General features: G+C 42.6%; 1 protein-coding gene across 3 annotated transcripts; it reads left to right on the forward strand.

The window, feature by feature from the left end:
- Positions 1 to 357: 357 nt before the first annotated feature.
- NGLY1 (N-glycanase 1) lies at positions 358 to 58769 on the forward strand. Of its 3 annotated transcripts, XM_027529701.1 has the most exons (12): positions 358 to 522; positions 8344 to 8458; positions 14166 to 14411; positions 29506 to 29671; positions 37602 to 37824; positions 40930 to 41051; positions 42197 to 42342; positions 43998 to 44108; positions 46242 to 46406; positions 51910 to 52095; positions 57293 to 57470; positions 57850 to 58769. In XM_027529701.1, the coding sequence occupies exons 1-12, from the start codon at positions 383 to 385 to the stop codon at positions 58023 to 58025; spliced, it is 1974 nt and encodes a 657-aa protein (XP_027385502.1). In that variant the 5' UTR covers positions 358 to 382; the 3' UTR covers positions 58026 to 58769. The 3 variants fall into 3 exon arrangements, with proteins under 3 accessions (XP_027385502.1, XP_027385503.1, XP_027385504.1); XM_027529702.1 differs by lacking the exon at positions 14166 to 14411 and having other exon boundaries at positions 360 to 522; XM_027529703.1 differs by lacking the exon at positions 57293 to 57470 and having other exon boundaries at positions 360 to 522; positions 57850 to 57915.
- The last annotated feature ends 45958 nt before the right edge of the window (positions 58770 to 104727 follow it).

The following is a 104727-nucleotide window of genomic DNA, read 5'->3' on the forward strand; positions in this document are numbered from 1 at the left end:
GGTTTCTCTCTCCGTCCAAAACCTCAAAGCTCCCAAACAGCCCCCAGCAGGCGGGGACAAGGCCCCCGCCCCGGCTAGACGACCCAGTCCCTGGAGACCAGTCCCCGCTCTGGAGACCAGATCCCCTCTCCCCGCCCCGCCCCGCCCCGCCCCATCTCCCCGCCCCGCCCCGCCCCGCCCCGCCCCGCCCCGCCCCATCTCCCCGCCTCTCCCCGCTCCTCCCCCCGCCCTCCCCCAGCCCTCCTCTCCCCGCCCCGCCCCCCGCCCCGCCCCCCGCCCGTCGGGCAGGCCGCGGGCGCGGCGCGCCGGGGCGCCTGCTCAGAGCGCGCGCGGCGCGGGGCGGGAGCGGGTGGCGCGGGGCGGGGCTCGGCCGCGTTCGAGCATGGCGGCGGCAGCGGCGGCGGCCCTGGGCGGCTCTGCCGGGTCCGCGTCCCCGGCCGTGGCCGAGCTCTGTCAGAACACCCCGGAGACGTTCCTGGAGGCGTCCAGGTTGCTGCTCACCTACGCGGACAACATCCTTAGGTGCGGGCCATGGGGGGACGCGGACGGCAGGGGGGGCGCGGCGCCCGCTCGGCCCGGGCTCGGGGGCGGCCGGCCGGTGGTGCCGGGGACGGGGGCAGGGTCGCCGGTGTCGGGCCCCCCAGGACGGAGACCCGGCCTGCCCAGCCCCGCCCGAGGGGAGGCGGCGTCCCGACCTGACCTGGCGTCGCGTGGGGCGGGGACGGGAGACGCGCCCGGAGCTCCGGCCGTTGAACCGTCTTCTGAGTCCGGACAGAAGCGGCCACAGGCGTCTCACGCCCCCCGGGCGCCTTCAGCTGCCACGGGCGGCTGAGAAGTAAGTCCGGGGCGCGCCGTTCTCCGGCCGGCGTCGGGTCCGCCAGGGCAGTCCTGGCCGGGGGCGCTTTGTTCACCCCCAGACCCTCGAGGGACCTCGCGGCTTGGGGGCGTCGGGAAGTGGAGTTTGGACGACTTCCCTCGGCTCCTAGCTCCCACGACGTGGTGCCCAGAGGGACCTGAGGTGGGGGTGGGAGACGGACCTGAGGTGAGGGGGGCAGAGGGCACCTGAGGAGGGGGACAGAGGGGGACCTGAGGTGAGGGGCAGAGGGCACCTGAGGAGAGGGACAGAGGGGGACCTGAGGTGAGGGGCAGAGGGCACCTGAGGAGGGGGGCAGAAGGGACCTGAGGAGGGGGGCAGAGGGCACCTGAGGTGAGGGGCAGAGGGTTACCTGTGAAGGCTCTGCCTGCCGTCCCCCCCTCCCCCTCTTTTCCCTCTCCCCCTTCTCCCCCTTGGATCTTCCCGACCCAGGGGTCGAATCGGGGTCTCCCGCATTGCGGGCGGAGTTTTTACCAGCTGAGCCACCATGGAAGCTCTTCATACAGGTAACCTTAATAACTTTACAAGTGAATCGAAGGAACAACACATGGAGCCCTTGTCCTGAGCCAGGTGCTCCGAGGGGTGCAGTGTGCACAGCGGCACGATTGTGACCTATGTGGGGGCTGTCTCCCTCCTCTGTGACACCTTCTCGGCTCGCCTTCCCTACCCCAGGAGGTCGAACAGTTCTTCAGAGCTCAAGGCTGGTGCCGGAGGACTCTGCCCTGAGTGAGCCCGAGGCAGTGTTCTCCAGAGCCCATGCCCCGCAGGGACCTCCCGCCTGGGGAGCCACCCAGCTGTTCAAACCCCGTTATTGGGAACAGGGAGTTGGCCTTACAATAAGGATTCACTTCTGCTTTCAACCCAGTGAAACCACAGATGCTGAGATCAAGGTGTTGTGAGGAATGAAATCCTTTTGCATCACAGTCATCACTACGAATGTTTACCAAAGTCATAGAAGAAATTTGTCATGCTGTTCGTGCATGTTAGATCTTTACCGTGGCTTATGTTTTCTATCTTAAAAAATGTTTGTCTAAAAAAAGAAGTTAGAAGTTGAACTCATGTAAGTGGAGATGGTGTGAAAAACGACCTGTTCTAGTTTGTCTTAAGTAGTAATATTAGTTCCCTCATATTCTTATAGTTCAAACTCCTTTCGTCTTGGTGGGGCTGACCCACATTTTCTTCCCCTTCCAAGTCCATTTACTAGCTTACTTGTTAACAGAAAAGCCCCAGACTTCTTCTTGAGCCCTTAGCCTTTCTACACTGCAGATATGCTAGAGAACAGAGGAGACCACAGTTTTCTGTTTTGATGCTTTAGGAAATCCTTTAACCTTAGAGATAAGGGGGTGTGGGGGGGGGTTGTCTTGATATCCCTTACACCTACCTCACGGTAGTTATAGTATTTTATAGGGTGAATGCTGAATTGAGAATTTCATTTGAAGTTTGTTTTTAAATAGCAATATTTGTCACTGCACACAGGTGAAAATAATACTTTGGGTTAAATTTTAAATTTCTGCTTCAGATGATGCTTATCCTGTTCCCCAACTAAGAGTCTTAAAGTTCGTGAAATTATAGAATGAAGTATATGCTAATTTGCATGCACAATATACCATGGGTTAGAACCTTTTTTTTTTCCAGTTCATTAACTTCTTGATAAAAATCCACTGTCTTCAGTATCTACCTTTCAAAAATCTGTAATAGTTTTACTGACATTCCACGTGGGCTCCCTGGAAAATTGGCTTCATTTATTCTTTAAAAAAAACATTTTATTTCCCACTAATTTCCTTTGCGAACTGCACACAGTTACTGGCTATGAACTGCACTGGGTATGATTGGGAAGGGCTAAGAATGGAAAGTGGTTTCTTCCTTCAAAGAAAACATGTCTAGGAGAAAGACACAGATACAGAAAATAGCCATAGCATAATACCTGGAGGACAATTCGAGGATGATGTTTAAAAGCTTACATATTTATATGAGAGGAGATAGCAGGGACCTGATGTGGAACGGTTTTGAGAAGAAAGGTTTGATAAGATGACATATATTTGACGTGATAGGCAACAGAAAGCACTTGTAGTTTCTAGACTCAGAGCATAATGAGAGATTCATGTAGAATGATGATGTAAGAAGACGTGGGCATGGGTTTCACGTTTGAAGTTATTGCAGTCAGCATGTGCGTAACTGGATGAATGGAGAGGGAACTGTAGGCAGGGGTTGGCAATCCTTGATGACTGAGTGCCAGGGGTACAGCTGGTAATGGGAGGAGACAGAACGCCTGAAATAACTTCAGATTTCTCATCTGGGTTACCACTGACACCTGGAGAAACTGAGCCAGGCAGTTAACAGAGAATGGATGAGTTTGTTGGCAGCTGTATGGTGGAGAGTGTTTGTAATCAAACCAGTGAGTGGGTTTACGTCCCAGTCAGCCGTTTCCTAGAAATGTGATTATAGGCAGTTTATGTAAACTCTGGGTATCAATTTCCTCATGTTTAACAACTTATTGACCAGAAATGTATTAATACATCTTGTTACCATTAATACATCTTGTACCAAATACAATTTGTTACCCAGATGTTATTGACCAGAGTGTTTCAGTACTCAACTACATAAATCATTGGCCACCGGTCTTAGTTTCTACAAAAATCCCCTGGTCAATAATGTGTTAACAGAAAAGAACAACACTTAAATTATAAAACTGTCACAGAAGTTAGAAATAAATAAAGGACATGGCACACATGTTTGTTTCTCTTATTCAGGTTTTCATGTTAAGCTGGGTTACGTGCACATGTTTCCCATGTTGTCAGCTACAGAGATTGGTAAAGTTAGAGCCAGAGATGGTTCCCAGATGATTCTGAAGGCAGAGAGATGTTTTTGAAATTCTTCATGTACATCAGAATAACAGTTTTTCAGAAGGACTAAGAAATAGTGTTTCAAATGACCTACAAAATCACTTCTGTGATCAGTGATAAAAATACAAGATTATAGAATTCACTCATGTACTAAGTTTCCATTTGTGAGAAGTCTTTCTGGGATTGTGCATTCCAAAGAAAAAGACAAGTAAATTGCTCAGATCAGATCAGTCACTCAGTTGTGTCCGACTCTTTGTGACCCCATGAATTGCAGCACGCCAGGCCTCCCTGTCCATCACCAACTCCCGGAGTTCACTCAGACTCACGTCCATCAAGTCAGTGATGCCATCCAGCCATCTCATCCTCTGTCGTCCCCTTCTCCTCTTGCCCCCAATCCCTCCCACCTATACTTAATTCCTAGCATTTCAGAAATTCTGAAGTAGAAACATTTATGTTTTCCTTTTCTGAGAAAAGGAAAGTTGTGACTCAGCGGGAGGCTTTTTGCTAGTACATCTTAAAATCTTAGAAATATGGTTGATTATGACTTTTAGGGTGAAAAGCAGGGCTTTTTCTAACTATACAGTTGTAAGTTGTTGTTCAGTTGCTGAGTCAGCAGGCTCCTCTGTCCTCCATTATCTCCCAGAGTTTGCTCAAATTCATGACCACTGAGTTGGTGATGCTATCTAACCATCTCATCCTCTGCTGCCCTCTTCTGCTCCTGCCTTCAGTCTTTCCCAGCATCAGGGTCTTTTCCAATGAGTAGGCTCTTGCATCAGGTGGCCAAAGTATTGGAGCTTCAGCATCAGTCTTTCCAATGAGTATTCCTGGTCGGTTTCTTTTAGGATTGACTGGTTTGATCTTGGACTCCAAGGGACTCTCAAGGGTCTTCTCCAGCATTGATTCTTTGGCACTCAGCCTTCTTTATGGTCCAGCATCCATAAGTGACTACTGGAAAAACCATAGCTTTGACTGTATGGACCTTTATTGTCAAAGAGATGTCACTGCTTTTTAATACACTGGCTAGGTTTGTCATAGCATTCCTTCTGAGGAGCAAACATCTTTGAATTTCATGGCTGCAGTCACTGTCCACAGTGATTTTGGAGCCCAAGAAAATAAAATCTGTCTGTTTCCACTTTTTCTTCTTCTGTCTTCCATGAAGTGATGGGACCAGATGCCATGATCTTAGTTTTTTTTTTAATGTTGAATTTCAGGACAGCTTTTTCACTCTCCTCTTTCATCCTCATCAAGAGGCTCTTTAGTTTCTCTTTGTTTTCTGCCGTTAGTGGTGTCATCTGCAGGTCTGAGGTTATTGATACTTCTCCCAGCAATCTTGATTCCAGCTTGTGAGTCATCCAGCCCGACATCTCGCATGAAGTTATCTGCATATAAGTTAAATAAGCAGGGTGACAATATACGGCCTTGACAATATACGTACTCCTTTCCTAATTTTGAACTAGTCCATTGTTCCATGTCCAGTACTGTTGCTTTTTGAACTGTGTGCAGCGGACCACGTTTTGTGAGAACTTTTCACTATGACCTCTCTGTCTTGGGTGGCTCTGCACGGCATGACTCAACTTCATTGAGTTATGTAAGATCCTTTGCCATGACAAGGCTGTGTGATACATGAAGGGGTCAGTTGTAAATACAAAGACTAATTTTTATATAGATGAAACAATTTGGTAATACCTGTGGGTAAGACAACTCACAAGATACCAAAATGTGTTCAGAGTGATGGTTGAGTGAGATTCAGGAAATTTTGCTGCCCTTTGAAGCCCCATCTCTTCAACAGCATCATCTAGCAACCAGAAGAAACCTCAAGCTAAGGTGCAAAGTAATTGCTAAACAAGCAAGATATATACTGGAAGTCATAGAAAAAATTAATGCTCAGCAGAGATAGGAAGAAAAACATCAAAGAGTTACAGCACAGAAAACTTGAGAAAAATCTGCAGAGAATTAATGGAAGATCAGACAAAGCTGAAGGTGATCCTTAGAGCTGCTTTAGACACCACAGGGTAAGGAGAGTAGTAATGAGCTCAAGGAGAGTGGCTGCACAAGGCTTAAACTGTGAAGCTAGAGTCTAGGCATGTGTGTGTCTGTGTGTGTGTGGTGCTTTTCCAAAGGCAGGAAATGGGAGCTGATGGATTTGAGGGCTTAAGAGGTTGACTTTCACATCAGTCTATACTCACGACTATAGCTGGTCTGCTCGACACGTTTTAAAAGAGGAAGACAGGATTTGGGTAACTGGACGTTATTGCCATTTTTTTGTTTGCAATATGCATTGAATGAGAAAAACAGATGAATAGTATGTGAGGTTCAAAGATAGTGTACAAAGACAGGAAATTGCCTATTAGATGCTAGAGAGGAAAATCTAAAATATACAAAGCCCATATCAAAGATGCTGCATCGACAGTTACTTTGAAACACATCAAAATAATAAGCTGTATCAGAACAGCTCGTGTAAGTTTTATAAGAATTTTTAAACACTAGTGGAAAGGGGAAGAAAAATTAGAAAAGTAAGCGCAGTAAAAGACTTTGATTATGTAGAAATCTGGGAACTGTTGGGAAAAAGTAGATAAGAGCTCTGGCACTTGCACCAGTAGACTGTACCATCCTGGTGGTACTGCTTTGTTTATCACCCTGTGGGACGTGTTGAGAATCATGAAAAGATGCCTCATTTATCTGTAACCAGCTTTGATAAAGGTAGGGTTATGCTGTCATTTAATGTTTACAATGTAAGAAAGAGTGGCACACTTGTGACATAGTGTAGCAGAGAAGCCAGGGGTGCTCAGCGTTTTGCTGTGTCCAGGCAGCCCCCACAACAAAGGCCAAAGGTCAGTATTGCCAAGATTTAGAAACTCTGATCTAATACACAGAATAAAATAGTAAGGCACCTGTCTCTCCTTGTGTTTCTGTCATTTTATGGCAGTGACCATTTTATGACCTTCAGTGAAGAACAGTGCTTTTGTTTTTAATTTCCAATCCTTTGTGGACCTATAACTTCTGTAAAATACAATGAAAATTTCATGGCAGTGTCAAGTTACTATAATAATAGTAATTGAATGCTCTCAATTTCTGTATTCCTCATGGATGAATAACAAAGAATAGATTAGCACCAATCTGGACACTTTAAAGAACACTATTTTAGAGCTTTTGTCTCTGAATATTCTGTAATAAACTTGTGCAGTTTTTGAAATTAAGGAAAAGAGGTTTAAAAAAAGTTTCATGTGTTTATGACAGTTTTTTAGCAACAGGAGCTGCTCGATGGAAAAAAATGTGAAATAGGTTGAAACTTCCACAATTAAAAATCCCTATCTTGGCTTTGTTTTTATATCACAGTATCTAGAGAACATGTATAAGTTTAGGACTAAGGTGGCTGGTTATCTGCTAGCATTTGTCCACCCTGCCATTCCAGACCCCAGACTGATGGCCTCAGGACTTCCTCTGTGGACACCTGACACAGCCACAGAAACCGTAGTGTCGTGCTGATGGAAGCCACTGCCATTGGACTTCCCTGGTGGCTCAAGACGGTTAAGAGTCTGCGAGCAGTGCAGGGGACCTGGATTTGATCCCTGGGTCAGGAAGATCCCCTGGAGAAGGGAATGGCAACCCATCCCAGTATTCTTGTCTGAAGAATTCCATGAATGGAAAATACAACCCATGCGATCACATAGAGTCGGCAACCCATGTGATCACACAGAGTCGGACATGACTGAGTGAATAACACTTTAAGTTTCACCATTTTTAAGGATGTCACTGTCAGATATGAAACCTACTTATCCTAAATTATGTTCAGAAGGCCTTTTTGAGTATAATACCATGGTTGTCTGTAACTTTTTTTTTTTTAATAATCTCTGGTTTATCAAGATTATTAAAAATCTCAAAAATATTTCATGTGCTTATCTCACCCCATGTGTAATATTCAAAATCTTAATTATTGTGAAAGAAATTGATATCTTCATTTTATATCATTACCATACGTATTGTGACAAAAAATATATCTTGAGCTGAAACAAGACTTGTAGTAAAAACAACCATTGGCCTAAGGAAGGAAGAAAAGTCAAATGACTGTTAAGTTATAACTAGGTTCTTGTTTGTCAGAAGTAAAGTCTTTAAGGAACTTTGGTTCATTTTTATGTAACTTCTTAGTTTCTTGTATTCATTCATTTCATAAGCATTTGTTAATTTTTAATAAACTATAAATTATTAATACCATCTACGTGTCAGGTTAAGTTATCCTTGATGATTGAGATCTATCAGAACAAAACAGGCAAAACTTGCTGCCCGTGTCTGGAGCTTACTTGAGTTTTTTTCTTAGCAGTCCCAAAACTCATAAAGGTCTCTAATTTTAACAGCACAGAAATAGAAAGTTGTATGTATGTTCCCTCCTGGCAGCATTAATATGATCAGCTGTGAAGGTAAACAGTGATACTGTGCTAAATGTGCCCTGAGGGAAGAATCACCAGATCAGGGTGTCCTTCCACACCGGCTGTCTGTAACGTCTCTGTAAAGTCAGGCTCTCTCCTGCCTTGAGGGAATATAGCCAGTATAAAACGTAGAAAGAATATAAAAACATGGTGAAAATTATAAATTGTTATATATAATCAGACTTTTTTTTTTTTAAATCAGAAACCCTAATGATGAAAAATATAGATCTATCCGGATTGGAAACACAACTTTTTCTACTCGACTCTTGCCTGTCAGAGGAGCTGTTGAATGTTTATTCGAAATGGGATTTGAAGAGGTAAGTGTGTTCATGGCTTTCTCTGCAGTTTATGTACAGAGCATTCATTGTAGTGTTGACCAGTGATTTCTAAACAAGATAATGTTTTTTAATTGATTCGTTCAGGAAAGCTGTGGAACTAGTTATTTCTTCACTTATTGGACATTGAAAAATCGCAGTAAATATACTTTAAAATCACAGTAAAATATAACTGCTCTCCCATGGGGAGAATTCTTACCATCTCCGTCCTTTAGGGAGGTCAGACGTGCAACCCAAGGACTAAATTCTGGCTCATCTTAGACTTTTAGCCAAAATCTGCTATGTGAGCACAGAAGAATGGCCTCCGACCCCCTGTCTCCAGGAAGAAATGAAAAGGGTAAAAACAGAAAGGTCGAGTTTAGCTGCCACACATAAGGGTTCTCTTCTGTGACAGAAGAGAAGACTCTCAAGAGTTTTGTGTTTGTTTTTATTTTTAGGTCAGACAAAAAGTTTGGTGTTTCCATCTTGTGGAGTCTGTGGCATAGTTTAATTTTATGACACAGGAAAGGAGCTGTCCAGATGATGAGCTTTCTGTGTGTACGCCTGTGCTTAGCCATTTCTAGTTTATGGAGTACTGAAAGACATCAGACCTGGATCTAAAGACTGAGTGGTCAGTAGCAGTCAGGGCTGGCAAGGCTGTGGCCGCTGTTCAGGAGGTACACTCACTGAGTGGCCCTGGGTGCACTTGCCTCCCCACCTCTCTGCTTCCCTTCCCCCGTCAGCTTCAGGCCTTAGGAATCCAGTGGTGAAGAGGTAACAGATCCCATCTCACTTGGAGCTTGAATTCCAATAAGGCAGACAGACAGATGTGAAAACATATGAAGTACGTCTTGAAAAGACATCATAAGCCACCGTAGGTGGGGGCAGCCATGTAAGGAAGAGTGGTCGGCAAAGCCCCGGAGATCACGTTTGAGCTGCTGAGTGAGGAGAAGCAGTTCAGGTCTCTGACGCTCTCGGGTGAGGGCTTTCTGGTCGCAGAGAGTGGCCTGTGCAGAGGACTTCTGGCAGGTGTAGCTTTGCCACAGAGGCAGGCAGAGGTGTGGGCATGGAGTTTGGGGAACTGTGGTAAAAACGACTTGGTGACAAGTGGGATGGGAAGCCAGTGAAAGGTTTTAAGCAGGGAAGAATATTTTTAAAGACTGCTCTAGCCATTGTACAGAGAATATTCTGAATGTTCTGCATGAGGGTGAGGGCTGAGCTCCGGGGCCAGGTAGAAAGCTTATTGTTTTTGTCTGCCTGAGAAATGGCAGTGGTTTGTGTGAGTTCTGCGAGGGCGGGCTTTCTGTCTGTGGTGTGCTCTGGCTCCTGGGGAAGGACCAGTACACATAGGTACTCAGTAAACATTTGTTGGATTAAAGACCGACAGCAATGGGAGTGAGGGAGTGGAAGGATCCAGGATTTGTTTTTTGAAGCAGAGTCTGTGGGACTTGCTGATAAATTAGATGTGGAGTATGAGGGAAAGGAAGAAGTCAGGGTGACATCTAGGTTTTGGTTTGAGCAACTGAGTGGATGGGAGTTCCATTCACTGAGACAGAAAAGTCTGGAGGGTAGCAGGTATCAGAGGAAGAAAAACTACTAGCTGTCTTTTAGATAGTTGTAACTGGTACACTGTTAAATATTCAAGTAGAGGTGTCAGAGAGTGAAGAAGGCTATGGTGATTGCAAAGGAGAGGGCCAGGGTAGTGTCAATTATTGTGTCATCTGCTTGTAGCTGCTCACAGGCATCTGAACATAAAGAAGTTAAAAGTATAGACAGGGAAAATTGAGAAAATAGCTGATTTTGTTCAAGGAAATGCAAATTTTTGAGTCAAATGACAGGAAAATTAAGTAAATGATTCTTGGGTGGGGAAGATCCCCTGGAGAAGGGATAGGCTACCCACTCCAGTATGCTTGGGCTTTCCTGGTGGCTCAGTTGATAAAGAATCTGTCTGTGGACAAAGGATTAATTTCCAAAATATACAAGCAACTCATACAACTCAGTACCAGAAAAACAACCCAATCAAAAAATGGGAAAAAGACTCAGACACACATTTCTCCAAAGAATACATAAAGATGGCTAACAAACACATGAAAAGATGCTCAGCATCACTCATTATTAGAGAAATGCAAATCAAAACTACAATGAGATATCACCTCACACCAGTCAGAATGGCCATTATCAAAAAGTCTACAAACAGTAAATGCTGGAGAGGGTGTGGAGAAAGGGAGTCCTCTTGCACTGTTGGTGGGAATGTGAATTGATACAGCCTATATGGAAGACGGTGTGGAGATTCCTTAAAAAGCAGTAATAAAACCACCATATGACCGAGCAATCCCACTCCTAGGCATATACCCTGAGGAAACCAAAATTGAAAGAGACACTGTATTCCATTGTTCAATGTATTCCATTGTTCATTGCAGCACTATTTACAATAGCTAGAACATGGAAGCAACCTCAATGTCCATTGACAGATGAATGGATAAAGAAGTTGTGGTACATATACACAATGGAATATTACTCAGCCATAAAAAGGAACACATTTGAGTCAGTTCTAATGAGGTGGATGAATCTAGAACCTATTATACAAAGTGAAGTAAGTCAGAGAAAGATAAATGTCATATAATCACAAATTATATGATATATATAAATCATAAATATTATAATGCATATATATGGAATCTAGAAAAATGGTAAGAATTTATTTACGGGGCAGCAGTGGAGAAATAGACATAGAGAATAGACTTAGGGACATGGGGAGAGGGGAGGAGAGAGTGGGATGATGGAAAGAGTAACATGGAAACTTACATTACCATATGTAAAAGAGATAGCCAATGGGAATTTGCTGTTTGGCTCAGGACACCCGAACAGGGGCTCTGTATTAACCTAGAGGGGTGGAATGGGGAGGAAGATGGGAAGGAGGTTCAAAGGGAAGGAGATACACGTATACCTATGGCTGATTCCTGTTGAGGTTTGACATAAAACAGCAAAATTCTGTAAAGCATTTATCCTTCAATAAAAGTAAATTAATTAAAAAAAAAAAAGAATCTGCCTGGGATGTGGGAGACCTGGGTTCGATCCTTGGGTTGGGAAGATCCCCTGGAGAAGGGAAAGCCTACCCACTCCAGTATTCCTGCCTGGAGAATTCCATGGACTGTATAGTCCATGGGGTCGCAAAGAGTAGGACATGACTGAGCGACTTTCACTTTCAAGTAAATGACAACTGGAGACTACTAGTTAAAGTTTATTGTTAAAGAGTCAGTGGAATCAGATTTATCTTTCAGCAGATATTTGAGTTCCAGGAGAGGTGGCCAGCTGTTGCAATTGCCTGGGAATGTACTGGTTTCAGCAGTGAAATCCCACACTGCAGACAACCCCTCCACCCCAGGCAGACTTGTTGTAGTTTGGTTATACCGGTGCCAGGTGACAGCCAGGTTGAGAGTTGGAGTAGTATTCGACACAAATGGAATCACAATCTCAGAAAAGGTTATCGTGTTTTCAGACTAATTTATATTTAGAGTTACTGGCTGGCTTTGGACTTCACACTTCAGGACCTGTAGAAGTAAATGTTTTATCAGTGTTAGCCAGTAGAACTGAAACTGAACTTTGCTTCCAGAAAGAGACTTGGTGGGCTTCGAGGTGCAGTGGGAATCCAAGACCTATCCTGAAATTTTCAGACTATTCTGTTTTATGAAAATTCTGAGGAGGAGGTGGAGAAAGACTGGGATTCACAGGATGGGTGACCCATTAGGCCAGCTTAGTGGAGTGGTTCTCACCAGGAGCCGTACCCACCCCCAGGGAGGAGTGGGCATCGTAGTTTTAGTTGTCTGGGTGACTGGAAGATGTCACCAGCATTTATTGGGCAGGGACTGGGTTGACTTACACCCAGCAGTGAGAATCATCTCAGCAAGAATGCATTGAGAAACATAGATTTTGTCAAATATTGGAATCCTGGTTGGTTTCTTAAAATGTTGTTTGATCTCATGCATTAAGCCTATAGTTTTGTCCTTTTGTGAAAATGCAGTGCTGTTGATTAAACTTTTTGGTACGGACACTTCGTTCATAATCACACATTCTTTCAGGACTGGTCCTTAGAAGATGGAAGGGACAGCCTCCCCCCACTGTATTAGGGGGGCCTCTCTGAGCTGTTGACCAGGCAGACTGCTGCCTGTGGGGCTCCCTGTTACCTGTCCATGGTGTCGTCTGCTTTCCTCTGTGTTGCCTGCTTACCATGTGAGATCAGAGGCCTCCTTGTTTGGTTTTAAACCAGGCGTCTGGTTTCTCTTTCTAGACCTTGTCATAGGTAGTAGGTGGTTCCTTTCTCATGTTGGAAAATCCAGCATGTTCCATTTTGTGCCAGTCATCGTGTGTGTGATCATGGCAACAGTCATTAATACTTTGCTCTACCCTTCCAACTGTTTGTACAAGCTTGTGGGATTTGATCTCTGTTCAGTCTCGGATGGAGGTAGTTACAGCGTAGCAATTACGGTTATGTGAATCCTTTCATTGAGGTTATTCAGAACATCAAGCAGGTTATTTAACTTCTGAGCCTTCATATTTTCATATGAAAAGCGGGGCTAAACCTAGTACCTACCTTTCAAGGTGGCTATAAGAATTCTTTAGGTAATGTGTGCACAGTACCTAGAAAGACATAAATGCAATAAATGATAGTAATCTTTTTTAATGGCTGTTTTGGGTAATATATGGAGATCGCTGACCTCTCTTGGCTTTTTAAAAAGGATTCACTTGGGATTGATCTTCATGTCGTTATCGACTAAGGTCTTGGTCAGTTGATTCCTGTAGATCCGCCATCAGTAGGGAAATATAGTCATTCTCAATTGTGGAGTTTAATTTAAATGCTCAGGATCTGCAGGTTGGTCTGCTGCACTTTATAACTGTTTTCTCCCATTTGCAGTTGGGGGAATTACTGTTTTAATACTGTTGGTTCTCAACACCTTAAACCTCGATTGAATAAATTCTCATTTTACTTTTTGTTTTTGTTTTGTAATTTGCCGACTGTTGTACATTGTGAGCTTTGTTGTAATGTTTATTGTACTTTAGAGCACTCTGTATTATGTGAATTCATTAACTGAATCACTTCTTAAAGAATTGGATTTTTTTGTTTGTTTGGTTGGTTGGTTTGTATCACCTTTGTATTACTAAATAGCAATCTGTAGTTTTGAAATGACCATCAGGGTGTAATTTTTGTTACCTTGGAAGAATTAGTGGACCCCATAGACTTCTAATCATGCAGCTATTCTTAAAGACTTGAGAAGATTCAAAGGTTGGTATAGAACTTGGTATTGGTTTTATGTGACCAGTGGTCATTTTGAATGGCCGTATCTATAGTATCATTATCTTGTAGGAAATTTCATGGAGAATAGTTTTATCAAATCCTGTTACAGAGAAGATAGAAATGTGCTTTTTTTTTTGCAGTTTTTAGGAGGCTTTCTGACTTACTACAGTATTCCTAAAAGATGGAATGTTTTTAAAGATCTTTTGAACCAATAAGATAGGCTAAACATTTGATGCTAAAAAGAGACAGATTTTCTTAATTTTCTGGTATACCTTTTCCTGTAATTTTTTTAAAAAGTGCCATAATGGTACAAAGAGAATGATTGTTAAAGTATGATAGTATTGGCTATAGAGACTATAAAGTATCTATAGTATTGGCTCCATTTCATATATATTTTCCTAATTTTTTGAACTACAGGGAGAAACACATCTTATCTTTCCTAAAAAAGCTTCAGTGGAGCAGCTGCAAAAAATCCGTGACCTGATTGCCATAGAGAGAAGTAGCAGATTGGATGGATCAGAGAAGAGCCATAAAACAGAATTATCTCAGCACCTTGCAGCCAGCTCCCAGCTTCCTACAGCACCATCTTCACACCCTGATGGGGTGACCCAGCCTCCAGGGAACAGTGAAGGGCAGGCACCCAGACCCCCCGTGGCTCCAATGGTAATGTTAGAGTTAACCCTTCCTTGACTTGTTCTTTTCAAAGTGTTGAAACAGCAGAAGCTTTACTTAGATGACTTCATTTAATAGGAAATTATCCTACTTACAAAAATCCTTTTTAATAAAGGTCCTTAAGCATTCTACTCGTAAATTTTCACTGTCAGAAAAATTGTCATGGTTTTTCTGTAGTACTTTTGTCAGTAGCCAGCTTAAACTCATGTCCTGTTTTAATTTTGTAAAACACCTTGTCACTTTCCTCAGTACAATAGAACCTTACATATGCAGTCAGTTGTTAAATCTCTTTTGCTCCGGCTGAATAATTCCAGAGCCTTTAACCTCATTTCCCTGGTATTCAGGTAATGGCAGTCACCCCTCAGTGTGGGCTAGGAGTGTCCTAAGCTTGTCTCTGAAAAATAAAGAATAAAGGTGGTAGGGGCCGACAGAGAAAGAGACAGGGTAGAGACTCTTTTTATATAATTCCTGATGAGTGGTTTCCCAACTTTTTTTTCCAAGAAGATAACTCTTCTAAAGCATATTCTTTTATGCCTCAGTTGACTTAGGTTAACCTTTAAGTCTTTATAATATTTTCCCCTCTCATTAGCATCACAGCTAATATTTATTTATAATAATAAACATAACTTTGTTGATGAATGCTTCCAAGAAATGGTTACTGTGTAGTATTGAATTAACTAGTAATGATATTAAGTGGTTGTGGGAGTCAGGTGATATGGCATGTGTGAAAGCTTAATAAACTGTGAAGGGCTTAAAAATTTGCCCTTGGTAACAATGCTGCTGCTGCTAAGTCATTTCAGTCGTGTCCAACTCTGTGCGACCCCATAGATGGCAGCCCACCAGGTTCCCCCGTCCCTGGGATTCTCCAGGCAAGAACACTGGAGTGGGTTGCCGTTTCCTTCTCCAATGCATGAAGGTGAAAAGCGAAAGGGAAGTCGCTCAGTCGTATCCAACTCTCAGCGACCCCATGGACTGCAGCCTACCAGCCTCCGCAGTCCCTGGGATTCTCCATGCAAGAACACTGGAGTGGGGTGCCATTTCCTTCTCCAATGCATGAGAGTGAAAAGTGAAAGTGAAGTCTCTCAGTCGTGTCTGACTCTCAGCGACCCCATGGACTGCAGCCCACCAGGGGCCGCTCTCCAGTCATGGTGCAGGGGCTGCTCATCGCGGTGGTTTCTCACGAGGAGCAGTAGCTCTCGGGTGCACGGGCTTCAGTAGTTGTGGCACACGGATCTTCCCAGACCAGGGATCAAACCCATGTCTTTGGCATTAGCAGGCAGATTCTTTACCACTGAGCTGCCAGAAAAGCCCTAGAATGAGTCTTGTTTTTTATAGATCCTAGTTCTGTGGATCGCTGAAACACAGTATTTTTAAAAGTATTTTGTTACTTAAGCTCTATCACTGTTAATGGCTCTACTACAGAATTTGATAGTTATGTTCTCCTGCCTTTCTCATTTTGAGTGTGGATATTAACTGAATTAAAACAGACCAAGTCAAATAGCAGGAGAGAGATTAACAAAGGATTTAACTGCATATAAACTAGATATGTGCTGGGCACTGGTGAGCTTCTTAACTAATAGAATATTTCTCTGGTTGAAACTGTTATCAAGTAAAAATTTTGAAATATAAGGCGACGTGATAGTCACTAATGTTGTAAGATGTAAAATACTGGAGTATATTGGTGCTCAATGTCAGTAGTTTACTTAGAAACTTATTTCGCTGCTTTTTCTGGATATTTTATGTAAATGGAAGTATGCACTGTGTATTCTTCTGCCTCAGGCTTCTTTTAGTTTGTTTTTGAAGTTGATCCATATTGCAGGCTGTGTCAGTATTTTCTTCCTGTTTATTGCTGAATAGTATTCTCTGGAGAGCATTTGGGTTTGCCCTGTTTCCCTTGTTAGTGGGCAGTACTGCTGCAAATGGCCACAGACCAGGCTTCATGTAGACATACGTTTTCACTTCTCTTGTATAGATTCCTAGAAGTGAAGCCATTGAGTTATATCCCAACTTTTATGTTTAATGTTTTAAGAAAGTGCAAGCTGTTTTCCAGATCTATTACAGCGTTTTACATTCTTACCAGCAGAGTGTGAAGGTTCTAATTTGTCAGTGTTCTCACTGATACTTGTTAATGTCTTTTTTAGTCTCCCCTGGTGGCTCAGTGGTAAAGAATCCACCTGCCAGCGGAGGAGACTTGGGTTTGATCCCTGGGTCAGGAAGATCTCTTGGAGTAGGAAATTGGAACCGGCTCCATTGTTCTTGCCTGAGAAATCTCATGGACAGACACGTGGCATGTTCTTTATCCATTCCTCCATTGATGGGCATTTAGGTTCTACATCTTGGCTGTTGTAAATAGTGCTGCAGTGAACACTGGGGTGTTTGTGTCTTTTTGAATTATGGTTTTCTTCAGACGTATACTCAAGAGCAAGATTGCTGGGTCTTATAGTAGTTCTATTTTTAATATTTTAAAGACTGTGTATGCCATTCTCCTGGAGAAGGAAATGGCAACCCACTCCAGTATCTTGGCTGGAGAATTCCATGGACAGAGGAGCCTGGCGGGCTACAGTCCATGGGGTTGCAGAGTCAGGCACGACTGAGAGACCATCACTAACTCACTCATGCTGTTCTCCACAGTGTGTGCACCAATTTACATGCCCACAGACAGGCTAGGAGGGTTCCTTTTTCTCCACATTTGTTCTTTGCCGACTTTGACGATGGCCATTCTGACCAGCGTGAGGTGATACCTCATTTTTAGTTTTGATTTGCAGTTCTCTAATAATTAGCATTCTTGAGCATGTTTTCATGTGCTTTCTGGATATCTGTATGTTTTCTTTGGAGAAATGTCTATTTAGGTCTTCTGCCTGTTTTTTAATTGGGTTGTGTGTGTGGTGTTTTTTTTTTTTATCTACACGAGTTGTTTATATATTTTAGAGATTAATCTTTTACTGGGCTTTTCCTTTACAAATACATTCTTCCATTCAGTAAGTGTTGTCTTTTCATCTTGTTTATGGTTTTCTTTTCTGTGCAAGAGCTTTTAAGTTTAATTAGGTCTCATTTGTTTGTTTTTTTAAAATTTTCATTAGTATGTGGATCCAAGAAGACATTTGCTACAGTTTCTGTCAAAGGATGTTCTGTGTTTTCCTCTAAGAGTTTTATAGTGTCACTCTAAATTGAGGTCTTCAATCCATTTTGAGTTTATTTTTGTGAATGGTGTTACAAAACGTTCTTGTTTCATTCTTTTATGTGCAGCTCTCCATTTCCCAGCACTGCTTATTGAGGAACGTGTCTTTTCTTCTTTGTATTTTATCCTGTGGCTTTGTTTCTGAGCGTTCTCTCCTGTTCCATTGGTCTGTATTTCTGTTTTTGTGCCAGGACCATACTGTCTTGATTAGTGTCACTTTGTAGTATAGTCAGAACCTGTGGCGGATTCATTTCGATATTTGGCAAAACTAATACAATATTGTAAAGTTTAAAAATAAAATAAAATTAAAAAAAAAAAGAAAGAAATCAGGGACCTGATTCCTCCAGCTCCATTTTTCTTCCTCAAGATTGCTTTGGCTATTTGGGGTCATTGTGTTTCCTTATAAATTAAAATTTTCTTTGTTCTCGTACTATGAAAACTTCCATTGGTAATTTGATAGGGATTAGGTTGAATCTGTAGATTGCTTTGAGTAGTTATTTTAATAGTATTGATTCTTCCAATCCAAGAACATAGTATATCTTTCTATGTCATCTTCAATTTTTTTTTAAGCATCTTATAGTTTGCTGAATATAGGACTTTTGCCTCCTTAGGTAGGTTTATTTCTTGGTATTTTATTCTTTTAGATACAATGGTAAATGGGATTGTTTCCTTAATTTCTCCTTCTGATCTTCTGTTGTTAGTGTATAGAAATGTGTAGATTTCTATGTATCCATTTTGTATCCTGCAACTTTACCAAATTCATTGATGAAATCTGGTCGTTTTCTGGTAGCATCTTTAGGATTTTCTATGTGTAGTAGTATTTCATCTGCCAACAGTGACTTTTCCTGTCGAAGTTTTCCTCCTACTTTCCCAACTTTGGTTTCCTTTATTTCTTTTTCTTCTCTGATTGCTGTGGCTAGGACTTCCAAAGCTTTGTTGAGTAACAGTGGCAAGAGTAGACACCCTTGTCTTGTTCCTGATGTTAGAGGAAATGCTTTCAGACTTTCACCGTCGAGTATAACGTTAGCTGTAGGTTTGTCATATATGGCCTTTTTTATGTTGAGACATGTTCCCTGTACACTCACTTTCTGGAGATTTTATCTTAATGTTGAATCTTTGCAAAAGCTTTTTCTGCATCTCTTGAGATGATCATATGGTTTTTATTCAGTTTCTTATTGTGATGTATCCTACTGATTAATTTCCAGATATTGAAAAATCTTTGCATCCCTGGAATAAATCCCACTTGATCATGTTGTATAATCCTTTTAATGTGTTGTTGGGTTCAGATTGCTAGTATTTTGATGATTTTTGCATCTGTGTTTGTTCATAGTGATGTCGGCCTTTAATGTGTGTGTGTGTGTATGTGATCTTTGGTTTTGGTAATCAGGGTGATGGTGGCCTTATAGAATGCATTTGGAAGTATTCCTTCCTCTGCAATTTTTTGGAATAGTTTTAGAAGAATAGGTATTAACTCTTTTCTAAATGTTTGATAGAATTCTCCTGTGACGCCATCTGGTCCTGAATTTTTGTTGGGAGTTTTTTAATCACAGTTTCAGTTTCGGTACTTGTGATTGGTCTGTTAATATTTTCTGTCTCTTCCTAGTTCAGTCTTGGGAGATTGTACCTTTTAAAGGATCTGTTCATTTATTCCAGGTTGTCCATTTTATTTGCATATAGTAGTCTCTTATGATCCTTTGTATTTCAGTGGTATCTGTTGTAACTTTTTTCATTTCTGATTTTTTTATTTGAGTCCTCTCCCTTTTTTTCTTGATGAGTCTGGATAAAGGTTTATAAATTTTGTTTGTCTTTTCAAAGAACCATTGGTCTTTTCTATTGTTTGTTTCTATTTCATTTATTTCTGCTCTGATCTTTATGCTTTGTTTCCTCCTAGTAACTTTGGGTTTTGTTTGTTCTTCTAGTTGATTTAGGTGTAAGCTTAAGAGATTTGAGATTTTTCTTGTTCCCTGAATAAGATTATATTGCTATAAAGTTCCCTCTTAGAACTGCTTTTGCTGCGTCCCAAAGGTTTTGGATCATTATGCTTTTGTTTTCATTTGTCTTTAAATATTTTTAATTTCCTCTTTGATTTCTTCAGTGACCCTTTGGCTATAACCCATTGGGTTATTTAGTAGCATATTACTTACTCTCCACAAATGGTACCCCACTCCAGCACTCTTGCCTGGAAAACCCCATGGACGGAGGAGCCTGGTGGGCTGCAGTCCATGGGGTCGCTAAGAATCGGACACGACTGAGCAACTTCACTTTCGCTTTTCACTTTCATGCATTGGAGAAGGAAATGGCAACCCACTCCAGTGTTCTTGCCTGGAGAATCCCAGGGACGGGGGAGCCTGGTGGGCTGCTGTCTATGGGGTCTCACAGAGTCGGACACAACTGAAGCGACTTAGCAGCACATGTTTGTATTATTTACAGTGTTTTTCTTGTAGTTTATTTCTAATCTCATAGCATTGTGATCAGAAAAGATGCTTGATATGATTTCAATTTTCTTAAATTTACTAAGATTCTCTTTGTGGCCCAGCCTGTGATTTGTCCTGGAGAATGTTTTATGTGCACTTGAATGTGTATTCTGCTTTTTCGTGGAATGCTCTATAAACATCCATTAAGTGTGGTTGAATGTGTCATTTAAGACCTGTGTTTCCTTGTTGATTTTCTGTCTGGATGATCTGTTGATTGATGAGACTGGGGCGTTAAGAGTCTCCCACTGTTACTGTGTTGCTGTCAGTTTCTCCTTTCATGGCTATAAGCATTTGCCTTATATAATGAGGTGCTCCTGTGTTGGGTGCATATATATATTTATAATTGTTCTGTCTTCTTCTTTGATCTGTTGATTTTTGTATGCTGTCCTTCTTTATCTCTTCTAACAATCTTTATTTTAAAGTCTATTTTGTCCAATATGAATATTGCTGCTTCAGTTTTCTTTTGATTTCCATTTGCATGGAATATCTTTTTCCATCCTCTCACTTTCAGTCTATATGTGTCCCTACATCTGAGGTGGGTTTCTTGTAAACAGCGTATATGCCAGATCTTATTTTTGTATCCATTCAACCAGTCTGTGTCTTTTCATTAGAGCATATAGTCTATTTGCATTTAAGGTAATTTAGTATATTCTTACTGCCATTTTGCTAATTGTTCTGCATTTGTTTTTGTAGGCTTTTTAACTTCTTTTCCTTTTATGTTCTCTTGTGGTTTGATGACTAACCTTTAGTGTTGTGTTGGGTTATTTATTCTTTGTTGTGTGTGTCTATCATGTATTTTCGGTTTTCAGTTACCGTGGGGTTTTGATATAGCATTCTATATATATGAACAAGATTGTTGTAAGTTGCTCATCTTTGAATTTCAGATGTGTTTTGTGTTCTCCTCCTCTCAAAATTATTAGTTTCAGTATCATGTATGTGGGTGTTGTGTGTGTGTGGTGGGGCAAGGGGGGTGATTTCCGATCTTGACTGTATGTTTGCCTTTACTGGTGAGGTTTTTCACTGATCATTTTCTTGTTTCTAGTTGTGGCCTTCTCTTTTCTGCTTAGAGAAGTTCCTTTAGCATTTTAGCAAAGGTAGTCTGGTGATGCTGAATTCTCTTAGCTTTTGCTTGTTTGTAAAACTTTTGATTTCTCCATCAAATCTGAACAAGAGCCTTGCTGAGTAGAGTCTTCTTGGCTGTAGGTTCTTCCCTTTTAGCACTTTAAATATAGGGTGCCACTCCCTTCTGGCCTGTGGAGTTTCTCCTGAGAAATCAGCTGATAACCTTATGGGAGTTCTTTTGTATGCTATTTGTTGCTTTTCCCTGGTTGCTTTTTAATTTTTGTAAATTGCCTGACTGCGTCTCAGCATGCTCCTCCTCAGCTTTCTCCTGCTTGGGACTCTCTGAGCTCCTTGACTAGGTGACTGTTTCCTTTCCCACGTGAGGGATGTTTTCAACTATTCTCTCTTCACACATTTTCTCAGGTCCTTTCTCTCTCCTCCTCCTTGGGTCCCTATAATGAGAATGTTGGTGCGTTTAATGTCCCAGGGGTCTCTTAGACTGTCCTTACTTTCTTTCATTCCTTTTTCTTCATTTTCCTCTGTGGCAGTGATTTCCCCCATTCCGTCTTCCAGCTCACTTACTCATTCTTCTGCCTCAGTTATTCTGCTATTGATTCCTTCCAGTGTATTTTTTCATTTCAGTCAGCATGTTGTCCATGACTGTCGTTTGTTCTTTAGTTCTTCTAGGTCATTGTTAAACATGTTTTATATCTTCTTGATCTGTGCCTTTATTCTTTGTCTGAGGTCTTGGGTCATCTTAAGTATCATTACCCTGAATTATTTTTGAGGCAGATTGTCTGTCTCTGCCTCACTTAGTTGTTGTTCTGGGGTTTTATCTTGTTTCTTCTTCTGGAATATATTTCTGTGCCATCTCATTTTGTCTAACTTTGTTTATTTGTGGTCTCTGTTACTCAAGCTGCAGGATTGTAATTCTTCTTGTTTCTGGTGCGTGAGTTTGGTCCAGGGGCTTGTGCAGCCTTCTTGGTGGGATGGACTGGAGACTGCCCAGTGGTGAGTGGAGCTAGGTCTTTGCCTTCTGGTGGACAGAGCTTGTGTCTAGGGCTGTGTGTATTTAGCGGCAGCTGTGGGCTCAGGCAGTCTGTCTGCTGAGGGATGGGGCTGCTTGTTTGGCTTGTGGTGCCCCAGCACTGGAGCCTGCAGCCTGCTCGGTGAGGCCAGGTCTTGGTGTTGTAATGGCTGCCTTCCGGAGAGCTCACGTCAGATGAATATTCGCCAGTACTTCCGCCACCAGTGTCCTTGCCTCCACAGTAAGCCAGAGTTGACCCCCACCTCCCTAGGAGACCTTCCTAAACCAGCAGGTAGGTCTGGCCAAAGCTCCTGTAGAGTCACTGCTTTGCCCCAGATCCCAGGGCACATGAGACCTTGTGTGCCCTCCAGGAGTGGAGTCTGTGCCCCCCAGTCCTGTGAAGCTTCTGCACTCAAGCCCTGCTGACGTTCAAAGCCAGATGCTCTGGGGGGCTCCTCCTTCCAAGGCCAAACTCCTAGGCTGAGGAGCGTGACATGGGGCTCAGGACTCTCATTCCTGTGGGGGAACCTCTGCAATGTAATTATTTTCCAGTGTGTGGGTGCCCCCCACCCCGGGGAGTATGGGATTTGATTATATTGTGAAAGCGTCCCTCCTGCCATCGCGTTTTGGCATTTTCTTTGTTTTTGGAAGTAGAATATCTTTTTTCGTAGGTTCCAGTTTGCTTTATCGATGGTTGTTCAGCAGTTGTGATTTGGTGTTTTCGTGAGAGGGAATAAGCCCACGTCTTTCTTTGCCACCTTTTGTTCTCTCTCTTCTGTTTATATTTTTAAATTGACACCAATTCTGTTTATTATATTCAAAACCCTTCCCTAATATCCACATCAGAGTTGGATTTGTTGCACCTTGAGGATGTTGAAGAGTTAAGTCAGACTTGGAAAAGCTTGAAGTTCATGCCTAAGACAGTGGGAGCCCACAGAGAAGCGCAGCCTCCTGGCTGACCCACTGGCTTCTTCCCCTGGCTGTGCACCTATGAGTTAATTGATTTATTTTTTTTTTAAGACTAATGTTTATACCTTTTTAAAATTTTATTTATTTTTGGCTGCACTGGGTCTTTGTTGCCGCACGCAGTCTTTCTCTGCTGATGGGAAAAGGGCCACTCTTCATTGCGGTGTGCAAGCTTTGCGTTGCGGTGTGCTAGCTTTGCGTTGCGGTGGCTTCTCTTGTTGCGGTGCTCAAGCTTAGTAGCCCTGCAGCACGTGGAATCTTGCTGAACCAAGGCCTGAACTGGCTTCCCCCGCATTGCCAGGTGAACTCGTAACCTCCGGACCACCAAGGGAGTCCCATTTAGTTGATTTTTAAACTAATTGAATCTCGTAAGACAACTTCTTAGTTGTCTTATATGCAGTCTTTTTAAGAGAAGAAATCTCTGCTCCTGTTTCCTATTTGGACAGAGGATTTAAATGTTCAGTTTATTATTAACCATTCTTAAGAGTAAACTACATCTACATACCTTTCAATAGGCAGTTGTTGAAATTATGACACATCTTTAAATTGACATTCTTCATGTCCATTAAAAATGGTGATGTGGTATATTTTGACATGAAGATTATTACTGTGTAGGAAAAAAGGTAAAGAACTCCAAAATTAAACAATATATGTGAATATTTCTGTTTTTCTTGTTAAAAATGCTCATACATAAATATTTTTAAAAGTTCCGGAAAGCTGTACACAGTCTGATATTTTGAGTAGTGAAATTTTAATGATTTCTTGTTATTTATACCATTCAGTATTTCCTGAAATTTTTTTTGCAATATTTATTAATGTTAAATATAGAATAAAGTGGTTTTTGTAAGAAATTTCTCTTTAAGTCACAAATTGATTTTAGATATCATTAAAAATGTATTAAACAGAACTTCTATATTTAAAAAACAGGTTCTAAATGTAAAAGCTGTGGAAGCAGAGGGTTGTAAAAAGGCAGAAAGAGGACTAATGGGCTTGGGAAGCCTGTCCTTTACTGAAAAAGTAAACTTGCTGATCCAGCTTCCTCAGCCTTTATCGTGTGGTTTGACAGAAATACACATCGTACTTGTTTTCTTAGAGAGTCTTAAAGGTCTCTCATCAGAAACCAAATAATTGAAATCCAAGTGTGATTAGTGAAGGAAAAAATCTTTTTAATCTAAAACAGAGATTTCACATTTTAAACTCTCATTTGTACTCCAAATAACTTTAACCGTTAAGCAATTAACTATTGCCTTATGTACATGGTTACCCAGCTGCTATAATTGCCATACAATGAGCAAACTTCTATTTTTATGACTTAGTTTTTTTTGGCATTGTGCCAAAGAAATAAGGCAAGAAAATAACCTTTATTGTTCAAGATCGTTTGCATGCCATTAAATACCACAGTGAAGGGGGTAATTTCCACAGCGAAAAATACTAAATTGAAAATAAAAATTCTTTGGCTGAGTTCTTACCTTCCCAGCAAATGAAACTCTATGCTTGTGGGCAAAAAAAAAAATACAACTATAAAGGCCTCATCTTTATAGGAATTCTTTCAAATGGAAATGGAAAGCAATTATTCTCCAATGAAAAATAAATAAAATAAGAATGGACACATTCCGTTTGCCTCTGGATCAGTTCTGGTAAGATGCACTCTTGCCTGCTGTGAGTGCCCTGGGTTTCCCGCCCTTAGGTCTGCCCCAGCTCTGCCTCGTCTGCTGATGGAGTAAGTGTGCCTGCTGCTGCTGGAGGCCAGTCCTCCTCTGTGCCTGTGTTCCTCTCCTCTGCTCTCTGTGGGGTCACAGGTGGGCTGTGCAGTTGTGACTTGCCCCTTTTCTTGGCGATTCTTCTCAGTGGCTTTGAAACCTTGCTTTAGGCCGGTTTTCATCCAAGTTTGGACCATTGTTAGAATAGCCTGGGTATGCAGTATAGGCAAACCCCAGACTAGCTGAACCAGGAGAGAGGGAACTTGGAAACCTGCATTCTTCACAAACAGGTCAGTGGTTACAAGCATTTCCTGTAAGCTCTTAGACACAAGTCAACACACAAGTATCGCTAGATCCTGCCTTCGTGTATTTCTCATTTCCTCTTCACTGCAAGTTTCAGGGAGAGTCCCCAGTATCCACCCTTGTCTTTACTCCTCATGTTTGTCTAGCAGGTTTCCACACTTTATGTGCCCCTTCAGCAAAATATTTCTGAGCTTGTCTTCTCAATATATATTTATTTGTTTCTAAATTGTATACTTACATTAGTGTGCCATTGTACTGGATACATTGTAAAGCAGTGTACAGAGGCAGCAGAGGATGAGATGGTTAGATAGCACCACGGACTCAATGGACACAAACCTGAGCAAACTCTGGGAGATAGCAGAGGACAGAGGAGCCTGGCGGGCTACAGTCCATGGCACCTCAGAGCTGGACACGACTTAGCGATTGAGCGACACAAAAGAGGAGATAGGAAATAAGTAGTATTTTTAATTTAAAAAAATGATTTAACACTATCATTCAACTAATGTAGACCTAAGTCTGTATTTTAAATGCTCTTTTGACAATTTTGAATTTGGGAGGCTCACTTTATCAGATCTGAGTAGATTGTGATCTTTTTTCACATTAAAGTTTGGCTCTTGAAGGGGCTCATACTGAAAAAAAGACGCATTAGCCCTACCGTTTCTTCTTGTACACACTCCACACGTTCTTACATAAGTACTAGCCTTATTGCTTTGAAATCCTTTTTAAGTCTTTAGGTCTTTGAAATCCTTTTTAAGTCAGGTTGAGGGTTAATTTAGTAAAAACTACGTAATATAATCTGCAAAGCCACTGAACCGGGCGCATTTGAACCGCAGAAGCTTGTAGTGCGATGAGAGCAAAAGTGGGAGTGGACGTGCCCCTGGTACCTCCACCTTGTGGGGCTTTCTTCCCTCGGGACGGCTTCTGTGGCTGGAGAGGGGCCACCACTGATCCACATGCTCAGTGTTATAATAACTTAGTTTAATTTGGGGGCACAAATGGTATAAATAGCAGTTGTAATATTTTCTGTCTGTATTCCAGCAGACCACTTTGTACAGCTCCTGGCCCATGTTGGGACACCACTTAAACCACTGAGTCTCCTACACTTTATCTTCCTTATTAACACTGTTGAAGAACTTATTACTGAGATCATCTCTGATCTCCATGCCCCTAAATGTAGTGGACTTTTTGGGTTCATTTTTACTTGACCATTCATAGTTTTAAGCTCAATTGACCATTTCTTGGTTTTTTTCTCCTCTTGTAAGTGGTTCGACCATTGACCCAGTGACTGCACGGTTCAGTCATTGAGACCTGTTGATTCTACTTCCTCCATGATTCTGAATACATCCTTTTCTACCACCTCAGTCCCCTACTGGTTCAAGCCTCTGCTCCCTCTGAGCTCAGCAGTGGTTCCACAGTGGGTCTCCTAAGACCTGCTTTCTCCCCACCTCAGCTGGAAGCTTGGAGAACATGAAGCTGGCCGTTTTACTCCCTTGCTCCTTAGGTCTCAGATAACTTTCTGTACAGTGGGAAGAGACAGGGAAGACCTGGCTGCTACCCAGCCCAGCTGCCTGCTTGGTGCGCTGCGCTCTAGACACCCTGACTGATCCCCCACTTTGCATGCTTCCTAGCTACCTACCTGCACGTTATCCCCTCTTCACAGGAATGGTCTTCTCCCTTCCCTGGTCACCAGCTGCTTCTCATCCTTCATATTTTATTACAGTATCACTTCTCCAGGGAAGTCTCATTAGAGCCCCTGTCAGGCAGTTACACTGTCCCCTATGTTTGCTTTATAGCTCTTCCCATACATATGAATAAACTAGCCGTTACATCCCCCGTATCTAACAGATCATAAAGACTCTTTAAATATTTGAGTAAATTGGCATTGTTGTAGCAATATTTGTTTCTGTGTCCATAGACTCGTTAGCCTGTGAGGATAATGCCCTTGTCTGGCTTGGCCTCCATTATTTTTCTATCATCTAATACATTTACACACAAACACAAAATTTGTTGACTTACTGTGAAGATTCTGTCGTTATTTGTTCAGTGCCTTTCCCCCTTAGACCATAGAGTGATTGTCTGTTTTGTGCACACATGCCCAGTGCTTCCGGAGAAGGCAATGGCACCCCACTTCAGCACTCTTGCCTGGAAAATCCCATGGACGGAGGAGCCTGGTGGGCTGCAGTCCATGGGGTCGTGAAGAGTCGGACATGACTGAGCGACTTCACTTTCACTTTTCACTTTCATGCATTGGAGAAGGACATGGCAACCCACTCCAGTGTTCTTGCCTGGAGAATCCCAGGGACAGAGGAGCCTGGTAGGAGGCCGTCTATGGGGTCACGCAGAGTCGGACACGACTGAAGCGACTTAGCAGCGGCAGCCCAGTGCTTCGTATACTGACATTATAGTCAGTATTTGGTATTTTTAAAATTAGTCTATTTCTGCCTTTTTCTATACACGTTTAATCCATTCCTATTTATGGTAATTCTAATATATTTGAACTTAATTCTGACATTTTGTGTTTTGTATGTCCTTGTTTTTTCTTTTTTCTTCTATTTTTGTTTAAATGGATCAAGTTTTATTCCATTATGTTCCCTCCAAAAGTTAGAAAGTTAAATATCCTCTTTTAGTCTTCTGATTATTGTCTTAAAATTTTTAATGCAAATACTATTTTATATTTTTCTAGCATCTGTTCCCATCCCTGCCACCTTTCTTATGTGATTTTGCTTTTTAATTATTTATTTATAACAAACAGAACTTAAGTTTTACTAGTTTGTTTAGTTTTTATTTAACTCACTTCTGCTTCTTTTATCCTGGGTTCTACTCTGTGGTGTTCTATTTATTTACTTTGGTTCTATTATGTTTTGGGGACACAGTAACTTTTGTAATAATTTTTTAAAATAGGATTTGGGAGTGATGTATTTTCTGCATTGTTACAGATCAGAAAATACGTTGTTTTGCTCTTATTTGTAATTAGTTTACCTGGGTATGCGTTGTATGTTCTCATTTTCCCTCAGTATTTCAGAGATTTTGCTTCACTGTTGCCAGTGAGATGTCTGATATCATTGAAGGCTTTTAGTATTTGGTTTTTATCTTTACTATTGTTATAAAATGTCACTCACTATTAGTTTAGTCTTTGTTCACCCCCCTCCCCATTCATACTGGCTCTTTCTTTAACCCTCAGAAATTTCCCATTATTTCTTTGAGAAGTGTTTCTCTTCCATTTTTTTCTACTCTAGTTTCTAGATATTTCCTGTTAGCTGGATTTGGGAAGTCTGAGTTTATCCTTGGTGTCTTTGTCCTTTTGTACCGTATTGTCAGAAAACCCTCTTCTCAGCCTTCTAATTGATTGATCACATAACTGTGTTTGTTTTGCTGTTTGACACACCGTCTGTGCTTTCTTCATTTCAGTGTTTAAATTTTTAGTTTCCAAGATCTGTAGGTGTCTTTCTGTGACTCGAGTGTGCTCGTAACTTCTGAAGGTAGACGTCTTTTCGGCTCTTCTGCATTTGCTGCCCTTGCTGCAGCGTTCCTTCTTCCCAGTGCACCGTCTCAGCAGTGCTGGTTGTTGTGGGCTCACGGGAGCTAAGAGCTCTTGCTAGCCTGTTGGTGAGCACTGCGTCTGGTACTGACGACTAAGGGGGAGAGCAGGACGTGCCACCAGGTGGGCTGTGCCAGACCAGCACGGGTTCTGAGCTGGGACGCCTCTTTCCTTTTATAAATCTGTCCACCCTCACAGCTCAGAGATTCGCCTTTTCTGTGGAGAAGGAATGACCACAATGTTGAGCTGTCCCTGCTGCAGAGCCTGGCAGACTGCCTAACACTTACTCCAAGACCTCTTCCTGCTCTGTGAAGCCTCCCGCCCATCCCTCCTCAGGATTATTTTGAGAACTTTGTTTAGTTTTATAACCACTTTCTCTAGACGGCATATTGTCAATGTTTGTTCCTTTTGTCCATTTGTACCTGTCTTCTTTCAGGAATTTCTCAAAATTCCTGATCCCTTGAGATTAGTCCTTCTTAGCTAATGCTGTATAAAGGAAAAAAAAAGATATTTGTCGGGACTTGAAGTAGAAAGAGCGGTCAGAAGCACTGCTCAGAGTGCTGTCTTGATCCAAGCTGTGGTCAAGAGTTCAACATATCCCTGTTTAAATACATCCTCGGTAACATCTATTCAGATGAAAATATAGACATATCTTAGACTGTGATACAGATGTGGCTGTCTTCTAGTACTAATTTTATAAAGGTTTTTGGTATAATTATTATATTTCAGTGAATCCATACATTCCTTTATCTATGAACTCATAGAAGCAATATTTTTTATTATATTATTTTTATAGCATATGAAGAAAAGCTAATTTCATTGTTTTCTTTCTGTTAGGTTGCTGACAATTCAGTCATTCTAAAAGTTCTTCGGTCCAACATTCAGCATGTACTGGTATATGAGAACCTTGCTCTCCAGGAGAAAGCACTGGCTTGTATTCCAGTCCAAGAACTGAAAAGGAGATCACAAGAAAAGTTGTCTAGAGCCAGAAAATTGGATAAAGGTAATGGCTTTACATAACCATTCATTGCTAAATATGCATCATTACTAAATCAACAAAAATGCTGAAATGGTGCCCTTTACTGTATATATTGTAAATAAGTAACCCAGTTCTATTTGGATTTTTAAGAAGTACAACAGTGATATAATTTTTTATTGCATATACCTCATGTACACTGCAGATGGTGATTGCAGCCATGAAATTAAAAGACGCTTACTCCTTGGAAGGAAAGTTATGACCAACCTAGATAGCATATTCAAAAGCAGAGACATTACGTTGCCAACAAAGGTCTGTCTAGTCAAGGCTATGGTTTTTCCAGTGGTAATGTATGGATGTGAGAGTTGGACTGTGAAGAAGGCTGAGCGCTGAAGAATTGATGCTTTTGAACTGTGGTGTTGGAGAAGACTCTTGAGAGTCCCTTGGACGGCAAGGAGATCCAACCAGTCCATTCTGAAGGAGATCAGCCCTGGGATTTCTTTGGAGGGAATGATGCTAAAGCTGAGACTCCAGTACTTTGGCCCCCTCATGCGAAGAGTTGACTCATTGGAAAAGACTGATGCTGGGATGGATTGGGGGCAGGAGGAGAAGGGGATGACAGAGGATGAGATGGCTGGATGGCATCACTGACTCGATGGGCATGAGTCTGAGTGAACTCCGGGAGTAGGTGATGGACAGGGAGGCCTGGCATGCTGCGATTCATGGGGTCGCAAAGAGTCGGACACTACTGAGCAACTGAACTGAACTGAACATCCACACATCTGTTACAATTTTTTAATTCAAATAATGTATTTTTAGTTTAATCATTGGCATGTGATTTTTTTAAAGATATAATGTCACTGGAACTTTAGTCCATGCGATATGTGATGGCATTATTAGTGAATTTTAATGTGAATCTGAGAAAAAGCTTATTCAGAATGAATTTATGTGATTCGACCACTGACTCCCCTTTAACTGGCAGTTACTGCTATAGCGTATGCATGTAGAAGCCGGTTGCCTGGGTATAGATTGAGCTCCACCTCTCACCTTGCATCACTGAGCAAGGAATTTCATCTCCCTGCTGGTTTCTTCATTCGATAATAGGAATGATAATTCTCAAAATAGCTAGACTAGTGCATGTGCGTGGCTCAGAGCAGTGCCCGCCACATTCATCAGCCAGTAGTTGTTTTCATGAATAGTCTTAGGATTTTAAATTTTGTTGTTAAGTTTTTCCAATTTCAGCATTTTTACTTTGAATTTTTATATAATTGTTTTTTTCTGTGAACTCATTTCCTAATACTATATTTTCTAGGGGTGTTCTGTAATATTCTTTTGGTGGTTGATCTGCTATGCAATAAACATTTTTTTTTCTCAGTTTAAAAAACTGTTATTTTACATTGAAGTAGAGTTGATTTATAATGTTGTATTACTTTCAGGTATCCAGCAAGGTGGCTCAGTTATATATGCATGTATGTCTACTCTTTTAGATTATTTTCCTATTTATATTATTGCACAGTATAGAGTTCCATGTGCTGTACAGTAGGTCTTTATTTATCTATTTTATATACAGTGGTGTGTACATGTATAAATTCTGAGTTTCTAATTCATCTCTCCCTTACCTCCACAAGCAGTATACAGCTTTCTGTGTAGTGCAGGTAAGTTTAACAGAGTGTCTCAATTCTTCTTCCCATCCCTTGAGACCCTACTGTCCTTCATTTCATTGAACTAGACACTGTAGTCACCCAGCAGACTAAGAGTGAGGAAAATGACAGATTTTATGTTGCCTTCCTTCATTCATTCTTTGGACACTCTCCCAGTATGCAGGCCTGAGTTTTCTTCTTTCTGAAGACCAACCTCTTCTACTGTTTCTTTCAGGGCAGGTATTCTGGAGGTGAAGCCCCTCAGTTTTTCTCTGCCTGGGAAGGTCTCTATTTCTCCTTCACTGTTGAAGGATGATATCACTGGGGTGTAGAATTCTGGTTGGTGGGGTTTCTTCCTTTCTGTCAACGACACTTGATTCTCTCTGCTGTTGCCTGCTTGTGTGTGATGAGAAGTCGCCTGGAATTTCTGTCTCTATACTCGGAACCCTCACCAACCCCATCCCCAGCTTCATGCAGGGTTCTCTGTCCATTGTTCACTTTCTTCAGTTTGAGTATGATATACCTGGATGTTATGTTTTGGTATTTATCCTACTTGGTGTTTCCTGAGTATCCCAGATCTGTGTTTTGATGTCTCATTAATCTTGGAAGATTCTCGGCCATTATTACTTCAAATGTCTCTTCTGCTCCTTTCTGTCTCTCTTTTCCTTCTGATACTCCAAAATAGGGTATCCTGTTATACTCTTACTTATCAACTATTTCCACTTTTGCTTGATGTGCTAGGCCATTATGAAAATTCTCCCACCGTAATTGCATGTTCTGGGTGTTTTGTTCCTTTGTTTTCATTCTCTTTCTCTTTGACTCTCAGATTCTGGCAACTTGTCTTCAGGGTCAGTAATCTATCCTTGGCTGTGTCCAGTCTGCTGATGAGCCCATGAACGGCATTATCTCTTAACAGTTTTTGCTTTCTTCCCATCCTTCTGCTTACACTGTGCATCTGTTCTTACATGTGGTCTCCCTTCTCATTAGAGCCCCAAGCATGTTAATCATAATTATTTTCAATTCTCTTATTCCAAAATCTGTGCTGTATGTAAGTGGTCCTGATGCCTGTTTTGTCTCTTCAGACTTTTTTCTTGCGTTTTAGCCTGCTTTGTAATTTTTTGTTAAAAGTTGAGTATAATGTGTTGGGTAATGGGAACTGAAGTGAAGAGGCCTTTTGTGGAAGGCTTACGTGTCCACTCAACTCGTTTAACTACACTGTTTAATGCTTGGTGTGAGTGTCGGGGCCTTCAGGTTCCTCTGGTGTGCTTGGGGCCCTCTGTGGTCTCCAGGCTCCCTGAGGACTCCTCCTGAGCTCATCTCCCTCCTGCAGATGGCTTCTTGTAATCGTGCCCTGTTGCTGTACTGGGATTCTGTTGGTGGCGAGACATGGGAGAGGAGCATCCTACAGCCTTAGGGCTAAGTCTCGGTGTTGTAGGGACCTGTGTTCAGGGGCCTGGGTCACCCCCACAGTGAGACAGGAAGGCCAGAGGGGCCTAGAGTCAGGGAAGTCTGGGGCTTTGACATGAGTAGGGCAGAAGGAACACAACAGGTAGTGTGCATTGGTATTGTGAAAATCAGAAGAGACTGGGCTTTTGTCTTTTAAAGTTTATGAAAGATACATTGGATTTACAACCTGAGATCCCAAAAGCCATGTGAAGGTAGGGAAGAGGGGCTTTGCTGGAGGTGCAGGGAGCAGTGTGCACGGGGCAGCGGCGTGAGGCATCATGGGGAAGGGTGCATGGCATGGTCTGCTTGTGTCGGGTTTGGGGAGACATATGAGGTGGGCCAAGACCATGTTTTGTTTGACATTGAATTTCAGACAGAGCAGAGCATACTGAGTTTACATTTTTAATCTTTCAAAAAAGAATTAGAGGTAAAATGAAACAAAGGACTTGTAATGAGGTTTTGAAGTAGAGAATAAGAACCAAGGAAATTTGAAGGATGAATGCATCTTAGAAGGCTAATGCTATGGTGTTAGTATGATTGAACTTAGAGCAGAAGTACTAAATAACCTGTTCACTAGGCAGGAAGAAGTAAGATGACTTCTCAGGGAAGTCAGATGTTCTTAATGACTTAAGTCAGAGGGTTAGGCACTGAAGCATTAAGCAAGGGAAAGACACAGGGTGCCCTTCAGGAAAATCAGCCTAGCAATCACTTGTAAGATAAAGAGAATCAAGAGGGTACAGGAGAGAAGAATTCAAGCACACTAGAAACAGAATTTCCCTAAGAGGAGTAAGAAGGCACGCAGGGGGTGCGACTGCAAGGGAAGCGGTGGGTGTGTGAGTTGCTGGGGTGCTTGCGGGTGATCGGATGTGGAGTCGGGGGCATGGAAGGAAAATGTGCAAGAGGACCACCTCTCTCTGAATTGCAGTCAGTGTGGGCAGGCTTTGAAAGGAGGTGAGGGGTCTGCGTTCAGGCCCCTGCTGGACATCAGCTGGGCCCCCACATGAAAATGGAGGCCTGGAGCTGTTTTGGAAGTCACACCTTGACCTACACTTCACAGTGACAGGTGAAGCCATGCAAGTGAGTGAGATCGCCCAGGTTGAAAAGACAAGGCAGCAGGGAGAAGGGGGGCATTGCAGAGGTTCTAGAAAGAAAGGTAGCATTGGAGGGTATTTACATTTAAATTAATTTATATTAAATGACCATTAAACATTGAGTTCTTCAGTTGCATTCAATACATTTCAAGTACTCAGAAGCCATCATTAGTAGCAACCCTACTGGATGGTGTAGGTATGAATTATTTCCATTATTACCAAAAGTTCTGTCAGATGGTTGCTGTTCTGACCTGTCTGAGCTCTTAACCTGCACAGACAGGACTCCACTTGGAATTCTGTGAGTCATAGTTAAGGATCTTGCAAAACCAGGGAGCACTGACCCTCTTTGTGTGATGTGCATGCTCCTAGCTGGGAAGCTGCACTGTATCCCAGGAGGACAGACTCGGAAGCAAAAGTGTACTATGTTCCTTACCTCCTCCCATCCTGTGTGCTGAACAGTGATGCTCAGTTAGACTATGAGACTTGTTAGCTCAGTTTCTGTGGTTTATTCCAGTATTTACTGAGCACCTACTGTGTAGCAAGCTCAGCTGCTGAAGAGACGGTAAACAAAGTCCCTGCAGTAGTGGATGAGAAAGCCAGAGACAACTCCTCAGATCTGGCAGGTGGTGAGTCGTGCTGGGGAGACAGGCCAGGAAGACGGAAGAGAGCGCACGCAGGGTGCTCTTGGGGGAGGGTCGTCAGGAAAGCTTCCCTTGAAGCAACAATTTGTTTTCTGGTGGAGGCCCTGCCAGCTGCACGGGCTCCCTGAGAGGGGGTGAGCGTGCTGTGCTCAGGGGCTGCAGAAGGGAGATGTGGCTGCAGCAGAAGGAGCACGACCAAACAGGGAGACAAAGAGGATCTGTTAGCTTCCTCCTGTGGCTGCTGGCGCAAGTTATCACACACTTGGTTCCTTAAAACAGCAGAAGTGTACTGTCTCACAGTTGTGAAAGCCAGAAACCCATCAGCTGCATCCCTCGGCCAAAATCAGGATATTGGCAGGGCCACGCTCCCTGGAGGCCCTCAGGAGATTCTTCCCTGCCTCTGCCAGCCTCTGGTGGCCGCCTGCAGTCTTTGGTTTGTGGCTGCATCACTCCCGTCTCAAAGACCAACATCTTCAAATCCTCCTCCTCTGTAAAGTCTCCCACTGCTTCCCTCTTGAAAGGATACATGTGATGCATTGAAGGTCCATATTTAGTAACCTGGGGAATCTCCTTGCCTCAGAGTCCTTAACTTCATCATATCTACAGAGGCTTTCTTTCTTTTTTTTCCTTCATGGTGACATTCACAGGCTCAGGGGTTAGAATGTATATGTCTTTAGGGGGCCATTTTCAGCCTCCACGTGGGCCAGCTGCAAAAATAAGAGACTTTGGGTTGTATTCTGAATGAGATGGAAAATCATTAGAGGGTTTCAAATGACATGAGCTGTCTTGTGTTTTTAAAAAGATCACTTTGCTGTAGGGACTCAATGGAGAAGCAGGATGGCAGTGCTGTTTTTCCAAAAGTTCATTTTTGGAAATGAACATTCACCAGTATCTCTTCGTTGAGAAGTCTTCATATTGTACAGGAAAAGCTAAGCTCTTCTTGCCAGTCAGTCTACCCTCCTACTCCACACTTAACAGCTGTTATCATGTGATGTGTTTCTTTTCATATCTTTTTCTGTTTATATACATCCATAGGTAGTTATATATAAAAGTAAACAGTTTATATTGGCGAGTTTACGTGAAGTGTGTCATCGCTCATGTTCAGCTCCCTGGGGTTTTTCTCACATGTCTTGGAGGCCACCTGCCCTTCCCTTAGTGCTCTGCAGTGTGCGCGCGTTGCCACTCATACTGTGTCCCAGTGTCCCACGGACGGACGTTGAGAGGGGGACCAGTTTCCTCTATTCTTGAGGCTTCCAGGGAAAATCCTTGGAAAGCATGCCTGCCTACCTGAAGGAATGTTTCCCCGGGATGGGTGTAAAAGTATCCAGGGCATGTGCTGCTTCTGTACTACAGTGGGTCCCTGGCAAACAGGCTGTCTTCCAACCTGTAACAGAAGGGTCTGGGGGTGTTCGTTTCCACTTAATGAAATAATTGAACTTTCGTATGGACTTTGCTAAGTTTTCTAATGATTTTGTGAATATTCTTCCTGATTTGTAGACATTCTTTATACATTCTGGATACTTTTCTTTGTTAGATGCCATTACATTTTGTTCTCAGTATTGTTTAATTTCATTACTGTACCTTTTGAAATTGAAAAGTTATCAATTTTAATGTGAGAAAATTATTTTTACAGTTGTATTTTGTTTTTAACCCCAAAGTTGTAAACATAAACTTCTTCTTTTATAATATTCTTTCTGTGTATGGTGCTTATATATATGTGTTAGAAGGAATGGAGGAAGAATCTGATATCTGGACAGCTGCTTGTCCCAATACAATTTGTCTAACAGTCCTTCCTCTTATAATTGCTTTAAAGGCTAGCTTTATTAAATACTGTGCATCACTTAGAAATCTGTCTTTCAGGACTCTTTCTTTTATTTCATTCATCTGTCTGTTCTTTACCAATATCACAGTATTTTATTTAGAATTTTTTAATGTGTCTTGAAGTACTATAGACAAATTTATCTTAAGAGTTGTGTTGACTATTTTGTGCATTTCCTCTTTCTTATGAGTTTCTTGCAGTTAGCCTGTCAAATTTTATGAAAAATTATTTTTTCATAAAAATAATTTTATGAAATTTGTGAATTTCATAATTTTATAAATTTTGTGTGTTGGGATTTCATTAAAGTACGGGTTGATTTGTAGAGAATTAACAACTTGAGGATATTTTTTTCCCACTCAAGAACATAATATGTTTTGGCTTTTTAATTAATTAATCTCTGTAGTTTTTTCTTTAAAATTTTTTTATAATTTTGAAATATATAAAATATAAATACAAGAATAGAGTATAATAGATTCAATACCTGTGCCCAGCATCAGATTTTATTAGATCTTAGTATTATGCCATATATTTCCTTCATATATGTGTTTTTTGACTATTTAATAATAAAACATTAAAGACAGGAATGAGAGACCCATCTGTGTCTCCCAGATTCTTTTCCTCTCTCCTTTCCTTCTTCCCAGAGATAACACTGCCTTGAATGTGGTTAGAGACCCTTTTATTTGATACAGTGGATATAATATGGTATATCATGTTTACTTGCAGCATTGTTGTAAATATTGTAAACATGGTTGTGCTTTTATGTGTTTTGTGGTAACTATTCTCAGATGAATTAAATTGTACAATTGAAGCACTAATAGTAGAAAAGCTAATAGGATGATTTTTAGTATGTCCAGAATTCTGTGATTTCTGCCTGTAATTTTGTGATTGTTTCATATTTACTTGTGTTTATGTCTGATAACAGACAGGTTTAATGCAGTCATTTAAAAATGTTTTTCAAAATCAGACTTCTGTTTTAGAGCGGGTGGTAAAGTAGGAAAGGATAGCTTTATTACTTTACTAGGCAACAGGGGGACACAGTGGGCTTCTGGGAAAAATTGTATCCCCAAAGTCAGACTTACTTTCTTACTTTCCGTGGCTGTGCTGAGTGCGGTGTCGGTCAGAGGATGCGGTGCTCAAGCCCAACGGCTTGAGTGTGCCTCACGGTGCTCTCACGACTCTGTCTGCATCCTCCCGTGAAGACCTTTTAGATCGTCTTCTGTTTTCATTTATTTCAGCTTCATATTTGAGAATAAAATGTATGTGGGTGCTTTTATTTTTTTTCTGCTTTAGGTCTTACTCAGTTCTGTTCTAACTTTTCAGGTACTAATGTAAGTGAAGAGGATTTTCTTTTGCTGGAGCTTTTACACTGGTTTAAGGAAGAATTTTTTCACTGGGTAAACGACATTGTGTGCAGTAAGTGTGGTGGCCAGACTAAGTCCAGAGGTGAGTCATTACTCCCCAGTGAAGAGGAGCTGAAGTGGGGTGCGAACAGAGTAGAAGACCACTACTGTGACGCATGCCAGCTCAGCAACCGATTCCCACGGTGAGTGTCCGCTAACAGTGAAGTCAGAGCAGTCCCTCATGGAATGGTTAGAAGAGAATTTTATTAAACCAACTTCTAATCTTCACTTTTGTTATTAGAAGTATATTCCTCCAGAACAGGGGTCGGCTAGCTGTGGCTGACAAGCTCAGTCCAGCCCACGTCCTGCTTTTGTAAATGAGGTTTTATTGGAGCACATCCGTGCTGCTTTGCTAACTCATGGTCTGTAACTGTTCTCATGTTACAGTGGTAGAGTGGAATACTGGCCACAGAGGCCGTATGGCCTCCACAGTCTAGAATATTTGCTGTCTTGCTTTTTATGGGAAAAGCTTGTTGACTCTTGAATTCAGTATTTTCCTAGCAGTTTAATGCTGTAAATTGCGAGTTTTTCTTCTTTTAATACATAAATTTTAACTTTCTGATAACAATAATAATAATACTGATAGCACATAAAAATAATGCTAAAAGATTAGACTAATACTAATCCTTGTGATGGTAAATACAGTGCTGCACTTAAATCATCAGATGGTAATATGGAAGGTGAAAGTATAAAGACTGTCCTGTTTTATATTATTTTTTAAAATAGTTTCATTTTTTGAAACTAATTTTATTTTTCCTTTTTAATGTTTACTGTCATGATGTTGTTAATTGAAGCATGCTCAGCGTATGTTACATTATTTTCAGGTATACAGCATAATGATTTGACATCTGTAGACATTGTGCAATGATCAAAGTAAATCTAGTTACTTTTGGTTGTTACACAGTTAAAATTTTTTCTTTGTCATGAGATCTTTTAAGATTTATTTTTTAGCAATTGATGGGTGAATGGATAAAGAAGATGTGGTGTTATATATACACCGTGCAGTTCTAGTCAGTGGTAAGAAAAGAATAAAATCTTGCCATTTGCAACAGTGTGATGGACCTTGAGGGTGTTATACCAAGGAAATAAGTCACACAGAGAAAAACATGTACCACATGATTTCACCTGTGTGTGGAATCTAAGACCAGAGCAAATAAACACACAAAGCAAAGCTAATCGACACAGAGAAAAAAGATGGGTGGTTGCCAGAGGGGAGGAGGGTTGACGGGTGGGAAGGACATGAAGGGGATCAAGCATAACATCCAGAAATAAACCAGAGCGGTCCTGGGGCGTGATGCACAGCGCGGTGACTGTAGACTGCTATGGTATCTCGTCGGACTTTATTTTTAATAAAGACGTTTGGTGCCTCCCCTGCCAACCTAACCTACCCTCATATCTCTTGGTTTTAAACTAAAGGAAATGGAGCTTTTCTGTTAACTTTTTCCATCCTTTAATATACAAGTCTCTTATTAGATATTCTTAATTGATAATACTTATAAAATTTGGTTGTGTCATTAGGTAAGAAAAGATAGCAAGTTTTTCTTTTTTTTAAGCAAGTTTTTTAAATACCTGATTTTAGGGGCCTCAGTACTCAGTTCTGTCGTAAGGGAGAATAAGTGCTGTGATATACAGAGTCCAAGATAAAGAGAATCCAGTATCCAATAATTATCTGTAATTAACACCAGTTGTTTCTTCATTCAGCATATATGTGCACAGGTACTTGCAAAGATCTGAAGATAAAAATATATATCATCATACGTAGATTGTCCTCATAAACTCTAGGCTGTGGGTGTGGACTGATAGTGCATGGGGTGGGGCAGAGGCTACGGAGTACAAAGGTACTGTGTTTACACCTTGTCCTTTTCCCTGCGAATCGTGCACTGGGCGGGCTGTTCTCTGTGTAGGGTTGGGAGGATGGACACTACTCATTAGAGACTGTGACCTTTCACCTTGACACAGTGGTGTTGAGGCGTGGAGGCACAGGACACCCTAATTCTGCTGCTGTTACTTCCTCATGTAAATAGACCACTTGTTTCAGTAACTACATTACCTAAATTATAAATTCATTTAACGTAGCGCAAGCCAGAGCATCTGCTTGATTGAAGACAAGCTTGTCACTGCCGAGCCAGTGCATTTGTGAAGCTGTGTCCTTTCTGCCTGAGCTCATGGCCAACATTTCTGCTCAGCTGGGCACTTTCCCTGTGTAGCTTTATTAGCCCCAAATATAATATGCAAAATTTGATGTTCTTCAGCTTTATGGTAATTTTAGAACTGGAGTAACTGTTTTTGTCTTTGTCCGCACTGTGCGGTTTGCAGGGTCATAGTTCCCTGACCAAAGATTAAACTTGAGCCCCAGCAGTGAAAGCACCCAGCCCTGACCGCTGGACCATCAGGGAAGTCCCTGGAGTAACTTTTTAAAGAATGTGGAAAATACATTTCAAAAAACCACTTCCAAATTAGCAAGCACCTTCAAGTGAATTGGAAAAATAAAAGTGTAATCCAAATGATCATTAGAAAGAAAAATAGTGTTTTAAGTATTAGTAAAATTGAGGTCAGCTAAGCTTTCAAATCTTTATTAAGCAGTTTATGTTGTTTAAGTACAATGAACTAATTATACCACTTGTTAGGCTAACACTTATGCTTAAAGCAGATTTCACAGAGAGTCTCTGCCTGTCCAAAGCCTGCCTGTCCTGCAAGGCCCAGTTCAGATGCAGTCTCTCCTCCCTGAACCCTGTCCCATAACACCGATTCTGACCTGTTGTATGGCTTGTATCATGTCCTGTCATGTACTAAAATTATCTGTGTTCTGTCCTTTGCTCTCTTAGAACCGTAAGCTCCTGAAGGCTGTGCCAGTGTTTAGTCATTTTTCACCCGGGATTCTAGCACAGTGCCTCACACATTCTAGACTCTGTAATCGTTCTTTAAGAATATGAAGTTAAGAAAGATTACTGTTTAGCACAAAGGTGACATCCCTCGTGATTCAGACAGGAAAGGATCTGCCAGCAATTCAGGAGACTCCTGTTCAGTCCCTGGGTGGGGAAGATCCCCTGGAGGAGGAAATGGCTACCCACTCCAGTGTTCTTGCCTAGAGAATCCCATGGACAGGGGAGCCTGGCGGGCTACAGTCCACGGGGTCACAGAGAGTCAGACATGACTGAGGGACTAGCACTTTCTTTCAATGTAAATTCTTTAGAATTCTTGGTTTTGATAATGAATGAGCACTTTTTGTTGTTGTTACTTTAAACCAGGTATAATAATCCTGAGAAGCTTCTGGAGACGAGACGTGGACGGTGCGGGGAGTGGGCCAACTGCTTCACGCTGTGCTGCCGAGCCCTGGGCTTTGAAGCCCGCTACGTCTGGGATTACACAGGTGCGTAGTGTGGTGGGGGGCCCCGAGGCTGGGGTGCACACTCCTGCCTTGTAGTCTGAGGCTCCGCTTGCTTTCTGTAAGATAACAGGTTTTTTTATGGGGAGCACGGATCTTTTTTTTTTTAATGGCTAGTACTTTGCATCATAAATATTCTGTAACAATTTGTAGATATCATGCCATTTTTAGTCATGCTGTTTCTCTTTGGATAAGAACATGTGCAATAATGTTCTGTAGAAATTCTTTATTTTTGTAGGGATTATAAGATTTAGTAATTTTAACTCAGTATACAATAAAAATATAATAAAAGCCATGTGAGATTTATATTGTCTTTATTTACTTATAACTTGTATCACTTACATGTTCTTAGATTTTTTTCACTTGTGTTTTTCTATTGTTTTCTTAGGGTAAAATGAAAGCTTCACTTAATAGTTACTTGGTTTGTTTTTTTTTTTACAATCAAATAGAGATCATGAATAACCAGACATCCACTGTTAGATCTCTGCTGGTCTACAGTTCCAAAGTGGAATTAACTCCTTCACATTAGCAAACTGTGTGTATTAGCCCCATGGTTTTTGTTTTTTGCTTTTTTAAATTTTAATACTCATGGGCATAATTTCCAAAAAGTACCATGGGCTGCTCAATTGCTATGTGTACTTTTTTTTTAAAGAATGATGTATTGTTGCTTAGTGGAAATTTTATTGATCATTTGTTAATATTTATTTATCGTCTGTACCGCCAGAATGCAGGATCCTAGTCCCCTGACCAGGGGCACCATGTGCCCCCTGCAGTGGGAGCATGGAGTCCTAACCACTGAGCCACCAGGGAAGTCTCAGCTCCATGGTTTTGATGCTATTGTTCAGCCTGTTTGCCCCTTTTAGAGGTTTAGCTCACATGATTTCTAACCAAACCTAACACTGACTTTACTGAAGTAGAGTTTCCAAGACATTTTCCAAAATTTCAGAGAGAAATTAGAACAACCATTCTAGAGTCTTGCATACCACAGAATGGTCAGGCTTAGTCATTAAAGTTCAGTGTTGCTTGTTGCTGTGTGGTTCTCTTCTTGGGCACCAAAGGTCCTTCTGGTTTTATACACTGAACTTTTGTTTCCTCCCTCGCTGCCTCTCGCCCGCCCGTCACATGTGTAGACCATGTCTGGACGGAGGTGTACTCACCATCACAGCAGCGCTGGCTGCACTGCGACTCGTGCGAGGACGTCTGTGACAAGCCCCTGCTCTACGAGGTCGGCTGGGGCAAGAAGCTCTCCTACATCATAGCATTCTCTAAGGACGAGGTAGGACATGGGGGGAAGAAATGCGTCCTAAGAATAAAATTAGTTTGCTCTTCTGACAGCTTTTGAAGGTATAATGGACATAGACTAAGCAGCATATATTTGAAGTGTACAATTCAGTAAGCGTTGCCCTACGTCCACACCCCTGAGATAACCTTTGCAGTGGAGTCGTGAGGACACCCGTCATCCCTGCAGTGTCCCTGTTGCTTCGTCTTCCCTCATCCTTGCCCCTCTCCCTGCAGTCCCCTACAGCTACTTTCTGAGACCATAGATGAATCTGCATTTCTGGAGTTGTGTATAAGTGGAATCATATTTACTCTCTTTGATGGGGGGTGCTTTTATCTTACTCATCATAACTATCTTGATATTCCTCTATGTGTTTTCATGTATCAATAGTTTATCCTTTTGCTGAGCAGTATTCCACTGTATGAATGTACCATGCTTTGTTTATCCATTTGCCTATTGATGGACATTTGGGTTTTTTCCAGTTTTTTACTATTTCTAGTGCAGCCGCTATTGTCTTTATATGACAATATAAAGACACAAGTCTTTGAATGAGCATAGCTTTCTTTTCTCTTTGGTAAATGCCTACAAGTGGAATGACTGAATCACATGGTAGGTGACTTTAACTTTTTAAGAAGTTAGCTCAACTATTTTCCAAAGCCATTTTATATTCTCACCAGCACTATGTGAGGATTCCCAGTGTCTCCATACTCTTGCTAGCAGTATGGTCTGACTTTCTTGTTGGCTCTTTTAATAGATGTGCAGTGATTTCATTTGCATTTCCTCAAGGACGAATACTGAGCAGCTTTTTATGGACTTATTTGTCATCCATTTCTCCTCTTTGCCCGTTTTTTTTTTTTAATTGAGTGGTTCATTTTCTTATTCTTGGGTTTTGAGAGTTCTTCATATATTCTGAATACAAGTCCTTTTTCAAATATGTGCTTTGCAAAGATTTTCTCCCTGTCTGGCTTGTCTTTTTACTTCTATTAATGATTTTTAAAGAGAAAAAATTGATAAAGTTCAGTTCATCGATTTGTTCTTCTGTGGATCTTGCTTTTTGATGTTACATGTAAGAGATGTTTGCCTATCCCAAGCCACAAGGATTTTCTCCTAAGTTTTCTCCTAAGTTCTAGAAGTTTTATGCTTTTAGTTTTACATTTGTGTCTGTGATCCATTTTGGGTTAACTTTTATGTATAGTCCAGGGTGTGAATTGAAATTCATTATTTTGCAAATGGATAATGAATTGTTGTAGCACCATTTGCACCATTTGTTGAAAAAGATTATTTTGTCTACTGAATTATCTTTGCACCTTTGCCAAGAAACAGTTCTATAATGTATATATATTTGCCATTTAGATATTCAGTACAATAAAATGGAGTTTTTATTTTTTGAATTTTATCAGATCAGCTTTGTAGATAAATTCTGATAGCTAATTGTTGGGAAAATTTTATCTCCTAATCACAGTCTTCCTTGTTTGTGTACCAGTTAGAATATGAATAAAAAGCATATTTGATTTTTTTCTACAGATTAAAAATTTTAATGAAAAGATTAGCATTTAAAAATTTCTATTTAAGAATTGCATGCATTCTAGGTGTTTAGCAAATTAATGTTGATGGTTGTAATCTTATTAAATATTTGTGTCTTGTAATTCGAGGTGGTTGATGTCACTTGGCGATATTCTTGTAAACATGAAGAGGTAATCTCTAGAAGAACTGAAATTAAAGAGGAAGTACTTCGAGAAACTATTAATGGACTTAATAAGCAGGTATGTGATGGGTGTTGTCAGTTTTGAGAAGACATTTGAAATTTTTTATATAATCAAGAATAGCCAATTTTTAACCCATTGCAGTTCTTTAAGTAGTATGCAAACAAAAATATTTAAATATGTTAAATGTCTTTTTTTCATTAAAAATTTTGAGGACTCATTTTAAATATTGTGGGTGTGTGTTTTTTGGGGGGTTTTGGGTTTTTTTTTTTTTTTTTTGCCTTAAATTGCCAAATTTCAAAGTGAAAAAAAAATTCAATATATGTAATACTTGACATAAATATTCTGCCTTGGACGTCCCTGGAGGTCCAGTGGTTGAAGACTCTGTTAATGCAGAGGGCAGCGCCTCGATGCCCATGTTCCCTGGTCAGGGAGCTGAGATCCCACGTGCTGCCAGGGGTGACCAAATAAGTGAAAGTCTTTACCAATTCTCCTCTTTAAAAAAAAATACATATATACATATATATATAGCCTTATTTTTCTAAGTGTCTCTTGAATATTATTACATGCAATTGCCCTTACATGTATCTACATGGAGAAGTTTCTGAAAGAAGGCACAGGAAATTGTTGACTGTGCTTATTTCTGAGGAGAACTAGGGGTCCAAAAGGGGAGTCTCAGCTTGGGTTTTATACTCCTTTTGTGCACTGAAATTTTTTTTACTATTCCCTGGTGGCTCAGAGGTTACAGAGACCTGGGTTTGATCCCTGGGTGGGGAAGATCCCCTGGAGAAGGAAATGGTAACCCACTCCAGTATTCTTGCCTGGAGAATCCCATGGACGGAGGAGCCTGGTGGGCTACAGTCCACAGGGTCACAAAGAGTCAGACACGACTGAGTGAATTCAGCTATTAAGTCAGCCAGCCATATATATGTGTATTATTAATTTTTTTCATGATTTAAAAAACAACTAAATTTGCATCTGGCAGGCAGTTAGAACAGGGCAGATCACCTTACAGTGCTTGAGATCCAAGGTGAGTCTCCTCCTACTTGGACTTCTGCCATACCCTAGTGTGCAGCCTTTCCGAGTGCCTCAGCTGAAACCCCGGGGTGTTTGCTGGAGCGTGGGAAGGGCCTGGACTCAGAGACCGCCCTCCAGCACTGGCGGGCCTGCTGCATCTGTGCCCGGCGTCCCAGTGCACCTGCCTGCTGGAAGCGTGGCTCCCCGTGCCGCTTGGTTGGTAGGTGGCAGGTGCCTGGCAGGGAGTTCAGTTCGCCTCAGTTTGCTTCTTCCCTTGGGCCACCATGGTAGCTTTCTGTTGCATTCAAACAGGTGCCATGTGTGTGTGTGGTCCCCTGCTTTCTTCATCTTCTCACCAGACAGCTGGTCTTACTCAGAACCTTCTGCCTCTGTTTAAAATCTGGGCCAATAGCAGACATGGAAGGGCTTCCCAGGTGGCGCAGTGGTAAAGAGTCCATTTGCCAGTGCAGGAGATGGCAAGAAACCATGGGTTCGATCCCTGGATCAGAAAGATCCCCTGGAGCAGGAAATGGCAACCCGCTCTAGTGTTCTTGCCTAGGAAATCCCTTGGACAGAGGATCCTGGTGGGCTATGGTCTGCTGCTGCTGCTGCTAAGTCGCTTCAGTTGTGTCCGACTCTATGCGACCCCATAGACGGCAGCCCACCAGGCTCTGCCGTCCCTGGGATTCTCCAGGCAAGAACACTGGAGTGGGTTGCCATTTCCTTCTCCAATGCATGAAAGTGAAAAGTGAAAATGAAGTTGCTCGGTCGTGTCCGACTCTTTGCAACCCCATGGACTGCAGCCCACCAGGCTCCTCCATCCATGGGATTTTCCAGGCAAGAGTACTGGAGTGGGGTGCCATCTCCTTCTCCAGGGCTACAGTCTATGAGGTCACAAAGAGTAGGACACGACTGAGCACCCACACATGCACACATACGCAAAGGGTGTGGAAAATTGGATATGGGTGCTAAATGATTTCTCAACATGAAAGTTAGAAAATCATCTTAACTTTCCACAGTGTCGTTTTTATTTTCCAAATAATTGTATGTATGAAAATAAAGTTGGTTAGTCAGACATTGTTAAAATTCAAATGTGTTAATTATAGTCCTGCTTACAGATGGACCCCTGCATTCTCTTAATCTTTAATGATTTTTTTTTTTAAACCTGAATTACAGAGGCAAGTATCTTTGTCAGAAAACAGAAAGAAAGAACTTCTCCAGAGGATTGTTGTGGAACTTGTTGAATTCATCTCTCCCAGAAGCCCTCAGCCTGGAGAGCTTGGAGGGAGGACGTCTGGGTCCTTGGCCTGGAGACTCGCCCGAGGCGAAGCGGGCCCAGAGGTATCTGCTTCACTGCAGCCCGACGACCGCCTCACTGTCCCACTTCCTGTCCCGCGCCCTTTTCATGCACAAAACCCGCTGACCACTGCCTTTCAATGAACTTTGCAGAGTAATCATTACAAAGTGTAAACATTTGAAGAGAGCTAATAATGGATTGATGTAGTATAATTACACACAGGAGTTAGCAAAACAGTTAAATTGGGACTTTTCTATTGTTACTTTATGTAAATTTCTAGTGCAGTTATAACTTTTACTGAAGTACATGAAAATGCATGAATTATAAGTGCACAGCTTAACAGATTTTCACAAACTGTTAAACACATAACCACTAACCAGAATGAGAAGTAACGACTAGTCACCACCTTTCACCCCTAGGAGTGACCTTTATCCCGGTTTCTAACATCAGGGACTAGTTTTGCCTGTTATTCTGCCTTATGTAAATGGAATCATACAGGATGTACTCTTCTGTGGGCGGTTTCTTCCTCTTACGCTATTTAGTGAGATCATAGTTGCTGCTGTATGTTTATAGTACATTTACTCTCACTGCTGTACAGCATCCCACTGTGTGGATATTCTGTAACTTATCCACGTCACTATAGGGTATTTAGTTTGTTTCTCAATTTTGGTGTAAAATTGTGGTACTGTGCTGTTTACAGTAATATCCAAGATATGGAAGCGGCCTAAGTGTCCATCAGCAGATGAATGGATAAAGAAGATGTGTTGTATTTATACAATGGAATAGTATTCAGCCATTAAAAAATAATGAAATAGTGCCATTTGCAGCAACAATTAATGGATGTACAGATTATCATATTAACTCAGAGACAGATATTATATGATATCACTTATATGAGGTATCTGAAAAGTAATACAAATGAATCTGTTTACAAAATAGAAGCATACTTTGCACACATAGAAAACAACCTTCTGATTGCTCAAAGGGGAAAGGGGTGGGAGTATAAGTTAGGAGTGTGAGACTGAGAGAGGCACACTGCCGTATATAAAATAAATAAACGATAGAGCTCTCCTGTATAGCACAGAGAACTCTACTCAGTGTTTTGTAATAATCTATAATGGAAAATAATCTGAAAATAGACATCTGTGACCCTAGGGACTGTAGTCCACCAGGCTCTTCTATCCATGGGATTCTCCGGGCAAGAATACTGGAGTGGGTGGCCAAGCCCTCCTCTAGGGGATCTTCCTGACCCAGGGATCAACCCACATCTGCGTCTCCTGCATTGGAGACAGATTGTTTACTCACTGAGCCACCTGGGAAGCCCTGTATATGTATAATTGCACCACTTTGCCATACAGCTGAAAGTAACACAGTGTTGTCATCAACTACCCTTCGGTTTTTTAAGCGTTGCTGCTGTGAACACATGCAGACATGTCCTCGGTGAGCGTTGTGTGTCTCACCGTGGGTACACAACCGGGGGCAGAAGAGCTGGGTCGGAGTGTGAGGACCGGCGGCTTCCCAACCGCTTCACACTCTGCCCAGCAATAAGTGAGATTTTTTCACGTCTTTATCTGTGGTTCCCTGTCTTTTTCATGTTAGCATTTCTAGTGGTATATAGTATTATACTGTGATTTTTTTCCATAAGAAACTAATTTTCTCTGGAAATTGCGATGGTTTTCTGTTCTTTAATTTTATCTGTTTGTTACTGTGCTCTTCGTTGCTGTGCCTGGGCTTGCTCTGGTTGTGCCAAGCGGGAGCTGCTCTGTAGTTGTGGTGTTCGGGCTTCTCACTGCGGCGCCTTCTCTTGTGGAGCACAGGCTCTGGGGCTCACAGGCTTCGGTGGTGGTGGTGTACGGGCTAATTGTCCTGCAGCATATGGGATCTTCTCGGGTCAAGGATGGAGCCACTGTCCCTGCATTGCAAGGTGGATTCTTAACCACTGGACCACAAGGGAAACCCTGTAGTCTGATTATTATAATTTATTTTTTATCAAAGTTTAGTTGATTTACAATGTTGTGTTAGTTTCGGGTTTACAACAGAGTGATTCAGTTTTACATATATATCTTTTTTTCCCCCTGTTTTAAACTTTGCATTTTGATGCTGAATAATGACACTGAATGTCTGTCTTTAAACTTTCAGATATCATCTTTGTCAAGTCCTGTTCAGTGCTGTGAAAACTTTAAGTACAAGTGGGGAACACAATAGAAATCTGGGTCGTTCCGCTAGTGACAGTGTTCGTTTCTTACTACATTCTTGACCACATCTAGTTTTGGCTAGAAGTTGTTGGTGTGAGTACTATTACATAGTCAGACTTTCTGTAAATATTGTCAGTTAATCTCTCAAAATTAAGTGATGAACAATGGGAATATAACTCCTAGAGTTAGAGGCTAGCTGAAAGCATTATGCTCTGTAATGGACATTAAGAAAGTTCTTTGCCCTTAGGGAGCTTAAAGTTGACTCACTAGAAAGCATTTATTATAAACACCTAAGAAGATAAGTAATGAAAAATGCTTGAAAGGAAAATTACCAAACAGAGTTTTATATCTACTTTTTCCAAATTTGCCATTATTACACCTCATTTCTCTAATAAAGGAAGAGTGGTGAATTATCCCTAGTCAACATTGTTTACTTTTAAATTTATCTCATCATATTTAGCAGGCAGTTAGAAGTGGTGGTTCAGCCATAGAATAACGATCTGAATTCAACAGGTAACTCCAATCACTGCTGATGCAGTGCACATTACAAGTAGAAATCTAGATGAAGCCAATTTGAAAAGACCAATGTCATTCACAGCTGTGTTCAGTTTAAAATATGGGTATTTAGGTCTTCATTTCTTTTTCTTTTCACGGATGAGTGTGCTTCCTCTTGCATGGCATATAAGTTAATTAAACTTTAAAAATAGGAATTGGGCTATATGCCCAGATTGTTTTCCCTTTTGAAAAATTTAAAAATTTCTCAATTATGGAGTTCATTTTAGAGCTGAGAATTTTAAAAGTCATTTTTCTCTTTAGAAATAGATGTTTATTTTAAAAGTCAGTCCTAAAAAATTAGGGAACTATATATCTTGACATCAGCTGGACAAAGAAGGAAACATTAGTGATGTTTTCAGAAGGAGTTTTGTCTTAACCTTAAATTTTAAAGCATTTATGAAATATTAATGTTATAAATGATATATTCAGTAATATACATATTTTTCTTTTCCCTTTGTAATTAATTATTCTTTGGTAAAGTAGTAGATAATGCTACTTAAAATTTTTAATTCCATCTGGTTTATGGCAGTACTCTGAAATATCTTTGATAATGAAATATCTTTGATAAAGAAGAGAAGAATGGCGAAGTATTGTTACCTGCTAGTATACTAATTCATATTTAGAAAGTCACCTTCTAAAAATAATAAACTGATTTTATTTTTTACCTTATCCTTGTGGCAATAATAATCACAGGTTCTAGGGAATTATCTTCTTATTTATACATTTGTAAATACTTTCTAAGATATTTTATATTCTACTTACTAATCCTTGTACATTTGTTTTTTTTCTTTTTAGTTTTCCAGTTATTTTACTTACAATACCTACTTCCTTTTTTTTTTTTTTTTACTTTACAATATTGTATTGGTTTTGCCATACATCAACATGAATCCACCACAGGTGTACACATGTTCCCTGTCCTGAACCCCCCTCACGCCTCCCTCCCCATACCATCCCTCTGGGTCATCCCAGTGCACCAGCCCTGCGCATCCTGTCTCATGCATTGAACCTGGACTGGCGATTCGTTTCATATATGATATTATACATGTTTCAATGCCATTCTCCCAAATCATCCCACCCTCTCCCTCTCCCACAGAGTCCATAAGACTGTTCTATACATCTGTCTCTTTTGTTGTCTCGCATACAGGGTTATCATTACCATCTTTCTAAATTCCATATATATGTGTTAGTATACTGTATTGGTGTTTTTCTTTCTGACTGACTTCATTCTGTATAATAGGCTCCAGTTTCATCCACCTCATTAGAACTGATTGAAATGTATTCTTTTTAATGGCTGAGTAATACTCCATTGTGTATATGTACCACAGCTTTCTTATCCACTCATCTGCTGATGGACATCTAGGTTGCTTCCGTGTCCTGGCTATTATAAACAGTGCTGCGATGAACATTGGGGTACACGTGTCTCTTTCCCTTCTGGTTTCCTCAGTGTGTATGCCCAGCAGTGGGATTGCTGGATCATAAGGCAGTTCTATTTCCAGTTTTTTAAGAAATCTCCACACTGTTCTCCATAGTGGCTGTACTAGTTTGCCTTGTACATTTGAAGTTTTCACATTGGTTAATACCTGATACCCAGTGTTTAACCAAAAAAAAAAAAAAATGCGTTACCTACTATCTTGATTGATTAGTCAATGATTAGTTAAAAAGCAAGACATTGATTCAGACTAGAGCAGTGGTTCTCAGCAGTGGGTGATGTTACCTTCCAGGAGACTTTTGGCGGTGTTTGGGACATTTCTGGTGTTAGAACTGGGAGGGGTGGTCCCACTGGCCTCTCATGGGTGAGACCAGGGAGGCTGCTACACGGGCACCTCCCCATCCCGCCTCAAGGAGGACTGACCTGACCTGCAGGCACCTGTGCTCGTGTGTAAGGGAGAGGGGGCTTGGTGTCTGTGCCATGCAGACGCAGGGTAAATGTAGCATCTTTCTCAAACTAGATTCGCTCAGTGACTTCAGGAATTTAGGGGACTATTTTGCATTAAAAGAAACGATTTATTTTGTAAGAGAATGCAAAATTGCCTGCAATTTTAAGGTAAAAGCTTTTGTAGCAATTCACCCATGCAGAAGATCATTTCCAGCTATCCTGTCCTCGCTTCTAGCATCAGGAAAGGACACTGATGAAATTACCTTTGGCTGCGGCCTGGAGTGGGAAAAAGAGTCCCATAGCTGGAGAGTAGCAAGCACAGCCTTCCAGATGCACGTGTCAGGGCCCCGAGGCAGGAAGGAGCTGGCTTTGTAAGGAGCTAAAGGAGGAGGGGCACAGTGGGGGCGTGGAGGCAGCAGGGAAGAGGAGCGTGGGGTCTGGTGGGGGAGGTCGTGGAGGACGAGCCGTGTGCGGCCCTGGCCACCTTCGTAGGGGCTTAGAGTCTCTGTGCAGCAGGAGGTCAGTGCAGCGAGTTAGACAAGTAAGTGATGTGTCCCCGTTCACGTCCTTAGCAGTCGTTTTGATCCGTGTGGAGAGGTTGAGTTGAAAGCTAGGACTCAGCTGTAGGAGACGACTGCTGTGTCCAATTAAGTGGTGGTGGTGGGAGTGAATTCATGTTGATGCAGAGTCCCCGAAATGTAAGTCACAGCTGCAGTTTGTTTCTGGTTTGCTGCTTACTAATGTCTGTTGCTATGTCAGCACCACACTGATGATGTTTAGCCTGTAGGAGAATTTCCGAGTTTCCCGGCGGCACCACTGCGCTTCCCTGTTGCGGGGTCACGTGACCCTCTCCACAGCAGTACCTCTTTGTGCACCTGCTTTCCATTATGTTGAAAAACTAATTCTTCTTTTTTTTCCAAGAGTAAAGAAACCCTGTTCATCCCCTCTGAAAATGAGAAGATTTCTAAACAGCTCCACCTTTGCTATAACATTGTAAAAAATTATTATGTCCGAATTTCAAGTAATAACCAAACCATTTCTGGATGGGAGAATGGTGTGTGGAGAATGGAATCCATATTCAGAAAAGTTGAAACAGACTGGAACATGGTAACGTAATGCATGAAACTGTTTAAAATCTTAGTCATTCTTTAAACAAATAGAGATTGGCTTCATTTGTCACTTGGTCTTAATGTAAAAACTAATATGAGAATTATGTTTAGTTATCCTTAAACTTGTAAAAGAAGATCCTGCTCCCAATGTTTAATGAAAAGTCCATTAGAAATTTGTGTGTGCGTATCAAGAAAGTACCTGTTTTCATCAGAGGCCAAATTTAATTCTTTCGTGGCGGGGGCGGTGGCGGGGGGAAATGTGTACTAGCAACTCATGTAACTACTTTTTGGGTGAATATGTGGAGTATATTGTTACCCATTTCCTTTGTGGGTATGTATTGATTGCCTGCTACAAAGCAAGCTACTAGGTACCATAACATTTCGTTCAGAGTCCCAAGAGCTAACCATTCGACGTGCTTCCATTTCAAGGGATTGTGGCTGGTTGAGCAGCAAGATTGGTTTATTTCTTCTATTTCCTCTAAAATAATGGAAGAAATGGATGCTGGGACTGTGGTGATTCATTGTACCAATGTGTACATTGTTGTCACATGGTATCTGTAATAAGAAAGAGGCTTTGCTTTTAAACTACCCCCTCCCTTAGAAAAACTCACCAAAAATAAGTGCAGAGCTACTCACATGCCCTCCCTAGATCTGACACTATTACTGATAGATTTCATGGGAGTGAACGAGCTTATGGGCCTGTTTAACTTGCCAGGTGAGAGGTGTGAAGTTGTTCACTTGTGAGACACTCAAGTGGATGTAGCAGGAGAGTCACGGATGAGCAGCTGCTGGTGTTTTTGAGCATCAGCACCGTGCTTATCCTTGTGCTAGGCGTTCCCCAGCGTGCAGGCTCTTGGTCCTGACCCGCAAGCACCTGCTGTGCCCACTCGCAGTGCCCACAAGGACGCAAGCGCACTGGCATGGAAACTCCTGGAGGGAGACACACCCTGGTTGCAGGAGCCGGGCAGAGAGAGCTCCGTGGAGCGGGTGGCACTGGAGCCCAGCGCTGGGAGGAGAGGGGTGTGGCTAGACAGGAGCGGCCACGCGTCCAGACCTCTGAGTAGGTCTCATGGCCGGGGCGGGCTAGACGGGAGCGGCCGCGTGTCCAGACCTCTGAGTAGGTCTCACGGCCAGGCGGGTGTATTGTGTGGGAGAGCTTCTGAGTAAGGTAAATGAGATGTGAGGGCCATTACATGCAGACACGCCTACTCAAGTGTATGCCTTCATGTACTTTTACAAGGGGCCCTGTTTTGTTTTTTTTTTTTAAAGCTGAATGAATACATTTCCAGTTCTAAATGAAAAATGCTAGAATTGTAACTGTACGTGTAGAAACTGGTAATTCAGAAGCAATACGTTGCCTTTAAAAACGTGGGTTTTCCACCTGAACCCGTATTTTCGCTCTGTCCTATTTCCCCGCTAGGGACTCTGACTGCACCAGAAGCAGGACCCGTCTCCCCTACTCTTCCTCGCAGAGTCTCCTCGCGGGGGCCATGGCGGGGCATGTGCAGCGGTCGGTGGGTGTCAAGAAAAGGCCTTTCCCTCTCCCGGGAGCACAGAGACTCGCTGAATATACCATTCAGCCATGTCTGCATTTGAAAGGAACGTAAAAAGCTAGAGAGTTTACTAAGAGTTCACTTTTTAAGGGGCACTTTCTAGATGTTCTTAGATGCTCTGTATTTCTGAACAGTTTTATTCTCTTTGCCACTAGAGTCACGTTAGTACTTTTTGATGCATGACATGATGTCAGGAATTGATGCAGTCATTCAGAATCAGACGCTGTGCTCAGCGTTTAGGATCTAGTGGTGAATTTCGAGGCAGACCTGAAGCGAGGGTCCACTTGTGCCAGAGGAAGACACGCAGACTGGCTACGGAGACGAGCGAGGGAAGCGCCGTGTGAGACGGAGGAGCCGCCGGGTCCGGGGGCCTGGCAGGGGGAGGGAGGTCTGTGCCGGCCTTGGAGGCGGCAGCAGAGGAGCCTCTCAGAGCGCGACGTGAGCAACACTGTATGCAGACGCACCGACCTGAGAAACAGCCGCAGGCTCAGAGAAGGGGGTCGTGGGGAATATGGGGAAGGAAGGTCAGAGGGGTGAACGGTCAGGCCCCAGCGGCTTGGGTGCCCTTGCAGTTATGCAGTAGGAAACAACGCAGGCGTTCAGGCGAGGGAAGCCCATCATCACACTGGCCATCCAGAGGCTGCGAATGGAAGCATGGGAAGTGTGGACGAGACAGTGGGAACTGACGGTGTTCATGACAGACCTCAGCGAGAAAATGGAATAACCAGAAATAAGATTCCTGAGCAAGGGCAATGAACTCGCATTGGAGGAAGACTTGAAATACAGCTGCTCTGCTGGAGACGCAGGCATGACTGACTGCACGGTGAACTTAATTAGAGCTCGTTCAGCAGCCTCAGCAGAATGCTGATTTTTAAGAGCATGCTAGAGAACCACTTCAGACAAGAGCAGTACACACCAGACCTCCAGGAAACCAGAGCAGCGGGCTGACCAGCCTGGCATGTAGTCATCAGAAAATTGTTCCGTGAAGGTCTTCACAAGAATGGGAGATAGGGGAGGAAGCTGACTTGCATGTTGTTCTCAGTCTTGAGGGCAGTGGTCACAGCCACACCCTGCAGGACCGGTTCTGTCAGGGGTACCTCGTGAACAGCACGGCTTGTCCCCAGCCCAGCGATCTCGCCCCTCTTCACAGGTGGTCTTGTGCCTTCTGTCCTCACAGATGCTGGAGCGGGGCCAGGGCACCTCACCTATGAGTTTAAAAGGTAACACAGACCAGGCAGCAGTTACAAAAGTGCTTTTTTTCACCTTTAGAGCAAATAGTTGACTAAGAGGTTATAAAGTATTTTTTTCTTCTAAATAAATTATAATTATTAGTTCTGTTGGTTTTACACATAGACAGGACTACAATTGGAGGTTTATGTAAATCCTGTTGTTTTGATTAAGTTACTTAACTGAGTATACTCTATATAGTAATATCCTACTGCCTCTAAAAATGCTGAGTTAAATAAGTTGGCTAAAATGCTACAGATAGAATATATTGTGCAAAAAAGATGACATGAATTTTCAATAGAAATAGGACCTGTTTTATCTCCATGTGCTCTTCTTTAACCTAAGGGAACTTTTATTTGCTCACAGTGTGTTTAAAGGTTTATTTAAGAATTTAAGAATTCAATGATGAATTCTGTCTTCTAACTTTTTAGAGTCATTAAAAACTGATGCCTTTAGAACTGAAAAATGTGAGTCTTAGAAAAAGCAATTCTTAGACAGGTTCAATAGCTATGGGAAACCTTTGGTGACAGTTAAAACAGTTCTGGCCCAGACCCACCTGATACAATGAAGGCAGGTCTTAGGGGCAGCTCGAAATTTGAGATTAACCTGACTTGACTATCCTGTTTTATATGCCGACACTTTTATGTGGGGGCATTTGAAGCTACTGAGCTCTGAAAACACACAGGACGTAGAAGACACACAGAAGTAAGATCACTTTCCCCCAGTCTTTTCATTTCTTTCCACCACCTTTCTTCTAGTAACCCCTCTGTTTGGCTCATTATTTTCAGATGACCCCCTTTACTAACCTCTGCTTTGGAGGAGTAGTGAAGTCATGGATAACCCATACAGGCCCTGTCGTTCAGCAGAGGTGAACCCTCTGGCCCCCAGGAGCACAGGTGCAGCCCTGAGCTTAGGTCCCCTGCAGGGAGGCTGCGGTGGCCGCCCGCGGGCCGAGGTCCTGGAGTTGGACAGGCGGCAGCGCCCACACCCAGGTCTGCTCTGCAGAACAACAGTGGGGGGGGGGTGTGTTTCTGGTCTCAGGAGGTTAAGTCGTTTTCCTTGGAGACATTGTTTAATGATTTTATTATCACCACCTCGCTGATTCTGAGAACTCAGATTAGCTGACACATTTAACCTGAAAGAAAACTAACTATAGGTCACCGAGTAGAATGAAATATCAATAGCGTGCTGGCAGTGATTGACTTCTTACTTGACTGAAAACTAGAATAGTATGGAATTGGATGGCAGGTGTGTTTCTTGTGGTACTTCCAGCTGTTTGCCCCTGAGAAGTAGATTAGATGTTTCTGAAAGAGTGTATGTGTGTGTGCAGATTTCTGGTGCAAATAAATAGTGTTTATTAAACCCTGTAAATCCAGAACCTATGCCCTAGAGAGTAGTTTATGATTTGGTAAAGTTACATAATATAAGTACGTCTGAAATAGTTATACTTGGGTTACAGAGTATTGGCAGTTCAAGGTGGGATGAAATTCTGGAGGACCATGAAAGCCAAGAGTTTGGATGTAATGTAAGAGGCAGGCAGTTGGTGTGAGTTCTAGACCAGGCAACTGATATGAAGGAAGTGGGATTTAAAAAGCGTTAATTAGGCAGTTGCAGAAAAATGAGAGTAAAGTCATGACCATGTTGACAAGTGCCATATAATTGAGGAAAGAGGTTTTCGGTTTTTTCTTTCCCCCATGACTTATAATGCCCAGATTGTTGTGTGGGGAGTTTGGACACTGGGCATAAATGATTAAAGAGTCAGATTCTCAGGGGGTTGAGCCGGGGTGAGTGGACATCCGTTTTCGTATCAGCATTTGCAGAGTGTAGATGAACCTGTGAGAGCAGATGGACTGGAAGCTTCGATGAACCTGGACGCCTCCTCTAGCATGTTGACAGGGGAGCGTCCTGTTCAGAGAGGCATGAGAGGAGCGTGGACATGACCTTTTTAACCAGCACCATTACTTTAGCAGTGACTGAGGTATTTCTTGGTTTATAGGGTGTGGCCCATCTCATTCTAGGAAAGCTTATCTGAAAATCCAGGCTTAGAAAAGAAGATAAATTAAGGAATAATTGCATTTAAGAGGACTCTTCATTTTCATCCAGATTCATCATAAAGTTCATTTTAAATAGCTGGACTTAGTCACTTAAAAGAGAATATAATTCACCAAAATTTGGTTAGCGCACAGCCTTAGGGCTATACTAATTCATGCACCTATCATTCAAATATTATCTTCCATCCCTAGCAAGAGATGCTAGTAACATGAAAAATTGTTAGCAGTAAAAATCTTTGCAGTGGGGAAAAATGAGGTTTTTAATAACCAGTTGTTCATAGTACATGTGATGGACTCTGACGATCTGTGCTCTTACACTGTTTGATTATTTCTGACAGTCCCTTTTTCCCTTCCCTCTTTACAGGTGTATTTAGCCCGCAAGGAAGGATCATCTTACGCTTACATTTCCTGGAAGTTTGAATGTGGGTCAGTTGGCCTAAAAGTAGATAGTATTTCCATTCGGACAAGTAGTCAGACCTTTGAGACCGGGACAGTACAGTGGAAACTGAGATCTGATACCGCACAAGCGGAACTGACAGGCGGTAAGCATCTGACTGGAGAACTGATCATAAAGGGTGTGTTTAATGCTCTGAAGAGCAATTGTACTTATTTGAAATGTAGTTAAGGGTTTTTCTTACCCTGGAGTTATTCATACTACTACAGTTAAAAAAAAAATGTTTCATTTAAAACCTGTAGTTTAACCTCATTATAATAAAAGGCCTCATGTTTCTTATTGTAAAGCACAAATGGAAAGAGAAAAATCATTTATTTTTCAGAGGACACATTTCCTCCATAAAGAATAATTTGTATTTATTTTTTAAGGGTTGATTTTTACCTATAAGGTAGTTATATAAAATGCATTCAAAGCTATCTCTGTGTTCTTATCGAAAGCAAAGTGTTAATTTTTTTTTCCTCCAATAGATAAAACACTTCGCTCCTATCACGACTTTTCTGGGGCCACTGAAGTTACTCTGGAAGCAAAATTAAGCAGAGGAGATGGTGTTGTTGCTTGGCAACACACCCAGCTGTTTAGACAAAGCTTAAACGACCATGAAGAAAATTGTTTGGAGATAATTATAAAATTCAGTGACCTTTGAGAACCTGAACATTACAGAGAAGCTGGCAGTAATCGAGGACAGAGCTTGTTCTAAAGTAGTCTGTGGGTGCCGTGCATGCTTAGTTGGCAGTCTGCTCCCCTCTGGTAGCACATTTCCCTGTTGGCTATCCATCATGTAACCCTCATGAAAATATGTCTTTATACCATGGACCATAATGAAACCTCAAATTAAAAGCTCCCTTCCATATGTGACTCTGATTTGGAGTGAAATCTTAGTGCCCCACTATGAGAATTTAACTTAAAAATTGTAATTGTTGGCTTTAAAAGTAAAGTGAAGGTATTCATGACTAAATGCTATTCAGGATTATGATGAAATCTTCAGCTAATAATAGTAATTTGACAGTTTCTGATCAGCCTTTAATTTTTCCATAAGTAGCTGAAATAGATTTCCTAAGGTTTTAAATTTTTAATAAATGTGAACATGAATCCCATGTTATAATGCATGAAAATTTTTATGATTGTAAATATGTAGGCATTTAAGAAATAAATTATTTTGCGTTACATCTTTTTTAGTGGTTACTTTGGCTAAATAAAAATCTTAAGTATGCTAAACATTGAAAACCACTTGAATAGCCAAGAATTATGAAAACAACATTGCATAAATTCAAAGATATATTATAAATCCATGGTATGTGGGCACTTCTGAAAATGCTTTACTGTTGAGTTTATTTTTGAGTATTTTTATCTACCTCATTGAATAAAGTGTTTTTTCTTGACTTTGAAACTATGTAACTGTATTATTCAGTATCCATACGATATATCAAGAGTTTTCATGCTGTGCTGGGTGTAACTTCTCCAGTTAAACTGAGTAAACATGTGTGAAGTGTTTGTGTGCAAGAGTGCTGGGGGCGGTGAGAAAGATGACCCCTGCAGCCCCAACCCGCAGAGGCCTGTGTTGGCAGTCTGCAGAGGGGGTGCCCAGTTCTCCTGGCCAGAAAAGTACCTTCTCAGACTTTCTCCCCCTGTGTCGCCCATAACGCGTTTACAAGCATAAAATACCTACTGAAATTCTGAAACAATGGTATTATATTTTGTTTTTAATTGTAGTCAAACTCTGTTGAGGATCACTTTCTTGCTGAAAACTTACATTTAAAAGAAAAGTAGCTTGTACCTCTAAATTTATTAATATGTCTTGAATATTAGAAATTTTTCTGGAACTCTCAAACTGTGAAGTTAATCACAGATCATGGAGTGGCCAAATAGGTAAACTTGGGGAGACCTGACTCCCACCTATCTTGTGAAGTGTCTGGTTTCAGCACAGTAAGCATTTGGGTGGTAAATGGACCAAGACTCCTTGTGAGAAAAACTTGAGCAGGACAAGCAGTCTCATAAAGACGCTTGCTCCTTGAAAGAAAAGCTATGACAAACCTAGACAATACATTAAAAAGCAGAGACGTCACTTTGCCAACAAAGGTCCGTCTAGTCAAAGCTATGGTTTTTCCAGTAGGCATGTGTGGATGTGAGAGTTGGACCATAAAGAAAGCTGAGTGCTGAAGAATTGATGCTTTTGAACTGTGGTGTTGGGGAAGACTCTTGAGAGTCCCTTGGACTGCAAGGAGATCCAACCAGTCCATTCTAAAGGAAATCAGTCCTGAATATTCACTGGAAGGACTGGTGCTGAAGCTGAAACTCCAATCTTTGGCCACCTGATGCGAAGAACTGACTCCTTGGAAAAGACCCTGATGCTGGGAGGGATTGGGGGCAGGAGGAGAACGGGAAATTGGTCATCGGTGGTCTGACCAGCATCTTCTTGATTGTTTTAGGTACAGTTAGTTTTCACTTCCTGGGTTGATTTGTTCCCATTTCATTGAAACCAGTTCTCAAAACTGTGACAGCTTATGTCATGGACTAAAGCCTGGTGTGCTGCAGTCTGTGGGATCACAGACACGACTGAGCGACTGAACAACAACAATGTCATGGCTACAGTTGGTCATCATGCATTTAACTGCTTGCACCTGATGGGAGTTGCAGCATAAGACAGCTCACAGGAAATGGCCCAGAAAATTATCTGTTGCCCTTGGCGTTGGTGTGTTAGTCGCTCAGTCGTGTCTGACTCTTTGGGAACCTAGGGACTGTAGCCTGCCAGGCTCTTGTGTCCATGGGATTCTCCAGGCAAGTATACTGAAGTGGGTTGCCATCTCCTCCTCCAGGGGATCTCCCCTACCCAGGGATTGAACCTCGATCTCCCAAATTACATGCAGATTCTTTACTGTCTGAGCCACCAGGGAAGCTCCTTGGACTGCTTGTTGTGGAGGAAGGTCATTGCTGTGCTAGGAGGCCTCTTGAGCAGGTGTGGAGAGGAACCAGGGACTCCCTCCAGCCCCGTCCAGACTTCAGGGACGCCTCAGGAGAAGGAGTCACATAGTTGGACCTGCCAAGCTGAACCACTACTGAATTCCTAATGCACAGAGTGGTTTTTTTAAAATGTGTGTTTATAGAGCATGAGGTTGCTGTCATGGCCTGAATGTTTGTGTACCCTCCCCCAAATTCATGCATTGAAATCCTAACCCCCAAATGTGATGGTGTTAGGAGGTGGGGCCTTTGGGAGAGAATTAGGACATGAAGGTGGGACCTTCTTGAATGGGTTTCTTGCCCTTAGGAGAAGAGAGGGGAGAACCTCAAGAGAGGCCATCGGAAACCAGGAAGAGGGGAGGGCGTCCAGCAGGGACTCGGCTGGATCTCAGAGCTTCTAGCGCTGTGAGAGATGTGTGTTTGCTGCTGAAGCCTCCAGTCTATGCGATTTGTTACTGCGGCCCAAAGTAGACCAGTTAATTAAAACAGCGTTGCTCTTTTTGCCAATCTGATGGGTGAAAAATACCTAGTTTTAACTTCCATTTCCTTGATTACTGTGAGATTTCAGTTTATCTTGTTCATTAGCCAGGTTGGTTCCCTCTTTAAATGTTACCTACGTATACAGTCATCCCTCAGTATCCACAGGGGTTTGGTCTAGGACTGTCTACAGGTACCAAACCCAAGGATACTCCTCAGTTCCCTTATATAATATGCCATGGTATTTGTACACAACTTACACACATCCTCTTGTATACTTTAAATCATCTCTAGATTGCCTATAACGCCTAATACAATATAAACATGCTATGCAAATAGTTTCTGGTATGAGGCAGATTCAAGCTTTGTTTTTTTGGCACTTGCTGGAATTTTTTCAGAATTTTAAGAGTTTTTTTTTTTTTTTTTTTTTACTGAATGAAAGATTCTTTACATTTATGGTACTTTAAAATTTTCCAAAGTTTCACACAATGATTTCATATGATCCCGTAATAACCCTTCTTTTATTCCCTACCTCTCTATTGCCCCTACCTGCTTCTCTCTCCACTGGTAGCCACTAGTTTGTCCTCTGTATCTGTGAGTCTGTTTTTTGTTTGTTTGTTTGTTTTATTCACTAGTTTGTTGTATTTTTTATATTCTACTTAGAGGTGATATATGATAAATCTGTCTTCCTCTTTCTGATTTGCTTCACTTGGTATGATCACCTCTGGTCACGTCTATGTTGCTGCAAAAGACATTGTTTCATTCTTTTTTGTGACCAACACACCAGTGTGTATACGTACTGCGTCTTCTTCGTCCAGCCCTCTGCTGATGGACATTTAGGTTGCTTCCCTACCCTGGCTGTTGTGCACAGTGTTGCTGTGGACACTGGGGTGTCCTGGGGTGCTGTATCTTTTCGGATTATCCTTTTGTCTGAATATATGCCCATGGATGAGACTGCCAGATGATCTGGTAGTTCTATTTTAAGCTTTTTAAGAGACCTCCATATTGTTCTCCATGATGACTGCACCAACTTCCATTCCCACCAACTAAACCATGATTTCTGCCGTTACGGTCTGTGTGAGACAGTACTCTGCCGCTTCACTCTGTGTTTTTCTGCTGACTGGCGGCTGAGCACCTTTTTACATTTGTTGATCGTTTGAGCTCCCTGCTCTGCAGTTGCCTGTTGGGATAGTTTGCCCCCTTTTCAGTTGGATTCTTTGTCCTTTTCTTACTGATGCTTAGTTCTTTATATATTGGTACAGGAGTCGTCTGCCTGCTTTATATCTGTCTCCATCCATGATCCATCTTTTAAATAAATATGTTGATGATCCTTGTCCAGACAGAAACAACAGAGGGCCCTCTTCTCTACAGGATCTATTTAGGAAAATAACAACCTTTGACTGTACACCCTTTTATAAGCCCTCAAGCCAGTCTTAACTAGAAAAAGGGCTTTGTGGAAAGAACAGGAACAAAGCTATATCTGGTGGCAATAAAGAATAGTGTGTTGAATTCCTGATGTTCTTGAAATATAATACTGAATGAAATTCCATGTGTGATGGTGGTATGCTTACAATCGGAGAACATTTAGAGAGCTTAGAGAAGAACAAATGCTTGAAGGCATTCTCATGCTAAATTCTTTGGTGGAAAGAAAACCTGTCATCTGAAACGTAATGATATCCCTTACAGATGTGTAAAAACTAAAAAAAAAAAGGCAAAGAAGACCTTTGATCTTCACTTAATAAATATGGAACCATCAAAGCTCTTGTACTCCTCGTAAACTTAAATTTGTAACAGATTAAATGCCAAGGGAGAAGGATGGCAGGGAAACTGTAAAATGAATCACAAAGTAGCTGAATTAAAAAAGAGGCCAGCTGAGGAAATGTACACTGTAATTTCAACTGGATTCAAATCATTTCTCAGGATAAGGAGTGTCTGTACCAAATGGTCACACAATCAAGTCACACATCTTTGCCACTAAAGGGAAATTAAGGTATTTCTTCATTAATAAAATACTATTATCCTAAGAATGCCAGGTAGCAGAGAAGCTGCCCAAAGCGGGTGGTGCAGACCTGAGTACCATTTTTCCTTGTCCACGCCCGGTGGGAAGGGGCGGCTCCACTGAGGTGTCACGAGATGGCTGTGCTCCCCAGCCCACCAGCCAGCTGCGGCAGGTGCTGCCCCTCCCGCCCTCCTCCCCCTGGTCCGAGGGCACTCCCACCCAGCCCTACACCCCCAGGAGCCGCGGGAATGGCTTGCTAACCAACAGGCAATCAACTTGCTAACCAACTTGCTTGCTAACCAACAGGAAACCATCACTACTTTTAATACACATGCTCAGTAAGAGAATGGAAGTAGCCTACATTAGATTTCTCAGATTCTCCACATCATAATTCATAAATCAACATTTGAGGGAAAATTTTCATTTTGTTTTGTGAAAACAAGTTAATTATTTTTCTGAGAATGCAGTGTTGCCTTTCAGCCTCGTCTTCTGAAAATATAATTTTGATTTCACTGAAGAAGGAATTACATACGGATTATACTGTTTATGAAATAATTCCTATTTTAAACTGTTTGTGATGTATTACAATGGGAACATACAAATGGAAACAGGAAGAAAAGAAATGGCAAGTTGCATATTTGATATTCTGCTATTTCCCTTTTGTCTGGTGACACCTCACAGCACACAGGATCCTTCAGGCAGTGCTTCCCAGAGTGAGGGGTTAAATCTGCATTTAACCATCTGAGGTTAAATGCAGATTCCTGGGCCTTGTGCAGGAGATATTAAGTCAAAACACTGGGGTTAGGCCTAGAGAATTTGGTTTATTAACAAGTCCCTGATTCTTTTTTTTTAATTAAACTTACTTGAACTGGAGGATAATTACAATATTGTGATGGTTTTTTGCCACACATCAACTTGAATCAGCCACCAGTATACATGTGTCCCCCGCATCCTGAACCCTCCTCCCACTTCGCTCCCCACCCCATCCCTCTGGGTTGTCCCAGAGCACTGACTCTGGGTGCCCTGCTTCCTGCATTGAACTTGCACTGGTCGTGTATTTCACAGATGGTAATGCACATGTTTCAGTGCTGTTCTCTAAGTCATCCCACCCTCGTCTTCTCCCACTGAGTCCTAAAGTCTGCTCTTTACATCTGTGTCTCCTTCATGTAGGATCGTCAGTACCATCTTTCTAAATTCCATATATATGCATTAATATACAGTATTTGTCTTTCTCTTTCTGACTTATTTCACTCTGTATAATAGCCTCCAGTTTCATCTACCTCGTTTGAACTGACTCAAATGTGTTCCTTGTAATAGTTGAGTAATACTCCATTGTGTATATGTACCACAGCTTCCTTATCCATTCGTCTGCTGATGGACAGCCAGGTTGCTTCTGTGTCCTAGCTATTGTAAACAGTGCTGCAATGAACATTGGGGTACATGTGTCTCTTTCAATTCTGGTTTCCTTGGGGTGTATGACCAGCAGTGGGATTGCTGGGTCATTTGGGAGTTCTGTTCCCAGTTTTTTAAGGAATCTCCACACTGTTCTCCAAAAGGGCTGTAGTGGTTTGCATTCCCACCAACAGTGTAAGAGTGTTCCCTTTGCTCCACACCCTTTCCAGCATTTATTGTTTGTAGACTTTTTGATGATGGCCATTCTGACTGGTGTGAGATGATAGATACCTCATAGTGGTTGTGATTTGCATTTCTCTAATAATGAGTGATGTTGAGCATCTTTTCATGTGTTTATTAGCCATCTGTATGTCTCGGAAGAAATGTCTGTTTAGGTCCTTTGTCCACTTTTTGATTGGGTTGTTCATTATTCTGGTATTGAGTTACATGCACTGCTTGTCCATACCATTTCTATCCTTTATCAAGCCCATCTTTGCATGAAATGTTCCCTTGGTATCTCTAATTTTCTTGAAGAGATCTCTAGTCTTTCCCATTCTGTTGTTTTCCTCTATTTCTTTCAACTGATCGCTGAGGATGGGTTTCTTCTCTCTTCTTGCTATTCTTTGGAACTCTGCATTCAGATGCCACCTTATGCGAAGAGTTGACTCATTGGAAAAGACTCTGATGCCGGGAGGGATTGGGGGCAGGAGGAGAAGGGGATGACAGAGGATGAGATGGCCGGATGGCATCACTGACTCGATGGACGTGAGTCTGAGTGAACTCCAGGAGTTGGTGATGGATAGGGAGGCCTGACGTGCTGCAATTCATGGGGTCGCAAAGAGTCGGACATGACTGAGCGACTGAACTGAACTGAGCTGCTTGTATATTTTTGGAGAATAATTCTTTGTCAGTTGCTTCATTTGCTATTATTTTCTCCCATTCTGAAGGCTGTCTTTTCACCTTGCTTATAGTTTCCTTCATTGTGCAAAAGATTTTAAGTTTAATTATGTCCCATTCATTTATTTTTGCTTTTATTTCCATTAAAAATAAGACAAGAGTGCCCACTCTCAACTAATATTCAATATAGTTTTGGAAGTCCTAGCCACAGCAATCAGAGAAGAAAAAGAAATAAAAGGAATCCAGATTGGAAAGGAAGAAGTAAAACTCTCACTGTTTGCAGATTACATGATCCTCTACATAGAAAACCCTAAAAATGTCACCAGAAAATTACTAGAGCTAATCAATGAATATAGTAAAGTTGCAGGATATAAAATCCCTTGCATTCCTAGACACTAACAATAAAAAATCAGAAAGAGAAATTAAGGGGAAAATCCCATACACCATTGCAATGAAAAGAATAAAATAACTTAGGAATAAATTTACATAAAGAAACAAAAGACCTATGTATAGGAAACTATAAAACGCTGATGAAAGAAATAAAAGATGACACAAATAAATGGAGAAATATACCATGTTCTTGGATTGGAAGGATCAATATAGTGAAAATGAGTGTACTACCCAAAGCGATCTATAGATTCAACTCAATCCCTAGCAAACTACCAATGGTATTTTTCACAGAACTAGAACAAATAATTTCACAATTTGTATGGAAACACAAAAGACCTTGAATAGCCAAAGCAATCTTGAGAAAAATTGGAGGATTCCTGACTTCAGACTATACTACTAAGCTACAGTCATCAAAATAGTATGGTACTGGCACAAAGACAGAAATATAGGTCAATGGAACAAAACAGAAAATCCAGAGATAAATCCATGCATCTATGGACGCCTTATCTTTGACAAAGGAGGCAAAAAAAGTCCATGATTCTTAAATGGACAAACATTTGGTATCTTCTGTGCTAGCCTAATTCTCTCATTTTTATGAGGAAATTGAAGATCAGGGAGGTTTAAACATTAGTCCAGGACCACACAGCGAGTTAGCAGCTCCTCACCCAGTGCCTGGTGTTTGGAAGCCTCAGCTATTGCTAACCTGTCTCATTCTCATTTTTACCAGGATTTTACTGTTGTGATATTCTTTTGTTCTTTCCCTCACATTATTATGTACTAGCATCATTATCATTTGCATCATTATGTTCATTTTTTTTTAATTTAATAGAAAAGGAATTTGTTTTCTGGTTCTCTCAATTCTTAGAGCAGACCAAGGTTACCTCCAATGGGAGAGAGGAAAAAAGAGAGAGAAAGAAAAAAAACTGGTGTTCTAGATTAACTGAGGCTGCTTCTTTGCATCCTGTTTCACTTTGGACTCCCTGAAATTTGTCTTCTATCTCTCCGCTGTTCGGCAAGCCCCTTAATTCCAGGAACTACGTGCTATTCTTTTTTGTTACCCCAGCACCCAGAAGGGTTGGAGTCAGGCTGCAAGGATAAGCAGATAAACTCCAGAGTGAAAGGAACCCCAAGTGGGTTGTTCCAGCCTCTCCAGGGAACTGCTACTCTGCGGATATATTTAGCAGTTTTGCCCCAGGACACATACACATTTTGCACCCACTGTGCTGTGCATTCACTGAAGGTCTGCTTCTCCGCTCTTCTGTATCTTTACTAGTCTCCACATGGGTATCTTCCCATCCTCCCTTGGTCACCAGGGACTCGCTCTCAACCCGCATTCTAGTTCTTTTTCTGTTTGGATATATCAGCATACTCCACATTGGTTTTGTTACCCTAATCATTTCAACCAGTGCTGGTATTATTATTATTTAAATTAAAATCTGTGGTTGAAATAATCACTGGTGGTTTGGCAGCTAGCAGCACGTACCACATCCTAAAACTTTTTTTGTGTGTGTGGTGGTCAATCTTTATCCATCTTTCAGTCCTCTTTTACCAAAAAGATCCTTTACCCAAGCTCCATTTTGAGTCCTCTTTCTAATTTCACTATTCCCCTTTTATTTATTTATTTTTGGCTGTGCTGGGTCTTTGCTGCTAAGTGGGCTTTTCTTTAGTTGCAGCTACTAGTGTGAAGGCTACTCTATTTGTGGTGCGTGGGCTTCTCATTGCGGTGTCCTCTCTTGTGGAGCCACGGGCTCTAGGGCTTGAGGACTTCAATAGTTGCAGCACACGGGCTCAGTAGTTGCAGTTCCCAGGCTCTAGAGCACAGGCTCAGTAGTCGTGGGGACCAGGCTTAGTTGCCCTGCAGCCTGTGGGATCTTCCCGGATCAGGGATCAAACTGATGTCCCCTGCATTGCAAGGTGGACTCTCTGCTGCTGGACCACCAGGGAAGCCCTGTTATAGAACGGTGCATATCTCGTGGTCTCACTGATCAGCCTGGACCTATCTGACTCCCGTGGTTAGACTTCATGCTGACACCGCGGGAATGTCTGAGCTCCCCACCTCCAGCCACAGAGTTTCCTTTCCGTGCAGCCAGGCCATTTGCCCCCCTCAGACCCAGCCGAATCTGTACCAGGAATTATTTCAGGTACGGGAAATACAGCAACAAGAGAGCACTCTTGGACCTTGTGGCATTTGTATTTTGGAGAAGGAAGTAGCTTTTAAGCAAGATACGCACATACCTTTAGATAGGGATATGCAGACAAACAGATTTTTAAGTAGTGATAAATTCCAGTGAAAAAATATTATGTTACCAATACATAAAGTGAGTCTGATGCACCAAGAGTGACTTGCCTGTAATGAACCAAGCTGCCTCCCCAGCCGCCAAACTGAATGACCAACAGTTGGGTCTGTCTGTCCTGCCTGCCCTCACCTGCATCTGACAGGTGATGGTTACAGAGAACACACTACCGTCCATGACCATCTCTCACTGTAAGCAGTGAGTAACTGATTTTGTACAATTCCTTGAGCTGGCCACAAACATCCCCTGCATCTGTGTGTCCTTGGGATAAGCCCGACACACTTTTTCTTCATACAAAAAATTTCACTCCCCCGTGTATCATGTGAGTGATATTAACCGCGGCCCCCACGTGTGGAGGGACTGGCAGTTGGCTGAGTGGTACGGGAGTAAATGTTGATGAGGAAACGGCAGCAAAACAGCGCTTGTCAGCATCTTTACTTGGACCAAATCTGCACCTTTGCTTTGGTCTCACTATTTTCCAGTAGTCATGTATGGATGTAAGAGTTGGACCATAAAGAAAGCTGAGCACTGAAAAATCGATACTTTCAAACTGAGGTGTTGGAGAGACTCTTGAGAGTCCCTTGGACTGCAAGGAGATCCTACCAGTCCATCCTAAAGGAAATCAATCCTGAATATTTATTGGAAGGACTGATGCTGAAGCTCTAATACTTTGGCCACCTGGCGAAGAACTGACTCACTGGAAAAGACCCTGATGCTGGGAAAGATTGAAGGCAGGAGGAGAAGGGGATGACAGAGGATGAGATGCTTGGATGGCATCGCTGATGCAATGGACATGAGTTTGAGTAAACTCTGGGAGTTGGTGATGGACAGGGAGGCCTGGTGTGCTGCAGTCCACGGGCTCGCAAAGAGTCGGACATGACTGAGTGACTGAACTGAACTGAACACTTAATACTTTGTCAGCCCCAGTGCAGCCACTCGATCACATAGTCATATAGGTTTAAGTAAGTTCCCCCTGAGTCTGTTTTATTGTGTGGCACACAGAGACATTCCAGCATCTCAAGAATGTGGTGAGAACTGGAGATATTTCCTGGAAAGTATTGGCATAGCACTTGGGTATACTAGGACCCAGGGCATGCCAGTGGTCAGGGTCATTGGTCTGCCCTCTCCCTAGAGAGCCAGGCCTGGCCAGGCTGTATATTCTTCGTGCATTTTGGCCTTGGCCACTCCCGCTCACATACCTTTCTCCTCTCCTTCATAATCTGGCTTCATGTTTGTCATCTTTTGTAAATTTGCAGTTCCTGTTTTCAAAAATGTAGCTAGAAAATGAGCAATATTGAAGATATGTAGTAGAATGCAGTATTATTTAATTGAAAGCAATTAAAATTGGGGATTTTTTCTTAAAAGTTTTTCTTATATGTTCACTATAGGAAAAAAAACTAAAATACAGATAAGCACAAATCACCTGTAACCCCATTGCTCAGAGATTATCACTTTTTAGATTTTGATATTTGTCTTTTCATACATAGGGATACACATTTTAAAGTTCATGTTATCTTTTTTTTTTTTCAAAAATAGAATTTCACTATACATCCTGTTTTGTAATGTAAATGTTTGTGAATCATAATGTGCTTTTCAATTTGTAATCATTTTATCACAGGCTTTTCTCTGGTTGTGGCAAGAGGGGGCTACTCTCTAGCTGCAGTGAACAGGCGTCTCATTGTGATGGCTCCTTTTGCTGCAGATGTTCCCAAGCACAGGGGCTTAGCTCCTCCACAGCATGTGGGATCTTCCCCGACCAAAGACTGAACCCATGTCTCCTGCATCAGCAGGCAGAGTCTTTACTGCTGAGCCACCAAAGAAGCCCTTTTCACTATTTTTTATGATTGCATAGTAATCAACTATACAAAGTCATTGTCATTTGAAGCACACCAATCTCTTGTTAGATTTTTAATGGTTTGATTAGTTTGTTGTTCCATTTTGATTCTTGTCAGGGTTTTTTTTTTTTTTTAAGAGAAAGAGGTACATAAAAAAGAAAAGACAGCTCTTAGCAAATATTTCCCCCCAAAGATCAAGATACCTGGAACGTGTTCTGAAATGATGCAGATTCAGTCTAGTTTCCCATACTTTTAGTTGCATCTTAGTGATGGAACCAATTCATCGTGACCAACACAAAGCACTGAGTTCCCTCCTCGCTCCTATACATGGAGCGTGATAGTGGGAACTGAGGTGGCAGGACAGCGTTCAAGAACCTGCTCGGCTCCTCAGCACAGAACTAATACTTTAGGAGGAGAAAATACGTAAGCCTGGGTTTTATAAAGACCCTTTTGATTTACTCTAATATAAATTAAATCAGCCAGATTTTGTGGTTTGTGTCATTGCTACAGAGATGCTCTTTAAATTCAAATCTCAAATTTATTAACTATTTAAACACATGGGACATCAAGCATACCATTTCCCGATCTTCTGGTTTCCTACTTCCTTATCCTGTGCTTAAAAAAAAAAATGCAATTTCCTTGCTTACTCTCATGTAATGTAAAGATGAACTGAGCGTGCTCACAACTGGAAAGGACTTCCATGATCTGTGGCTGATACAGTTGGCATTACAGGACACCAGTCATTCTGAAGAGGATGTGAGATGAAAACAGGATGAGGGATTCCCTGGCGGTCCAGTGGTTAGGAACCAACTCTTCCACTGCCGAGGGCATGACTTCAGTCCCTCGTCAGGAAACTAAGATCCCACGAGACATGTGACACAGCCAAAAAATTTAATAATAATTAACTTAAAATGGAAAACATCTCTTAAAAGACCATAAAAACTTAAATAAAAAAAAACCATAAAATAAAATGGAGGCTGATGGTGGAGTACAGGCCAGGTAGTCCTGGAGCTGCAGACAACAAAGCACAGACATGGATGTTCCCATTCTTAGAATTCCAAGGTCCACAGGGAGCTAAACACTCTGGCTTCTGGGATCTACTTTAAAGAGAACAGCAGACTAACTCAGCAGTAGGCAAGAGAGGCGTAGCCCCAGTCTCCTGAGAAGCTGCCCACAGGGGCAAAGTTTGACTCTATTGACCGTCAACTGGCAAGATGTAGACAGTATTTGCCAACAAAGGTCCATCTAGTCAAGGCTATGGTTTTTTCCAGTAGTCATGTATGGATGTGAGAGCTGGACTATAAAAAAAGCTGAGCGCTAAAGAATTGATGCTTTTGAACTGTGGTGTCGGAGAGACTCTTGAGAGTCCCTTGGACAGCTAGGAGATCCAACTAGCCCACCCTAAAGGCAATCAGTCCTGAATATTCATTGGAAGGACTGATGCTGAAGCTGAAACTTCAATACTTGGCCACCTGATGTGAAGAACTGACTCATTGGAAAAGACCCTGATGCTGGGAAAGATTGAAGGCCAGAGGAGAAGGGGATGACAGAGGATGAGATGGTTGAATGGCATCACTGACTCAATGGACGTGAGTTTGAGTAAGCTCCGGGAGTTGGTGATGGACAGGGAGGCCTGGCATGATGCAGTCCATGGAGTCGCAAAGAGTCAGACACGACTGAGCAACTGAACTGAGCCAGTATTCATTGTAGAAGAAAGTAAGGTTTCCAAAGATACCTCTCAGCTTTCTGTAATTGGTGTTCTCCCTGACCTGCATTCATTCAGTTCAGTTCAGTCGCTCAGTCGTGTCCGACTCTTTGCGACCCCAGTCCTCCCAGTCCATCACCAGCTCCCGGAGTCCACCTAAACCCATGTCCATCGAGTCGGTGATGCCATCCAACCAACTCATCCTCTGTCGTCCCTTTCTCCTCCCACCTTCAATCTTTCCCAGCATAGGGGTCTTTTCAAATGAGTCAGCTCTTCGCATCAGGTGGCCAAAGTATTGGAGTTTCAGCTTCAACATCAGTCCTTCCTGCATTCATTAATGGAAGGTAAATGTGGGAAAGTGTGCCTCATCGATTGCTTCTTTCAAAACTAACGAATGCATAAATTATGGAAGGCATAAATTGGGAAGCAAGTCCACGTACTCCAGATTCTCAGTTAATCAAGTCAGTCCAGCAATCATTTAGGGCAGCAGTCCCCAGCTTTTTAGGCACCATGGACCAGTTTCACGGAAGAAAAGTTTTCTGCAGACTGGGGAAGGGGGATGGTTTCAGGATGATTTAAACACGTTACTTTTATTGTGCACTCTATTGTTACTACATGGTGGTATATAATAACAGAATTATATAACTCGTCATAATGTGCAGTTCACAGTGGGTTCCTACTCCTATGAGAATCTAATGCCGCCCCTGTTCTGACAGGGGGCAGGGCTCAGGCAGGAAGAACCGCGATGAGGAGCAGCTGTAAGTGCAGATGAAGCTTTGCTGGTTGGCCTACTGCAAACCTCCTCCTGTGCAGCCCACAGACCAGTACCAGTCCATGACCCAAGGGCTGGGGACCCCTGAATTAGAGCCACTATCATCTTAAACTGAAGGTATTCTGTCCAAACCCAAAATCCAACTCCTCATCTCTGGGTGGTTCCCTTTCCATATTTTTCCAATTTCTACCAATAATGCCACTTTATTATGAAACTTTATCAGGTCCTCCTTGTCGATTATTCCTGTAAAATGTCTCTCTCCCACTCATTTCTTTGTCTTCCCACAACAGGACCCAGGCACTCATCCCTTCCTCATTGGTTTTTGTGCCTCTGGTCTCCCTTTTCTAAGATATTCTGTATATCACTGCCTGCTAACACGATATGTGATCTTTCTAAATTATTCATTTCATCGGGTCAGCCCTTGATTTCCCACAGATTTAATTCCTGGCACACAGTAAGTTGTTTTAAGAACTGTTGAAGGAACTCGATGACTGGTGAATGTGAGGTTTCAGTTCTATTTTAGCTTAAACATGTGATTCACTAAACTTGAACTAGTAACTGTAGAACTGCACTTCTTTTAGGTTTATTTTGCTTACAACTATTAAGTGAGGCATTGTAAAACAACCGCTGATGGTGAAATAAACTAAGGAGATGAAAGCGTTAAGGAAACATCTATCTTATGGAGTAATTTGAAGTCACAATCTAACTTTCACATCAAGAAAACTTGGGTCATTCACAATGTGTGTCTTAAGTTGAAGACACTGATCTTCATAATCCTCACTTGCAAATCAGCTTCATTAGTTTCTCCATCTCTATGTGTGCACAACCCTTCTTCCCATTCTTTTATTTTTAGATCCAGCCAACCTGCCCATCTTCTGTGAGCTGCTCATGAACAAGGCCATCCCTAAACAGAATTACAGCATCAGGGGTTTCGGCTTCTGCATAAGTGTTTGTAAATTACCTAAATTCATTGAACAAGTGGAGTTGAATGATTTTACTTCAAAAAGAAGTTTTACATGAAGTGTTCAGTGTTTAGGTTTGGGTTGCAAGTGCTTTCTCTTCTTCTGCATTCCCCCATCTTGGATTTGCAAAAGTTGTGACAATGTAACTTTCAACAAGGTTTCTAAGAACTTCAGATAAATCACAGAGCCCAGAATGATACATGTAATCCAAATTCACAGATTGAACAAAACCAATGAGTTGGTTAAAACAGTTCCTGCGGTGATTCTGGTATATCATCTCTTCTCATTTATCCCAGTTCTTTAGCAGAGTTATGTCTTAGAGCCCAAAGTATCAGCTGATAGGAGAGTTTGCTTTTCTCTCTCAGCTTAATTTTTATAAGTACTCCTGAAACTCCACAACTTGCTGATAAGTGACTGAAAATGAGGCAAACGAGGTAGATTCCCTAGGTCTCCTCTGGCGGCTTTGGATGAATGTGGATAATTAGCTCCTGAATGACTGGCTGCAATCTGCATATTTCTTTGGGTCATAGCTGGAAGGTCTTCAGCTCCCCTGACTGCACTCCACACTTTCTAATTGTGCGCTGGGGGTCAAGTTGCCCGTGTTCCAAGCAGACTGAGAAGAAATGTGGGGAGTTCTCTTATGTCTCACAGTTATTTAAAACCTGTACAGCTCTTCAGCTGTGGTAGGCTATTCTTGCCAGTAAGCTAAATTTAACATTCCTCTCAATGTGCTGCAATGAGGTTGCTACTATAAATTGCTGTTGTGTAGACTGCAACTTCAGAGAGCGGGTCTATGTGCAGAGGGCTCCAAGCCAACTTCTTGACAATCTTGCCTGCAGCCAGTGTGATAATACTAGGAATTACTTACTCTTCAGCACAAGACACACCTGTAGCAGAGTCTGAAAAGAGCCAACAACGACCTACGAGCCAGTCCCAGCTGACGTGGAAATCAGCAGGAATATATGACATAAAAGGTGAAAAATGCGGGCACTTCTTTGTATGCCTGATGGTCGGCATTATTTTAAAAATTGAAGGATTATTTTTATGTCGGAGCACTGTTTCCTTCTGAGGGCTTTTTGAACATTCAGTTTAGTATTATGAAGGTTTTGTTATTTGAATTAGGAAATGTCAAATGAGTATATATTGTAGATTTGATTCAGTCTGTACCATATAATGACAAGTCTTAAGTGTGGAAAATTGAAGCATATTTTACAGAGATTTTGGGGGAACATGCAAGGTTTTTTTTTCCCTCTTTTAAAATGAATGAATGCTTCTGATATTCATAAGCACAAACTTTAGTTTACTGTTGGCCTGTGTTCCATAAGTCTGATTTGAGCAATCAGTTATAGTGGAAATGCCAAGGACTTGTAAAAAAAAAAGCCAAACCTGGTTAAAATTTGGTCTATTATTTCTTAGCTGGATAAAGTCCCTTAATCTTTGAGAGACTCGTTTTATATGTATGGGGGACGAACAATATCTCCCTGAGTTGTTATAAAGCTTAAAGGGAATATATGTAAAATGCAAAGCCTAGCACGTGAGACATAGTAAGTATTCAATTAAGTTCAGTAATAGATTAGCAGTAGTAGTTGTCAGAACTTAGAATTAATAGCAGGAAGGTAGGTTACTTCTGCTATGCATTAAAATGAGATTTTGTGGATCAGCCTAGAAATCCCATCTAATTTTAAAACCAAAGTGAACAAGATTTTCTTCTTAAATTAAGGTTCAATTCCAAGATACAAAGCTGTTTCAGACCAATTTTTAAAAAACTCTCATGAGGGAATTAGCCTTTGGGGGAAGAAGCTTGTAGTTTTACAAGCTAAAGAAGCTTGTTGATTAAAAGAAAGCCACTGAAAATACTGGCAGTATTCTTGACCTGAAAGCCAGACACCTGCCAGTATTTGAGAAGAAGCAAAACAGAGACAACTTGCACTCCTCTTTTCATGTCTCCAGAGCTTCTGAGTTCGTCAGTGTGTCCTTGGGGGCTCCCTCAGGGGTCAGCCCCACTTCACAGATGCAGAAACTGAAGGTCAAGCAGAATCACTTGCCTGAAGTCACACAATGAGTTAACAGCAAAGTGGAAACTAGAATTAGTCCATTCTAGTTACAGAAACACGTGCGGAGTGTGTGCCAATAGTGGGCATATGGCCACAAGGGCTCCTCCCCAGCCCCTCCTCCCATACCACACACCCTCTAAGCCTCCTTCTCCAAGATTACAACTGTCCCTTCTGTTTGGACCAAGTAGGGCTCCATCCCTGTCTTTGTCCGTTTGCCTCTATAACAAAACATCAGTTCCATAAAGCGGGTGGCTTGTAAACAAGTTATTGCTCACAGCCCTGGAGGCTGGAAGTCGGTGCAGCTGGGCCCAGAGAGGGCCCCCTTTCTGGGCTGCAGGCGTCTGGTGGTGTCCTCATGGGGAGGAGCTCTCTGGAGCCTCTTTCAGGAGTCCCTAATCCCTGCTATGAGTGCTCCACCCTGGAGACTGAAGCATCTCCCAACGGCCCCGCCCACTGAAACCATCACATCAGATTTCAACAAAATAACCTGGGGGTGGGGCACAAACATTCGGAGCATTGCACTCCCTTTAACCAGCGCTCATGTATCCTGAAGGTCTCAGAAAACAGGAGCGATTTCTTGTTACAAGGCAGAGAGGTGCTGGGAATTCGAGTCCCCATCATGCAGATTGGCATATTTGTGTTGTTGACCACACACTAGCTGACAGCTAACAAACTGTCAGTTGGGAACCTCTTGAAGAATCAGAAGTTAAAGTGTCTGATTTTCTACAATTCAGTAACATTCTATTGTTCTCTTCAAAAAGGCTTGCTAACTGTTTGGTTTTGTGGGTTTTAACATCTTTTTAAATTGAAGTTTAGTTGATGTTTACAAGTGTTTCAAACTTAAAAACACACACGCAAGAAAAACTCTCATCCCAGTTTTGGAGAGCTGTAGGGCAAGGCCAAAACAGACACAGACATATATCCGAACGGATGTGCAGGTTTCAAGAGCAGGGGCTTCACTTTTTTTCTCCCTCCTGCAGTGTTCACAACATTTTAAGAAGAGAATCTCTGATGAAATAAATTGAGGTATTGAGGTTTTCAAGATTCAGATCATGAGTGGATTTTATTACTTTCCTCCAAAGCGTAATATATTGCTGGGTTTCTCTTTCCAATATCTAAACAACTATTAGCTTTGTGGAACTGTGTTCTCTTGCCCAAAGAGGAAATTCTAATTAACTCAAAGCACTGTGATTCCACCTCTAAGCCATTTACAGACTGGGGGTTGTGCTACAGTTAGCTTTTTTTTTTTCTCAAGTCCTTTGTTAGCTTCATAAAACTTCTATGGATATGAATCTTAATAGATTTCAGCCTTGTTCTATTTTCACATTCCTGCTTGTCCTAGGGGAGTAGTATAGTGTGTTTAGTGCTGGTCTGGCATGCAGCTGGAAAAAGAATGTCAAGTTTATGGGAGAGGGGGGTGGGGTCCCTGCTTGTTTCTGCTGCCAGAAATGTGTGTCTTGCAACTCCTAGAGTTTGTGCAAGACATGATATGAAAGGAACTGAAACAGCAGAGGCTAGAGCCTCAGCACATGAAATGGGCAAGTTTGGGGAAGGATGTTAAGGGAGAGGATCTAGGCTCCGCAACCGGTAAGCCCTCTGACATCTTCCTTTCGTCCAGGCCCCTCCGCCTGCTCCAGGCGTTGCTTCCCTTCCCGCCCGGCCAAGCCTCTGGGCTGCGGCACTTCGGCTCCTGCCTCACTCACTCCACCACCCTCATCACTCAGTGGTCCGGTGCCCCCTGTGCCCCTGCGTGTTGTGAGTCAGGCGGGTGCCCTGTTATGCAGCCTCGTCCTGCCTGGCACGCTCTGCCTGGGCCCCTGCTGCGAGGCTGCACCCAGCGAACCTGTGCTGGCATGCTGCGGAGCTGGGCCTGCAAGCCAGATCTCTGTCCTGACTTCCAGTCCCATCTCCTCCCATTTAGTGCAAATACTCACTTAAATGTCCCAGGCGGAGTTCACCTATGTCTGTCTTAAATCTCCAGCTCTTTTGATGACTGCCAAGACCCTAAGGTCCTTGAGGGGGGCGGGAAGCAAAGAAATTGAAAGCCAAGAACCTAGAGTCTTTTGCCTCCCTTTCTCATCCAAAGCTAATCAGAGCTAGTGCATCAGAAGGCTGGCACTGTCTGCTCCGCTCTTCAGTAACCTGGTGATCTCAGTCACTCTGTGCAGAAGGTCAAGGCTTCAGGATGGGACACTTCATTTGTTCATGGTGTCAGCAATGATGCCAGATATGGGCCTGGAATATGAAGGGCTCCTTAGGTAAATAAGGACAGCTTGTGCTATTGTCTTCACATGCACCGCAAGATTGTAAACGTTTCTTGAATAACCAGTTTCCCTGGGGAATCCGCGTTCCTTCTAAACGTCTGTGCACTGCCCACCCCTCCTTCCGTGGGAGGAATTTGCATTTAGAGCATTATCTCAATGTATAACTTTTTAAAGGGGCTATAAAGAAGGCCATAGATTTCCTTTGGGATCAATATAAAGCCAACGTCACATTGCATAGGAAAAAAGCTTATGCCTCAGCTTCCCTGGTGGCTCAGATGGTAAAGAATCTGCGTGCAATGCAAATGTGGGTTTGGTCCCTGGGTTGGGAAGATCCCCTGGAGGAGGAAATGGCAAACCACTCCAGTATTCTTACCTGGAGAATTCCATGGACACAGGACCCTGGTGGGCTAGAGTCCATGGCATCGCAAAGAGTCGGACACGACTGAGCGATTAACATTTTCAACACTTTTTGGCCAGGAAAGAACTACGGGATTAGGAGTGATTAAATCTTACCCGAAGGGCTGAGTGTTGGGAAGGACTGAGTTGTGGAGCAGGTTCCAGGGGCCGTTGACGGCCTGGCCCTCAGCTCTCTCAAAAAGGACATGATGATTTGGGTTTTACTTCTTCAACCAACAAAAATGGTCAAAAACTTAAGGTGCCCATGTTGAAGTTTGGCGTCTCTGCAGGGATTTGTTCAAGTAGAAAGAGCAAGGAGCCAGGAGAGAGCTTGAGTTCCTCTGAGCCGTGTGATCTGAACCAGGTGACTCTGTTTTCCTGGCTTCAGTTTCCTGTGCTGTTAAATAATGATTCCTGTATTCCATGTAAAGTCATCTTGGATCTCTAATGAAACACTCAGGAAAGTCATGCTTGGGATAAATGTTTCTACAGCACAGACCGACCATATCTTTAAGACCTTGTGATTCTGATTCTAAGAATTACTGTATTTGGGGTTTTTTTAAATTTAATTTTTAATTGAAGGTTAATTGTTTACAGAATTTTGTTGTTTTCTGTCAAAGGGGGTATATGCACACCTATGGCTGACTCATGCTATATTTTTAAGAGCGATGCTTGGATTTGAAGTACTTTTATTGCTGGATGTGAAAAATTGATTTTAAATTAATAACTTCAGGTTTATTGGCTGCGAGCTCCTAGCCTCCAGGCCCCCTTACACAGAATAATGGTATATGTGAAACTGGAGTGTTGTATCCTGGGGGGCTATGTACCCTAAGGAGAGGAGGGGTGTGTCAGAGTCAGGAGGAGGGAAGGGCCTTCCACGGAGACGGGAACGGGCGGCGGGGCAGCTGGGGAGGGTGGCCGGGCTGGAGGCCCGTCAAGTCAGAGCAAGCCACTGGCGCTCGAGACTCCGGCGGCTCCACCGCCCGGGGTGGACCTGCGGCGCCCCCGCAGCGTGCAGGACCCGCGCTCGGCTGCGCCGCTTCTCCAGACCCGCCGCCGCCCTCCCGCCGCCCCGGCCTGCTTCGGGGCCGGGAACCTCCGCCTCCCCGCAGGCTACAGTTGTCCTCGCAGAGCTCACGGCCTCGCTTTCTTCAGGCTTCTACTCAAATGCCGGCTTATCGGTGGGACCTTTCCTAACCACCGCAACGTCAAGAGCACGCCTGCTCCCACTTCCTCGGCTCCTGGTCCCTTCTTTTCCCTTACCTGCCTTTCTGGTTCTCAAGCCCCTGCATGTATGCGAGCGAACTCGCTTCAGTCGTGTCCAACTCTGTGGGATCCTACGGACTGCGGCCCACCAGGTTTCTCTGTCCATGGGATTCTCCAGGCAAGAAGACTTCAGTGGGTTGCCCTGCTCTTCTCCAGGGGATCTTCCCGGCCCAGGGATTGAACCTGCGTCTCTTACGTCTCCTGCGTTGGCAGCAGGGTCTTTACCACTAGCACCTCCTGGGAAGCCCTCTCATGCCCCTGCCACCACCTAAGGTCTGACTGTTTATCAATCTGTCTGTCCTCCTCAGGTGAACATCAGATGCAGGGGAGAGGGGATACTTAACTATTATGGTATCATCAGCATTTAGAATTGGCCCATGGTAGATGCTCAATAATGGAGAAGGCAATGGCATCCCCACTCCAGTACTCCTGCCTGGAAAATCCCATGGACAGAGGAGCCTGGAAGGCTGCAGTCCATGGGGTCGCTAAGAGTTGGACACGACTGAGCGACTTCACTTTCACTTTTCACTTTCATGCATTGGAGAAGGAAATGGCAACCCACTCCAGTGTTCTTGCCTGGAGAGTCCCAGGGACGGGGGAGCCTGGTAGGCTGCCGTCTATGGGGTCACACAGAGTCGGACATGACTGAAGTGACTTAGCAGCAGCAGCAACAGATGCTCAATAAACCATTTTTTCCTTTTATTTTCTTAATTTTTATTGGAGTATAGTTGATTGATAACATTATGTTGGTTTCAGGTGTATAGAAAAGTGAATCAGTTATACATATACATATCTGCTCGATTCTTTTTCCACATAGGTCATTCCTGCCCCTAAAAAGGGCTCTAAAAAAGCTGTGACCAAGGCCCAGAAGAAGGACGGCAAGAAGCGCAAGCGCAGCTGCAAGGAGAGCTACTCCGTGTATGTGTACAAGGTGCTGAAGCAAGTCCATCTGGACACCGGCATCTCGTCCAAGGCCATGGGAATCATGAACTCCTTCGTCAACGACATTTTTGAGCGCATCGCTGGCGAGGCATCGCGCCTGGCGCATTACAACAAGCACTTGACTATCACATCCAGGGAGATTCAGACCACCGAGCGCTTGCTGCTACCTGGGGAGCTGGCCAAGCACACCGTGTCCGAGGGCACTAAGGCTGTCACCAAGTATACCAGCTCCAAGTAAATATGATATGCCTAGCCCCTGTTAACGGAGAAGGCAATGGCACCCCACTCCAGAACTCTTGCCTGTAAAATCCCATGGATGGAGGGCCTGGTGGGCTGTAGTCCTCGGGGTCGCTAAGAGTCGGACACGACTGAGTGACTTCACTTTCACTTTCATTACTGTGTAGGCTCCCCTGATGGCTTGTTATAAGAATCCACCTGACATTGCAGGAGACGTGGGTTTGATCCCTGGGTTGGGAAGATCCCCTGGAGAAGGAAATGGCAACCCACTCCAGTCTTCTTGCCTGGAGAATCCCATGGACAGAGGAACCTGGCGGGCTACAGTCCATGGGGTTGCAGAAGAGTCAAACACAACTTAGTGACTAAGCAACAGCAATACAGAGTATTGAGTAGAGCTCCCTGTGCTATGCAGTAAGTCCTTATCAGTTATCTCTTTTATATACAGTAGTGTGTATATGCGGAGAAGGCAATGGCACCCCACTCCAGTACTCTTGCCTGGAAAATCCCATGGACGGAGGAACATGGTAGGCTGCAGTCCATGGAGTTGCTAAGAGTCAGATAGGACTGAGTGACTTCACTTTCACTTTTCACTTTCATGCATTGGAGAAGGAAATGGCAACCCACTCCAGTGTTCTTGCCTGGAGAATCCCAGGGACGGGGGAGCCTGGTGGGCTGCCGTCTATGGGCTCGCACAGAGTCGGACACGACTGAAGCGATTTGGCGGCAGCAGCAGCAGCAGTGTGTATGTGTCAATCCCAACCCCCCAATTTTTCCCTCCCCCGCCTCTGGCCCAATAAGCCATTATTGAATGAAGAAAAGCAATGAGTCTGGGACTCCCAGAAACAGAGGTGTCTCAGTTCCATCAAAGAGGAGCCAAACACAAAGAGCTGCACACTGCAGGTTCCACAGGGAGGCCTGGGGGACAGACGGAGGTCTTTGGCATTTGGGGGGACTGGGGGGAGCGGGATTGGGGTACCGTCAGGGAGTGAGGAGTGAGAGGAGGCCAGAGCCAGGCCTGCGTCTCAGGGACACCAGTCCTGAGGCGCCTGTGATGGGGACAGACCCGTGAAGGGGACTTAGGAGGGGTAGTGACTGAGGCCAAAACAACCCGGCTGGGTGAGGGGAGCCTGGTGGCAGCCGGCAGGGGAGCCCTGGGAGCAGGACAGGCCGGCGCTGGTGGGTGAGGCTGGGTCCCTGGAGCAGGCTCCCTCGTGCCCTGAAGGGAGAAGCCGGGTGGCCGTGGGCTGAGGGGAACCCGAGACCAGAGAAGAAGCCGGTGGTAGAGGACTGCGCTGAGGCAGGAACAGAAGCCTTCTTCAGTGAGATGGGAGATGAAAGGTGTCTGCTGATGGAGGGAGACCTGGAGGTGGGTGCAGACCCGGGGGCACAGACCGTGTGGGCAAGCCGCGTGGTATGCGGTTGGCACAGGTGGCGAGCAGGGGCAGAGGTGAGTCAGGCCCGAAGGGACCTAGGCTGGGGCGGTGGCGGAGGTCCGGCGCCTTCGGTCCCCCAACCCGGCATCACCAGCAAATCAAGGCAGAAGGGATGTTCTCCGGCTGGCGAGAGGGGAGAAGTCAGGGATGGATTTCCAAACAGAAGGTCAACTTTGGGGAAGGGGACGACATGGGTGCCCAGCGGTGGCCAAGACCACCTGGGACTGGAGACCACGTTTCTTTCTTTTTTTTTTTTCTTTCTTTTTTAACTTACTTATTTTATACAGAACACTTCAGCAATCTGTGTGTCATCCTTGCCCAGGGCGGCGGGGGACCGGCTAGTCTTTGGATCGGTCCCGTTGAGTGCATTCGCTGCTGCCGAAGCGAGCCGAGACCGCGAGTCTCGAGCAGCCCGGGTGTTTCGTGTTTGGCCGGCCAATTTTCCGGGGCAGGGGGATCACCTAGGGATCTTGCTAAAAAGTGTGAACTCTGACTCATCAGGCCTGAGGTCTGCAGGCCCAGAAGCTCCGCGTGAGGCCGAGGCGGCGGGCTTCCCGTGGAAGGCGTTGGGGGATGTTCGCCCGCATCCAGCGGCCCAGGGCGCAGGGCGCAGGGCGCGGGGGCCTGGGGGTCGCCAGGTGGGCTCCGACAGAAGGGAGGGGAAGGCAGGCCGAGGCGAGGCGCTTCGGCCTGAGACGTTGGAGATGGACGCGAACACCACGGAAGGAGGCGCCTGAAGGGTGAGCGCGGCGGACCCAGAATCGGAGGTGAGTGCGCACCGGGCCTGCTTCTCGCTGGACCGGACCGGGTCCTGGGCGCCGGGGTGTAAGGGCATCCCCCCGGGGCCGGTACACGCGAAACGGGGAAGGAAAAATGCCAGCAGTTTACAGTGCCTTCTAAGCACACACGAGTTAAGCCAAGGGCATTAAAGTTCTTACCCTCTTTCTTCGTAATTAAACGTCTCTTCTTTTTCCTGTTTTTCTTGTTCCGGATTTTAAATGTCGAGAGATTTTACTTTCGGGTTAACACGTATACCCTGATGCTGGGAAAGATTGAGGGCAGGGGAAGGGGACGACAGAGGATGAGATGGTTGGATGGCATTACCAACTCAATGGACATGGGTTTGGGTGGACTCCGGAAGTTGGTGATGGACAGGGAGGCCTGGCGTGCTGCGGTCCATGGGGTCGCAAAGAGTCGGACACGACTGAGCGACTGAACTGAACTAACAGGTATACAGCCCTACATGGCACAGGGAGCTGGCTGGTCAACATGCTGAGGGAATTCCCTGGCCGTCCGGTGGATGGGACTCAGGGCTATCTCTGCGGTGGCTGATTTCAATCTCTGGTTTGGGAGCTAAGATGCCACAAGCCCTGGGGAGGCCAACAATAAAAACCAACAACAAACAAAAAACCCAAGTAGTGAAATACTTTTCTTCTGGGCAAGCACATGGACTTAAATGGCCCGTGACTTTATCATTCTTTACCAGGAAAACCTGTTACCATCATCGTCACATTATTTCACAGTTATTTTTCTTTAGGGCATCACTCACATGCCTAGAAACACAACTCTGGTAAAACACTGAAATGTGGCAAGCCCGTAAGTCTTAAGAATTACATTGTCCAATTATACTGTGTTTTAAATTATTTTTTGTTGACATATAGTTGATTTACAATGTTTTAAATTTCTGCTGTACAGCAAAGTGACTTCGTTATACACATATATATGTTCTTTTCTATATTTTCCATTATGATTTATCCCAGGACATTGAACGTTGTTCCCAGTGTTACACAATAGGACCTTGCTGTTGATCATCCTCTAGAATAGTTTGCATCTTCTAATCCTAACCTCCCAGCGCTCCCCTCCCCTCCCCTCCTGTAGTCACAAGTCTGTGACAGGTTCGTCTGCGTCATATTTTAGGTTCCATGTAAAAGTGAGATCATACAGTGTTTGTCTTTCTCTGACTGACTTAGCAGGAGCATCTCTAGGCCCATCCATGTTGCTGCACGTGGCACTATTTTGTTCTCTTTCGTGGTTGAGTAATGTTTCATTATATATACATGCACCGTGTCTTTATGCATTCCTCTGTCCATGGACACTTAGGCTGTCTCCGTGTCTTGACTGCTGTGAATATAGGAGTGCGTGTCTTTTCTAATGATACTTTTTTTCCCAGTTATATGCCCAGAAGTGGGATTGCTGGAACACAGGGCAACTCTGCTTTCAGTTAGTTTTCTGAGGGACCTCCACACTGCTTTCCACAGTGGCTGCACAGATTTACATTCCCAGTTATACTGTTTTATATCAAGATCTCTTATATTTGAAGGATTCATTATTAACAATCTTTAGGACATGGTAGTGCATGATGGGAATACAAGGCCTAAAGTAGGACCCCTCCCCTCAGTCTAATCAGAGACTAAGATACACATGTGTGTGTGGGCGTCTTAAAAGCAACATCAGGCAGTATGGTTAATTAAGTACCAGGATGAAAAAAATTTAAGAACTTGTAATAAAGGCACCTTGAAAGGAAGGTGCTTGCTCAGTCATGTCTGACTCTTGCGGCCCCATGGACTGTAGCCCACTCTGTCCATGGGGATTCTCCAGGCAGGACACTGGAGTGGATTGCCATGCCTTCCTCCAGGGCATCTTCCTAGCTCAGGGATTGAGCCCAGGTCTCCCACATTGCAGGCGTATTCTTTACCTTCTGAGCCAAGTCCAAGTAATTCAAAGCAAAAAGCAGTTACCAGATTTTTCTGCTTTAGAATCAATTTGAAGGTATGATTTCCAATTAGCATTAATCCTAACTCCGCCTTGATTGCTAGGTATTTTTCAAAACCTGAAACCAATATTAGCAGTTGTTACCAACCAAACTAAAACTGAACAATTTTAATTACTCTTTAAAAGCGTGTATCATAAACTCTTTCAAGCATACACAAAAGCATAAAGAACAGTATACAAAATAACTATTCTCTCATACTCGCCAATCTTTATCCCAGTAGGTACTCAGTAAATGTTTGTTGAATGAATAAAGGATTCTCATTTATTATTAAATACCTTGTCTCCATATTTATTGTATCCTTGGAACCAAGAATGATGTTTTACATTTGTTTTCTTTTCCATAGTACCGTTCAATGATGCTTATGTGGTTGGTGTTCAGTCAGTACTTGTAGATTGGCTGATTATTTAAGGTCTAGCTCCCTATGTTTGTAGCTGCTTTTACACTTGAGCCCTAACTGGTAGCATTTTTTTTTTCACTCGAAGCCAATTTTAACTTAATTGAAATGGTTTTAATTGTAACACTTTATTGATGAAGTACACCTCTAAAACTTGAAAGTGAGAGAAGCTGAAAATCATTTAAGCTATAGCTTTTACTGAATTTTATTATGACATCCTAACATCTTTTATTGCTGCCTTCTATTTTTAACGTTCGAATTAGCAATTTGTTTAAAGCCCTGATTTTTAATTACACTAAGAATAACTCAAAAGCTGATATTGCAAAATGTTTAAACACAGGTTTCTCTTGTAAGGGGAAAAGGAAGACTTGGCTTTTTCAGGGTCCTCTTGTGACTACTCCAGATGCCACAAAATCCCAGAAATTATTCCTATGCTGCCACATGCATTTATTTTCAGCTTCTTTCTCTGGTTTACTGTTTGCACATGGCTGGAAATCTCTGGGGTGATTCCTGACTCTCATCTCAGTCATCCTGTGTCCCAAAAAGGACGAGGGGTAGCAGGTTGACGCCAGCATCTTTTAAGCTCTCCCTGTGCTTCTTCACGGAGAAGGCAATGGCACCCCACTCCAGTACTCTTTGCCTGGAAAATCCCATGAACGGAGGAGCCTGGTGGGCTGCAGTCCATGGCGTTGCATAGAGTCGGACACGACTCAAGTGACTTAGCAGCAGTGCTTCTTCAAGGGGCTAAACTTGGATGAAGTGTTAACTGCTGCTATCTTAACTCCAGGTTTCTTGTTTGGGTTTCCCTCTCACAGTAGCTTTCCATTTCTGTTCCCATTTCCCCCTTTCTGCTGATCCTTCCATACCCCATCCCTGCTCCCACTCTTCCCCCCCCCAAAAGGGTCTCCATGGCTCCCATGATCCACCTCCCAGTTCAGAAACTTTGGGGTAACCTGGCTCACAGAATCACTACCCCTCCTCACTTAAGTCTCAGGGGATGTAGTCACCAAAGACACTGGAAATCATTATTTTGTTTCAAGTGTAAGGGGCTGTAGATCAGGGCTACTCAAAGGAAACTGTTCAGGAGATAAGCACACGCTTGGATAATCAATGCACACTTTCCTTTTGAGGAAAATCTTGCTACAATCTCATATTTTGGTGCAAGGTCAACTCTTCATGGACTAACAAAAGACAGTTCATGGAAAGCACAGTTCACTAACCACATCTGGAGTATTTGTGCTATAGATTATTTTGGGGGAAAAGCTTTATTGAGATATAGTCATATACCATAGGACTTCCTTGGTGGCTCAGACAGTAAAGAATCCACCTGCAGTGCGGGACACCTGGGTTCGATCCCTGGGTTAGGAAGATCCCTTGGAGGAAGGCAGGGATTCTTGCCTGGAGAATCTCACGAACAGAAGAGACTGGTAGGCTACAGTCCATGGGGCTGCAAAGAGTCAGGCGTGACTGAGCAACTAAGGATGCACAGTCATGTACCGTGAAGCTCATTTCAGCACGTAAGAAGTGACTCTCAGAGTCTGCAACTTTTACCACAATCAGTTTTGGAACATTTTCATCTTCATTGGGAACTTCAAAGAAACATGATGCTCCTTTAGCTGTCAACCACCTGCCCTTCCATCTCTTTCCCCAGCTAATCACTAATCGACTGTCTGTCACGGTATCCTTTTCTGGATATTTCATTTAAAGGGAATCACAGAACATGTGAACTGTGACTGGCTTCTCTCACTTAGCGTAATATTTTACAAGTCTCTCCATGTTGCCACATGCGTTAGTAGTTCATTCCTTTCATGGTCAAATTCCAGTGTCTAGATATAATTTGATTATTCACTTATCAATTGATGGACATAGTTTCCACCTTTTGGGTGTTATAAACAATGCCACTGTGAACATTCATACGCAAGCTTTTATATGGATGTATAGTTTCAGTTCTCTTGGGTATATGATTAGGAGTGGAATTGCAAAGTCAAATGATAATTCTGTTTAAATATTGAGAAGCTGTCAGATGGTTTTCCAAAGTGACTGAACCATTTTATGTTCCTATAGCTGAGTATGAGGATTCTGATTTCTCAGTATTCTGCCAGCACTTCTGTGACTTTTACGGTCATCTTCCTGGATGTGAAGTGGTACTGTGGTTTTGGTTTGTCTTTCCCTAATGACTGATAATGAGTATCTTTTCATGTGCTTATTGGCCATGTGTCTATATTCTTCAGAAAAATGTCAATCCAGATTTTTTTTTTTTTGCCCTCCTTAAAATTGGCTTATCCTTTTATTGGAATTATAAAAGTTCTTTATTCTGGCAACAAGTCCCTTATTAGCTCTGATTTGCAAATGTGTTCCCCTCTTTGGCTTTTCTTTTCACTGTCTTGATAGTGTCTTGTTGCACAGGAGTTGTTAATTTTGATGAAGTCTAATTTGCCTTTTTTTGTTAATGCTCAATCTTTTGGTGTTTCAGAATTCATTCCAAATTCAAGGCCATGAATATTTACCCTTATGTTTTTCTCTAATAGTTTATAGTTTTGACTCGGCATGTAGCTCTTTGATCCACTATTTAATTTTTGTACGTGGTGTAAAGTAAGGGTCCACCTCCAGTCTTTTGCATGCGGCTGTCCAGTGTTCCAGCGCCCTTTGTAGACAAGGCTACTCTTTCCCTATTAAATGATCTTGGTACCCTTGTTGAAAAATCTACTGACTATAGATACAGGATTTATTTCTGGATTTTCAACTGTATTCCACTGACCAATATGTTTATCCTTATGCCAGTTCCACACTGTCCTGATGAGTGTTGCTTTTGTAATAAGTTTTGAAATTGGGAATTTGGGGGTCTTCCAATTTTGTTCTTCTATTTCAAGATCGTTCTAGCTGTTTTAAGTCCTTTGAGTTTCCTATGAATTTTAGGATCAGCTTGTCAGTTTCTACAAAGAAACCAGCTGGGATTCTGCTAAGGATTGCATTAAATCTGTAGGTCTATTTGTGGATTATTGTCATTTTAATGTATTGTCTTCTAATCCTTGAATATGAGATGACTTTCCACTTATTTAGATCTTATTTGATTTCTTTCAACAATGTCTTATAGTTTTCAGAGTATAATTGGTAGTTCTTTGGTTAAACTTATTCCAAAATATTTTATTTTTGATGCTATTGTAAATGCAATTGTTAATTTCATTTTTGGATCATTCATTGTAGTTCTTACTCATTAGGGACACATAGAGGAAAAAATCAGCTATTGCAGGGAAAACTTAGCTGGTCTTCTGTGAACTAGCATTTCCTAAAAGAAATTGCTTGAGATTCTATGTAGAGAAAAAGTATTCCATGTCAAGTAGTCTTGGAAGATGTTTCCTGTTTGAAAGCTTCATGATCTCTGTGAACATATAGAATAATCTGAGAAATCAGGCAGAAGTTTTAAATCCTAAGGAAGCAAAGTCTTTTGTCTATTTGAAGTACTTAATCCTCAATGGTTTTCAGACCCTTCTTAGGATGTGATGAGACAAGAATTTACATGGCCAGTGTCTTGAAAGACAAAGTTATGCTATTTCATAATTTTGCCTAGAGTAGACGTTGTCATGGTTGGTCATAATATTATAAAATGTACTGTTAGTGCTAGCGAAAATAGTTCTTTTTGAAAGTGACATTTAAATTCACCCAGTAATATGCTGTCTTGTTGAATTGTTTCCTCCTTGGATTGAGTATCATAAACGTTCATAATCAATACTGTGTAATGATAAGGATAGGGTATTCAAGACTGGAGAAAGGGGCCTCGGGGAGCTACTAGATGGGTAAGCTTTGGGGAGCTCTTAGATGATTAGCATACACAGTTCGGAGTTTAGGAAGGTAGGGAGTACAGACAACGCGGCCTGAGAGTTGGACATGCTCGTGTTAGAGCCTTAGCTCTGTGTGTGACCTGAGTGGTAGTGACCATGTGTGAAACTGAATCTCCGTTTTATCACTTAAAAAAATGGCCTTAAGAGCTGTATCACTTTATGCATAGTCCGGTACATACATAAGTCAAACGTAAAATGGCTTTGTTCTCTAAAGTAGGGCTAGATACATTTATATTCCACTTTGCATGTGCTTCACCTATAACCTTCAGATGTGTGTCTGATTTGAAGGGATGCTGGGGACTGAATTCCTGGAAAAGTTTAGGGCCTTGCTTCAAGACAGTGGACCCAAGCACTCCATCGACCTGAACTGCACTCCAGGCTGGCTGCAGGCCAGCTTCGTTCCTATTGTTGTTTTAAATTTTTCTTTATTTTGGCTGTGTGGGGCCTTTGTTGGTGCGCGGGCTTCTCATTGCTGTGGCCTCTCTTCTTGAGGAGCACGGGCTCTGGGCCTGTGGACTCTGGAGTTGCGGCTCACAGGCTCCAGGGCACAGGCTCAGCAGCTGTGGTGCCCACGCAGGCTTAGTTGCTCTGTGGCACTGTGGGATCTTCCTGGATCAGGAATTGAACCCGTCTCCTGCATTGGCAGGCAGATTCTCTACAGCTGAGCCCCCAGGAAGCCTTGCAGGCCAGCTTTGAATCAGGCAACTTACCTAGAGTGTTCCACCAACATTTTTTTCCATCTTCTTTCCCTCCAATTCATTCCCTCCTTCTCTCTGAAATATGTCTGTCCTGACAAAACCAACTTTCTGGAAAAGTAATATCTTTGTCTGAGCTGCTGTAACAAAATGCAAACAAACCAACAAACATCCGTCTCTTTAATTCTGCAAGCTGGTAAGTCCAGTACGATGGGACTGCCAGGCTTAGCGTCTAGCTGACCCTCTTCTGGGCTCCTGTGTCTTCGTGTGGTCAAAAGGGCCAGGGAGACCTCTGTGTCAGGCCTCCCCCTCCCTGCTGCCTTCATCTCCCTTAGCATCTAGCTTATTTCTGAGCAGCATCAAGTCATCTTGGAAATAACTACTCAGTCTCATTTTCCTTGTACTTACTGTTTCCTTCCATAATTCCAAATGCCTAATATACTGCACCAATGGCTGATACAAGAAAACTTGTACATTTTCTTTTATTAATAAACATATAATTTTAACATTATAATTAGTGTTACAGATTGTTCTCCCCTGGTTTGTGATTTCTTCAAGGGCAAGGCTGTACCGTATTCATGTTTCTCAGGCCTTTTTTAAAATAAGGGCATTAATCTCTGAGGGTAGGCCCTTGGGCTAAAAGCGTCCACAAGGCCCCACCTTCTAATACCACCACATTGGGCATTAGGATTCTAGTACGATGTTTGGGGGGAACACAAACATTCAAACAAAAATATGTGAAGTATCATCTAGTCAAGTTGCCTGTAGCAGTGATATTCAGCAATTTTTCTATCTTCTCTAAATATGGACCGAAAGACATTGTTTTCCATTAAGTTTTGCAACTTTGTCATGGAGGGCGGTGAGAAAGTATGGAATTCTGTTTTGAACAGATGACCCTTTCCTGATGCTTCTGGTTTTATTACGTTTGCCTGATGACTAATTCCACTACACCTCTTCTACTGGGCACTGAATCACCGGTTAACTTTCTGGGGAAGGAAAGCGCCAACTTTGGGGTTTTGATGCTTTTTTGGATTTAGATCTGGTCCTGTAGGAAGTTGGTGTGGAAAAGGAAAGAATCGCTAGTTGCAAGAGACGGAGTAGAGAGAGAGAACGTATCAACAGAATTCATGTCCGACACCAAAGCATAACAATGCGGAGGCTAGACTTGGTTTTTACCTTCTCCGAAATGATTTTTTTGTGCTGGAGATAACTCTCCAAGCATAACTGTTGACAGGATGACTGAATGATAGCAAGTTACTGGGGGCCATGGTAGTGCTTTTATTTTTAATTCTTGAGTTTGTTGCAATTTAAGTTTATTAGCAAATTATTTTGGGACTTGTTTTGAGCTGATTAATATTAAATGTAAAAAATCAGTCAAGGGGTAGAACAAGGGAATTTTGGAAATAAAAACAAATCAATTCAATAGAACTTCACCCAGTTCATGTAGAGGCCGTTGAGGGTTTGAAGGAATCTAGGTGGATCTTCCTCAGTAGAAGTGAATGAACAGTGAGCTCATTTAGGGCCTGAACAGCCTGAGCAAAGGTATCTGTCTTGTGTTCAACTCTCTCCAGTGGAAGAGGCTGGATGATGACATGATGTGAACCTATCATTTCCAGAAGCATGGCTTCTTCTTCCATGGTCCTTTGAAGAGGACATTTTAATGAAAGGAAAATATACCAAAATAATATTTTAATAGCAAAGCACAATTTAAAAAAATGCTATTGGAGTATGGGCTTCCAGATGGCTCAGATGGTAAAGAATCTGCCTACCATGCAGGAGACCCATGTTTGATCCCCTGGAGGAGGGAATGGCTACCCACTCCAGTATTCTTGCCTGGAGAATACCATGGACAGAAGACCCTGGCGGGCGACAGTACATGGGATTGCAGAGTAGGACACGACTGAAAAACTATCGCTTAGACTTGTGGTTGATTTACAATGTTGTGTTAATTTCAGGTTCCAGCAAAGCACATCAGTTACACATACACATACATACATTATTTTTCAGATTCTTTTCCCATTTAGGTTACTACAAAATATTGGGTGGAATTCCCTGTGCTATACTGGAGGTATACTTGTGCTAACCTCAAGTTTGTTTTCCGAGACTGTGAGCCTGTTTTGTAAATAAGTTCCTTTGTATCGTCTTTTTAGATTCCACATATAAGTGTTACATGTGATATTTGTCTTTGTCTGACTTATTTCACTGAGTATGATAATCTCTAGATTCATCCATGTTGCTGCAAATGGCATTATTTCATTCCTTTTTTATGGCTGAGTGTGTATGTATGTATGTGTATGTTGTTGCTGTTCATTTGCCAAGTCGTGTCTGACTCTTTGCAATCCCATGGACTGCAGCACGCCAGGCTCTCCTGTCCTTCACTATCTGCTGGAGTTTGCTCAGATTCATGTCCATTGAGTCAGTGATACTATCTAACTGTCTCATCCTCTACCACCCTCTTCTCCTTTTCCTTCAATCTTTTCCAGCATCAGTCTTTTCCAATGAGTTGGTTCTTCCCATCAGGTGGCCAGATATTGGAGCTTCAGTTTCAGCATCAGTCCTTCCATTGAATATTCAAGGTTGATTTCCTTTAGGATTGACTGGTTTGATCTCCTTGCAGTCCAAGGGACGCTCAAGAGTCTTCTCCAACACCGCAGTTCAGAAGCATCAATTCTTCGGTGCTCAGCCTTTTTTAAGATCCAACTCTCACATCCATGCCTGACTACTGGAAAAACCATAGCTTTGACTATACAGACCTTTGTCAGCAAAGTGATGTTTTTGCCTTTTAATGTGCTGTCTAGGTTTGTCATAGCTTTCCTTCCAAGGAGCAAGCGTCTTCCAATTTCATGACTGCCGTCAACATTCAAGGTGATTTTGGAGCCCAAGAAAATAAAACCTGTCACTGTTTCCACTTTTTTCCTTATTTGCCATGAAGTGATAGGACCAGATGCCATGATCTTAGTTTTTTGAATGTTGAATTTTAAGCCAGCTTTTTCACTCTCCCCTTTTACCTTCATTAAGAGGCTCTTTAGTTCCTCTTCACTTTCTGTCATTAGAGTGGTATCATCTTCATATCTGAGGTTGTTGATATTTCTCCTGCCAATCTTGATTCCAGCTGGTGGGTCATCCAGCCCAGCGTTTCTCATGATGTACTCTTGCATACAAGTTAAATAAGCAGGGTGACGATATACAGCCTTGATGTACTCCTTAAACTGTCAGTTGCTGCATGTCTGGTTCTAACTGTTGCTTCCTGACCTGTATACATGTTTCTCAGACAGGTCAAGTGGTCTGGTATTCCCATCTCTTTAAGAATTTTCCATAGTTTGTTGTGATCCACATAGTCGAAGGCTTTAGGGTAGTCAGTAAAGCAGAAGTAAATGTTTTCCTGGAATTCCTTGTTTTTCCTATGAGCCAACATATATTGGCAGTTTGATCTCTGGTTCCTCTGCCTTTTCTAAATCCAGCTTGTACATCTAGAAGTTCTCGGTTCACTGAGAACCTATATTTAAAGCCTAGCTTCAAGGATTTTGAGCCTTACCTTGCTAGCATGTGAAATGAGCACGATTACACGACAGTTTGTACATTCTTTGGGACTGGAATGAAAACTGACCTTTGCCAGTCCTGTGGTCACTGCTGAGTTTTCCAAATTTGCTGACATGTTGAATGTGGCACTTAATAGCATCATCTTTTAGGATTTTTAATAGCTTAGCTGGAATTCATCACCTCCACTACCTTTGTTTGTAGTAATGCTTCCTAAGGCCCACTTGACTTCAGACTCCAAGATGTTAGGCTCTTGGTGAGTGATCACCATTGTGGTTATCTGACTCATTAAGACCTTTTTCGTATAAGTGAGTGAAGTCGCTCAGTCGTGTCTGACTCTTTGCGACCCTATGTACTGTGGCCTACCAGGCTCCTCTGTTCATGGGATTTTCTGGGCAAGAGTACTGGAGTGGATTGCCATTTCCTTCTCCAGGGGATCTTCCCAATCCAGGAATCAAACCCGGGTCTCCAGCATTATAGGCAGACACTTTACCGTCTGAGCCACCAGGGAAGTCGGAAGTTAGACTTCGGAGACCTGAAGCCTTTTTGAATAGTTCTGTGTAATCTTGCCGCCTCTTCTTAATCTCTTCTGTTTCTCTTAGGTCCTTATATTTCTGTTCTTTACTGTGCCCATCCTTGCATGAAATGTTCCCTTGATATCTCCAGTTTTCATGACAACACTTCTAGTCTTTCCCATTCTATTTTTTTCCTCTACTTCTTTGCACTACTCATTTAAGAAGGCCTTCTTATCTCTCCTTTCTATTTTCTGGAAATCTGCATTCAGTTAGGTATGTCTTGCCCTTTCTCCCTTGCTTTTTGCTTCTCTTCTTTCCTCAGCTGCGTAAAGACTCCTCAGACAACCACTTTGCCTTCTTGAATTTCTTTTCCTTTGGGCTGGTTTTGGTCACTGCTTCCTGTACAATGTTATGAACCTCCGTCCATAGTTCTTAAGGCACTCTGTCTACCAGATCTAATCCCTGAATTTATTTGTCAGCTCTACTGTATAATCATGAGGAATTTGATTTAGGTCATACCTGAATGGACTAGTGGTTTTCCCTACTTTCTTCAATTTAAGCCTAAATTTTGCAATAAAGAGCTCATGATCTGAGCCACAGTCAGCTCCAGGTCTTATTTTTGCTGACTGTATAGAGCTTCTCCATCTTTGGCTGCAAAGAATATGATCAGTGTGATTTTAGTATTGACCATTTGGTGATGGCAACGTATAAAGTCAGTCTCTTGTGCAGTTGGAAAAGGGTGTTTGCTATGATCAGTGCATTCTCTTGGCAGAATGCTGTTAGCCTTTGACCTGCTTCATTTTGTACTCCAAGGCCAAACTTGTCTGTCATTTTGGGTATCTCTTGACTTCCTACTTTTGCATTCCAATACCCTATGATGAAAAAGAATCTTTTTTTTTTTTTGGTGTTAGTTCTAGAAGGTCTTGTAGGTCTTCATAGAAATGTTCAACTTCAGCTTATTCAGCATTAGTAGTTGGGGCATAGAGTTGGACTGTTGTGATGCTGAGTGATTTGCCTTGGAAATGAACAGCAATCATTCTGTTTTTGAGACTGCATCCAAGCACTGCGTCTCAAACTCTCTTGACCATGATGGCTACTCCATTTCTTCTAAGGGATTCTTGCCCACAGTAGTAGATACAATGGTCATCTGAATTAAATTTTTCTGTTCCCATCCGTTTTAGTTCACTGATTCCTAAGATGTCAGTGTTCACTCTCGCCATCTCCTGCTTGTTGTTCAGTCGCCCAGTCGTGTCCGACTCTTTGTAACACCATGAACTGCAGCACGCCAGGGCTCTCTGTCCCTCACCATCTCCTGAAGTTTGCCCAAGTTCATGTCCATTGCATTGATGATGCCATCCAGCCATCTCATCCTCTGATGCCCTCTTCTCCTTCTGCCTTCAGTCTTTCCCAGAATCAGGGACTTTTTCAATGAGTCAGTTGTTCGCATCAGATGACCAAAATACTGGAGTTTCAGCTTTAGCATCAGTCCTTCCAGTGAATATTCAGGGTTGATTTCCCTTAAGGTTGACTGGTTGGATCTCCTTGCAGTCCAAGGGACTCTCAGGAGTCTTCTCCAACACCAGAGTTTGAAGGCATCAATTCTTTGGCTCTCTGCCTTCTTTATGGTCCAGCTCTCACACGCATACATGACCTCTGGGAAGACCATAATCTTGACCATACCGACCTCTGTCGGCACGGTTTGGTGGGCCTTTGTCTGCTTTTCAACGCACTGTCTAGGTCTGCCATAGCTTTCCTGCCAAGATGCAAACGTCTTCTGATCTCATGGCTGCAGTCACCATCTGAGTGACTTTAGACACAAGAGGAAATCTGTCAGTACTTCCACCTTCCCCCTCTATTTGCCATGAAGTAATGGGGTCGGATAGCATGATCTTAGTTTTTTTTTAATATTTAGTTTTAAGCTGGCTCTTTCACACTCCACCTTCATCAAGAAGCAAAGTTCCTCTTCGCTTTTACAGTGGTATCATCTGCTTATCTGAGGTTGTCGATGTTTCTCCTGGTTGTAACTCACCCAGCCCAGCATTTCTCATGATGTGCTCAGCGCATAGATGAAATAAACAGGGTGACAGCAGACAGCCCTGTCGTACTTCTTTCTCAGTCTTGAACCAATCAGTTGTTCCATACAGGGTTCTTAACAGTTGCTTCTTGACCCACATGCAAGTTTCTGAGGAGGCAGGTAAGATGGTCTGGTATTCCCATCTCTTTAAGAGCTTTCCACAGTTTATTATGATCCACAAAATCAGAGGCTTTGAGATAGTCAATGAAACAGAGGTAGATGTTTTTCTGGAATTCCCTAGCTTTCTTTATGACCCAGTGAATGCTGGCAATTTGATCTCTAGTTCCTCTTCCTTTTCTAAACCCAGCTTATACATCTGAAGTTCTTGGTTTACATAATGCTGAAGCCTAGCATGCAAGATTTTAAACATGACCTTACTAGCATGAGAGGTGAGTACAATTGTCCAATGGTTAGCACATTCTTTAGTACTACCCTTCTTGGGAATTAGGATGGGGATTGACCCTTTCCAGTCCTGTGGCCACTGCTGGCTCCTCCAATTTGCTGACGCAGTCAATGCAACACCTCGATGGCATCATCCTTTAGGGATTTGAATAGTTCTACTGGAATTCCATAGCATCCACTAGCTTTATTAACAGCAGTGCTTCCTAAGGCCCACTTGTCTTCACTCTCCAGAATGGCTGGCTTTGGGTGGCTGAGCACACCATTGTCATCTGGTTCATTTGGATCTTTTTTGTGCAGTTCTTTCCAGCTCTCCTTGATCTCTTCAGCATCTACTAGGTCTCTCCTGTTTATGTCCTTTATTGTTCCCATCTTTGGGCAAAATGTTCCCTTGATATCTCCAGTTTTCCTGAAGAGATCTCTAGTCTTTCCCCTTCGGTTGTTTTCTTCTAGTCTTATACACTGTTCGTTTTAGAAGGCCTTCTCATCTCTCCAGGCCCTTCTTGGGAAATCTGCATTTATTTGGATATACCTTTCCCTCTATCCCTTGCTTTTTGCTTCTCTTCTTTCTTCAGCTATTTGTAAGGCATCTTCAGATAACCTACTTTGCCTTCTTGCTTTTTTTTCTCCTTTTGGATGGTTTTGTTTGCTGCCTCCTGTACAGTATTACGGACCTCTGTCTATAGTTCTTCAGGCACACTGTTTACAAGTTCTAGTCCCTTGAATCTACTTGTTACCTCCACTTCACAGGGGATTTGATTGAAGTCGTACCTGGCTGGCCTAGTGGTTTTCCCCACTTTCTTTAGTTTAAGCCTGAATTTTGCTCTGAGAAGCTGATGATCTGAGCCACAGTCAGCTCCAGGTCTTTTTTTTTTTTTTTTTTTTTGCTGACTGTATAGAGCTTCCATCTCTGGCTGCAAAGAATGTAATCAATATGATTTCAGTATTGGCCATTTGGTGATGTCCATGTGTAAAGTCGTCTCTTGTGTTGTTGGAAAAGGGTATTTACTATGACCAGTGCATTCTCTTGGCAGAATTCAGTTAGCCTTTGCCCTGCTTCATTTTGTTTTCCAAAGCCAAACTTGACTGCTACTCCAGGTATCTCTTGACTTCCTACTTGCAATCCCCAATGATGAACAGTGTTAGTTTTAGGAGGTCTTCTAGGTCTTCATGGTCTTCTGCGTGACCATGTCCAATTTACCTTGATTCATGGACCTAACATTCCAGTTTCCTATGCAATGCTGATCTTTACCAAATTAGACTTTACTTTCAACACCAGACACACCCACAACTGGGGGTCGTTTTTGCTTAGGCCCAGCTGCTTCATTCTCTCTGGAGCTGTTAGCAAGTGCCCTCTGCCCATTGGACACCTTCCGACCTGGGGGGGCTCATCTCCCAGCATCATCTCTTTGCCTTATCGTTCCTGGGGTTCTTGCGGCAAGAATACTGGAGTGGTTTGCCATTCCTTCCTCCAGTGGACCATGTCTTGTCAGAATTCTCCACTATGACCCTTCCATCTTGGGTAGCCCTGCATGGCATGGTTCATAGCTTCATTGAGTTATGCAAGCCCCTTCAGCACGACAAGGCTGTGATCCATGACAGATGTGTGTGTGTATCACATCTTCTGTGTCCATTTCTCTGTGGATGGGCATTTAGGTTGCTTCCTTGTCTTGGCTCTTATAAATAGTGCTGCAGTGAACACTGAGGTGCATGCACCTTTTCAGATTATAGTTTTGTCCAGATACATGCCCAGGAGTGGGGCCATATGGTGGCTCTCTATTTAGTTTTTTCACAAATCTCTGTACTGTTCTCGATAGTGATTGTACCGATTTACAGTCCCACCAACAGTTTAGGACTTCTGTCCACACACGCCCTCTCCAGCATTTGCTGGCAAAACTCATCTTTGACATTACCAAAGCCAAGCACAAAATGGAGCCAGTCACACGTCTCTCTCCTGTTTAACTAAAATATTTGATTTTTGAGCCCTACTGGCAAACAATGGATGCTCTCATTCAGTGCTGCTGAAAGAAGCGAGTTGTATTCATTTTTTCAAAAACCAACAGTGTGGGCAAAGTACGCAACGTTTGGTATCAAGTTACAGAAAAAAAGGTTCTGTAAAATCATGAAGGGGTAAATGCAACTCACTGGTCCTATTTCTCAAATTAATTACTCTTACATTTGAATAATGGGAGGGCTAAAGGAAATGATGGAAATACTCAGGAGGAGTATCAAATCCAAATTCTTTACATTTTACAGATGAAGAAACCAGGCACCCCGAGAAATTACACTTTGAAACAAATGATTTAACCAACAAAACCTGTAAAATTGAGGCCAGGGAATTAAAAACAGCTGTGAAAAACATTTCACGGTTAGTTCCCGCAGCTCATTGAACAAACGAGATGTAACATGACCAAGTGAAGGTGAGAGATAGCTTAATTAAAGGGCAAGAAATGTGTGATAAGTTTCTGAGAGAAATGTACAACCAGGGTAATGGGCAACACGTTTCCGGTTTTTACTCCTCTGTATCAGGTGAAGCAGTCATCCCGTGGTTGTCAGGGGACAATCTGACATCTAGGTCACTTCCATGTCTTGGCTATCGCAAATAACGCCACAATGAACAGTAGGGTACATGTGTCTTTTTTGATTTATAATTTTGTCCTGATATATGCCCAGGCTTCTCAGGTGGTTCTCAGATGCTAGTGGTAAAGAACCCGCCTGCCAGTGCAAGAGACATGAAATGTGGGTTCAATTCCTGGGAAGATCCCCTGGAGGATGAATTGGCAGCCTACTCCAGTGTTCTTGCCTGCAAAATCCCATGGACAGAGGAGTTGCCGGGCTAGTCTGTGGGGTCACAAAGAGTCGGACACGACTGAAGTGACTTAGCACAGATATATGCCCAGGAGTGGGATTGCTGGATCAGATGGGAGCTCTGTATTTAGCTTTTTAAGAATTTGAATTTTGACTTTCTGGAAAGGGTCAGCTCAGATGCTGTGGAGACTACTTCATCACCAGTGAAATAAGAAAGCAGTGACTTTCCGGATGGTGTCTTTAGGAGGGCAGATTTTAAAATGACGTCTCATACCTGGTGCTTGCCTGGACTTAGAATCACTGATAATTTTTTTGTTCTTAGAACTCTAATAGCAATCAGTATTTATTCATCATATTATTCTTCCATCAGGTAATTCATCAGAAGGAATATTTTCATTTTACAGGTATGAAAAGTAAAAACAGAAGCAGAGAATCTATAGCAACATATCATCTGTTAAGCTTTGAGGACTTGGTTCATTGTTTTGCCAGAGGTCCGAAAATCCCCAGTAAGGGGGAAATTTTAAGGTCGCTGCTGTGAAGGAGCCATTATTTGTTAAAAAGAGGAGAACAAAAACCCCGACCTGCTTTATCTTATTTTTCTAGGGGGGAGAGAATTTGTTATAGTAGGCAAGTTAGCCTAATCTTAGAGATTAGATTTGGGTTCTGATTTCCTTTTCTGTAAGAGTAAGATAACTAATAATATTCAAACAGAAAGACTTCGGAAACTCCAAATGTAATCATGAGACTCCACTGCTCACAAAACCTTCATTGATTTCCCCCCACCTTGGACTGTATCGGAGCAGAGAGTAAAATCCGTGACGTGACCGCTGTGCCCTGCTTAGTCTAATCCAGGCGCTGTTTACCTTCTCTCATTTCCTCAGCTACCCCATGAGCCAGCATCAAGACAGGCCCACTCGTGCCGTGGCCAATCTTGAGTGTTCACTCATACTCCATTCTCAGAGCTCAGCATGTTTTTAAGCTTTTTATTTTGTATTGGCGCGTAGTTGATTGGCAGTGTTGCGTTTCGGGGGTGCAGCAAAGTGATTCGGTTATGCATGTATCAATTCTTTCTCAAATTCTTCCCCCATTTAGGTGGTTTTAGCATATTGAGAAGAGTCAACATGTTTTTAAGGGAGCCTCTCCCATCCCCCTACCTTGCTATGTTCACCACTGATTTCAAATGTCTTTCACATGCTTAACTCAAGGTGTGCTTCATGCCTCTGGTTTTACTCCTGTATCTGTGGCACCTGGCGCCCCATCTTATACCTAGGAGGGGCTCAAGTATTTGTGGAATGGAAGGAAAGAACAGCTGAGTGCAATACTCAGTCAACATTAACAGCTGTTAATTAACAGATTGATTCTGAATTCGTTTCACTCTCCCTCTGTTGCTTGATCTGCCTTGTCTTCAGTCGCTCAGGGTTCTGAGGCGTCGGCCCAGCTCTGGGGACTAGCGGTTTGCTGCTGTGGGCGGTAGGAACTTTGTATGTGTCTGCACTCACTGCCGTGAGGGCAGGTCTAGGACCCTGACCTTGGATCTGCTGCCGGCATACACTTGCTTAGCTTTCAGGGCACTTCATCATCATTGGATATATTAACTATGGCGATACTACCTCAGCTCTCTCTTTATAAAATTCATGAGGTTTCCTGTTTAAATGTTTATTGCAGATGACTTGTTCTGCTATGGGCACCTTTTAGAAAGCAGAAAGAATTTTAACTCCTGGTACTGTCTGGAAAAAACTGAAAGATGTTTGTGAGAACTGCTTTTATATTTATTTTACTCTCAACAATTAGTGATACTGTTCAGTCTCCTTCAGAGTGGCTTCTAAAACAACCTCTGGATAGTCAGCTTACAGTAGAGCTGAAGATTAAAATCACAAACTCTGACAGGGATAGACTGGGTTCCTAGCTCCCCTTTACTACTTAGAGCAGTGGGACTTCAGGCAACCAACCTTCCTAGCTTTGGTTTTCCCATCCTGTAAAAAGTAGTTTATAATAAATCACACCAAGTGTTTGGCGAATCCCTTTCACATCGTTGAAAATAACGTGATTATCCTATGCCAGTGGCTCTCACTGGTGGTGGGAGGGAAGTTTTGTCTCCCAGCAGACAATATGTCTGGAGATGTTTTTTTTTTGTTTGTCATGATGGGGGTGAGTGGGTGGGTGGGGAGAGGTGGTTTTTTACTGGCTTCCAATGGGTGGAGGCTGGGAATGCTGGTAAACATTCCACAATGCATGGGATGGGTCTTTGTTTTTTCAATTTATTTTTATATTTTTATTTATTGGTGAAGGGAAAGTGCAGTGTTTGTTTTCTGGCCATACAAGTAATCTGGGATAGTTGGTGTTTAAAAAGCCCAAACTCTCCCACAGGTTTCAGGGAAGGGTTTTTACTTACCAGCTCTATGACCTTGATTCTTTTACTTAATCTCACTGTATCTCAGTTACTTAATAAAATGATGGCAGCCTGTATGGAGAGATGTTTGGGGAAGAATGGATACATGTGTATGTATGGCTGAATCCCTTTGCTGTGCACCTGAAATTATTCCAACATTGTCAGTAGGCTGTGCTGTGCTTGGTCGCTTCAGTCGTGTCCGACTCTTTGTGACCCCATGGACTGTAGCCCGCCAGGCTCCTCTGCCAATGGGGCTTCTCCTGGCGAGAATACTGGAGTGGGTTGCCATGCCCTCCTCCAGGGGGATCTTCCCAACTCGGAAATCAGACTCAGGTCTCCTGTGCTGCAGGTGGATTCTTTACCTTCTGAACTGGTGGCGGGGGGCAGGGGAGGTGGTTAATAGGTTATACTCCAGTATAAAATAAAAAGGATGGAGGTTTAAAGACCAGATGAGGGAAGGGGGTTACAGGGGTTAACATCATCAATCCTCGGGCTGTGGGAGACCTGAGGGCTGTGTGCTTGTGGTCATCAAGTAATTAAACATCTTCCACCTGGTGGGAGTTTTAGCATCTGTAAAACAACTCAGGAATGGGCATCAGATACTATTATCCAGGTTCTTCAAGGAGGAGCTACAGCAGAGGACAGAGGGGAGGGGTCTGTCCTGGGAAGACCCCATGGGGTCCGCTCGGTTATAGGACTGTTGAAATCCATGCCTCTGCCATCCCCTCTCCGGGCCCCTCTGCCCACTCCAGAGTATGCGGAGTCACCTCCAAAGTGAGGCAGTGCTGGGAGGGAGCTCGTTGTGAAGCCAGCATCAGGAGGCCATCTCTAGGGTGGAACTGAAACCACACGGCTCAGATGGGAACTGGAACCCTCTGTCTTTTTAATGAAAATCACACCTGGTCTCGGGTCTTAGTGCAGCTCGGGCGCCTTGTGTCTCATCGCAGGAAGAATGCAGTGAAAAACAAAAGTGATGGGGAAGAGGTGGGCTTATTTAGAGAGGTACATGTTCCGCAGACCGGGTGCAGTCTGGCTCAAAAGGTGAGAGCAGCCCCAGGGCGTGGGATCATCTGGGGAAGTGAGAGTGACCCTGGGAGAAACACCCCCAGAAAGTGTGGACTGGCTCAGAAGGTGGGGAGCAGGACGAACCTGTAAAGAATCATCCAGCCCAGGGACTTCCCTGGTGGTCCAGTGGTTAAGACTCCATGCTTCCAATGCAGGGGGTGCGGGTTTGAGCCCTGTTTCAGGGAACTAAGGGGCTTCCCTGGTGGCTCAGCTGGAAAAGAATCAGCCTGCAATGCGAGAGACCTGGGTTCGATCCCTGGGTTGGGAAGATCCCTTGGAGAAAGAAAAGGCTACCCACTCCAGTATTCTGGCCTGGAGAATTCCATGGACTATACAGTCCATGGGGTTGCAAAGAGTCAGACATGACTGAGCAACTTTCAGGGAACTAGGATCCCATATGTTTTGTGATGCAGTAAAAAAATTTTTTAATTACCCAATCCAAAAAGTCCATAGTGCTCCTGGTTGAGTGCCTGCTTACAGTGAATGGTTAAATAATCTCTGCAGCTATTAAAAAACACAAGAGGTCTATGCACAGACAGACATAGAAGGATTTCCAGGGGTCACCAAGTAAGTAAAGTCACTCAAAGGGATGTCTGTATTTATACTGTGACCTCTTAATCACTGCCTCTCTCCTGTTCACTTGTGTGTTTCCACATACATATGAAAAATGTGGAAGGGCAAACACCAATGTGTTAATTACCGATATCTAAGGGGGAAAGACATGTTAAGGAGTGTCTGTATTTCTTACTGGACACCCTTTTTACTGGATTTTTATAGCCAGAAGCTACTACCTTTATAATTTAGAAAATTCCTAGCTCATACTGTTCCTGTAAGAATTAAAGTAGATAATGAAAGTAAAATGTTACTTATAGTGCCAATATATAGTAAGCCAATAATAATTAAAATTATTGTTTATTAGGGCAATTCTATATTTCTTGAAAACTGAGGGAGTTTAAGAAGTGAATATGGTAGTTAAAAGGTTTCATTATTGATTTTCCAGAGCTTCACATGTGGCAGCAAATTCATTTTTTCTATCACAGAAATTTCCTTTTGTGCTTACTAAAAGAACTGTTCAGCCTTACATCATTTTGGGGGTACACATAGTAAAGCAACCATGAAGTGAATGGTGAGGGTACTCATGCTCAGGATACGAATCTTCCAAATCGGTGATCAACCCAGAGGCATCAGTGAGCCTGTCTTTCCCATATACTCTCATCCTTGTTTCTATCAAGTGTTGGTGATACAGTATTTGTAAATCTTATTTATTCTTTTGTGGTGCAGCTTGCAGGATTTTAGTTCCTCAACCAGGAATTGAACTAAGCCCTTGGCCATGGAGGTGCCAAGTCCTAACCCCTGGGCTGCCAGGGAATTCCCCAAAGTAAACTTTTAAAATTCATTTAGCAAGGTATAAAATTAAAGTATGCACACTGGGATGAACTTTCAAAATGAACATAATCATGTACTCACCTTCTAGTTCAAAAAATAGAAATTACCAGCACCCAGAATCCTCCTACAGGCAGCCACATTCTGACTTCTGACATCACAGTTTAGTGTTGCCTGTTGCTAATCTTTACATAAAGGGAATCACACAGTGTGGATTCTTTGTTTGGCTTCTTTAGCTTAACGTCCATTTGTGACACATTCCTGGTGGGTGAGGCAGTGCTCATTATTATTGCTGGACAGTCTCCCACTGTGCACACATATGATAGATCTGGTATACCATTGGTTGTATCTGGTTTGGGGCTCCTACAGGTAGTGTTGCTTCGTACATTCTTGTGTGTATATGCATTTCTATTTGTATATAACCAGGAGTAGAACTTTCCGTTCATATTCTATATAAATGTTTAGCTTTGGTAGCTAGAGTTTGGTAGTCGACTTTTCCGAAGCAGTTTTGCTAAGCTGTACGCTACTCACAATATGAGACTTTTTGTTGTTCCATATCCTCACCAACAGTTGATATTTCAGTGTTAGCCCGTCTGATAGGATGGAACTCCTTTTTAAGTTTTAAAGAACTCACTAGTACTTATTGTTATCCCCTTTAAAAAAAAGTATGTTTTTGAGTATTCACAAAAGGAGTGAATGATTGTCACCAAACTGTTAATAGTGATGGAAGTGTGGGGTCATTTTGTTGTTTGCTTTAATACTTGTTCTTTCTAAACTTGTAAAATAAACATGTTACAATAACAGAAATAATATAAAAAGTAGCTGCATTTCCGACAGTATTTTCATTGAAACAAAAATTCAACAATGTTACTAGATATCTCTGTAAATAGTTTCAAGGCTAAATTAGTTTGCCTTTGTTCCCAGCAGGGTTGCTCAGAGACCTACAGGGCTCATGTATCTGATGAATCTCTTATGCATGGGTACTACACAGCAGTGTGCATGGTTTCTGCGAGTTACAATTTCCAAAATATCCATGAATGGCTAGTATATGACAAACATTTGCAAAACTCTGGAATGGGAGATGAAAAAAATGTAATGCTTAAGAATTATTTGCCTTTTTTTTTTTTTTTTAAGTTTTTGGTTGAGCCAGCTCTTCATTGCCATGCGCGGGCTCCCCTAGTTGGGGTGGGGGGCTACTCTCTGG

This window comes from Bos indicus x Bos taurus, chromosome 27 (assembly GCF_003369695.1).
Source record: "Bos indicus x Bos taurus breed Angus x Brahman F1 hybrid chromosome 27, Bos_hybrid_MaternalHap_v2.0, whole genome shotgun sequence".
NCBI lineage: Eukaryota > Metazoa > Chordata > Mammalia > Artiodactyla > Bovidae > Bos > Bos indicus x Bos taurus.

Coding starts and splice junctions, on each gene's coding strand:
- NGLY1 (XM_027529701.1), top strand. CDS start 383: ATGGCGGCGGCAGCGGCGGCGGCCCTGGGCGGCTCTGCCGGGTCCGCG. Junction 523..8,343: donor TACGCGGACAACATCCTTAG/GTGCGGGCCATG, acceptor TTTTTAAATCAG/AAACCCTAATGATGAAAAAT. Junction 8,459..14,165: donor TCGAAATGGGATTTGAAGAG/GTAAGTGTGTTC, acceptor TTTGAACTACAG/GGAGAAACACATCTTATCTT.